A 144,179-nucleotide genomic window follows, 5' to 3' on the forward strand; every position below is an offset into this window, starting at 1 on the left:
CTTCTGTGTGGTTCTATTAACTTGCTTGGTTGGTCAGCTGGAGTGACTTCTCAATTGACATTAGAAGCTGGCAAACTCTATCAAACTGCTTTTGGAAGACAGTCACACTTCATCATTTCAGTATTGGCTATGGCCATTTTCATGCTACCACAAGCTGAGAGAGTAGCAGAGGCATATCTGATAGGCTATCCTTTAAGTAAAAATTTTGTGACCTCAGGGTCATGTTTAAGGAGAATGAGATGCTGTGCTGGCTGATTTTTTTTGTCAACTTGATACAAGCTAGTTATCTCAAAACACAGAACCTTGATTGAGAAAATGCCCTCATCAGACTGGCCTGTGAGTAAATCCTTAGGGTATTTTCTTCATTAATGGTAGATATGAGAGGGCTCATCCCACTGTGAGACGGGTGGTCCTAGGCCTGATGAAGAAGAAGAAGAAGAAGAAGAAGAAGAAGAAGGAGGAGAAGGAGGAGGAGGAGGAGGAGGAGGAGGAGGAGGAGGAGGAGGAGGAGGAGGAGGAGGAGGAGGAGGAGGAGGAGGAGAAGAAGAAGAAGAAGAAGAAGAAGAAGAAGAAGAAGAAGAAGAAGAAGAAGAAGAAGAAGAAGAAGAAGAAGAAGAAGAAGAAGAAGAAGAAGAAGAAACAACAACAACAACAGCTGAGCAAACCACAGGGAGCAAACAGTATTTGTTTCTCTGTGAGCTCTTGCTTTGGTTCCTGCTTCCATGTTCCTGCTTTGACTTTCTGCCCTGACTTCACTTCATGATGAACTGTGAAGCATAGGAAGAATAAACCCTTTCCTTTAAAGTTGCTTTTGGTCATAGTGTTTTATTACAGAAATAAAAAGTAAACCAAGACAAATGCTATAATTTCCCTACATATTTGGGCAGATGGCAAGTTGGGTTGAATTTATCATGGTTGATATATATATTCATTTCTTAGTTGTATTGAATTAAGGGATCCAGAATCCAATTCTTTAACAGATAACAAGGACAGATACATTGTTAATTGGAACTCCTAGAGAGAGATATCTCCATTAGCAAAGTGTTTGCCTTCAAGCAATGAGGATTTGAGTTAAATCTTCATATCCCATTTTTTTTAAAGACAGATATGGTGACATAAACTTGTAATCCCAGCACTGGGGAGGCTGAGATAGGTAGATCCCTGATGTTCACTGGCCACTCAACCTAGTATACTTGGAGAGTTCCAGGCAAACAAAAACAGCATCCCCCCACACACACACACACTTGCACACACAGGGCAGTGCCTGAGGTTGTCCCCTCTCTTGTACTCCCACATGCACATACATAAGATAAATGCTTTCATGCAGTAGCTGTCATTTGTAAGAGCTGTGAACAGAGCAGATGCTTCTGCTGCTGTGAAGTAGAGCTCTTCAGGAAACAGTCAAATGGCCACATCTCACTGTTAGCAGCACAGAGACGTACCAGAGATCAGAATAAAATGATCTAACATGGCATCCAGTATTGTTTGATGACCAAAATGTGGGGTTGGGGGCTGCACATTATTAATCTGATAACCAAAAACGTAACAAAAAATCTATTTAAATTTCATGGCAATAGTGTACAATCACTGACTTTCATCCAATTTCTGGACATCAACCACTTCACAGACTTAGACCCACTAATTAAAGTGAAGTCAAGGCAGGAACATAAACCATCATTTTTAAAGACTTGGTGTAAATTGTTTTTTCAGGAATCTTCGTTGGGGCCTGTAGCCTGGAGTGCCTATGCTCAGGCATCTTGACAATGGTTAAGCCAGTGGTTCTCAACTTTCCTAATGCTCATTTAATACAGTTCCTCATTTTATGGTGACCCCCCCAACCATAAAATTATTTTTGTTGCTACTTCAGAACTATAGTTTTGCTACTGCTATGAATTGCAATATAAATATCTATGCTATGCAATGGTATTAGATGACCCCTGTGAAAATGTCATCCAACCTTCAAAGGGGTCATGATCCACAGGTTGAGAACCACTGTGTTAAACACTATCTCTCAATCGATGCTAACTCTCGAGCTTGCCAATGGCTGCAGTATCTTCTCATACTCACAGTGCTTCTAGTGGGCAGATGACAAGTGAGGTCTTAGCTCAAGTCTGACCTTCACTGGGCTCAGTTTGACCAGGAACTGACAAGTGGTTATCCCTTTCTTCTCTTAAATTTAAAATTTGCTGACTAGGGACCAGAGAGATGGCCCAGCTGTTAAGAGTACTTGCTGCTCTTGTAGAGGACCAGGTTCACTTCCTGGCAACCACATGGTGACTCATGACCACCACTAACTCCAGATCCAGGGGATTGATGCTGTATTCTGACCTCCACAGGCACCAAACACATACATACATGCACATACATACATAAAGTCGAAGCACTCAGATCAGATAAATAAATTTAGTAATTAAAGGCAACATGACAGCTGGCTACATCTTGACACTGGCTCTCTAACCCAAGGCATGAGGTTGAAACTTGTAGAGACAGACAAGTAGCGCTTCTGCAACTTCCCCGACCTGTCAGGAGAGTAAAGGAGAAATACTGCTGCGTGATTGGAGAGTTTGATGTCACCACTAAAGACCTGAAGGAGAATAGGTGTTACCCACCATCTGTTCATCCAATTCAGCCATACTCTCAGCTACTGCAGGTCTATTTAACTCAGCAGGTTTTCCTCTACAGATGTCAGATGGGTCATGGAGAACAGCTTCATGTTGCACATTTACGCAGATATTGATTGCGATTTCACCATTCCTCATGTGGCATTGTTATTGCAGTAAATCAACACAGCTTCTAGGACACGATATAAAACTACTGACAAAGACAATTCCCTTATCTCTATACCAACCTGCAAACACTATTACCACTAGTTGGCCTTTGTTTAACATGGCCAAAATTATGTTGTCACAGTTTCTTGAAAAGGCTATGCTCTCCAGTCTTTGACATTCAAGAGTATACCAGTATATTGATGAATCTGTATTAATTAGATCTTATGACAAGAAAGTAGTAAGAATTTTTGGGCACTTAGTAAGACATGAAAACTAGTAGGTAGAAATAAAACCTATTAAAAGTTATGGCCACTACTTTGAACTTTATAAAGTGTTTTTTCTTTTAACTAGTATGGACCATGCAAAAATACCTATTTTAGGCAAAGAGAAGTTGAGTCACTTGTAACATTATAAGGTTGAAGGTAGGAAACTACAGACTCATCAGCACCTTCTTCTTATGGTCCAACAAATTCAACAGTATTCATTCATTCATTCATTCATTCATTCATTCATTCATTCATCTCTCCATACAGTCCTGGCTGTCTTGGAGTTCTATGTAGACTAGGCTGGCCTTGAACTTACCTCCTCTGCCTCTGCCTCCTCAGTTCTGGGAACAAAGGCCTGTGTCACTACACCTGTGCCAGTGGAAGAGGAGGAAGCTCCGTGGAGCATCTAAAAACCACCTATCACCAGATCACAGCAGTCTCGCAGAATTTGGGAGCAAGGCTTTGGTCTCTGTTGGGCATCATTTTCCTTTTGAAAAATAGCTTCCAGCCTGTTACTGGATCCTGGTAGCCTTGGGCTATCACCTCCTTCCAGGGAGCTTGCCTTCCTTCCTAGAAGGGGAGGAAGGAACTGGCACTGTGTCCTGTGGAGCATCATGTAGTTCATAGAGATGCAGGAGTCTATGTTCTAAATCCTTCAGACCGCAAACTATGCAAGCTATTCCCCGGTAAGAGCAGTGAGTTCAGGCCACCCTGTTCTCCTAGGTGGTGACCATAGGTACTTCAAAATGGAGTGAGATTTTTAGAGTTAATTAGTGCTTTGTTGGATGAATGAATAAGAAGGTAGATCAGAAAGTCAGATCTAGAATCAAACAAATGTAAGGTAAAAACAAGACATCCTTTATCTGAATATAACTTCACTAAAAAAAAAAAGTCATTTAATTAACCAGTGTCTCCGTAGACATATGTTCCCCTATCAGTATAATAAACAAACAAGGAGAGACCTTCCCATACAAATGCCATAAAAGGCACTTCTTCCCTTGAAGTACGTGTCAAACAGTCACCATCTGGATTCATGCTGGTCAAGTTGTGGCACTGATGGCAGTGGCCACTTTGGGCAGCATTATGCATTATGGAGACTGAAGACTTTCTTCCACAGCCCCGCTCTGCCTATGATGGCATCTCTATCAGTATTTTAAGCTTCTTTCTTTGGTACAGATAGGCAAAAAGAAATAAAAGATGACATACAAAGCCTGGGTGACTGCCACAAGGCTAAATTGGATATGTCACTGATGATAAAATAAAGATGAAGTATTCCTTATTATTTGTGAGTTTTCTAAATCATCAGAATATTTAATCACAGCTATAAAAGTTGTCATCAAAATGACCTATCATAGTATGAACATAAAAAGATTAAGAAGGCCCATGAAGTCTTCATTATTTAGTTCAAATTTCTTAGTTTAATGATGTGTAACTGTGATATTCAATGCACACCATATGCCTTACAGGTTACAAATGAAAACCTCGAAATAGGAGTGATAGAATAGCGTCTTGTTCATTTATTCACTCGCTCGCTCATTCACTCACCCATTCATTTACCTTTGTCCAATGCTCTCACAGTTTAACATAACACATGCTATGTATCATTGAAGCTATAAAGAGTCAAAGATAGTGAGTGAAAATCAACATCATTGCCTACAGTAATAACTTACTTTACTGCTCAATCATGGCACACCCAGGGTAAAAAAGTCACATCTTCCTATGGATATGGTGGTATTATAGATACAATCTGACACGTTTGGATGGATTATCCTGTATGACTAACAGTAACTCTGTGTTGAACTGAGCCTGGAATGTGAGAATGAGGATGGTTCGATGCCTGCCTCTGCACTATTCCTGACTTGTGGTCATATCTCACAGATTTCAAGGTAAGTTTACACGTATTATTTCACTAATAAGAAAAGTCCAGCCTAGCTATTGATGCAGGTGAATGAAACAGTACTGGCTCTTGTAGGAAAAGGGGCTAGAATCAGGAGTCCAGCGGGGGGGGGCAATAAACAAACAAACAAAAGCAGCAATGGTGTGCCATGGTAATGGTAGTGTATCCAGATGGTTTTGACCACGAGAGCTTGTTTTTTTTCTTCCAGTATCTTGGAGGTCTGCAGTCATATTTTGCATAGTGCTATGTCAGTAGCTATAAATTGGTGATAGTGACACACAGAACCTGTATGTGGGGCACTGTGGCATGTCGCCTGTAGGTTTGTCTAAGCACATTATCTGTTGTTCTCACACCAAAATCACCTAATGATGCACTCTCAGAGTGCATCCCCAATATTAACTGACATGTCTAAGTTTCAGCTGAGCGGATAGTTGTCTGCACAATCTGGGTGAATTACTCTTACATCCAGTTATCCAACGCTAGTGATTGACTGAAGCCACCATTTCCGAACCTTCCATTCACATCTCCTCACGGCCTCAGGAAACGGTGTCCTCATTTTTACTGCCTGTTATAGGAAGTCCAATGATACAAGTTCAAGGTTGCTCAGGTCTATGGCAGTTTCCCTAAATTAGCATGTTGAGAAGACTGGGAGATGAGTGAAGGGAACCCAACAAACTGAAGGCTTAAAATGAGGGACAATCGGACTTAATCACTTCTCATTAGCCCAGGGTCATTGTCACTGGAGAATGGCATGCTGCACAAGGGATGTGCTCTGTACCTTTGTACACATCTGCTGTCATAATATAAGGCTTACTTCCAGATTCAAGCCATCCACTAATCCAGCAGCCAGAAAAAGTATGGGAAGGCCAACATTTGACCATGTGCCTTTTTAACCCCAAACTGGTCATGGTGCTGAGTATTAAACAAGATACTCATATATTATCCCCCTCCAATAATCAGGCAATACATCAAAAATGAATGTAAAAGCTAGGCACTCAAGAGGAGAACCATGGAATGCTGTCTTATGGGCACGATACAGCTGTGACACTCATGAACTCACAACAGCTGCAACCATCTGCATAGGACCTGCACAAGAACAGGGCACTCCATAATCAGTCACAGACAGGGGAGGGACTCATAGGGGTCCACCTTGTCCAGGGGAACTATTGGCAGTCAAAGATGCTCCAGAAGAGGAAGTCATTGACTTCAGTGACATAGCTATTAGAGAGTTACCTAATGTGGGTTCACATCCATGCCCATGAGAGTGGCCCTGGGTAAATTCAGAGGTTCACAAGTGAGATAAGGAGGTGGTAGAAATGTGGGAGAATGATAAGAGAGGGAAGAAGGATGGGTGTAACGAAAACGTATTATATACATGTGAGAAAATACCTCGGAATACATTAATCAATAAAAATCCTTTCCATTTTCCATCAGCTCCTTCTACATTCTTGTCCAGCTTCAATTCTCACCAAGTCCCCATTATTTATCTTCTCCCTCACCCCACCCAAACAGAACTAAGTGTGTCAGCCATAGACCATCCCTTCAGGAGTCCTGCCTCACTGCCTATGTTGATACCCCTATCAGTTAAGAGTTTTCTTCAGTTCTTCACTATTGAGTATCCCCTTCTTTTCTCCACAGCCGAACTCAGCAACCAACACAGAGAAAATCCCTTGACTTTGCCCCAACCTGACCTTAACTAGGCCAGATTTCCCATCCTTCCCAACACAGGACTTTGTACTCTTCTCATCAAAACAATCAGCACATAGAATCGTATTTCACAGGTCCCCAGAACATGGGAAGTGTCTGACTTTCTAAAGCATATTGTTAGAGTTTATAGTTAGGGAGGGACCCAGTTATTTCGCCATGCATGCACAGGTGACAGAGCTTTGGAGGAACCAGAAAGGATGCTTTCCTGAGTGCTTCCTTCCTTTGCCCTGGGTCAACAATCTTCACTTGCAACCACAGGAATTCAGAGATGCTAGTTTGACATCCTCCGAGAGAGTACAGACTCCTATGGGGGGGTAGAAGCGTATGACTACCTTGAGAGTAGGCGGGAAGTTAATAGCAGGTAGTTTAAGTCAACATGCCACACATGGCTGCTTCTCAAGCCCCTTAACTCCGTCTGAGGGTAGAATGGGATATTTATTAAAAACACCAGCAAAGTCTGTCAAAGTGAGACCTTTCATATTCGTAATTCTTACCATCTGTAACATCTTATATTACACAAGATCCCCAATTACCAGTAGCAGTGTTAATCCATCATCTGTCTTAGATATTTCTGGATGTTCTTTATGTACTTGACTCAGCCCCCCTTTCTATTTTTATGACTGTATGCTCTCTGCTTGCAATGATTAATTTTATGCTGTTTATTATTGTGTTGTGGGACTATCCAAAATCTTTTGGGAATGGTTTTTTCAGAACCAGAATAGTGTGTAATTGAAATTTATACTGAAACAAAACAAAACTAAAAAAAAAAGATGAGTCTTTTAATTAAAGAAAAGAAATCAGTTTTCCTTTTCTTATCATAGGTTGCAATTATAATTCCCATATGGGTGGCGATCTCTTATCAAGGTGGAAGCTGATGTAGCAGCTGAGTGTTATTATTTGTAAGAATATCAAAGATGCTACGTTTTTAGAAAGTAATTGATGGTGCTTATTTCAGTATTTAATCTGTCCTGCCTTGTCTTAATTAATTAATCAATTAATTAATTCTTAATATCTAACTTTAACACCAAAGAGTCATTTACTCTTCAAGTTCAAGTCACACGTAAAGAAATTATTAATCAAGGGCCATTGAGATGATAAGAGAGGATTGACCTCAAGAAGTTGTTCTCTGACCTCCAAAAATGCACACGGATACATAATAAATAAATCAGTGGAGTAAAAAGAAATTATCAGTAAAATAAACATAGTTCTTTTCTACTTGTGAAATAATAAGTTATAGGCATGTGCCTGCTGCTGGTGTAAGTTTAAAATGAGATGTTCACTTTGGAAAATTGTCTGACAGCCTCTTAGAAAATCTAAACACATAATCCAGCCACACTACTCATAGATGAGGGAGGCATATTGTCATACAGAAACTTGCTGATACCTGAGTGAGCTGATGAACAGCCAGACAAAACGGAAGTCACAGCATAGAATTCTGTTTGTAAAAGCTATATGCACTAAAAAAGAACCCACAGTGACAACACACACACGGAGCTGGGGACAGTAGTGCAAATGTAGAGAGAAAAGGGCTACAAAGGAGCCAAGGAAACACAGGGCTAATGCATATAGAGCTATTACGACATACAGTGTGCTGATGGTTTCAAAGAATGTGCATGTTTGTATGTGTCAATATGAACATAGACATTATAAATATGTTTAGTCTATTGTGTATCAGTTAAACCTCAAAAAATCTGTTTGAGACATGAACTATAATGGTTAATAACATGAGCCTCCTCCCAATTTTATAGTGTGTGTGTGTGTGTGTGTGTGTGTGTGTGTTTGCACTCAGCTTCATCCCTCTATATCTCTATGTACATACACACTGGCTTGCAAAGTGCTTATTTTGTATTCTACGAGAAAAATCAACGTATACATTATTTATAACATGACCTCATTTTCACAAGATAAAAAAATTCTTATTCTATGGAGCCAATCAAAGTAATGTTTAAAAACATGACAAAATATTGAAAGTAAAAATTTAAAGGTGTCTATCACAGAAAACAGCTAATTTTATTTTTTTAAACCTATTTTTCATACATTGCTTCAATCAAACCTGAAAATATACATTCTAGGCTGGGGAGTCTTTAAAGAGAGTCTTAAAAATGCATTTCAAAACACCACGTGGAGCTGTTTAATCTGTTATACCATATTTCCAATAAACTTGAAAACAAGAAAAATAAAATAAATAAAGTCTTTAGTCATGGCTCCCCCGGTGCTGTGTCTGGTTCTCTATTGACTTGATTCTCTCAAGCAACACCTACTCATGGTTACTTAGAAAATGCTGCCCTTTATTTGGGGTGGGGGAGGTTGGGGGAGGCAGGGTCTATAGCTCAGATTAACAGAAAATTTTGTATAGCTAAGGATGCTCTTGACATTCTTTTATGTCAGTGTCCATGTGTATGTACCTGTGTGTGTGTGTGTGTGTGTGTGTGTGTGTTCCCATGTATCATCTTTGTACACACTCATTTGGAAATCAGAGGTCAACATTGGGTATTGTCCCTCAGAAACCATCACTATGCTTTTATGAGACATGGCTTCTCATTAGGACCTGGGGGTGTTTTCTAGACTAGGCTGCTCAGCCAATCAGCCCAATGAATTTACCTGTCTTTGTCTGCGAGGCGTTGGGGTAATAGAAGTGTGTGCCACTACATCTGGCTTTTAATGTGGGTGCTGGGGATCCAACTGAAGTCCTCACGTTCATACACAGAGCTGCACCCTCTGAGCTAGGTTCCCAGTCCTACCTGGCCGAGATACTTTGAAGATGTCTAAGTTGTGTGAGCCAATGATGAGAACATTTCTATAAGCATGCTTTCCACAGTGAAAGCAGTCTTCTATAACAGTTTGTTCATATTTCTCTTCTTTTTAAATAATATTTTAAAAATAATTTTTAAATATTATTTAATTTTCAATTTTATTTAATGTATGAGTGCTCTGCTGCACATACATCCGCAGGCCAGAAGAGGGCATCAGATCCCCTTATAGATGGTTGTGAGTTACCATACAATTGCTGGAATTTGAATTCATGACCTCTGGAAGAGCAGCTCTGAAATGCTGAGCCATCTCACCAGCCCCTACATTTGTCTTCTTTATTGTGGACAACCATTACCTTCTTGGGTGGTTGAAAGCTATTCCACCTGCCAAATGTGTCTCCATGTCATATGAGCATGACTAAGGGGACTGGGATGCTGTGATACATGAGGGCTGTAGAAGTTATCAGTTCTGACATCCTGACAACCTCAGCCTGGTCCAGAGAACTGTCAGTCTTTAACGGTTGCTTTCCTGTTCCTACACTTAGTACTTGGTCACGCAGAAGAATTCAGTTATACACGTCTGTGACTGGAATTCTCAGTCCTCTTTTGTCTAAACTTGTCATTGAATAATAACCCATATTTGAGGCATTAGTTTGAATGTTTTGGATAAATGTGTTCTATTAGAGTGTTCTGTTGACATCTTATGGATTCTGAGAAATTGATGTAAGAAATTAGAGATAAGAAGATCCAAATCCATGGTAGGAGTTATAATGGGCCAGTGTTCTAAGTATACTGGAACACGACTATTATGATTCACATCCACTCTTCTGAGAATACAACGTGGATCTGGTTGACATAGACCATATATGATGTTCATGACTTGGGAAGCAAAACAAACAAAAAGAGTTTTTTCATTATTTTTTACTTTTATTGAATATTTTCTTCACTTACATTTCAAATGTTATCCCTTTTCCCAGTTTCCCCTCTGGGATTCCCCTCTCCTTTCCCCCCTCCCCAGCTTCTGTGAGGGTGCTCCCCCACTCACTACCCTCTATCTCCTTCCTCCCGACCCTGGCATTCCTCAACCCTGGGCATTGAGCCTTCACAAGCCCAAGTCCTCTCTTCCCATTGATGCCCAACAAGGCCATCCTTTGCTACATATGCAGGTGGATCCGTGTGTACTCTTTTGTTGGGGTTTAGTCCCTGGGAGCTCTGATCCAGACACTATTGAAAATGCCAAGAGTGGGTTGGGGATTTGGCTCAGTGGTAGGGCGCTTGCCTAGCAAGTGCAAGGCCCTGGGTTCAGACCCCAGCTCCGAAAAAAAAAAAAAAGAAAAGAAAAAAAAAAGAAAAAAAAGAAGAAAATGCCAAGAGCAGCAAGATGACAGGAGCCTGATATAGCTGTCACCTGAGAGGCTCTGCCAGAGCCTGACAAATACAGAGGTGGATGTTCACAGGCAACCATTGGACTGAGAATGGAGTCTCCAATGGAGGAGTTAGTGAAAGGACTAAAGAAGCTAAAATGGTTTGCAACCCCATAAGAAGAACAACAATATCAACCAAACAAAAAAATTTGAAGTTATGTATGGAAAATAGATACAAAAATAAAAAAAAATTAAGTGTTTTCCATAATACAGACCTTTAAATATTTGACTTTCAATATTTTGGCATTTTTCAAACATTATTTTTGTTTCCTCCTCAATCTCTTGACAACTATTCCAAATTGTATGTAAAGGTCTTAAACTGAAATGCTTGTCAGTGAATCAGGGAAGCATGGCCGGTGAGAATGCAGTGTGCGTAAGTGCATGAAGTTACTTTGCTTTTAGTGGCAAGGTCTGTGTTTCAGCTGTAGGTGAGATGAGGAAATTCAAATATGACTCAAAACGCATTGTATGATGCAAATCTAGAGATTAGCAAAATAAAATTATGTGCAGGCATTGCTTTTGGGAAATCTACTATTTGATAAAGAGGAAAAAATGTAAAATGTAAGGTAAATACTGACATATACCTATACACACACATATATGGCTATATACTTATGGATAAATGGTAGACAGATAAAGCTTCATTGTTGTTAGAACCAAGAACACTGACATGTGTGTGTGTGTGTATCCTCAATTGAAAAGTGCCTTTGTAAGATCTGGGTATAAGGCATTCTTAATTAATGATTAATAGGGGAGGACCCAGCCCGTTGTGGATGGTGCTATCCCTAAGCTGGTAATCCTAGTTTTTGTTTTAAGAAAGCAGGCTGAGCAAGCCATGTGGAAAAAACTAGTAAGCAGCACCCCTTCATGGCCTCTGCATCAGCTCCCACCTCCAAGTTCCAGCCTTGTTTGAGTTCCTGTCCTGACTTCCTCCAATGCTGTACTTTGATCTAGAAGTGTAACCCAGATAAACCCTTTCCTCCCCAAGTAGCTTTGCTCATGGTGTTTCATCACAGCAATAGAAACCCAAACTAAGGCCATATATGTCATAGCAAAGGTGCAGTTGGGCTTTTCGTCTTCATATACAGAAGGAAAGGAGGGAAGGAGGAATAAGAAAAAGGAAGAACAGAGAGGGACGAAGGGAGGGAGAGGAAGGATGGGAAAGGGGGAGAGGAAGTGGGGAAACAGGAAAGTATACCCAACTTTGCTTAGGCAGCTCATGGAAAGACTCAAAGACATCTGAATAATACCATCAAGATGACCAGGCCTCTACATAGCAGATTAGGAGGGAGAATAAACTCCAGCCAGAAGGAAGCAGTATTAGTGTCCACACATAAAATAGGAAAAACTGATGATAAGCTAGAAAACTGAGAAGGGCTGTGTACGTAGGAGTGTGAAATGGCACCTTTGACATATTATGAATGAAATGGACCTAGGAGATTAGATGAAGGGATTAAAGAACTAGGGAACTTAGATGGTTTGCCTATTGGAAGGCCTTGGGTCTCACACTCCTTGGTTTGCCTTGGTAGTGTTTTTTTCACAATGATAATGACCATGAGAAATTAATGATGTTCTGTAAAACACAAAGGAATTTTATAGACAAATGCTTCTGAGAATTGCTACCAGTTATTTAGTCATCCCATTTGTGGAAATTCATAATACATGGGTTGGCGGTCCTGGTGGTGAAATGAAGAGGGAAATAAACTAAAGTCTTTAGTTTTATATGACCAACACTTCATTCCATGGAGAATGCTAATGAATATCTCTAACAACATATTTCAGGAAACTTGCTAAAGATACAAACATTATTATATATGTGGCACAATAAAGTCATCTCCTATGTGCAGAAGAGACCAAAAGAGGGGCTATTATAACCTAGTGATCTTGGGAAGAGGCAAGAAAGATAAATAAAACAGAATTCAGAGAAGTTAGTATGTGTTCTGAGACTCTTGTAAAAAGGATGTGTGTTGTGCTTTGTGATCATAGTTAATGAAAGGTATAGGACTTAAGAATGAATATTTGTAATGCACAGAATTGGGGTGAGCAAGACTGGAATCACAGAAAGACTTTGTCCAAAAAATTTTAAGAAAGGAAGGAAAAGGGAAGAGGAGGAAAGTAGAAAGGCCATTTTTGTAAGTTTGCCTTAGTTTCATATACCATAAATGTGAAAAGCCAGCATGATTCCTACACATGTCCCAACTGCTCTCTATTTTATTTATGGAATGCTCAGAAGTCACAAGAGGAAGAAAAATGCCTTGACAGCCAGTGGCTATAGATTTGAAAGTTACAAACCTTTAATGTTCCGACTTCTAGAAACAACCTGGAAATAGCCAACAAGACTTGGTGATTTCAGATTCCAAACATTCTTAGAAGGTGCATGATCTGCTATCCAAGGTGCTGAACCGAGTTTTGTAGCCGTTATCTCGGTTTCATTTTTGTTGCTGTGGTAAAATATCCAAATGTAGCTTAGGAGGGGACAGGTTTATTTTAGTTCACAATTACATGTTATACACCTTTTGTATTGGGATATCAAAGTGCTAGAAGCTGAAATTAGTCACATTGCACCCACAGTCAAGAACAGGGGGAAATGGATATATGCATGTTTATTTGCTCGTGTTCAGTCCCATTTTTTTCATTCTCATACAATCCCCTGCCTAGGGAATGGTGCCACCCAGTGGACTGAGTCATCCTAGGCAAATGAACATAATCAAGATAATACATCGTTCATACAGGTACAGGTCAACTCAATGTAGATACTCCAACATTGAGACCCATCCTAGATGACTCCAGATTGTGTCAAGTTGACAAATTTATTTTGTACTGAGTTGATTTGTTGTTCGTTGGTCTTCTGGTTGTGTCAAATTCAGCATGCTCACCCAAGATCATCCTTGTCTGAGACAGAGCAAGACACTATCCGCTTAGTGTATTGGCTACATTCAGTGCCAGGTCTAGCTGATCTAACTTTTAATCAAATCCAGTGTGTTTCCTCATTTGGGTTCTTGGCAGATGAGACATAAGGTACAAGCTTTCTGTCTTAAGAGAGGTTAAAATATTCTGACTGTAAGTAAATATTTCTTCCAGAAATAAAATGGATTGCCCAAGTGAGCAGATAATTTAGGTCTGTGAATGGATCCTACGTTGGGTAAACTAATTCTCAAGGTTAACTTCAACACACCTGGGTTTCAAGGCACTGGAGTTTCACATCAACGGGAAGCTTCTATTGACCAGTGGACTATATTAAACTCAGTTGACCGAGAGGCTCATTATTTGTCCTCAGAAATTCAAGACTCAGTGAATAAAGAAAATATACATTTCCAAATGCTGTGCAGTGGCATATATCTAGTAGAAAATAAGTTAAATGCAGCAACAATCCAGAAGAGAATTTTTAGCATGCTGTAGGGATGGGGGGAGGGTATTCATGGAAAACTCCATGGAGGAAATAAAAGAAAGAATTGGCCTTGATCATCAGGCAGATTTCAAACACATGCAAAGAAAGATGGTACGCCTGATGTCCTCATTGTGGAAGGGCTGTGTCTCTGCATCTCTGTTTACATATAAAACCATCAACCACATTCCCTTCCCCATGCTTGTTGGAGGACTCTTTTCAGAGAAAGTGGAGACATTTTTCAAAGTTATTTGGAGGATAATACTTTGATGGCTTCCCTCAAGTACTTTCATGTTTATTTTAAAGTGAACTTCAAGGTAGAAGGGGCTACTGAGCCCTTTGTTTCTCAAATTAGACCACCGACACCAATAGCAGCCTCAGAGTGGTCAGCGAAATGTGTCCCTCATCTTGAAACAAAACCAATTGTGGGGCAAGCAAGTAATACCTAAAACTAACTAGAAAAGGGAGGTAGGGAAGGAGAGGCTTCCAGAAACATGGTGTTTGAAGTTTGCAGAGAAACCCTTAGTGTTTCTAAGAATTGTCCATGTAAGAAACTCACTCTTAAATTCCAAGAATCATCTAGAGTTCTACCCAGCATTACTTCAAAGGTCAGTCCCTGGAGGCATTTTGTGGAACCTATTTTCAGGAATTGCTGCATTTCTAGATATTTGGGAACCAGAGGGAGGGAAAAGAAGAGTCACAGCAGGGAAAACACTGCTGCCAGACTGAATGTGACCAGAAAGCAGAGCTCTCTATTCTGAAGATCAGCTGCGGGTAGACACGCTACTCAAACCCTCTATTTACTGTGTATGAGTCACCACGTGGGTCAGATGAGCGGGTTCTTTACTGCTTTACTGCGACTTGGGCATGAAAATCAATGTACCTAATGAATACAGTTCAAATAAGTTCACCAATATTACTTAGCTGTATTGATTTTAACAGGCACACACATACTTTATTCCCTACCTCATGATTCTCAGAACTTATGTTAAGTACAGACAGACAGACAGACACATACATATATACACACTCAGATACTCCAAAACTTTCTTTCCTGTATAGTTTTTCCAGTCTATGTCCACTTATAATTTATCAATTTACAGAAAAGACCTCATCCCCTTTCCTTTCATACCCCAAATCGACCTTTTCACTAGCTGTCACGGAAGGTCCCTCTTGGAGACTCAGATTCATCGAGTTTAATGATTCTAAAAGCAGGCTCCTTGGGGAATTACATGCCAAGTTGGAAGAAACTATGACAGAAGATCAGCTGATATGACGTCATTTCCTCACAGCAGGATGAGCAGACTTCTGTGCGGGGCCACCCATTTTACCCTATGCATCATACACAAACATGATTTTAAACTGTGTATGTACCAAACTTTAATTTTCATTTCACACTCAAAAGTTCTGTACAAAAAGAGGCAATGCAGGCAAAAGAACAAAAAAAAAAATTACAATGACTTCGGCAAACAACATACAACCGCTTCAAAGCCCCTTCTGATGTGCAACCATTTTTACAGATGTACTATGACAATGAAGTTCTGAAGGCTGGGGCTGGCAAAGATAAAATTCCAATGTTAGTTATTAATATCTAGAACACTTGAGAGATGTCTACGATAGAAGATTGAATGAGAAGTCTGAACTCTACTGCACAACTGGATCCCTAGATTGAGCAGGCTTTATCTTGCGCTTGCAAAAGCATAACATTATTTTGACTTAATTGTGATGGTGTTTCACGAACTTAGGCTTGCCATTCTCATTTGGCGTCATGATAATAACTAAGAATGTATGTTCATGTCCATGAGGAATATATTAACTAAATATTTAAAGACACCCAACACTTCCTTCATGGTTGTTAGCTAATATGCTGGCTCTAGTGTGTCATCTCAAATAAAAATATCCTTTTCCACCCAACTTTTGCTATGAAAGCCTAGGTGACCTTGAGAGTAGCTACCATGCTAAAAGTAGCAACATGGCTGGGAAACACCATTTTTATCTTCTTTCTTGCCTCAAATTAAATATCCGAGTCATAGAAAACATTTTATTTGAAAGCTATATCAATCATGAAGTATTATTAACATTGACATCGTCACTAGTACTTTGCCCCAAACAACCCATGAGTGTTGGATATCTGTGCATGCAGCACAACAGAAAAAGGAAGAAAAACCAAATTGTTCAAGGATTCCTGATGTCTACTGGACAGTCTGTTAAGAGAATTGGTCTCCCACAACAGTTCTGGAGTGGATTTAAGGTCCACTCCCTGTTAGTGATCACAGACACTCAGTCTGTCCCCCTGATGACCTCAGGCAATTATTTAAACCCTGGGTTTCTCAAAATCCAAGTCCTGTTGAGTCTCATCTTAGAGACAATGGACTGGCTGGACTGAAGCAGACTGACAGCACCCATACACACATTTGGTCCCATTAGAAAGTCTAACTAGAAGTTACAAATGTCCTAAACTATTTATTTATTTATTTATTTATTTATTTATTTATTTATCTATGTATAATCTGACAGATGATCCCTAATGTTTCCTCATGTAGCCAGCTGAGAGGCAGCTATGGTGCAGATACGTGGCTTGGCTTCATGGCTCAGGTCTATGTCTTAAGAGCCCAACAGAAACTGGGCAGTTCTTTGTTCTTTGAAATCCTAATCTCCTCTGTTGAGAAAAGGGCAAATGGACAAATGCTTATATGTATTGTGCATCTCTGCTTTTATAGGCTTGAGAGTTGCCCAACTAAGCATTGCCTATGGCTGCCAAATAGAGAAAATCCCTAAAGTTGAACATTGGAGAATGTCTCACCTCCACAGGATCATGTTTTCTGGCTTCCTCAGGATTTTGGAATTCCTAGGTTTGACAAGGTCATGGAAGCCATCTAGCATGACTCTCTCTGGGTGAGTATGCTCAGGTCAGTCAATGGTTACACTTCCTCGGCTGGTAAAGCTCCAAGTGACAAGGCCTTTTCCCTCTCTGTTGACTACACTGACATAAACTGGGAAACCGGTTCTCCCACTTGTCTGCATTTTGTGTTTTGAAATAAACCAAGTGTCCTCTTTCTTGGAGGATTCAAACAAGAATGTTGGATGGCCACCCTAGTCTGGAAGCATTGCCTTGGGATGTTGCAAACCACATGAGATCACACCCTAATCAACTAGACCTGACTTCTAGGATTATCATTCATCAGTTGTTTGGAAAAAGTCTCTCCTTCTAGCAGAGATATGCAAGTAATAAAACAGGCTAGACTGAAAGTTTCTCTGCAATGGTCCATACACTCCACAGTATTTAATCTTAGGCCACATGGTGAACAGGAAAAGAGTAGAGAGTAAGGTGGGAAATACTCAGGGATCTAGTCCTATGTACAACTCACCTTGTATGCCCATATCTTTTCATTCAAGGTCAGAATATGCTTCAAGATTTCATCCTAATTCAGTTCTTACCTATAGGCAGAATGACTATCTTGGCGATGTTGATATTCATCAAGACGGGTGGGGCAATACTCATTGGAATTTATGCATGAAAGTTGGTGGAGTGGCCCCTACTAGCCTTCCATTTTCGATTTAAAAAAAAAAAGATTTATCTTGTTTTATGTGTATAAGTATTTTTCCCGTATTTCTATAAGTGTACTGTGTGCATGCCTGATGTCCACAGAGATCAGAAGGGGGTACTGGGTGCCCCAGAACTGGAGTAATGGATAGTTATGAGCCACCATGTGGGTGCTGGGAATTGAATCCGGGTTTTCTGCAACAGAAACAAGTACTCTTAACCACGGAGCCACCTCTCCATCCCCAAGACTGTCTATTTTATATATAAGGCAGGAGAGACTAAAAGTGAATTTGCCAAAGTACTCATACTGATGGGGGCTGAATCCATGAGTCCAGGTAATCAGTGAGAGTAGTTTTCTTCTCTCCAAATTCCTCCAGTTTTCCGATAATTGACAAAGTGCTTTAGTTCTCAGCTCTGACACGAACACTACATTTTGATAGAGAATGAGGATTTCCTCATTAAGATGGGTTGGTGTACCTAGAACTCTGCAGATTCCTGGGAGGTGACTGATCTTATTTATGATCTCACAACCAGAATTTCATTCATCTGTCCTGCAAGCAGAGGGTTGACACAGATATGACTGTCCTTATGTGCTCTCTCTCTCTCTCTCTCTCTCTCTCTCTCTCTCTCTCTTTCTCTCTCTCATACTCAAATATTCACTTTTCTCAATCTTCCTGCAAGAAGTCCTCTATCTATCCCACCATCTCATTAGTTGATTAAAACACAAACCAATTTTCCTCTTGCAAATACTAAAAGGGAATGAAAGGGACACAGACCGAGACAGAAGGAGAATATTCAGATTAATAAAATACGTGCATATAGAAAAGCTGCACGTGATGTTTGCAGGCGTCAGAAAGAGGGCGGGGGTATGTGCTGAACTCAGAAACTTGTGCTCCGCACTCCACATGCAGTTTTCTTAATCTTACTTTCTCCTCTCTCTGCTCTCTGTCAGGGTAACAGTTGCGTGTGTTTCTTGTGTCTGAGCTGACACAGGAAATCAAGTACTTTGTGTTTCTACAAACTATACTCCCAGACAGATAAAACACCTAGAATTAAAACAATACCACAAGCGATTAAGAATTTCTGATTGCTACAGGTATATCACTACTGGACTCCAGCAGCCAAGGTCGAAATTTCCCAATCTGGCCCTTGGAGAAAGGAGTTTCGCTTCAGACATCAAAGGTAAGGCTCTCAAGTCAAGTTATGCTCTGCTGGGTTGAATCAGTCAGGATACAAATTAAGGTCCATATATTTCAGTGACAAGAAGGAAATGGTTATGTAAATACACAAGTATTAACATCAATCTGTATTAAATTATGTAAACATATACATCTGAGGTCAGCACAGATCCTCCTCTCTGAGCAGGGCTCTACTGAAGCATCGCTCGAATCTGTTTGGAAGTCGATTCATCATTCAAGTGCTTTGTAGTGAACCTGAATGGGGAAAGAGAATTCGATGTCAGGGCTTGCCCCATTGAAACTTGTCCATAAAAAAACATGGGCTCATTTTCTTAGACAAAGACTCATATTTTGGTGTTCCTTCTGCTTATTCCCTGCAGGTTCTTGATTGATTAGTTTTGCTGTGTCCTGCAGGCTGACATTGCCCTCACTCTGTCACCCATAATGGCCTTAAACTCATGGAAGTCCTCCTGTCTCAGCCTCCCTATGGCTGAGATTATAAGCACACAGCACAACGCTAAGCTTCTAATCAGCTTTGGTATTTGATTTCTCTTGTGTGAGGATCATTAAAGTCATTTAAAAAAAATCTCATCAGACGATTACACCAAGGAGACACCATTGACCTCATTCTCGAGGTGATAAAGTTCACAGCACCTACTTCAGCATCTTGACCTTTGAGGCTGACCAGCTGAGTTACAGAATTCAAATTATGACATCCAGAAATTTAAACATTGATGTCTATCTATTCTAGGGGCTGTGCTTGTCTCCATTGCTACGTGTGCAGGCACACAAACAAAAGTGCAACTTAGGACCTCTCATTCATTACTCAATCTTGTGTGCAAAGGAATGTAAAAAGGACCCGTAACAAAGCTTTGAGCACATGTCAGGCACTCTGTGTAAGAGTCCGTTCCAGTTAGAAATATCTCTTTGAATGAGGTCAGTGACGCGATTTCACAGGTGAGAAGGATGAGGGGCAGAGAGCTGCAGCGGCTCACTCTGGGTCTCACAGAGGATGGTTTGGATTTGTGAACAGTCTGTGACTTTTGACTTGAGTCTATGTCTGCTGCCTCAAAAGCCCACCCTCTTCCCAGTTCATCACAGATCTCCAGGAAATACAAATTCCCATACCGGGCTAGGACTCATGACTTGTCACAATTCCCTGATCTCTAGGCTGTTTTGGCAGCTAGAAAAAAACTGGAAAGTTTCAGAGATTCAGAAATTAAAGTCTTCTTAATGAATATAAAAAGGCAGCCTGGCTGGCTTGCAATCTCCTTTGGAGAAAACCTAGCATTCAGGAGGCTCGTAAGCCACACACATTCTCAACGATGATGAATGGCAACTCAGAAAAAATAGCAACTTCAGTGTCTTGAGACTGCTGATTTCTTCATCTATTGAGGGAAGATAATAGGTCAGCCATGGGTCTAAGGGTTGCCATGGTTGCATGGGATGTGACTGAAGGTGGAACCCTGCATGCAGCAATGAGTGCTGCATCCGTCCTCTTAGCCTTACCCATGTTTACTGCATGCATTTATTACATTGCCTGGAACTGAGGGGAACAAAAGGCTAAGACATCAGGGTCCATAAGACTTCCTGACTGAGATCCTGCATAAGGATGATTTGTGCGGTTCAGCAAATTCCTTCGGATGCAGCACGGCTAAAAATAACAATCTCTTCCTTGAAGTGGATTAAGCAAATGTATCCTTGGGAGAAGTGAACAGTGCCTAAGGAGTGGAAATCAGCTACAGCTGGCTAAATGTTCAGGTGCCCAGCAGTGAATGACGACGGGATCTCAGGTTCTCGGTTCTGAGAGCTGCATGTGGGAGCTCCTCGGGGAGCCAGTAAAACACACACACACACACACACACACACACACACACACACACACACAATCACACACATACTCAAGCACACACACACTCACACACACACACACAAACACACTACACACACACACACACACACACACAATTACACACAATCACACACATACCACACACACACACGCACATACACACACACACAATCACACACATCACACATCACACACACAATCACACACACACAATCACACACACACAACACACAATCACATACACACACAATCACAAACACACACACACACATCACACACACACACAATCACACACAATCACACACACACACACACAATCACACACACAATCACACACAATCACACACACAAAATCACACACACACAATCACACACACACACATCACACACACACACACAATCACACACACACACACTGAGGTGCCTGAGCTTCCAGGTCAATGATTTAATTTACTTGACCTCCAACCTCCATGCCTGGAAACTCCCCTCATCTTCCTCCCAGGAAGCCAGGGTTGGGAGTCCTAGTGAAGACAGACAGAACTGGATGCTTTCCCTCTCAGGAGACTCTACTCATGGCCAAGAGTCATGCCTGAGACCCGTGGGGCCACTCAGATCCAGGTGTAGGTCCTAACTTGACCCATTACTGTTATGACGTTGAAAAGTTATGTGAGCTCACATAGCTGCCTATGGAGGCTCACGCCTTTAATCCCAACACTCAGGAGGCAGAGAAAGAGAGATCTGTTAAGTTCAAGGTCAGTCAGGACTACAGAGCTTGTTCCAGTACCGCCAGGGCTAAGCAGAGAAACCCTGTCCCGAAAACCCAAAAAGTTGCCTCAAATTCTCCCATCTGTAAAAACATGAATACTCAAAATAGTGCTGACCTCCAAGCCTTGCTAGGGAGAGGAATGTTGTTAAAATGAGTGAAGGGCTAAGATTGATGGGCTGGTGCTCAGGCCTGAACGCTCGAATCTGCAATGTTGTGCAAGGCACCTGCGCTATCTGTCAGCCTACCCCAGGGACGGGCTCACCTGAGAGCATTCAGCAGCCCTTCCACACTGTCTGGCGCCTGTTCCTTCAGCACCTTTATGCAGCCTTTCATCTGGAAGGAGAACAAACAGCTCTGTTACTACCCTAGTGATCCTGTCCACAGTGGCAGCCGTTCGTACGGAACGGAAGCAGCGGCACATGCAAATCACGAGCAAACTTCTCTGCTTCCTCAGGATGGTGCATCGCTCCTCTGCGCTTCTCAAGAGTTCTGTATGACTGCAATCGCTATTCATTTTCATCCTATGCCCTAACTGGACATCTCACTTACTTTGGGGAGAAACATCTTGCCTCGTACTCTGGAACTAGGACCAGGAATAAAAATTGTTCTCCCTGGCCCTCTCAGTCGAGATTCACTAAATGCTCTATACACACATTAATTTAATGCTTTGTCTGCTAAGGATGGTTTTTCCTCTTTGAGCTGTGGGCTGTCACACCCTCAGCATTTTGTAAAGTCTCAAGTTCATCAGCCCCAGAACATGTGTATGCCTGTGTGTGTTTGTATATGCTTTCGTATGTGTGTGTTCGTAGATAAACATGTGTGGCATGCAGGTACAGATCAGAGGACAAGCTCCGCTGTCATTCAGAGGTGTTGTCAACCTAATTTTTGAGGCAGGATCTCTTTGCTTACTTTGTTTGTAGAGTAGGCTAGGCTAGCTGACAAGCCAGTCTGAGGGATCTCCCCATCTCTGTTCTCTCAGGGCTGGGAAAGAAAAATGGCTTTTGGAGACAAACTCATCCCTAGTGATTGCAAGGTAAGTAAATACTATATATACTATATGCACTCTCCCAGTGGCTCCCAGGAAGTCTCTTTCCATTCCACTGTCCATACCAAAGACAGTCACGACCACTTATTTGTGACCCCAATATGGCTTTGTACCTGATAACTCTCAATAGACTTGTCCCCAAGTGAATAATTTGTCCCTTGTACTAGACCAGAAACTCCTAGAAGTTCAGGGCTGTGTCTTAACTGTCTCTGCGAAGGCTGTAGAAGGGCAATTGTAAAGCATTATAGAGGTCAAATGCCTAGTTTTTACCCATGCTGTTTTGTATTTGCATGAAGTTCCTTAAGTTTCTAAGTTTTCTGAGGCCTCGGAATTCAAGTTATCTCCATGTGCCATGAAAAGTAAAATTTACATAGATCCTGTTATTTTATGCATATCCTAGAGTGTTTTTCTTCTCCTTTGGGGAAAGCAAAGATCTTTCTATAAAAAGCCAATCACTTATTTTAATCTTAGACATTCATGAAGTGTGTGGGCATCTGATGAGTTTAGTTGTACCAACAGCTACTTGCAGAGTGGTAACTTCACGACATCCCCTGGGGTTATCCTTCTAATATGCAAATGTTTTATGGTAACAGTTTGATAGACCCAGCCAATTGATGAAGGTAACCAGGACTGAGAAGCATGTGGAGATCACAAAGTCCTGGTCAACTGCACCTGTCTATTAGAGATACAAGCGTGCCTTGTTATTTGCCACCTTGGGTCTGTGATGGCATCAAGCCCAGAGATGCAGAGAATTTTGTCCTTCTTCCATTACAGCTGGAGGTCTAGTGAGAGGAGAGAGACAGGTAGCTCATTATCACGGTGTGATAGGTGTTCTTGTGCCGACATCCCAAAGGGGCAGCGAGAGTATAGACGGAGAAGGAGGCAGAAGTGCGGTGGGTATACTCTGGAGGAGTTTCTAATTCTATTTCAGGATGATTAAAGCCGTGGGTGTGAACAACAAGCAACTGTCAGAAACGCATTCAGGGCCAGAGCCAGTGTGGGTTTAGCAACACAGTAGGAACTTGGAGGCTTTTCCTTGTAGAAAATACCCTTGGCAGGTGTTAAGCATTGCACAAATATAGTGAAGTATAGAAAATGACGAGAGAAGCAAAGACAGAAAGGAAGATGAGTGGAAAATCCTCAGGATATGAGGGGTGGGGTAACAGTGAGCTGCAACACAGTTGGCGAGGATGGAGGGTCAGTCCCTAGTAACTTATGGGGATGAGGAAGGGGGGGCAGCCAATTCCTAGGATCTGAGGATGACAGCTCTGTGTTTCTTCTAGCTTAGATACTCAGTGAAAAAATAAGACAATATCTGAAGTAGGGCTAGCAAGGGAACGAGAACCTGTGCTTGAGAACTAGCCAAGTTTCATACACAAATGTGGTCTAGAGTTATGGGCAACATTTTAGCTGGGGATAGAGGTTAAGGATTCTCTGGGCATCACTTGAGAACACTACTTCATCCCTGCCCTTCCTGCCACCAGACTGCCACCTAGTCTCTAAGTAGCTCATCGTCTCTGTGTCTTGGTGATTTTGCTCTAACTCTTCCTTCCCTCTATATATCTGAAAATAAATCCTTGATGGACTACCTCAAATACCATCTCCTTGGTTTCTAGAGCTCTCTGCATGTCTCTTCTGTAAACTACAGCTCAATCTTTGTGCACACGGTACCACTTCCGGGCCCTTATCCTATCATCCTCAGGACTTATCAACCCAGTGCCTATAACTGCTGGTTTAGGAGAGTGGTACCTGGAAGGACAGACCCACCTTGAATGTGTGTGTTGCCCAATGAGCCTAAAACCTTCTTGGAGGCACATGCTTCACCGTTCAACATCTACTACCCTTTCTTAATCTACATTAATCAACAGACTTGAAGAATGCCCCTTGAAAACCAACATACTCTTTGGTTGGGAACAAAACAGATTCAGTAAATAGTATAGAAAGCCACACTGTGTAGGAATTGCGGTGACAAGGGCTGGGTAGATGGCTCAGTGGGTAAGAAAACTTGCTGTACAAACATGAGGACTTGAATCAAAATCCCCCAACAACCACATACAAATGTCATTTCTGGTTGCATGTGCCCATGTCCCCAGAACATCTGGGTCAAGGTTGGAGAGTACCAGGAATGACAGGCCAGCCAGCCTAGCCAAATCTGCAAGCTTCAGGTCATGTGTAAGAGTCTGCCTCCAGGAAATAATGAGAAGAGAGATAGCCCAGAGAATCCTCACATCTTCCTCTGGCCTCTATAGGAGGGTATGTGGGCATACAAACCCACAAACATATGTGAACACACACATGTACAAAACCACAAAGAAAAAGTTAGGGGGATAAAAGCCTCATTTGTCCCAGCATAATTTTAGTTGTTGACTCTGTGGCAAGTTAACAAATGGCCAAACCAAAATGCCTTAGGCACTAGACTCAACTCACAGTCACATGAAATTTAGATCTTTTCTGTAGTTACTCATACTCAATCTGTAGTATAAAACCAGCAAGCTCCCACAATGAATACAATCAGCCTTTTTGTTGCAAGGTCGTCATAATATACTCTTATGTAAATGAAATATATTTTGAAATAGTGCACATGGCAGGATTCTAATTTGCTAGGTACATCCACTCCTCAAAATACAAGGAGCTGTATTCATTTCTCTCTGCTTCCTAAATATGAATGCATTACACCAGGTCGCCTCCAGTCCTGCTGCCGTCCCTCCATGATGAACTGCACCCTGAACTGTAAGCCAAAATAAACTCTTCTGCAAGTTGCTTTTGTCAGGGTATTTAATCACAGCAATAGAGAGAGTAATTAATACAGTGCTATAGGTAAATTCTGGCTTAAGGTAATATTTAATTCTAAATGCTGGCTTAAGGCAGTAATGTTTTAGTCTACAATCAACAGGAAAGCAACTGTGGAGATCACGTTTGCAAAAGTTTCTGCATGTGTATTCAAGCTTTCTCTCCTTCCTTCACTCACATTTATTCATTGGCTAGAAGCTCTGTGGGTGCGTCTATTCGTGTCAGGCACAATATTTCAGGACATTAGACACCCTGATCATTGTCCTTATCCTTTTAAAAAAGCTGGAGTCTAGGGGAATGTCACCAAAACCAAATCAGTAAATGAGCGGAGGGCCAGAGGAAAAGGAAGGCGTTAGTTATGTGGGGCACAGGAGATGTGCTTGAGGGCACTTATTACAATAAGAACGGATAGGATGATTCAGGGAGGGGAGGCAGCAGGTGAGGGATTATAAGAAAGGAGGTTGGTAGGTCATTGAGTCTTTGGCCATCACGCCTTGTAACCTCGAAGCTCTCAACTCTGTAACACACAGAAGGACATACTCTCTAAGGTACAGAAGGTGCACTGACAGGGAATCTGGGGTGGACGAAGGGCAGAGTGAAGATACAGGTGGATCAGCTCTGCCCATAGGAGGCCAGATGTCTCCTCTTAACCATGTGATAAAGAGGGCATTACTATAAAAATATTTGCCAAGCATCTCCAAAGTATGAATCTTGGAGAGAGCTTTCCAGTGAGGGATAGAGGCCAGAGGAAGAGAAGGAAGGTCTACTTGCTGGCATTCATGGGCTTCTGTGTGGAGAGGGCATTACATGGGTATTCTTACATCAATCTTAGATGTCTTGCAGAAAGCTCCCACGGGGTGCACATGGTCATAGAGGATGATGACCCCCACCATCACCCTCATGCAGAACATCAGTGTCTCCTCACTTGTAAACCTGCTCCTGTACTCCCTAAAAGAAAAGACATAGTCAAGACATCACTTTTTTCTTAGAACTCATGGATTCTGACATTCACAACCGGATACCACTCCAGCCCTCCATGCCCCCAACCCCCCCTCCCAGAGAACTCATTCAGGACCTGCACCAACCAGGTTAATATGCTCTTGAAAAGACCCAAGATGATAATTTCTCTCGAAACTATCCAACCAGCAATTTAGTGCAAAAATACGGTAAATTAGAGGGCAGTAAATTCCCTTCTCTGCTTCCCCTCAGCAGCTAGCTCACCACGTACATCAACCCCTGCCCATCAATCCTGAATATTTTATAGCCGGCCCCTCTGGCTGTCCAAGATTATAGAGAATAATGGCTTCATTACAGAGAGAAAGAATCAGGCTCATTTCTACACAGCAGCTCTCTTGTCTCTAGCTGCAGTCTCTTCCTTTGTTAAGAAACAGGCTGCGGGTGAACTTGGACTGGCAGATATCTCAGAGAAATTATGTGCCTGGGAGTTATTTGTGGAGTTTAAATTTTGCTCACTTACCTTGATAGGGGCCCTGATGATTGCAATAATTTAGGCCAATGCTAGAGACATTTTTAGCATCAATTTCATTATGAATTAGCGCCACAATACAGACAATTACTATTTCTGTCTTGAAGTAAATCTTTACTTTGCTATGAAGGAGATATTTAAAATTAATACCCTTTTATGGGGCAGGAGAGATGGTTCACTGGGTAAAGCACTTGCTGCACAAGGGAGAGGAAATGAGTTTGGCTCCCTAGTGCCCATATATGTACGAGGCGGACATGATGGTTGTCCTGGCTAGTTTTATGTCGACTTGACAGAAGCTAGAATCATTGGAGGAGAGAAAGCCTCAATTGAGAAAAATGCCTTAATAAAATTGGGCTGTAGGTAAGCTTGTAAAGGCATTTTCTTGATTAGTGATTGATTGGGGAGGGTCCAGCTTAATGTGGGTGGGACCATTCCTGGGCAGGCGGTCCTGGGTTCTATAAGGAAGCAGGCTGAACAAGCCATGAGGAGCAAGCCAGTAAGCAGCACCCCTCACACCCTCCTACATCCATGTTCCAACTTTGCTCGAATTCCTGGCTCAACTTCCTTTAATGATGGACTACAGTGTGAAGTCTAAGCAAAATAACCTTTTCTGTCCTGAGTTCCTTTTGGTCATGGTGTTTCATCATAGAAATGGTAACCCTGACTAAGACGGTAGCCCACCTACAATCCTAGCTCTTGGCAGGCAGAGATAGGACATGCCTATAGCAAGCTGACTAGCCAGCCTAGTCCCACCAGCCAAATCTGGGTTTGAATAAAAGACACTGCCTCACTATACTGTTAGAAAGCAACCAAGGAAGACACCCAAAGTCAGGCCTGGCTTACACACACACACACACACACACACACACACACACACACACACACACACCACTGCATGCGTATATATATAAAAACACATGTGCATATCACACATGTGAATATGAGTACACACATGAACACCACACATATACATACATGCAAATATATAAGAGGACAAAAATCATTTTATATTTGGAGACAGTCAGTATTTATATTTATAAGGTGCTTGTGGTACTTTGGGGGTCCTAAACACTCTAGAGAGCAGGTGGTATTATGGGAATTACATTGAGCATCTGGTAACAGTTTAAGAATAAGGAAACGGACTGTGAAGAGAGATTGGGGGAAATTACTTTTGCAATGTCTTATCATTGTTATTCTTGGTTCTAAATCTTTACGGTATGTTGATAACACCCTCACATCTAGCCCACCTCTCCATTCCTTTGCAAGTCCTATAGCCTCAAACAAGCTGATAAAACTTTGTGAGGTCAACAAACCATCAGGGCTTCAGCTATCTCAGCCATAAGATGGATATAACATTGACCCTGACCACCCTAAGTTCCTTATGAAACTGAAGCAAATGCTGTACACGAACACTTCAATATGACATCTGAAAAGGGACAGGCCACCATCATCACATCTGAGCAGGTCTTAGCTTGGTGAACACTTAGCCACGCTCGCACGTCTGGTTTCACTTACGGTGTCTCCAGCATGACTTTACAGACACTGGTCATCGTACTGAGGCAGTCTGTGGTATTCTCTATGGGCAGGGTTTTATTCTAAATGGAGAGACACAAACACACATTAGCCCCACTAGCAGCACGCAGGTGAGGTACAGAGAGGACCCCCTGTGCTGTCCAACTTCACTTACTTCTGAGACAAAGTGCATTGTGGCATTGCTAAGAGTCTTCAGCATGGGCGTGGCTTCTGCATAGAAGAGGGACATTCGATTGGCCATCTCATTATTAACTTCATTCTCAATGTCTAGCTGATGAAAACAAGACAAGATACAGTTGTTAAAAAAAAAAAGTCACCATATCTGCAAACAAGTTATAGACAAAGACTCGGCCTTCTCTCTGTGCTCTGCCATGTGCAGAAGGGGAAACAGTCACAGAGCGACCATGATCCCAGCCATGGAGTCCCAGGCACTCACGTGCATGTTGTTGATGCGGTTACGACTTATTGTTCTTCTGTAGTAACTGAAGTCATTCTGAATAGCTGGGTTCCTCATCTGAAAATCCAGGAGAGAGGAAAGAAGGTTAGCTCCTAGAAACAAGTAGGGAGCAACATCAGGAGCTCAGATACGAGAGAGAGTCTGTAAACATGGCAGGACATTTCTTTGTCATTCAAAAGGCAGAGCAACCGTTAAAAAAATAAGAGCTTGTAACTCCAGTGTTCTGAAATATGTTCTGAAATACGGGCTGTATTTCAAGGGAAACATGTTTGTCTATTGAGAAAAGACACTTAGTAAGGGTTTTCTCTCCACTCACTTGACAGATTCCAAATTTCCACATGTAAGGCATCCTCTTAGGTTACGCAGAGCAACAAGAGTGCAAATATTTACCACATTATAAGTCTTCTCGGGGAAGGGGTTACCTCTTACTCTCCCAACCCCACTCCACAGCCTTGGCAGCATAGCCATAAGGCGGTGGTACCCAGTTGAACTTTCACAGGATGTGTGTGGCCTGACCTTCAGCTCATCGAATCGAAGGGTAAAATGTAAGATTTCTGCAAATTCCTTTGCCAGGGCTTGCTCCCGTTCCAGGTGCTGGGTTGGTGTATAGGGTGGACACGTCAGAGATTCCAATAAACTCTGTAGTGCTTTCTCTGAAAGCCAAGGGGAGAGAGAGACGAAGATATGTTTTAGGTGGACCAGAGACGTCCTTTAGAAGCACAGTGCTGAGTTCAAGTCGACATTCTCAGACAGGATCTGTGTGGCTATTCCCTTTCTTGTGTCTCCAATGCTCAGTTCACTTAGTAGTCTCAACTCCTGAGCCTTTTAGAGAACCAGGAATAAATGTACAGCACTCGTGATTCAAAGGCCAGCTGAGTTGGGGGAGAGGGTGCCATCAGTCAAACGTCTGCTGTGCAAACATGCAGACCTAATTCATACCTATAGCACCCATAAAATTTCCCCAGGTATTAGGGTACAGACATGTAACGCTAGCTTTGGTGGTGGGAATGAGGACAGAGGCAGAAGAATCAGAGCTCTCTGGGGCCAGGCAGTTTAGCCAGTCAGTGAGCAACAGAGGTAGATACCAGTGCCGGTCTCGGCCCTGTCCCCATATATAAGAGTCCCCAACACATGGGTTAAGTTACAGTGGGATTCTGCTCTTTGTGTCGTGTGCTTCTCTGTTTCTACACCCCCAGGGTATTTCTCTACAAACCTACCACCATGTTTACTTTAGTTATTGTTCTCACAATAATCTCATCCCTGCCGTTCGCTCATTTCTGATCCTTCTCCATTCCTTTTGCTTTCATATTATTTTTAACAGCGGAGTCATTTAACTAATCCTCTATGGCAGGGGTTGATACTCTGTGACCTGTAGGACAAATTTGGCCCACTGCTTTTTTTGTTTGTTTTGTTTTCAATATAAAAATTTTATTTAAAAGGTAGATATACTCATCCCTTCCTATACGGAATAGGGCTACTGGTGTTGGTACTCTAGTGTAAAATCTAGTGAAGACAAGACAGCTCAGAAGATAAAAAATATCTACTGTCTAGCATGTTACAGGGAAATCTGACATCACCGCTTTTATGTAGTCCTCATAGGGACTATGTCCTAACAGGGACTACCTCAAGACTTTGTTAGGCATCCCTCCAATGGGAACTCTCCATCCTCAGAGGCAACGAGGTGTACCATAGCCTGCTTTGATGGATGCACCTTTCACTATCTGTTGATGGAGAACCCAGCTCCTTGGAATTTCAGCTCACTTCCTCCAGATGCACACCGAGAAAACAGAGAATTTGATTTCTCTTCTACCTGAAAGCCCGAGGCATCCTTCTTTGCCTGTGAAATCTGTTTGCCTCACCCCCTTAGCTGGTCACTACAGAGTCTTCTCAATATCACGATCATGGTTTTCACTTCGGTTTTCCTCTTACAGTGTGGCACCCGTTTCAGTGGTAAATTAAAGCAGAAGTTGATGACTACCCTTTCCATTCTAGATATTCTGTATTAACAACAACAACAACAAAAAAAAAAAAAACCCCAAATACTGGCAGCGATTATGTCACACTGCTGGTGGCACAGAGCCAGTTTGTCAGCCTCATTTGCCTCCACTCGAGCTTCTGCAGAGTCATCCTATTTGCAGCTTTACTTGTTTTTAAAGCTAAAGTAAGAAATGCTACATGTATTTTCTTACATTTTATATTCAGCTAATCAAGTTGTTTTTTGTTTTTGTTTTTGTTTTGTTTTGTTTTGGGGGGGAGGGGATGAGGAAATTGTAGCTTCAGATAAATTCTATCCTCCAATTTGGTTTTTTATTAAGAACTGAGACCAGGACTCAACAGTAAAGAGCACTTACTACTCTTACAGAGGGCCAAGGTTTTGTTCCCAGAACCCTCACGGCTGCTCGCAACCATCTGTAACTCCAGTCTCAAGGAATATGACACCCTCTTCTGGCCTCTGAAAGTTCTTCTATACAAATGGTGCCCCCTAAACGCACACAAGCATACATGGGCATGCCTAACAGAAATAAATATTTAGGAAATGAGATCAGTAAGCTTTGAAGAGCAGATGAACACAGTGACAAAGTGACAAGAGACCATGAGCCAGCAGAGGTCCTCGGTGTGCCGGTCAGTCACTCCCAGAGAAAGCACGTGGCAGATGAAAAGAAACAGGAGTGATAGAAATTGCTCATGAATTGTCTGATAAGATATATGGCAGTGCGTGACTGTGAGGCATTTTCTGACATGTAGAGCTGTTCATTCTACACTCTCAAACGGCAAAGGACGAAGCCCCCTGTGGACCATGAAAACTGTGAGCATACACTCACCAAGACGAATAGAAAATTCGTAAAACCTCTTCAGCCTCACGACCAGAGGACAGACTGCATTCCAAGCCTTTTCCTGAAGTTGAATGTCATTGGGATTTTGAATTGCCTACAGGAGAGAAGGGGGATGGTGGTGAGTTTACTCTTTACGAAAAGCAATAAGCTCACGTCAAAGTACCCTAAACGATTTTAGTTTAAAAGATGCAATCCCTGGTGTGCTTTGAGAATTAGAACCACCTCAGTTGACAGTGATTGTCTGAACATTCCCCAAAGGGCCCGTTTCTGAAGGCTGTTTCAACACTTGAGCATAAGCTAATGCTTCTCAGGTAGATCCTGTCTCATCTTACTTTGCTGTGTTCTCGGGTAAAAATCTCTTGGAAGAGGAACAGACTTAGCTCTCTCCATTAGCACCCGATTCATCTGAAGACGGCTCATCATGAGGAGTAGAGGCTGTCGCTACTGTGCTTGTTCTATGATACACGTTCTGTTCTCGCCAGTCTGTAGTCATGTCTATACTTAGGGTAACCCTGAAGCAGACAAAACACATCTCAACAGACTTTTTCGAAGTAGCATCCTGACAGAGGTATATTCTCCTGAGGACGGTGGCAGAGGCACACTCATGTGTATGCTTTCCTAAATACATGAGCACAACCTTTTCAGTCTATACACGGCCACTCCTAACCAATCGGTGTGCTCACCCTTGAAGAAGACTATTTCTCAAGCTCAGCATTCCTTCGTACTTGGCTATTGTCTTATCTTATGCTTTTATTTATTTTTTTTAACCTCAGAAGACATGAATAAGATACTCTCCTTAGAACAGGTGGTTTCTGTTTGTCATGTGTGATGCTATTGGAATCACAAGGTTTTGATTGCACATGTCACCTTAGATCTCACGACTCAGAGATGCATGGGTTTTGTGTCAATATTGCTCTTACAGGAAGCCATCTACTGGCATTACTGGTTAAACATGAGTTCCATATTATTATTCTACTTTGCACTCTAGGAAGTACTAAGGCTATTATTTAACCATCATGTGCATTCCCTCTCTCTCTCTGTCTCTCTCTCTCTGTCTCTCTCTCTTTTCTCTCTCTCTGTCTCTCTCTCTCTCTCTGTGTGTGTGTGTGTGTGTGTGTGTGTGTGTGTGTGTGTGTGTGTGTAAGTTTTTTCCTTCTCGAAGGGTTTAGTCAACTCAGTGTTATCCTTGACTTACATCTCGAATCTCCGGTCCTGCGCCTTTGTAAGCCTGGAGGTCTGTGAGGATGCTCTCGGAATCTTGGAGGACAGCACTGATCTGGTTCCATATTTCTCGCTCTCCTTCTGTAGGCTGGGCATCTAAGTGACAGAGAAACCAAGACAAACAGAAGCTGCTGTTTACAAACAGCTCTCAAAAGGCCACAAACAATTACTGCTATCAGTTCTTCCTGCAGCTTTAGAAGACATGTTGTAATATTGCAAGCTGCTAGGAATGGAAAATGAATACGACTCCTGCCCAGGACTTATTTCAGAGTACTCAACAATCCTTTTGTACACATTAAACCTCATATGGTCAGATGATCCTAAGTGATCATTTATAAACTGACTTATGCAAAATGCACTTCTGTATACCTTGGAAGTACACTGGGTAACAGGTGGAGTAAATGTTGTTTGGGGAGCCAACCTCTTTTTAACGACCTTTTCATTGTATTTGTTCTTCCTTGAAACTATCACTCTCATTGTGGTCAAAATACATGATATAAAATGTACCACCTTAGTCACTTGACCTTGTAAAGCCAAAACACTGCAGTCAACAGGAAGAAGTACAGGATATTTCCATCATTGAAAACCTGCAGACTTGGGTATAGATAAAAGTGAGCCCCTTTTATACATATTTGTTTTGTTTTATATATTTATCTATTTTTATATTTATATATATTTATATTCTGTTCTTATATGTTTATATATTTATATATTGTTTTTATATATTTACCTGCATATTTTATATACAAATCAGCCTTAAAGCTCACATAATTTGGAACTGGTATGATGACTGAGCAGGTAAAGGCACCTGAAGCCAAGACTCATGACCTGAGTTTAATTTCTGGGAGCTGTAGAGGGGAAGAGGAGAACCAACTCCTGAAAGTTGACCTCTGACCTCCACATGTATGTCATGGCACATCCTCTCCCAAATAAATGAATTTAACCACAATCATCATCATCATATTATCGTTGTCGTTGTCATCATCATCATCATCATCATAATCATCATTCTTGGGTTCTTGGGTAATGAACCCTTGAGTTCATGGCAGCAGCATATCGTTCCAGAATGGTGGCATACAGAAAACACCAAGACATCCCAATATATTTATACATCCTGTATAAGACCCAAAAAGTGCGTAGAGTCTCTTGAGTATTCATCAGTTCGAGGAAATACTCTCAGAAAAGGAAATCCATGAAAGTGGGAGAGGCTAGTCTGAAAGAAGAAAGAGGTCCACAGGAGTAGATAGGATGTGCGCACAAGAGTTTCTTGGCAAAGACATCTAGGGAGTTTGCTGCCAGAAGGCCTGTTCTGCTAATCTTTGGTTTTGACTGTGTTACCCACAGAATTGTGTGATGTGCTTAGATCCCGATAAACAAAGGCAGCACTCTGATAGCAACAATTCACTGTCTGAGCTCTACAGCCAGTTCGCAGTCTCTGGAATCGCTGGAGCTCCTGCAGGTTCTTACCCCCAGAAGCATTTCAAGGAGGCAGGGGAAGAGGCTATCAGTGTAGAAATTTGGCTTTCATGGCCCTCAGAATTGCTATGAATCAGGCCAGTTTCTGTAAAATGATGCTACTGCTCAGGGAAAGAGGTGCAGACATCAGGTCATGGAACTGTTTCCAGGTATTTAAATCCTGAGAGACGGGATGCTGTCAGCAGATTTCGCTGACAGAGTGACAAGGGCAGAGTTGCATGAAGCCTGACATTCCTCTGACCAAACCTCAATTTTATTTAATCTTTCCACAATACAAAGGGCAGGTGCGTCAAACATGTGAGGTGTACTATTCACTAGCGGGACTCTGGGGTATCAGTAATAGATTCATTCACAAGATGGCTGATGGTAAAGTGAGCCCTGCTGAGTGTGTGAGCAGACTGAGCAGCAGGGGAGAGTTGATGCCAGATAAACCCAGAAAAGCTGTAGTCAACCTCATGAGGAACGATACCCTTAGTGACTTGAGTTTCAGCCTAATTTATTCAACAGGTCTTGCCAAAGACAGAGAAATTGGTGGTTTCCAGGGAAACCAACAAAAAGAAAAGAAAACCCATAAACTAGGAGGGGGAGAGTTGGGAAGAACAGAGGGGGTTAATGGCAGTGGGAGGGGAATAAGGAAGGAAATGGGAGTGCTAGGATCATAATAGACTGTATGTATTATGTGTACATGTGTGAAACTGACATGGTAAACAGAGAGCTAACACCTGAAAATAAGACAGGAAATTATAAACCCTCATGGGATTTCTGGACACCAGGGGAAAAAAGTTTTCTAGAAACAAAACAACATCACTTAGGGAATGAGGAAATACTAGGTTCAGGCAGGTTAGAAAATGATGAATGTGGTTGGGAAGGAATTGGAGAAGGCAGGTGTCTAGAATGGTGGCAGAGGTGGGAAGGAGGTCCATCCACAGGAACCAGGCAGCCAAGGGCCTGGTGGCTTGAAGAAACACAGCTAGGTTGGGAGGGGAAGAGGTGTTGGGAGAGGTCAGAGGCTGACCCAGGACAGCACAGGGAGAACACCCGATTTCTCCCAGCTCTCCAAATCCTTTGTTTCTCACAAACCCTGGGTAAAGATCATCAGGTCTGATGTTTTCCATAATTTGAGTCACTTCATATGTGTACTGGTTGGTTTTGTGTGTCAAGTTGACACAAGCTGGTTATCACAGAAAAGGAGCCTCAGTTCTGGAAATGCCTTCATGAGATCCAGCTGTAAGGCATTTTCTCAACTAGTAGTCAAGTTTGAGGACGCAGTCTATTGTGGGTGGTGCCATCCCTGGGTTGGTGGTCTTGGGCTCTGTAAGAAAGCAAGCTGAGCAAGCCAGGGGAAGCAAGCCAGTTAAGTAACATTCCTCCATGGCCTCTGCACCAGCTCTTACTTCCTGACCTGCTTGAGTTCCAGTCCTGACTTCCTTTGGTGATGAAACAGCAATGTGGAAGTGTAAGCTGAATACACCCTTTCCTCCCAGGCTTGCTTCTTGGTCATGATGTTTGTATAGGAATAGAAACCATGACTAAGATAATATGTTATCCCTTCTTGCTTCTCCAAGGTTTCCTCAAAACAATAGGGATATCATAAACAGGGAGTCTACATATCCATGAGCTAGGAAGCCTGTCACTGCAGAGAGAATGTCAGGGACATTTCCATACTGCAATAGTGGCAAGGAAGAAGACACAGGAAAAAACAAACAAACAAACCAAACCAACCAAACAAAAAACCCACAAAAACACCTACAAGGCAAATAAAAATGAGACCCTAGGAATGGAGAGATGGCTCATGGTTAAGAGCACCAGCTGCTCCTCCAGAGGACCTGGGTTTGATTCCCAGCATGCACACAATGGCTAATTATCATTATAACTCCAGTTCAATGGCTCTCAAAGGATCTGATGCTTTCTTTGGTTTTCTTGGGTGCTAGACACATACAAGGTACAGAAACATACATGCAGTCAAAACACTCATCATATGAAATTAAAATAGTAAATAATAGAAAAACCAAAAACAAAACAAAACAAAGAAAAAAATGAAGAAACGCCCATTTATTCAAATTTAGGAGTACATTGTGTATAGGGTTAAAAAAATTTCAGATCACTTATTTAGAGAAGGGACAAGCAAAATAGAGTCTATGTCCAAAATTCTGAAGGTTTAGAAAATTCAACAGAATTACGCAACTGTTTGTGGAAGAAGGTTGCCTTAAAAGGCCAGAGAAGATGTGTCGAGTCTCCCATCACATGGACCCATCATAACAAGTCAGAAAGGAAGAGTCTCATATGAGACAGAATTAAAACTAAATGGGCTATCAGAGAACAGATAAAATCCAAAAAGCATCCTCTTGTTGATCACTGACACAAAAGGAGAAAGCTTTCACACCACTTTGTAGAAAATGGAGGAATTTCTTAAGTGCTTTCAAAATAAACATCCTATAGAGTAGCCTTCGGGTGGTACTGCAGTTGGAGACAGCCAGCTCCTGTCTCCATGGCAGGTGAAGTGACACTTTCTTATATAAACTGACATGAACATTCTTGTGACCACAAAGTGTTTGCATGAGTGGCTTTGCGGTGGGGCGGGGTGGGGTGGTATCCTTTAAGCCACAGGAGGTGGACTTGGGGTGCTGGGTGAGGGCTTTTTACCTGACAGAGCTGCTCTCTTGGCAGCTCCAGGATGTGTAAACATGGACCTTCAGTCCCCAGCCTCCTCTGGGTAACTGTTCCCTTTGGCAGAAGTTCTGGAGTCCCATTAGGAATGTTTGCATAGTCCTGATTAGGGGGTGGGGTACAGAAACTCAGCCCCTCACTCCCTCTTTCACCAGGGTTTAGAGGTGTGTTGGCCCATTCTCTGCCATAATTTGTTAGTCTCACAGGATACCTGATTTCTTCCACTGTTATGGAATTGAAGTCATCTCCTCCCCGAGCCAATAGTTAAGCCCCTCAGGCCACTATGCCTTCTGGGCTAGAATGAGGAATATTTTCAAGGGATTCAAATCACCAGTGGGGCTATGTTCTCCAGTGCAGAATGTCAGCTGAGAGAACTCTAACCTCAGGTGTGTCCAAACATCTGATATTGTGGCAATGTTGTCACCTAAAAGGGTGTACAGACTGTGGCTGTGTGCTGCATGTGTCTTTCTTAGAGTCTATCTCATTATGAAAGTGGGGAAGGAACTGTGTAAAGCCAAGTGACATTTAGCATCGTCCCAAATCCCTGTGGAATCCCATGCTTCATCCCACTTTTATCCCACAGTAAACAAATAAAAAAAAAAAAACAAACAAAACCGAATTAATGAGAACTTTATCCATTATAAAGAGAACTCTGATCATATTTCTTTCACTTGATTGCATGTTTCCATGCCTGGTTAGTGTATAATATGTGCTCATGAACATTTGCTGATCGATAACTAAAAGAATGATTTGTGTATACTTTTCACCTGTTTTGAGATGACTTTATTTGAGACAGCCCACATGTTTCTGGCTAGTCTTGAACTCACTATACATGTATGTGTATGTATATATATATATATATATTGCTATCTATCTATCTATCTATCTATCTATCTATCTATCTATCTATCTACCTATTCATCTATCTATCTATCTATCTATCTATCTATCTATCTATCTATCTATCTATCTTTCCATCCATCCACCCACCCATCCATCCATCCACCCATCTACCCACCCATCCATCCATCCATCCATCCATCCATCCATCCATCCATCCATCCATCCATCCATCCATCAATGTATCTATCTATCTATCTATCTATCTATCTATCTATCTATCTATCTATCTATCTATCTATCTATCTATCCATCTATCTATCTTTCTAATGATTGCCTTGAATTTCTGATCATCCTACTTCTGCCTCCCAAGTGCTAGGATTACACATCTGTGCCACATACCGGGTAATTCTGGGAATGGATCCCAGGGCTTCAGGAATGTTAGGTAAGCACTCTACCAACTAGTTACACCCCAGGCCAGGTTGGAGATGGTTGGCTGCTTGTCTTTGAGTTTTGAGCTCTGGATACAGGGTTTACACACTTATCTTCTTTACTCTTACGATAGCATATCTCATGGAGATACTCAAGAAACGTGTGGAACAACAATGACTCGGTGGGGAAATGTGCCAGGTGGTGGAATGTGGGAGCTAGGAAGCAATGACATAAAGGTTCCATCCCCACACCAGATTCTGCCGAACAGCTCACACACTGTTCCATATCTGCCACTACGACGTCCATATTCACCTAGGCCCAAACTGACTCTCTCCTTCAACACTTGTGCTTAAATTTCCCATTGCTCAGTGCCCCAGTGCGGCTGGCATGCTACTGGGACGTCTGTTCTGTCTGGGAGAATAAAAAGCTGTCAAAGATCCACTCTTACAGTCCTGTAACTAACCCCACCTTGCTTTCTCCGACAACTTTGTGGGAGGCTTTGGGTACTCTTCCGGCACTCTCCATATTCAGACTCAACCGATGACCAGATTTTAAAAGTTTATTGAATGTTTAGATGTCAAGAAATGCCATCTTGAAAAGGACCCTGAAGAATTAGTGGCGGGAAAGGTTACTGTGTTTAATCCTCCGGCAACCTCGAGAGCATTTGCTAAGTGAATAGCAACTCTGAACTATGTTCTTTGCTTTTCTATTTTTAACATGAAGCTTGACTTTTTATGAAAATGTACACACACAAACACACACATTTATCACATTCATGTACATGTACGTGTACATAACAGAGATACACACACATATTCACATACACATACACACACATATCCACTTATGCACAAACACACATGCATATCCACATTCACATGCACACATCCAGATTCACACCATTGGGCTCTTATTTCCAAATGTAGCCAATGAAGTTTTGGGTGATGCTTCTTCTAGGACTCACACCCTAAATGTCTAATCACCTTCAGTTATTTTAGTGAACTGAGAAGAATAGCCACATGAAGAGAATGCTCATCCTGTCTGACAATGCAGCTGTAAAAGTCCTTGTGATTTACACAGGCAATTTCAGAAACCAATACTCCTAGGAGGCCTGGAACACCTGTATCCAAGCCATTATTGAGGCGATGATTTAAGGCTCATTTCGGACTCGCTGCTGTGGAAAGTGTGGAAACACATCATAAGCATCGTGACCTTACACACCCACATTTGTTGTCAAGAACTTACTGAATTCCATGTGTCTACAATTTTTAATAGATAAAACCACCCTTTTATCAGTCAAGATGAAGGTATTATTTTTGTTCATGGGAAGGGACTATACTGACCTCGCCTCCTTGGGCTGTAATTGCTAGTCCTGATGCATGTTAACTGCTGGTGTTTTGCGTGTCACTAGAGGCTAGGTATCCCTGTGGAGGATGCTGATGCTTTGCTCAAAGCAGAATGCTTGGCATTCCTCAGCGCTAATGGGGGAGGAAATAGTTGCCTTTGTTTGTCAGAGAGATTTTCAGTAAAGCTACCACGGGGAACAACCGCAGGCCTCAAACTAGAGAGAGGCTGTCAAAGGGAAAGACGTTATCTCTATAAATCAGCCAAGGCCTCGTCCTGTCTTCAAAGGCAGCAGGGATGAGCACCCCTTTTCCCCACAGCCTACTTAGGCCTGTAAGGACAATCTGACAGAGAAGCAAATTAACCTAAAATAATCTGAGGAGAAGATACAATTTACGAGATGTCTTTGGTCTTGAAGGCAGCCCTGGCATTTCATCACGAGGATGTATGACTATCTCTGTGCCCCGATGACTGCTGGGTAAACACTGGAGGGAGGAACAGCAGAAAGGATTTGCCCAAACCATAAATTAAATCTGCAGCCCCTCTTCCCACCCACTTCCTTACTCTCGTAACTCCTCCCGCCTTTTGAATAAACTAAGAGACATAAATAATTACCTGGTGTTAACTTTGGGGGACGTCTAATGGTAATAACCTATAGCAGGTTACTGTTTATGGAAGCAGCATGAAATTGCAAAAGTCCATTGGAAAATGTAAGTGGGACCAGGCTGACACATTTGTTTGGACAGGACATTAGTCATTACACACGAGAGCCCAAAGATCTTTCCACGGAACAATCACCCCAGGGACTGAGCAGGGCTAGGTGGGTGAAGGATGGTGAAGGGTTGTCTATTTTGCCACAGGATCCCTAGGAGGAGGTGGGACTCTAAGGCTGTTTTGAGATTAAATTTAACACTTATTGAATACCGCCCTCAAGGCAAGCCAGCTAACCTCTCTAAGCTCCAGATTAGATCTTGGGCCTAGAAGGGGAAGTTAATAATAGCCCTGCTTGTTTCCTACCTGAAGGGATGTAGGGGAAATTTAGACAAGGTTAAAGGTCTTAGAAAGTTGGAATGCTAGAATGCTATGGAATTTAAAAAAAAATTTTTCTCTGTGTTGGTTTATACATAAGAATGCATGTGTGTGTGTGTGTGTGTGTGTGTGTGTGTGTGTGTGTGTGTGTGTGTGTGCGCAAGTATAGGCACATAGGCACAGAGGCCAGAGGCCAGAAACAGTGACAGTCGTTATTTGCACCTTGTTTGAGAGAAGGTCTCTTGTTTCCACTGTGAACACAGGCTGGCCAGCCTGTGAGCTTCCAGGGATGCCTGTGTCCTCCCAACTCCAGGTGAAGAACCCTGGGGTTGCAGACACGCATTACCACACCCAGCTTTACTTGAGTTTGTAGGATCCAAATTCAGGTCCTCACACTTACATGACAAATTCTTTACCCAGAAAACCACTTCTCCAGGCCCCATTAGAGCATCGTTGTCCTTGAGGACTTGTGTCCTATCCAGAATCTGCTTTGTGGGTTTATTCTGTTTTTTATTTTATTTTATTTTATTTTATTTTATTTTATTTTATTTTATTTTATTTTATTTTATTTTATCTTTTGTCAAGAAAAAGGCATTTGGGCTAGAAAAAGACATTTGGTCATCTAATGAAAAAAAATTTTTTCCCCTCTTTCGGATTCTCCAGCCTCCTCTGAGCCACTTTAGCAGATGCAAAATTGGCAGATGGCAGGTGAAAGAAGAGATCAGTTGTGGCAGGAAGTGAACCCAAGTCCTCAAAGGGATCCCAGATGACAGACTAAGCTGATACCAACCATTGTTCTCATGAAGAGGAGACTGAAGCCTTTTGTAAGTACGACGATGGGGTGATTTTTATAATTTCCTTACTAATCACTCCCTACACACCACTTTTACCCCTGGATTAATTTATGAGACATGAATTTGTCTCATAAGAACATCATTTTTAGAGATTTTCCTTTAATTTTTAATTATGTAGGTATGTGCATGGGGGAGGGGGACATGTGCACTTGCGTGCAGGTGGTCCTTGGAGGCCAGAGGCACTGGTTTCTTCTAGAGGTGAGTTACATGTGGTTATGAGCCCCCTGGTGCTGGTGCAGGCACTTGAACGTGGGTCCTCTGTGAGAACCATGTGTGCTCTTTACTGCAGAACCTCTTCTCCAGCTCCTCCATTGTGTTTTGCTACTCTCTACTAAAGAGTATTTCTTTAGCCTAATTTAGGATACGTTCTTCTGGCTAGTACAGAATTTGATCTCCGTCGAGATGTGACTAATTCCTGTACTACTGTCTCTGATCTACTTGCATCTGATTTTCCCAGTGAAATCAAAAGTCCCATCCAGAAGGGATAAGGCCTTCTAATGCTCTCATAATAATACGGCACACCCCATCTTTCCAGGTTTCTTTGCCCCCATCAAGAACTTACCACCATAACTGCAGCCTCCTTAAAAATGGGAGGATTCTTTGCATATGGCCACTCAATTACTGTCCGCCAAAACTACTGAGAATATACTTCATGCTCAACAAGATAGCAGACACAGGATGAGACAATAGTCTTAAGACTTGATTTTCTATAGATCCTCATCTCAAGAAAGTGAACACTAGTGATGGGGTTAATATACAGCAGCAGCAGAAACCTACGTTGTTCAGTTGTTGACAGTGTGTCACGCAATGCCTGAACCGACACTACATCACAGATGGCAGCGTCTGTGTCTGCCTCCCCAACCAGACTGCAATGCAAGATCTTCAGTCAGTTGCACCATGACTAAGAGCGGCTGGTACCCAGAGCACCTTTCAAGATCGACTGAAAAACTTGATCGTAATAACCATAAGACAGTCATCTGCTTCCATTTAACATGAACAGAGAATGAAAAGGTTGCATAAATGTAAGTACAATGGTGTTCAGCTTTAATAACGATATCCTGTAATACATAAAAATACGGATGAACCTTGAAGGTGTTATATTCGTTGAAGTAAGCTAGTAACAGAAAGATGCACACTCTGTGATCTCACTTAGGAGAAGTACTTAAAACTGTCAACTGATAGATGCAGAGTATAGAGTAGCATCAGGGGCACTGGAGGGGGTGGGCAACATAGCTGCTAATTAGCAGAAATGTAGCTCTTGTTATGCAAAATGAGTCTGTTCTAGTTGTAGGCTGCAAGGATTGAGCTAGTTAAAAACAGCATATTATACAATTAAAAATCTGGTGAGATGATAGAACTCATGGTGGAACAGAAAATATAAAAAAAATGGAAAGTAATTAAATCTATGTGTGAATCAGTTTCAGCCTTGATTAGTCAAAAGCCTGTTAAATTTTCAATTTGAGGAAATCAAGGAAACCTCACTGTGCTGACTATATATTCAAGGACACAAAAATTAATGTTAATTTTGTTGTGTGGAAACTCACAGTGCTGCGACAAATTTTCATACTGATATGGAAACAAATAAAAGTCACGAAGAATATTGCTTTCTTTCTAATGAAGAGAACAAGTCACCTAGTATACAAGCAAAGCCTTTGTGATTTTTATTGTAAGAACTGAGGCTGTGTGTGGACTGAAATATAATCATAAAGGTAGGACAATGGGGACAGGTGCTTCCAGGTTTAGCAGAGGGTAGGCAAGAAAAGGTAGGTTCCACAAACACAGGTAACAAGCAAATAATGGAAATATTCATATGTTTAAACCATGCACAGATATTGGCCTGGAAGCCAAGAAATCCTAGGAGTTCATGTCAGAATGAAAATTGGTGTCATCTTGCCGGCGTGGTGCCATGAAGCCAATGCTGACAAGAGTGAGCGCAGGATGTAGAATGTAAGAAGATAATCCTGGCTGTGGAGCTCTGGGGTCTACCCAGAGGCATAGGAGAAAGCTCAGGTTTTAAATACCCCCACGCTCTGCATCCTATGAGAGTCCAAAGCAGTGACCATCCGCGGGAGCATTCTGTGGAATCATGGGAGCCAAGGCATGACTCTGAAGCCCAGTCAAGGCACAGTTTCTATAGGAGTCAACATGGGAGATACAGAGCTGACTCAGCGAGACAGGGAACACCCATCTACAAGACACCATCAGATTAGGTGGTCTGTCTACATTATAGCATATTCCACTAACTGGCATCTCTTAGTGATTGCTAATATTTCACTGAACGGATACCATATTTTATTTGCCTATTCATTGGCTCATGAGCATTTGGGTTTTATTTTTGAGCTATTATGAATAATGCCACATGTAGTACTCAAATACAAGTTTGTGTATATGTTTTCATTTTGTCGGGCATAAACAGCAACAGTCTGACCATACAATAACTTGAACCTTAACCCCGAATCACTTCAAAATCTCTTTTAAAGCAGAACTGCCATTTTACTTCCTTATTTGCCTGAGGATTCCAATTTCTTCATAATCTCTCCCAGACTTTTATCATCTCCATTTTGATGATACCCACCCTGGTGGGTATTCTCTCATGGTAGTTCTGTGTTGGCTTTCTCTCCTAGTTAATGATACTGAATATTATTTCCATGGATACTTATCTTCATTGACGAGATGTCTGCTCAGATATCAGAACAATCTTTGATAGATCAAATTGTTTATTGGTAGAAAAAAAATTCCCCCCAAGTGAGTTGCTTTTGAATAGTTTAAGATAGTTATTCTCGTTGTTGTTGTTGTTATGTGTTGGTGGTGGTGGTGGTGGTTAGGGTGGTGGTTTTGGTGTGTGTGTGTGTATGTGTGTGTGTGTGTGTGTGTATGTGCGCGCACATATATGTGTATGTATTTGTGTGTTTGAGACAGAGTGTTACTTTGTAACTTAGGCAGTCCTTAAACTTACTATATAAAGTCTCAACTTGCCTCAAACTCACAATACTCCTTCTTCTAGTTCCTCAGTTCTAAGGTCACAGTTATGTAACTACTATGCCTTGCTAAGCTATTTGAACGTCTATTGTCTTGGAGAATATCACTCAAAATTTTTAAAAGCTTGCTTGCTGTAGCTCACCTGGTGTCAAACACAATGATGGCTACCTGGATGCATTAGTTAAAGAGGGTGACCAACTGGCTGAGTATAAGAAGCATCTAGAACACATCCTTACAGACTAGACCACTGAGTCAGAATTTTGGGGTGAAGCTTTTATAAAAAAGAGCTCATCATATCTAATCACTGCAGTCTGAGAATTACTGTAACCACTTATGCGGAAGGCTGATGCCTGTTGTCAACCTTGGAGGTCACTGTGGAGGCTCTGACTGAGCAACTCCATAGGGTTTCAGGCATACTTCTTGTGTAATGTCCTTCAAACCATCACTCATGAGAGAACATTCGTTCATCTCCCTCACCACAACCCAGCCTCCTGGCTTTCAAAGAGGAAATGGAGACACAGTGAGGAGGCAGAAAGGGAGAGAGAGCGAGAGCGAGAGCGAGAGCGAGAGAGAGAGAGAGAGAGAGCGAGAGAGAGAGAGAGAGAGAGAGAGAGAGAGAGCAAAAGGATGAAAGAAACAATGAAAAAAGATAGGAGGAAAATATATTGTGGGAAAATATAAGCATAAAGCATAGAACTAACTGCTAAGGTCAACAGGAATTTAAATCAGATCTTTGCCACCGAGGAACTCAAGGACAGATGTATCTAATTTTGTATTATGTTTTGACCCAGCTTAATTATGTCTCTTTGACCCAGTTCAATTATATCCATCACTGACTTCAAAAAGAATATTCAACACTGAGAGTAGATGTGCTAAATTCATTTAAGCTGTTACTACATGCCACTCCAGCCGGCCTTCCTCTCTCCACCCCTCACTCCTTAACTCTTTACCACCCAGCCTTTAGATAGAAAGCAACAAGTCTCAAATGTCCTTTCCCAAGGTGACTGGTGACACCTGACTTACTCAACCATCATCTCCCATTTAAACTGTTCTCTTCCTAAATTGTTCTCTGTGTGTCTGTATTTGGACCCATTTGCACTCCCAATGTTCTCCCCACTGCCTAAATTTGGCCTACTGTGTTCTCCTTTTACAAGACCATCATCCATGCCTGACGCTCCTGTAGTACTCAACCCCCACCCTCCCAACATAAGGCCAGTTTCTGGGTCACAAAACAGTAGGGCTCAGGCTCTGACCCCAGGAATCTGAACATAGAATATTCTTTTATCTTTCTACTGTGGCATCTTTCCAGGACTCTGTCCTTACTGAAGTCCCTTTCAGTGTAGGGCCTGAAGTTCTCATCTATTCAGCTCTCATCTGTTATCCCATCTCCGGAAAGGATTTTAGCTCTTCTGTGTGGATGCGAGCTCTAATTATGGGCCTCCTGCCTTGGGTTAACAACTGTACTTATCAACATCTAACCCAACCAGACTTCCATTCAAGTCTTCCGCCCTCCCCTTTTTACCAACAGGTTTTTGGTACTCTGTCTAAACTGGGATTCTTGCTGTTCTTCGAACACAGCCTTTCTATTCTAATCTCTGTGCCTTTCATCATACTGTTTCCATCTGTTGGAAAACTCCTCACCCCATCTGTGCCTGCAGAAAAACTTGTCATTCTTTAAAGCCCACTAAAATGCCACCTGTTGCAACATGCATTCTATTCCTTCTGTGGTCCTCCAATTCTAGAACAAGATGCAAGTTCCATTCCCTTCTGTCCTCTGGTGGCATGCTATGCCTTTCTAAACTCTCCTAGTTTGCCTTCAACTAAATGCCAATCTAGTTTTCCACATCAGTTCTCATTTAGCTCCATCCTCTGCTGGTGTGTGGCTGACATGGATGTCATATTATACTCAACATACCCTTTCTTGATGGGGCTGCAACCTACAGACTCAAGGGAAAATTCTTCCTCAAGTCATTTTCTACCTCTCTAACCAATCATTGTTCTTTCTTGGAAACCTCTTTAAGAAATAGTGTATCTAAGCCAAGGGTTGCAGTCCTTTAAAACCAATACTCAGGAGGCAAAGGCAGGTTGATCTCTGAGTTCCAGGCCAACCTGGTTTGTAGAGCCAGTTCCAGGACCATCAAGACTACACAGTAAAACCCTGTCTCAGGTGGGGAATGGGAGGCTGGGGATATTTAGGACAAAGAGAATGTGTTTGCTTGTTTCTTTGTTTTGCATTTTCATGAGATGTGTTTAGTTTGTTGAGGAATAAGAAACGTTTTTCCTAGCGAGGAACAGAATGATGGTAGGGTACTTCAAAGAAGCTGCAATGATGAGCATTTGGGAACAACAAACCTGGGGGTGGGGTGGGGTGGGGGTGATGGTGGGGCAGTGGCTAGAGGAACCCAAGTTCCCATATCACCTTCCTAATCATTCCCTATGTGGCTTTAGCTCAGTTAACTCTCTTCCTAGAGTTTAGGGAAATAAAACTAACCTTGCAGAGAATATAAAAGGGATTTGTTTTTTCCATGGAAAAGGAAGCAGAAATTTGTACATTTTGTTAAATTTATAAGTTATTTCCAGATTATATTTATAGTCCTCAAAGAAAGCCACCAGGCACAGAGATCCAGTGCTTCTTTCCTTGTCTTGAAAAAAAATTATAATATCCGTAAAGAGAGTGTTTGTATCATGGACATCAAATTTTAATCTCTCCAAATGTATGATTTAACTCCCAGGATCTTTCCTGACATAGTACAACAGTGTCCAAAGCACGTGTCTGAGTGTAGTGACCATAGGGAAAAGGAACTGAGCCCTCTCCAGGCGACCTTTCCTGCTAGGCAGGGGAGAGGAGCTTTCCAAGACAAACCTTTGAGCCCAAGGGAGGAGCAGTTGGAAACAACTGTTTTAGATCCTTGCAAGTGTTATTTGTACTCTTTCAAGGTTCTGAAGATTAACCCTCACAAGTAACTCAACATTCATGACAGGGTAGAAAGCCAAAAATTCAAGACAATTAGACAATCAGTGGTGGCCACTGAATTCTAGCAGGTAGGTGGGAGTCAGGGCAGATGCGTGTGGCACTTAGGGCTTCCCAGCAAGAAAGGACATGGAATTACTGTGGGCTTTAGATGTTCTAAAACTGTGAATGAATGGAGTCTTTAACATTATCTTTAACTACTGTATGTATTGAATTCGATAATTCAAAATGCATGTTATAAAAATGGAAAAGAGTGGTTAAAGTAGCAAAGTAAGGTGGTTAAGATTATAGACAGCTTGATAAAGGCTATTACTGATGAATCTCACTTTAACAATGATATATGCACATATGCGTGCACACATACATACAGACAGGCAAAGATTTCAGAAGGATCACAGGTAAATTCACCTCTTGAGCTCAAATCCTTATCAAACCAAGTGGAAATGAAAACATGTTAAACCTAACCAAGTCAAAAGACAACAATCAGGGCGAATTGAATTAGATCAGAAGCGAACTGTATTTCGGGAAACACGACTAAGATAGTTTTCAGAATTCATGAGTTCTGGAGACATTTTCAAGGACATCACACAACACCTGTAGAGAGCTTTCACTGTGCAACTTGGAAAGGTCTTCTAAGATTTAATTAACAAAATCACTAGAAAGGTTAACCTATATGTGAAGATGTTCTGACCATTTTCTTTAACAGAGATAAATACTTGACAAATTGAAGTTTCGAACAAGTTAAAGCCGGCAGCAGATGTGAGTACAAAAGAGATATCTGGCTGTTGATACTGTGGGTTGCAGTTTAAAACACAAAGACTGCCCTACGACCTGGAGTCTACATTAAAAGAAAAAAAATAGATAGGGAAATTCTAGGCTGTGGCAAGTTGATGATAAAAACTCAGGTAATAACTTTTTGAAAAAAAATGCATATGTACATATAAAAAACTCCTGAAATAATTTTACGTAATTAAATAATACATAAAATAGACTGCACTGATGAGAAATAATAAGTCTGGTTTCTGATGGTGGTCACCTCTTTCTTACATGTATAGTGATATTTAATGCTAAGCCATGTCAGCTAATGTGCTTGCTGCTTTTCTTTGTAAGGTGGAATAGTATTATATACCAAATCATAGAGAAAATTTTGATGAGATTTATGCATATTCTACCACAGCTAATCCTTTTGAAATCAAAGAAAATTATGGGTCAATTAAAATAACCTTCCTTTGGGTTTTTAAAAATCATAAAGAAATGGTGGGGGAAAATTGTTTAGAAACAATGTCAGGACAAAATGCATAATACCATTTGGATTTGGTTTGAGTCCCATACAGAATCTCTATAATTTCCCTATGAACAAGCTGCAAAGTTTCCGTTATTGTGCTGTAGTGCTTGGAACTTACTTTCAAAATCCAGGAAGAAGTGTGGATAATTCTCAATTTCCCGGGTCAGGACTTTGAGCAAGTTTCCCATGCCAGCAAACCTAGGAAAGACAGCACAAAGGCAGACACCATCAGGGATGTGAAAAGCTGACTCAGAACTGTCACCTCACAGCTCATCCCTGAGCTGCTGGGTGATAAGTGTCTCTGAGGTGGGTCTCTCCAAAGCACGTGAGGGAGGTGTGTGTCATGGGCCTCTGGAGAACACACTTGTACCCTGCATCCCGTTCACTAAAAATCCAAAGTGAGTAGTATCCTCTTAGAAATTAAGCATCTTTGAAGCAGAATTCGGTTATTTCTCTAAAACATTCCCTTTTCCTCTTACAAGCCATGTCACCATATACCTGATACCTCTGCTCTGTTTTGTTTCCTGCTATCATAGAACACATCACTGGACAGGTATGACAGAGTGTCACTAAAATAGCTGCCAGGAATGGCCATGGTTTCTCTTTTTTCTTCTCTCTTGTGTTCTTGTTTTTCTTCCCTGCCTTTCTTCCCTACTCTTTCCCCATCTCTCTCAGACTCGCTAGGTAGCCCAGATTTCCAGGGTCTAGCTTTCTGGTCCATGTTGTCCTTGAACTCACGATCTTCCCACCTTAGTCTCCCAAATGCTGAGGCTCCAGGTGTAAGTCATTGTGACCAGCATACATTTCCTGAAGTTTGAGGCAAAGAGTTCAGGAAACAGATTTAGGGTTCCAGGCACTCTCGTGATGTGTATAAGAAGCAAGAATCTTCAAAGTGTAACTCCTAAACCTGTTCCAGGTTTCTATTATTTGGTGTTTTAATGATAAGACACTACTACATCAAATAAAAACGTGTAAAGCTTTGGGCTGGTAAGACGGCTCAGGAAAGTAAGGCACTTGCCGCTATGTCTGACAACCCGAGTTCAATTCTCAGCTCCTACACAGTAGAAGGAAAGAACCAACTCCATTTGCTAAGGTGTCACCTGACTTTTGAATATGAGAGCATGCATACATGCACACACACACACACACACACACACACAGAGAGAGAGAGAGAGAGAGAGAGAGAGAGAGAGAGAGAGAGAGAGAGAGAGAAACAACAGTAAATACAATTTAAAAAGAAAATGAAAGTCACATGGTCAAGAAAGCTATTCTCAATGAGACAGCAGCCCAGGGGGTTGGGGAACTGGCACAGGGATTCAGAGTCCTCATTGCTCTTGCAGAGGACATGTTTTGAGTTCCCGCATCCGCATGATAACTCCAGTTCCAGGGAATCTGAGGCCCTCTTTGAACTTTCATGGCTACCAGATATGCATATGGTATATTCATATATACACACAGGCAAAACACTCATAGACACAAAGTAATAGTATAAATAAAACTAAAAGAAAGTTTTTAAAAGAAAGGAATAGTAGCAGGGACATGTGCAAGCGCAGGTAAAACCACCAGAGAAATACAACTTTGCTGTACATCTACAGTCCTCAAGCTAACATGGCTTTTTGAAGTAAACAGCAAACTCTACAGCTCTCATTAACTGTCCTTCAGAGAGGCCACTCACCCACACATCCCATTCATTCAACATATGTGTGGGGCTGAAAGCAGGTCAGGGCCTGAGCTCTTCAGAAGGTCTTCGTCTACCTCTGCCATAGAGATGATGGTGGTACTTAGTGTCATTACCACCACCATCATGATTAGCCTAACAGCCTTCAGACGCACTCAGGATTTTCTTCTGCAAGACAGACTTGGCAGGGTGCATGCAGCTCTCCAGAGAGGACCAATGGAGGACTGCACTATAATTCTCTCTTCTGAAGGAACATCTTCCTGTTCTTTCTGCCATTCTGATTTCCATCTCCTGCCTCTACACACTTTTTTTTTTTTTTTGTGAAAACATATCTGAGCAAGTCCCATGAACCGCAAACTCAGCCAGACATAAAGCTCAAGATTGGTATGGTCCATCCAGCATGAGGTATTCTCAAGCCTCTTGGAGCTCGTTTTTAATGAGCAGTTCCAGTTCTTCCAGGCAGACGATTCACTTAATAGTAGGCTGGCTTTCATACCTAATAATGTAATGGAAGTTAAATATTATTAATTTCCCTACTTTGCTGTGATGAATATATCTCAGGTACACCTTCCTCCTGAACTCCTGCTTGGTATACGACTGTCCTACCATAATCCCGACACGGGAAGTATGCTAAACGTTGAAAATTTATAGAAGCCCCAAACAAACAAATCTGGAGACATCTCCAAATGTTAACTGGAGAAGTCTAACTCTCCACAAGGTTATTCGAGATGGTTGGTTAATTATGGTAAATATTTTGGGACACAATTCTAACATCATCCACGGCCAGTTACCTGGAGCATTTGGGATTCTAGATGTGTGGGCTCTCAATTCAGAAACACTTGGAACAATGACTTAGAGGCATGGTGCACTCTTAGGCGTTAACTCCGTTCCTATGGAAACTTGGAAGCACAACTTTCAAACCCAATGCAAGATTCCTAAGTTTCTACAGAAATATTTCATCTCATCTTCTTCATGGGGAAAAGATGTGATGCCTGCTATGTTTTTTCTTGGTCAATAATACCTGAGATTTTACTCTTGTTTATGCAAGTCCATCAAGTTAACTGGTGCATCAGATGATCACCAAGTCAAGTCATCTACTTATTTGATTGTTTGTTTATTATTTATTTATTATTATTTATTTATTAGTCACATGTCCAGAATCAAACCCAGGGCCTTGAATACAATATCCTTGAGCCTTTGATATATATCTCCAGCCAACCACAGTACTTTTTAAACTGAACCACGAACTCCACTTAGAAAGGCCCCTCACCTACATGCTTCATAGCAGGGCCTCTCCTATCTGTTCAAACATCTCCTTCATGGTCACGTTGCTATGTACCACAATACCACAGAGATAGTTTACTTAAGATAGATTAATACTTGAGATTAGACATGCTTTATGCCAGTCAATAAAAGAATAACATTTCATCCTCTCCTGGAGGTTTCAGATACTGACATATTTAAGCGTGAGCAAAGAGAACGCGAAGGGCTCATCGGGAGCGTGAAGGGTAGAGAAGCAAGCAGGATGTGAAGTTGAGTCTATTGGGCAAGTAAGTAGCCAGAGAAGGAGGCATTTTGCATGTGAGCTTTTGCAGAATCGAAGAGCAGGGAGTAAAAATAATAGTCCCTTTCAGGATTCAGTATTCAAAAACTAAGACGATGAAGATCACAGTGGGCAAATATAGACATTATGGCTAAGAGCAAGTGAAGACAAGGAAAATTCCCCTCTGGCTCAGAGAAGCTGCTTCAAAGAGGATATCTGAGGACACACTGAGTCACCGTTCCTGTGGCAGAGCAGGACATATGGGTGACAGAGCTGACTGCTCTGGCAGTCCAGGGGTATACTCTGCAGAGCTGGGAAGTCTGGTTTGCACGTTCTATTCAGTGACTTAATGGTTGCCCTCCTTCTGTGACTCGCTGCTCCTGTTTCAAGGATTGTCATCTGCTTGTCATTCCTCCCCAGCTGGTGGAGCTTACGTCACAGAGAACACAGCAACGCAGAAGGTGCCCAGTGCCCTCGAGAAAACTTCTTCCTAAAAATGGTCATATGAGAACAATGTGACTACAATTTGTTCTTGCTCTTTGGTCTTACAGAAAACAGGCCACCATTCATAACTGCCCTTCAAGAATTGATCAAGGCTATGTTAGGCATCCTCATGCACAGAACACGTAGTGAGGGAAGCCATGATCTCAAAGGCACGTGACACCCAGACTACTTAGAGCTTAGCATTCACCTGGGAGTTTAATCTAGCTGAAAGTCCATAAACATATCCTGACACATAGAAAATGCTCAAGGATGTTCATTGACTATCCATCCATATGTGGAAATAACAGTATGTATCTGGTTCATATAAAGAGAGAATAATATCTACCTAGTACCTATGAATAATAGTATGCACCTGGTCCTTAAGAAGAAACTCAGCATTTTATGGAGAACCAATTATGTGTTTATAAGATTTCCCATACTAAATTTGTTCAAATTTTACAACAGCTTGCAAGAACCTATGCTTATGTTCACATTGGTTGACAGAAGGAGGAAGGGTTTAAAAATGGATAACCGGCAAATGACTTTGAAAGTCTTACACACTTGATCTTGAAAATCTTAGAATGCAAAGTTCAAGCTCTTCTCTCCATCAGAGACAAAGTTAGCACACTAGACTCTTTCCAGGGCTCCTGTCTGGAGATATAAGAAAATTTATAGCCATATATATATGTGTGTGTAAATATATATAAATCATATATATGTAAATACATATATAAATCATAAACATATATGATTTTATTATAGACACACATCACTTTTCTATGGAGAGACTCTCTAGCTTCTATTGAAGACCAAATGTGCTTGTTCTACTTGTTCACCTCTGCTCAGTGGGATGTAGAAGATTTTATTCTTCAGAAATTCAGAGAAGACATCAACCAAATGGGGCAACATATCCTACACATGCCTTTTTCACTCAATAAGGAAGCCCCCCTCCAGAGATCTGGAGAGCATAGGTGGAGAGGAGTTCTTCCATCCATCTAGGGGATATTAGGCGTTAGGAAATAAAAGGTATATAAAGTGCGTGGCTGGCCTAAATCCCCCCAAAGAGTCAAAACACATGGTATTTCTCTGATCATGTTGGTATCTGTAAAGACAATTTGCATGTTCTTGACATGGGAAGCATCGTCTTTAAGGGCTGGAAATTTTGGATATACTTTTCTTTTAATATTATCACTTTCTTGGCTCTCGGTTCAACTGACATTTACAGAACTGGCTCTATTATCACTCAGTGGAAAATCTACAACTTTCCAAGAGAAATTATTCACTGCTAACATTTTCAGTTTCAAAAAAGGAGAAAATTAATACATACACACACACACACACACACACACACACACACACACACACACACACACACACACACACTTTGCAATTCTACTTTGGTTTGGAAGAAAAAGTTTAAATGTCAGCATTAGCTGTCTTCCCAGAATATAAAGCCATGTGCAAGTAACCACGGCTTGTTTTTAAAAAGCTATGTCCATAGTTTAAGGGATGTAGTCAGTGGTTAGAATGAGTACTGTCATCCATAAGCTCATGCATTTGTATGCTCGGTCCCCTATTGGTGGCACTGTTTAGGGAGTAGCACAGGCATCCTGGAGGAACTAAGTCACTGGGGGTGGGCTTTAGAGTTCATAGCCTCACCTTAGTTCCAGCTGGCTCTCCCTGCCTTCATGTTTGCAGCTGAAGGCAACACCCCTAACTTCCTACTCCTCTGCCGTGGCCCCTGTCACAATTGACTTTTATTCCTCTGGAATCTGTAGCTTGTTTTTGGTCATAGTGTTTTTACCACAGCAACAGAAACGTAGTGAATACAAGGAAACTCTGTTTTCCACATCAGCACAATACGGGCTATGGGGAAATGTGACCTGTGAACCATGTATAACAACATCTCCATGCTCAATTTTTTTTTCTTTTTTCTTTTTGTCGGAGCTGGGGACCGAACCCAGGGCCTTGCGCTTGCTAGGCAAGCGCTCTACCACTGAGCTAAATCCCCAACCCCTGTGCTCAATTTTTGAGAGATGAATATTTTATAAAATCATCTAGACGACTTTCTTTTAAAGTTATGACAATGTGGAAAATGAATCCTAGCAATCTTCATGGACTCAGAGTAATCATTAAAGTCTTGTTTTGCAACCATTTTTTTTTTTAAATTCTGTTTTGTTGTTTGTTACTTTGAAACATCTAAGGCAGGAACTAGTCAATACCTCCATCAGAAAGGATAGTATTTGATAGCACTTTGAACGAACTACTACCTCCCTGAATCTAGGGTATTTAGTCTCTTGGTGCAAAGACTTTAAGAATCAAAAACTCACATCATCTGTAGCTCCATGTTTTGGGAATTCGAAGTTATGAGTGATATAACGTTAGTTTTTTTTTTCTGTAACCTAGTTCATAAACCATAAATAAACCATGGATACATATATTCATATGAATGGCATCTATTCATATGACATCACACTGTTGTTCATAATGCATCTCGTCGCATTTGTCTTCAGTGTATGCTTGTAAAACTCTGAATACCTACATGACGAGACTCATTTTACACAGCAGAACACCATGACTTGGGAGATAGTAAGTGTTCTATTCCCAGGCACTACATATGGAGCCTGGACTTCCTGGTCTGTAGTCTCAGTGTATCTCAAATTCTCCCAGAAGGCACTGGTCATGAGCACTGGGGCCTCTTTTTCAATATCTGAATTTAGAGGACAAAAGAAATGGGCTCTGTCTGTGGACTAAAGCCAGGAGACCAGATGTCAAGGACCACACTCTCACACTTTGTTCCTTGCCACAAGAGTAACGGGATGCCCCCATTTAAAGACATAACATCGTAAGCTATGGCATGCCTCTCTCTCTCAAGGGTTTGTACTCCCTGTTAGAAGTGTCTCTCCCAGCCCGCTTGAGCAGGCCCAGTTCTCCCCCTGACAGGAACACCCTGAGTGGGAATTCAGAAGCTTTGCGCACCGTTCTCCTTCCCTGGGGAGTATGTGCTCACTGCAGCCCCTCAGGGGCTTACCTGTGTCCTGCAAAGAGCATCTGGCTCAACCGTCCCAAGCTAAGTCTGTCTTTACCCCTTCCCATTCATTTCCACACAACCTCCCTAAATGTAAGCCTTCATAAGTTTCCATGGACACCCACTGTCTGCAGGGCAACAGGACCCCAAATGCATGCCCTGGACACAGAAATCCTGGCCTTTGCTCGCTTCCTCTGTCCCTTTTCTTTCTTCTATGTGCTTCCTCCACTCTGACCACAGCACTACTTTCCCTATTGCTTCCTCACTGCCCCAGGGCCTTTGCATGTGCGGCCCTTCTTGCTTCACACGCTCACTCGCCAGCAGGTGGTGACAACACTTCACGACTCATCATGTTTAACTTTCACAACCAATACCTTAAGTAGAAACCATCGCCATCCCAATTCCCAGTACCCTCTACCCCAGCTTAGAGGCTACTGATAGCTGACGGCTTCCAGGAGAGGTGGAGGCAGCTTCCTTTGGAGTGTGGCTCCCGGTAGGTAGCCCATGGTCCTGGGGATGGTCCTACACCCATGTGTATATGAGCAGCACTAATTGCACTCAGTGGGTTATGGAAGGAAAGAGAAAGAACAGCTGTGAGGGGAGGCTCTGCCTTCTTGGAAAGAAACCCCAAATCATCCTGATTTCTCGCCTCATTGCAACCCAGACAAACCCTGAGGCCCTCGAGCAAGTTGCTTCTCTTTGCTCCCTTACCAAGCTATGTGCGGCCTGAGACACAGCTCAGGACCCAAACCGCATGCTTTCTCATGGCCCGTTCTGAATGTGAGGTGTTCTGGGGAGAGCTGCTGTTATAACACCTCATTGCATTCCTCGCACTTAGAGCGGGGGGCCTGGCAGACAGTCAATACTTTGTCTAGGGGTTCCCAAACATTGGTTCCCCCAAAGTAAATGAGAAAAGCAAAGGCCGCAACAGGAGCTGTTTAGAGAACCAATGCTAACCACACACATCTATATTTCTGTTTTGATTTATTTTACAGACTGAAGGTGACTGTCATATCTTTCCTTCCCCAATGTTTATCTTAAAGTTTTACTGGCTTATAAAATGTGGACATCTGGGAACTGCACACACACACACACACACACACACACACACACACACACACACACACACACACTGACTTGCCCAGGACTGAGGCAAAGCTACATGTGGAATCTGACCTCCCAACTCGCAGCATAGTGCCTTTGTGCGTCCTGCTACCTCATTATCTTGCTTTGCCTGGTAACATCTTGCTTTGCCTTAAGTCTGGTAATGCTGGTGGTGATTCCAGTGTCTGAATTTGCTGAGGTCTACAAGCAAGCATCTGAACGCAGATGCTCTGCCTGCTGTGCACTCTGAACCTACTTCCCACCAGCTCCTCTTGCACCTCCTGTAGCACAGAAGGGGAACACCTTCCACAGCCAGGCGTGTTGTGCGAGCTATTGTCTATGTTTCGGACTATTTGTCTTCCTTGAAAATCACTATTTTCCCTCAGAGTGGGCAGCTCTCGTTTCCCTCTCCCCTACAGAGAAGGTAGTTAAGCTCCAAGTGCCTGGCCCTCCTTAGTGCGCCATACTTGCCCTGACTGGTACACTTTCCCATTCATGAAATTCGTGTGTCTCGTGTGTCCTGAGAATATGCTCGTTGTCAGCTTGCTTCAGTCCGCTGTGTGGTGGGACCTTTAGCAGTTAGAGAAAAGAGAGTTCCCTTCCATGCTGAAACATCCTCAGGAGACTGGAGAAACGTGGACAAGTTTGGCTGGAGGGTTACACCAAAGGACAAGATGCCACTTTAGGAAAGCAGTAGGGACGGTGTAGTTGCCAAGGCAATCAACAAGATTCAGAGTGGCAGTGGGACCATCGGGAGAGTAGGGGCTGTCACTGTTATAGAAGCTTCCCAACACTATCCTATAAGGCCTGGACACCTTGGCTCCTCTGCTAGCATCCAGGAGCTGTTCCTGAGTGAAAGGGTCTCACCCTGATAAGTCTGATACTTAGTAGAGATTTTTTTTTTCTTAATGGTAACAGCAGAGCCTCCCCTGCTGTTTAGAATTGCAAGCGAATTAAGCTCCAGGCTTCCCTTTGCTTTAACCTAAACCATATGGGATACAAAATGATAGGTGGCTATAAAAACATCAACGAAACAAACAAACAAAACATGCTTCTTAGGTGTGTGTTTGCCTGGTGTGATGGTTTGAATAATAATGGTCCCCATAGGCTTGTTTATTTGAATGCTTAATCACCAGTGAGTGTGTCTGTGTGTCTGTGTGTCTGTGTGTCTGTGTGTCTGTGTGTCTGTGTGTCTGTGTGTCTGTGTAAACGTGGAGCTCAGTATGACACTGCTTAGGCTTAATCTACCTTGTTATATGAGACAGAGTCTCCAACCTGGAGCTTGCCAGGTAGGTTGGCTTGGCTGGCCAGCCTGCCCCAGAATCCATCAGTCTCTGTCTCACAACCTTTTTTGATGCTGAGTCCTCAAATGAGATTTCGGTACCTTGGAGCTCTAATGCCTCTGGGACTGTAGTATATGGAATTGCTTTTGATAATGTTTTGATGCTTATCTAATGCGTGGAATCTCAGAGGCTCTTTTCTCTGGTACTACCTTTCCCCTGCACCTTTACGGCTTAGCTCGTGTTCCGCCTCCTGACAGAAAGCTAGAAACTTCAAGAAAAGGTTGGGGGTGTGTGTGGATGGATAGCTCTTGGTAAAGCATGAAGACCTAGGTCTGATCCTCACATCCCAGTTGAAGAAGACAGATGGGGTAGTGCATGATTTTGACCTCAGTGTAAGGCAGAGAAGGATTCTGAGGTGTGGCCTTGTTGGAGTACGTGTGGCTTTGTTGGAGGAAGTGTGTCACTGATGGTGGACTTTGAGGTTTCTAAAGCCTAAGTCAGACCGGGGGGCTCTCTCTTTCTGCTGCCTGTGGATCCAAGACGTAGAACTCACAACTACTTCTCCACACGATGTCTACTTGGGTGCCACCATGCTCCCTGCCATGATGATAAGATTCTGCAACTGTAAGCCAGCCCCAATTAAATGCTTTCTTTGAGAAGAGTTGCTGTGGTTTATGGTGTCTCTTCAGAGTAGTAGAATGGCTAAGACACCTAGCATGCAGGAAGACTCAAGAATGATCACCCAGAACTATGCAGAAAAATCTGGGCATGGTGGTATGCATTTGTAATGCCGGTGTTGGCAAAGCAGCCTATCCTACTTGGTGAGCTTTATTCAGGCCAATGAGAGACTGTGTCCTAAAAATAGCACCTGCTGTTGTCCTCTGGTCTTTACATATAACACACACACACACACACACACACACACACACACACACACACACACGTGTGAGCACGAGCGCCTTACAAATCACTTCTCAATGAAAAGCAAGTTATATTCCTTTAAGGGTATAACTAGATGCACTTCTGGTATGTGTGTGTGTGGGGGGGGATTACATCAATGCAATGAAAGAGTTTCAGCTTGTCAACTCTAGGAAACCGAATTTGCCAGGCAAATTAGTAGTGTAAAATAGCCGGGCTGGGTGGTGAGTCTTCACCAATCTGCCATCTTGGGGGTGAAGTCATAAGGCTTTCAGTTCCGTTGCGGAATGAGTTGCCAAGAATCCAGCAGACAATTTCATTCCAGAACGAAGGAGGAACAGCGTAGAACTAAGTCTATTAGGCACTTTCATTTGACCATAAAAATGAGTTAATGTCTTAAATGTGTTTTCAAAATGTTTTAACACTACAAGTAATGTTGCTCAAATGGGAAAATGTCTTGAATATTCTCACAATCATTAAAACTGAGGTGTTCCTCAGAAGGGTTTGGTATCCTCTGAGGAATCCAAGCTGCTGGAGTCCAGTTGTAAGCCAACCCACAGGAATTCGAAGCACACACACACACACACACACACACACACACACACACACACACACACACACACGAGATTATAATGGAACCGAGCAATTAAGTGCAGGCTAAAATAGCCTTCTCAATATCTGAGTTCAGCTTTTTAAAATAGACTTTTACCTCATCACAGTTAATTCTCCCATAAACACCAATATTACAGCAGCAAAAAATGTCCAAGAAATGAGGGCAAAATTAGACTCATTTTACTCAACGTGCCCCTCCCTGCATTTCAAATCCTAATGAGTATGGAAGCAATCAATCTGGGACCCTGCTCTGGACCAACTGTGGTGGAGAAAGTATTAGTGAATTTGTTCTGTCTCCCCATGGAATCCAAAAGAAAGTTCTGAGAAAACAGTTTGAAGTGTTTGCCCCTTACCTAAGAAAGCTGAGTGTCAGCCCACCCAGGCCAGACATGCTGAAGCTCATGTGGAAAGAGACACCATGGGTGGGGTAAGGAGCCTCAGAGGCTGGAGCACTGGATTTGGAAAAACCTTGGACTTAACTCTGTTGTGTTGGGAAGGTTGTTCCCACTGTCTTCTGATGGCTTCAACTTCAGTCTAGAAAATGAAAGGACCACCTAGATGTTGCCCAAAATCCAGGCTGCTCCAACTAATGAGATGACACAGACCACCAGTCCTCTGGGGTAATCCCGAGATTCTTTCCCAGCAGAGCACAGACCGGACTCTCCTCCTGGGAGAGAGTGGAGGGACAGAGGCAGGTGTGTCATGTGTACCGCTGGCCACACTCTCCTCCTCAGAAGATACTGCAACACCCTTCTCTTCTATCCTTATTCATCCCTAGGAAGGGTCCAGACACATACATTCCCACCATCTTTCTTCACACCTCCTCACCCTCCAGGCTGAGATCTCCCTGATTCCTGCTTCCCTCCACACGACACTGTCATCTCAATTCTGGCCTTCAGCCACGGGCCCAAACATCTGGGTGAACTTCCACAGGCACAGTAACTTGGCTGAGCGATAATCCACTCACAACCGATGTTCCCTACACTCTCGTGTCTAGTGGATTTAAGACACCTGCATCCACCTCATGACATCAGGCAGAAACTATCCTCTGCCACATTCTCTCAGTATAGTCTCTGGGCTTACCCTCCATACCACTTACTGCTTTGGATCTTTCTCTGTTCAATGATTTCTTATCAGCCATGGTAACAACACTATTCCCCTAGCCTCTCCCACAAGCTACTGCAGGTTTCTCAGATCAGACACTAGTTTTGCGGCACATTATGGGACATAGGTTATGTGCAAAATGAAGGCTGGAGCATTAAACCCAGTAAACATTTCTAGTTTCAGTCCAAGGGCAGATGTATTACGTGTATTTGCCCTCACCGCCCCACCCCCACCCCTGTGTCTGTCTGACTATAAATGTGGAGCTCTGTATGACATCCCTCAGGCTCTATCTACCTTGTTATATGAGACAGAGTCTCTGACCTGGAGCTTCCCAAGTAGGTTGGGTTGGCTGACCAGCCTGCTCCAGAATCTACCCATCTCTGCCTCACACTGGGGTCACAAGCATGCACTACCCCATCTGTCTTCTTCAACTGGGATGTGAGAATCAGACCTAGGTCTTCACGCTTTACTGAGAGCTATCCACGCCCTGCGCCAATCTTTTCTTGAACTTTCTAGCTTTCTGTCAGGAGGTAAAACATGAGCTAAGCAGTAAAGGCATAGGGAAAGGTAGTACCACAGGAAAGGGTCCCTGAAATCCCAAACGTTACACAAGCATCAAAACATTATCAAAAGTCGTTTCATACACTACAGCCCCAGAAATATTAGCGCTCCAATGAGTTTGAAGAATGTAGACTGCCTAATGTACCGAAATTTTACTTGAGAATTCAGAATCAAAATAGATCGTGTCTTTGTCCCTGAAAGAAATAATCATATTGATTTGAAACCCTCTTTCCCACAAACAAAACTAATGTCTTAAGGTAAAAACACTGGCTGGAGCCCTAAGCAGCTGGGCAGACCAACAACTCAAGCCTGGGAGAGGAAAGGGGGTTAGAAGCTGAGCTGGCACTTGGGGCTGCTTCCTGAGTGAGACCCCAAGGGGCATCAGGGTCAGGAATAAGCAGGGCCCAACAATGGCTATTTCAATACAAATGCCCCCAAGATATTCTGGTGTCCTAAAAGCCCATAAACTTGGCCCAAAGCTTCCTTCCAAATTTCAGTCCTGGAGAAGCTCATGGGAACATGGACCCGGCACAGAATTCTGCTTCCTTCTTGCTTCTTTTTTCTCTGTTCTTTCGTTGCCAGCGGCACCCTATCCCCCCTGCCTGTGAAGGTCTAACTTGGCAGCCAAAACACCCTCAAAGATCCCTACCCCCACCCCCAACCCCAGGCAGAATTAGCAATCTTTCTTGCTATGCATTTTAAAGAGGCTGTTTCCTATTCGTTTGCAGTGTGTTCTTCATTCCAGCAACACCCTGTCTGCACTCGTGCATCATGCATTGGTCCAGACAGACAAGCGTGCTTTACTGGTATGCTCTGAAATGGATCACACGTACTGGCTACGTTGCCACTGAAAATAAAGGCAATGGCATTCATTACAAACAGACCCAATAGTCAGTAGTAATAGTTGTTAAGAAAGGGTGGAAAAGGCCAGGACTTTAATCCCAGTACCCGGGACAGAGAGGCAGGAGGACAGCCAGGTTACACACACACACACACACACACACACACACACACACACACACGCACGCACACACACGCACCCACATATGCATGCATACCATCACCACTACCAACAGCATCCAAAACCCAACCCTGTGGAGTTAGGGGAAGAAGGGGAGGTCTGACCAAACAAACAAACACCCCAAAACAAAGGATAGTCACTTCCTGGAAATGGTATGAGATTCAGAGACCATGGGGGTGTCATTCTACTCTAGATTCTTGGGTTTTCCTTGTCCATAAAAACCATATTGTTCCCTTCCAGTTTTGACACACGTAAGGGAATGTTTGTAAAAGAGCTAAGGTTGTTTTTGGACCCCTGCTCCTCCCAAAAGCAAACGCTAGTTGTATGTGCCCCCTGCTTTGCATCTGTAGAACTGCAGGCACAGTGAGAGCAAGTCCCTTTTCCTTTCAGTAACAGCTGTAGCAGCTGCTTTAGCGAAGGGAAGAAAGTCGATGCAGACCACCGCCAGGGAAAGGCGGGCGCTGAACGGCTGCACTGGGCTCATTCACAGGGCTATTAATCATACAAGAGCCCATTTATGACAAACACAGGTCACTCCCTTTGCATGACAAGGCGGAGGGGTCCACAGAGGCTCATTATCCTCCCCCAAAACAGAGCATTGTGGGCGACGTGGGAGAAGCCATGTGCTCACACACAAACGGACATTGTAAGGCTGTTTGCACAACCCCGTCCTGCTCCTCGCGGATTTCCTGCCAAGGAGACATTTAGATCTCACAGAGTCCGCACAGCAGACATTGGCTCATTCAATATGGCTTCAGGCAGTGAGCTCCAGAAACCCGGTGCAAGGTTCCCTCTGCTGGACATACCTGGAACTGCAGGCCAAGGATGCTGAGACCTGGAGGATCGATGTTCAGGACCTCAGGCTCTTTTTGCCATTTGCTGTAAAACGTGGGTGGGCACGAACTTTTGGAAATAGGAACCCTGCAACTACGACCCGTACAAGCTTCAGCACTTTCGACTCGTCATATAGCCCTTCAAATACTGTTTTATAACCTGAATTCGCGCCACTCATGCCACTGCCTGCCTGACACCTGACAGGGTGATACAGTGGGTCTTCTCTGCTTGCTTTCAATAAGACGGGAATGGTCACATCATTCCTATGGGGTCGGAAGAGGAAAATACAATGTCTCCTGATAACGTCATCATCTTTTGATCAGAACAGGGACCTTAACTCCTGCAGTGTGGGTTCCCTTAGCACTGTTGTCACCTCTATTTTAGACATGGCACCACTGTGTGTCATGTGTTGGTGTGGACAGCTCTGTACATGCCCCTGGATACAATGCTTCACCAGGTGTTGGTGTTGCCCCACCTTAGAATAGTATTTGGATTCAGGAGAGCTGTGCAGGAAATAGCACAGCAGCCTTTTACCAGATCGGCAGTTTTAACCCGTACATTTCATTAACATTCACTTAACCTTTCCTGGTCTGCACTTCACCAGGAGCAACTGATGACTTCAACTGCTGCCAAGCACAAGAGTGGCTGTTACCACAACTGACATCTCCCATAACACTGGCTACTCTGAGTTCTGTCCTGACTATGGGAGTGGCTTCTCGTCACAGTTGGTATCTATGAAGACTGTAAATGAGATCTCCAAGTAAGGGTGCTGATGACACCCCTGTTTGTAACTCACTGTGTCCTCATTCCCTAACGTCCACACAATGAGGTGATGCTTAGATTTTTGCAGGGAACCTAAACTTAACTTGTCCATAAGTAAAGACTTGATTTCTCACCTGGGAACCAGCCTTTGCAGTCTTTCCCTAGCTTGGCAGATGGCGACTAGGAGAACCTCCAGGTGCTTGGAACAAGGTGCTGATGCGGACTTGACTTTGATGGGTCCCATATGCCACACCCAAGCCAACAGACCCCATAGCTCTACTTTTGAGACAGGTCTTGAGAGTTTAATCTTTTTTCCCCATCACGAGTGTCTCACACAGTCCTAATCAGGGTTTCTATTGCTCTGACCAAAAAGCAAGCTGGGCCGGAAAGAGTTTACTCAGCTTACACTTTTGACTCACAATTCATCATCAATGGAATGACATCAGGACAGGAACTCACGCAGAGCAGGAACCTGGAGGGAGGGGCCATGGAGGCGTGCTGCTTACTGGCTTGCTCCACATGGCTTTTTTATAGAACCACAAACTACAAGCTCAGGTATGGCACTGCCCACCCTGGCCTGGACCCTCCTCCATGCATCACTAATGGAGAAAAATGGCCCACATCTGGATCTTATGGAGCATTCCCTCAAGTGAGGCTTCTTCCTCTCTGATGACTCTAGCTTATGTCAAGTTGATACACAAAATGAGCCAAAACACAGACCTAGCTGGAACCCATCATCCCTTGCCAGAGCATCCTGAGTGCACAGGTCTCCAAGCCCTACTCTTATCCACTCCCAACCACTCAGCTACCTGTCCCATCTAGCTACTATAGCCTTGTGGTAAAAATTATCTCTCGGCTAAAATCTCTTCCTGGACCTCCACTTCTCTAAAAGTACTGTGACCGTCACAGTCAGCAAGATCCTATGCAGTTTGCTCACTAGCTAAGGCTTCTCAACTATGGTTTGGCTACTCTGGCCTTGTCACTGTGTTTGTTCAGGGTTGTCCCCCACCTCTAGCTCTTTCTCATCCTTGTTAGTCCTTAGGTTTCAACTGCTTTCCTCCAGCTCTCTGCTCCATCTGCTCTCCTGTGGTCGTCAGCCTAACAATCATGTCCACAATAGTATTTTGCCACATGCCACCCTCAGGACTCTCTCTCTTTTTATATCTACTTCTCCTAATGTATATGCCTTTAAATATCCCAAATAGAGCCCATGACACAGTCTGTCTGTCTTATGCATACATCTACCTGTCTCTCTGTATGTATGTGTATATATATATACCCCATATACATTCTCTCTCTCTCTCTCTCTCTCTCTCTCTCTCTCTCTCTCTCTCTCTCTCTCTCTCTCTCTCTCTCTCTGAGTTCTATGCCTGCAGGCCCTCAAGTGTGGTCTGAGCATCAGGCCTTTATCTTCACTCCATCTCTGTCCTACATTTCCACTGATAAGACCAGGATGGTCCCGGAAGTTTTAGCAATCAGAACACATGGTTCATGTGTATTGCATTAAAGCCAAGAAAACGTGAAACTGAGTATGTATTCTTACCTAGGGATCTGGTTAACAATTCCAGTCCCATACACCGTGTGCATTCTCTGATCGACACTGTGCTGAATAATTCACGGATAGCGTCAAATTGCATCTACAGGACCACCCGTGTCTTACACGTAAGAAGGCAGATGTAAGTTGAGTAGCTCGTAGAGTTATAGCCAGCGACTGGCAAAACAAGGGTTTGAGCTGGGGTAGCTCAGAAAACTCACACTTTCAGCCACTATGCTAGCCACCTTGTCTGATGCTCCAGTCTGACTGCTCAATGCTTGGAGAAGCAGAAAATAGCTCAACACATGGCTTGTGGCTTCTGGCAAGAGAAGGAGAGTGACATTGCAGAAGCCACACCCAAGAAGCCATATAAACAGCTTGTGCATTCAACTGTATGACACTGAGTATGATTCCTTTTTAAAAATCATGTAAGTGGTGCTGACCAAGCTTCCTGGATGCCGGGCTAGGATGTGGGCTTCAGAAAAGTAACAGGAGGCTCATTTGGAGAGAGAAGTCATCCCAGGGGGAGAAAAGGAAGGGCATGTTGTGTTCATGAGCACAGTACATCACTGTAAGGTCTGTTCTTCTGTATCAAAGCACAGAGGTCAAGAGAGCTGGCTGGGGATTGGTTGAACCGTAAACCTGGATCCCAACTAACAGGGCGGGAATGTGGCTCAGGCCTTTGAAGCAAGGTATCGGTGATTACACTGATGCTAAGTCAGAGAATTAAACTGTCAAAATCTCACTTCAGTTATGTGTTAGCCAAGTTGATGTTTAAGAAGGTCATATTCTCAGGGGTGTGGGAAGAGGGAGTGGTTGGGGATGGGGAACATGCTCATAGAAGAAAGGGAGGGGGATGGGATGGGGGGCTTAAGGCCGGGAAACTGGGAAAGGGAATAACATTTGAAATGTAAATTAAAAATATCCAATAAAACAAACGTCATTTTCTTGCACTGAGTCTCGGTGTTTACCATCTATAACCCAAAGACTGGATAGCCACAGAAACACTCCCCTGTCCCAACAGTCTAGATTTTACCCAGTGAGCATGTGCAAATTCCCAACATAATCGAAACAGCCTAAAGCCAATCCACCAGCTATGCTAATCGGAGAGGGGACCCCACTCCGGTATAAGAAGTGAGCTCAGTTTGCAACCCCATAAGAACAACAATACCAACCAACCAGAGCTCCCAGGGACTAAACCACCACCCAAAGAGTACACATGGACAGACCCATGACTCCAGCTGCATATGTCGCAGATGGCCTTGTTGGGCACCAATGGGAGGAGAAGCCCTTGGTCCTGCCAAGGCTGGACCCCTCAGTGGAGGGGAATATCAGGACAGGGAGGCAGGAAAGGGTGGGTGTGGGAGAAAGGGGATAATATTTGAAATGAATAAAAATATCCAATTAGAAAAAAGAAATAAGAAAAAAAGATTAAAGGAGCTGAGTTTTAGTCACTTCTTTCCCCTGGTTCAGGTGGTCTGGGGTCATTTGGAGGAAAAAAAAGAAAAAGAAATGGAGTGAGGAGCAGTGGCAGCCGTGCAGAGCATCAGCTCGTCTACCTCCTGCAGCCTCGAGCAGTTTTAAATCCCCTCCCCCCAAAAGCACAGTGGTGCTAGGGTCCCTTACTTCCTGTACTGGGATGCACCTACACAAGGTACAAAGGATGTACGGGGTGCAAAGAGCTTATTTCTAGGAGGGAGGAAGACACACACAGAGAAGTCACTCTCCACCCCTTCTGTATATCGAAGTCATCACACACAAGGAAAGGTGCCAATATGCTAACGACAACTCATCTTTATGTATTTCCATAAAGCGGGCGCCACTACCAGGACTGTCCCGCTTCATCTAAGGGCTAAGACAGTGCCTCTCTAACGCAAACGTTTCCTCTCTGGGATTCTCAAAGTAACTGAGGACATGCCACATTTCCAGCCCCAGGAACGCAAGTGATGTCTCCCTGTCCTATAATAACAGTAAATTGTAGCAGAAAGGCACTAAGTCAAGAGTGTTTTATAAGTATCAAAGCGGTGATATCCAAAGAACTCTTAATAGTGACCCCGAAGCCTTCAGAACTACTTACATTGCCCAGGGGATGGCAGCACATACTTGGAGGAAGTTGTAATCTTGGCCAAAATGTCCAGAAATTATAAGTGTATTGAAATTTTGATCTACTTATGTTTTAGCTCATATTTAACTCCACCCACTTCTCACTTCTACTCACACACAATGCCCGTCCTTACTCTTGCCTTTTGTCTCCATGATAGGACTATCCTCCTCCTCCTCCTCTTCCTTCACACACACATAGACACACAGACACACAGACACACAGACACAGACACAGACACACACACACACACACACACACACACACTCCTAGAGAGTAGGTGCAAAGTCAAAAGTCTAAGTCCACGCACACCGACGCCGACGCTGTCCCACAGTGTCAGCAGGCGGCAGACTTGTGGCTGTGCCTTGAGAAGGCATCAGGCTGACACACCCAATGCTGATCGCTTCCTCCATCTTCAGGTAAGTGGGCGCTGCTCACAGTTTTGTTCCAGGTGAGGGCACATATTCTTCAGAGATGACAGGGCGTGTCCTGCCATTGAAATCCCAGAGACCCACGGGCCCTTCTCCTTGCTACTTGCACAAAAGTCAAGTGTGCCTGATCAGATGACCAGCCGGTGACTGTCAGCACTGTGCCCAATGTGAGGTGGATCACACAAAGCATCTCACTTAATTCTTCCCAGAACCCTCAGCTCAAGTGGATATGTTTGAACATTTTCTTCACTTATTCACTTTACACCCTGCTCACTGCCCCTTCCCAGTCACCCCTCCCACAATCCTTCCTCCCCATACCCCTTTCCTTCTCCTCTGAGGCAGTGAAGACCTCACTGGGTATCCCTCCCCCTTACGGATATGTCAAGTCTGCGAGATTAGGCGCTTCATCTCCCACTGAGGCCAGACAAGGCACCCCAGCTAGAAAAACATATCCCACGTACAGGCAAACGCTTTTGGGATGATTCCTACTCTGGTTGTTCAGGACCCACATGAAGACCAAGCTGCACATTGGCTACATATGTCAGGGGAGGCCTAGGTCCAGCTGGAGCGTGCTCTTTGGTCGGTGGTTCAGACTCTGAGAGCCCCAAGAGTCCAGGTTAGGTGACTCAGTTGCTCTTTTGTGGACCTAGCTATACTCCTGGGCGTATACCCCAAAGATGCTCCAACATCCCACAAAGACATTTGCTCAGCTATGTTTATATCAGCGTTATTCATAATAGTCAGAAACCGGAAACAACCTAGATGCCCCTCAACTGAAGAATGGATAAAGGAAATGTAGTGCACAAAGGGGTTCCACTCAAGTATTAAAACTATTAAAAACAAAGACATCATTTTGCTTCATCAGCAAAGAATTTTGCTGGCAAATGGACAGATCTCAAGAATGTCATCCTGAGTGAGGTAACCCAGTCCCCAAAGGACTTGTATGGTATGTACTCACTTATAAATGGATATTTACCATAAAATACAGGATGCCCATGCTACACTTTGCAGACCCAAAGAAGCTAAACAAGAAGGAAGGCACAAAAGGATGCTTGAATCTCACTTAGAAGGGGGAATAAAACAGTAATGAGAGGCAGAGGCAAAGAGGGAACTGGGTGGAAAAAGGGAGGGAGAAGGGAATGGGGGTTCAGGGTCAGGTACGGGGAGAGACAGGAGAGATGCCCAGACGGCCATGAGAATGAATGGAAATCTGCAACTGACAGGGATTGGGAGGTAGAGCACATCTCCAGGACGAAACAGAGACCTGGGATAAGGGAGGCACCTAAGACTCAATGGGGGTGACCTTAGCTGTGACTCATAACATTTGGGACACAGAATCTGAAGAGGCCACCTCCTGTAGCCAAGCGAGAACCCCAGTGTAGCGACAGTGACACCTACCCATGAGACTTTTGACCCCAAAGTTATCTTGTCTACAAGAAATACAGGGATGAGGGATAGAGCAGAGACTCAAGGAATGGCCATCCAATAACTGGCCCAACGTGAGACCCATTCCATGGGCAAGCACCAATCCCTGACACTATGAATGATGCTCTGTTATGCTTGCAGGTAGGGGGTAGCACGGCTGTACTCTGAGCTGTACCCTGCCACTGACTCAGACAGACGTAGACCCCCACAGCAAACAGTGGCTGGAGCTTGGGGACGCTTATGGAAGAATAGGAGGAAGGATTGCAGGCTCCGAATCTAGTATAATCTTGAGGGTTTTTTGTTGTTTGTTTGTTTTTAGGAAGATTGCCTTTCAATAAAGTCTTTTGTTTATTTTTATTTTTTTATTATTGGATATTTTTTATTTACATTTCAAATGTTATTTCCTTTCTCGGTTTCCTGGCCATAAGTCCCCTATCCCATTCCCACCTTCGTCTATAAGGGTGTTCCCCCTTTTCAACCACCTCCCTTCCCGCCTCCCCCCACCTGACATTCTCCTATACTGTGGGGTCCAGCTTTGGCAGGACCAAGGGCTTCTCCTATTGGCATCCAACAAGGCCACCCTCTACTACATATGCAGCTGGAGCCATATGTCTGTCCATGTGTACTCTTTAGATAGGTAGATTAGTCCTTGGGAGCTCTGGTTGGTTGGTATTGTTGTTCTTATGCGGTTGCAAGCCCCTTCAGCTCCTTCAATCCTTTCTTTAATTCCTCTAACGGGACCCCATTCTCAGTTCAATGGTTCACCTCTACATTTGAAATGCTCTGACTGTGCCTCTCAAGAAACAGCTATATCTGGCTCCTGTCAGCATGCACTTCTTGGCTTCATCAATATTATCTAGTTTTGGTCTCTCTCTCTCTCTCTCTCTCTCTCTCTTCTCTCTCTCTCTCTCTCTCTCTCTCTCTCTCTCTGTGTGTGTGTATCATATTATATATGATATCTGTATTTCTAGGTGGGGCAGGCTCTGAATGACCATTCATTCAGTCTCTGCCCCAAACTTTGCCTCCATATCCCCTCCTATGAATATTTTTGTTCCCCCTTTTAAGAAGGAGTGAAGCATCTGCACTTTGGTCATCCTTCTTCTTGAGCTTTATGTGGTCTGAGTTCTTATACTAGATATTTCTGTTAAAATGAGGGCCTTAAATAGACAAGTTTGCAATTAAGCACTTAATCCACTAGAGGGCATTATTGTCTCGCGTGAAAAAGGACAGTTCAGTTTTGTGTACAAAATCAGTTTGCAAAGAGAACAAAGCAGGATCCGCTTCAACACCTGCAATATCATCCTAAGTAAAATATAATTCTGGAGTAAAGTTTTTCAACTCAAAGCTTGGCGTGGACACTCAATTCCTGCTCATATGTAGTTTCAGAACCATGAGTCTTAAAAGGCTAGTTTGCCAGAAATGGAGTCACGATTTTAGAGAGGAGAAAAATGAATAGATTTAGCCCTTTGGCCCAGTGACTGCCCTAGCCTGCCTTTTTGATTAATTTGTAAAATCATATTTCCAATGAGGAAAACATCTGTCTTATGGCTGACCTGACTTCAGTTGGGAAGGGTACAAGTTCGAAAGGGCATTTCAATTCTATTGCAGGATTAGCACAGCTTGTCTCCCCAGCTCAGGAATATCGGGATCTGGCGCTGGGGAGATGGCTTAGCGGGTAAGAGCCTTTGCTATGCAAGCCTGAGGACCTGAGTTTGAATCCCTAGAACCAAAGAAACACCAGTGTGGTCATAAGTGTGTGGTCCCATAAGCAGACCATGGGGGTGCTAGTTGCAGAACCTACCTGCAAAATAGTTTCAGGTTCAGTGAGAGACTCTGTCTCGAGAGTAAGGGAGAGAGTAACGGGGCACGCATGGGCTATCCTCCTCTGGCCTCAGCATGGGCACCTGAACACCCCCCACCACACACACACACACACACACACACACACACACACACACACACACACACACACATTCATACACGTAACACACGCAGGCACACAATACTGATACTGGAAACATCTGCTTGAAATGCCATCAGAAGAGATTTGTCCATTTAGAGTCTATCCCAGACCTGTACTTATGGGTAGACAGAGCCCAGTAGTTTCCACAAAAGCCGCCTCTGCAGGAAGCTTTGGGATACACAAGAGAAACAACGCAGTCCCCAAGGAACTCCTCCCCCCTGTTCAGATGAATGAACCAAGACCATGACGGAACCCAACAAACAAACCCTTGAAGTTTATCTCCGGATTTCTCTTCAGGCCCAGCCCAGCAGCCATTGAGGACTTGCTGGCCATACTCCATCTTCTCCCCAGCGGCTAGGCTTCCCAGGGTGGTGTCTGCAGGCCGCACTGAGCACTCAAGCAGTCTGAATGTTTTGCTTCCCACTCTCTGCGGGCTCTGCAGGCTGTGCAGACAGCTGGAATGCTGTTGGGGTATTCTTTAATTCCACTGGAAGACAGCAATTCGAGCTCCTGGTATGGAGCTGGCCCTCGGTGCGTTCTTTCTGAGAGTCGGGCTCAGTGGAGCATCCTTGTAACCAGAGTTCTGGGACAAAAGCTCTGGCTTTGGCAGAGCTACAAGCTACACTCAGCCAGTGACTCTGATTCCTCTACAGAGGACAGATAGGAGCTTCAGGTCTAAATAGAGGAAGAACTGGACTAGTGTTTGGGAATATGCATAGGCAAGCCGTCCTGGAGGAGGTGACATCACACCCACGGCTACTTCAGCTTGTCCTGTAAGGTGGGGACCTATAATCACTGTCTTCACACAACAGGGCCAATCAGGTTCTCATAAGAGGGTCTTCTATACAGTGTAGCCACTCCTTCATCTGGGGGTGGGGGTGGTGCGTGGGGTACCTTGTGGGCAGCTTTTCACTTTTTGTCATTTTCAGATAGGGTCTCACAGCACAATCTGGCCTCAGAATCTCTGCACTTCTTTGCCAAGATTGACTGTAGGGATGATTCTGACAGACAAAGTGGTTTTCAGGGGTTTGCGTCTTAGTTACTTTTCTTTTTTTTCTTTTTTAAAGACTTATTTATTTATTTCATGTATGTGACTTCAGACACACCAGAAGAAGGCATCGGATCCCATTACAGATGGTTGTGAGCCACCACGTGGTTGCTGGGAATTGAACTCAGGACCTCTGGAAGAGCAGTCAGAACTCTTAACCACTGAGCCATCTCTCCAGCCCCTTAGTTACTTTTCTATTGCTGTGCTAAAACATCATGACTTAGGAAGTTTATAAAAGAAAGGATTTAATTGGGAATGCCATGGACATTTGTAACCTCAAAGCCTAGCCCAGTGACATACCTCCTGTAACAAGGCCACACCTCCTAATGCTTCTCAAACAGTTCCAACTGGGTCCAAGCAGTCACCTCTAAGAGCCTATGGGGGGCTACCCTCATCCAACCTACCACAGTCTATTTCAACCTCAGGCTACTTTGTTCTCAGTGGAGTGTAGAAGCCAACTGAAGGGACAATGGAGGACACATGCCTGCTATCCCATGATTTATGAGACCCACCAGGGCTACCGCATTTGACCCTGTGCACTCAGAAAAAAAACGAAAGAAAAAAGTCAATTTGTTCAACATCTGCCACTTAACTACCACATCGCCACATCTCTTTTCCTGGCCACCTTTACCTGGAAGCTGGTGGGTTGCAGATCTCTTTTCTGGCTTTTGCTAATTCCTCTGAAAAGTAGATTTTAAAAGTTATTATGTGTGTGTATGTATGTGTTTATGTGCACGTGTGTGTGTGTGTGTGTGTGTGTGTGTATAGGCTAGAGGATACCATTAGGTGTCATCTGCAGGAGTGCCATTCTAGTCTACCAATATGCTGAAGTGGTTGGCTGGTGAGCCCCAAGGACCTTCTTATCTCTGTCTCCCCTGGATTACAAGCTTACACTACCAGAATTTCCATGTGGGTTGGTTCTGGGTTTCGTACTCAGGCCCTTAGGCTTACAACCAGTTTTTCTTGCCCATAAAGAATTCTAGAAAAGGACTTCACTGTATTTTATTTCTAGTCATGAAATACAAAACATTTTTTTCCTCAGAGTTTTCTGGATCCTAGCTGCTCTAAGCCTTGTGTAGCAGCCTTGACATCCACTCACAGATTCATCACATCTGCAGAACTGCAAGCCCTGCTTCTGTATTAACGTTCGTTCCCTAGGTGCTTCAAGGCCAGGGATCACAACCCCCCCCACCCAGGACAAGAAATTCCACCATCAAATTCCCTTTTTATCCTTGTCTCCCCAGATCGCTCTCATGCTGCCTTCATTTGCATTTAGTCTTATAAGTGGGCTCATTGATGGATCTTACTTTGCACAGATGAAAATGTACACAGGGATAAGCTCTGTGAGTGGGTCTACAGGCTGTGCTTTGAGCTGTCGCTCCACATACCATTTTATCCCCTGAGCCTGAGAATGCATGGCTATAGTCAGAACTCTTTCCATTATCAACACTGCTGACTCTCCTATCTACATGCACACACACACACACACACACACACACACACACACACACACACACACGCACGCACACGCGTATCAGATAGAAGTGGTCCCTGGCGATCTCCATACACTCTACACAGTATACTTTTATGAGACTCCAAGGCAAAACTCTCGACATTCATCTTTGCTATAGAAGGAAATCCAGGCTGGCTTGGTAACACACACCTGTCATTCTACCACTTAGGAGACAGCCACAAAAATAAAGATCAAGTTTGAGGCTAGCGAAGGCTGCCAAGTTTGACCCTGTGGCCTCAGAGAAAAAAGAAAAATGTCAATTTGCTCAACGCAATACTTTTAAAAAGTTAAGAAAGCAGAAAAGAAACAGTCCATCGTATGAAGCAATCATTTCATCCAGTCTTAGCATTTTATACTCACTGACTAGGCAGCTGGGGACAACCCCAACAGAGACCAGTGGCCCAGCCCCTGGAACCTGGCCCGGGTATGAGCTGGGAAAGCACCCCCAGTAGGCACCATCTTCCTCCCCCTCCAGGCCCAGCACGTTGGCATGGTGATGTCTGCGACAGTCTTCACTTGATTCATCTCTTCCCGTTCCTTCTATTATCACTGTGTGAGATCTCGCCCCAGTAGGACAGAGAAATCCTGAGGGTAAGATCTGATGTCATGAAGGGAACAGACAAGTCTTTGTTGAGCCCTTCAAGGGTCCAGGCTAGCCGGGCTCAGGCTGCACAGGGAAGGGAATCTGCTGGACCAGTTCAGGAGCCTAGTGCTTGCAGTTAAATGCCTCCTGCTGGGATCCTGCTCCCCATCCCCCACCCCCCCCACCCCTGGGTTACAAGCTATGTCCTCCTCCTCCTCCAGAGAAGAGGGATTACAGCCAGAGCTCCAAATAGAAATGATTGTCCCAAAAAAAACTGAAAAAAAAAAACTGAAAAAAAAATCTCTCCACAGAATAGTTTCCCTTCCTGGATGATCTTTCCCACTCGCAATGGCACCCTAGGCCTGCTTCACCCTCAGCCCATCCCCTCCACCCACCACTCCCTCTCAGCCTACTGATTTTGTCCTGGCCCTCAAGCTCCACCCCTCCTCTGAGAACTTCCTTGCTCAAGAATGCTCCTGCCTCTGGTGGCCTAACACCCTCCCTGGATGATGTCCCAGGCTGCTGATACCTGACAGGGCTGCCCATCATCGCCGTCGCTGTTCATTTCTGTGCGTTCATTCCCTAGGACTTCAATATTCTATACACAGGAGCTGCCGGATGGGCAGGCATTCAAAAGCTGAATGGCTCTGCAGCCCAGAAGCCTACTACAGGCTTTAGATCAAAACCCAAAGACCAAGCACGAGCTGAGCCCTTCCTGTAATCCGGACTCTGCTGTGAGCATTTGCATGAATTAACCCATTCAGGGATGGGAGCCTTCATGTATATGCGTGTGTGGCTGTTTTCTGATTTTATCTCTGTCTATGCTCAGCCTTCAAGAGCTTGGAAAACATACCTGTAAGTGCCCCTCGAAATGCCACCTTATATCTGAATTATGTAATGGCTGCTATTTGAACCAATCCCATCCGTCCCCTAAGGTGTACACCATTTGTAATATGGGAATCCTGGGAAGTAGGTGTAAATGACTCTGCTAACATCATCAAGTTTCCAGGCTGTCTGCAAATACAGACAGATGGCAGACTGTGAAGCCTTTGCTTCCTTGAGCTGGAATGCTCAACAGGGGCTCCGGTGGGAGGCAGTGATGGTCAAGCCAGAGTCCTTTGCTGAAATACAGGTTGGGGCCACTCTGTGTGGCATCTGCCGGCTTGCACCCACTCCCAACCCCAGAACGTTTTCCGACATTACAAGTTAGCTAATATCTCCATCTGGGGCCAGGGGGTTGGCATCTTAAATGGCTCAAAAGACAGACTGTCAGCCTCAGGGCTTACCAAACACCCTTGATAAGCTTCTACTAGCTCCTAACTCAGAGGAGGAGAGACAAACATAGAGCCTCAGTGTGTCCAGGTGCTCAGCTGAATGGGGACTGAAGGTGAACTGCAGGCTCCCCTTGGCAGTATCCCCTTCACCCCTTCAGTTTCTCTACTTCCTGTGTCCTGTAATACTGAGAAGTGCCACAAGGGGGCAGAACTGTTGGAGGGAACCTTTGTAGCTGGGTCATCCAGAAAGGGTTACTTGAGGTGCGCTATCTGGGGTGGATTTGGGGGGTTAAAGGAGTATATAGCAGGTTTATCAGGAGAATCCTGTGAGAACTTGCCTAAGTAATGTGAGGGTTATGGTTAGTGGGGGTTGGGGGGCTCTCCCTAGGACTTCATAGAAACACCCGAGGAGAATGCTGGCCCCTCCTTTCTCCCTATCAGTCTTTCTTCCTAGCATCCTCACAAATCCTTTTGTCAAAGGAAGACCTCACTCCTCATGAAGAAGTGGGAAAGAGAAAGGTTGGCCTGAATTCTCTCGAGAGGAGAGAATTCACAAAGCCATCGGCAACCTCAGCCCATCCGGGTAACTTGGATGCCAAGAAGCAAGAGTCAGGTATGCCCTTGCTGTAGGGAGAGAAGCAAGTCTTAAAGAAACGCCATCAGAACACAACACAAGGCAGCCTTCGGAGCCTCACAGCTGAGCTGCTGGGGGCCATGAGAACCGAAGCCTGGCTGGGCTCAGCATGGCTCCGCAAGAAAAGCAGGCTGCATGGACGGCATCCGGGGCTCCATCCAGCCTCGTACGGTAGTGAGTTTCCTGTCCCTGGGGGCCGTGGGCAGACCCCTGCACGGCAAGATGGTACATCCAGAGTTTTCCAGATCCGAGTCTCTGCCATCGCTCTCTGCAGTTCTCCATCTGAGAGCATCAGGTATGACATGACCAAGGACACGAAAAGACCTCATCTGACCAGAAGCTATTTACAGAAAGGGTGACATTCTGTGGAAGAGGGGGCATGACTCCAGGGTTTGGATGTTGACTTCCTAAGAGCTGTAGACCTCGGGTGAGCTATGTCACCAGTCAGACCTTCAGTTTCTTTGGGACCTATCCTACTGCTCTCTCTTAATGTAAAAATAGCACTCAGTGTACTGACCTTGGCGCATCTAAAGAAGCATGGAGGTGTCAAGGTTAATTCTCACCCACCTACTCGTCTTCCTGCCAGCAACGGCAATGGAAAGTTGATTTAACCGGGCTCTGTGCTAGGTTCTCGGATACATTTAATACAATGCATGTAAACACACATATACACCCATATACAGCATGTATATAGAATGTACATGCACACACCTATCTCTTATATACATGTATATAGACATACTTGTCTCTTTGTCTGTCTCCTTTATCTCTGTCTCTCTATCTCTCTGTCTCTCTCTGTCTCCTAGAGAAAGAGAGAAGGGTTGGTTTGCACACTCACAAGGCAGCCGCAGATCCCTCTCTGGGATGCTGCATTTTACCACTAGGGAACTATAGTGCAACCTGGAAAACAGAGATGGCCACTATTGCTGCTGCTGCTGGTTCTGATATTTCCTCCTCTCCCGTCCCACTCTCCCTCCTTCTCCTCTTCTTCTCCTCTCCCCCTCTCCTCCTCCTCCTTGTCCTCTCCTCCTCCTCCTCTCCTCCTCCTCCTCCTCTCCTCCTCCTTGTCCTCTCTTCCTCCTCCTCCTCTCCTCCTCCTCGTCCTCTCCTCCTCCTCTTTCTCCTCCTCCTCCTCCTCCTCCTCTTCTTCCTCCTCCTTCCCCTCCCAATCCACTTTCCCCTTCTTTTCTTGGTGCCTCTTATCTCATTATGCTCATAGATTCCTCCATGGGGTCAGAGAGGAGATCAAGGCAAATTAGTCAATTTGCTGCTTGTTAGTCACTGTTGGAACAGGTGGGAGGATGAGGAGGCAGCTCCTAATGGATTTTTAAAAAGCGAGTTGAGGCATGATCTTCGCATGACAAGTTCTCTCCACTCTTATCACGGAGACTTGAACGTTGGTCCCTATTTATAGACTGTTTCTGTACCAGGCGTACTTCTCGCCCAACTCCCAACTCCTACTCATTCTTCAATGCCCAGCTCCTATGGACCCTACAGAGACCTTCTCCGATGTCTGTGGAAAGAGACAGCATGCTCCTCAGCCCGCCCATACCACTCTGGCCATGTCAGGGTTCCTATCTACGAGCTGCTCCTGACTATTGGCTCCCTTGTCTCTGTCAAATAATTGCAAACTTCTTTAATATGTCCAGTTGTTGGTATTCACAGGCCAAACTCAGTGCATGCCTGAAATAAAAGCACATAATGTACTTAGTCTTTCTTTCTTTCTTTCTTTCTTTCTTTCTTTCTTTCTTTCTTTCTTTCTTTCTCTTTCTTTCTTTCTTTCTTTCCTTTCCTTTTCTTTCCTTTTTTTTTTAAACGAATAGCTTATAAAGAGAAACTTCTATTTTGGTGTCAGTGGATAGAGGGTTAAGAGACAGATAATCATGCATTTATTTTCCAACTGAAGAAAAATATAAAGGACTCGAATTCTATCATCTCTGCCTCTATAAGAATAGTAGGAATGTTAGCCAGGCAGTCTGCCTATTAGAAAGAAGGCTTCAGCTCCATCTGTCTCTCACAGCAACCGGTGCACTAACACAGTACTCCAATCCTATCAGACCATGTAATATACGTATGTGACTGTGTGTGTTTATGTGTATTTGGTTACACATATATTTCTGTGTGTGCACTGTGTGTATGTAGATTCATGTGTTTGGGTACACATATATTTGTGTGTGTATGTGTGCAGATACATGTGTATGTGTGTGTAGTGTGTGTGTGTTCATGTGTATTTGGATGCACATATTTGTGTGTGTGTATACATGGGGGAGATGTTTTGGTAGAGCATTTTGTGTGTGTGTGAGTGTGTGTGTCTGTGTGTCTGTGTGTCTGTCTGTGTGTGTGTGTGTGTGTGTGTGTGTGTGTGTGTAGGATACACGGTTCTACTAGTCAAGAACTGATCACCTAGTTTTCTGTTTTTACTTTTCAGAGACAGGATTTACACATCTTCGAACACACCAAGGAGGCTAGGCTTCCTGGCCAGCAAGCCCTGTGGACCATCTGTCTGTGATCCATCAGTGTTGGGATTCTAAGAGTGGGTCACCACATCTGGATCTGTTTCACATGGATTCTGGATCTCAAACTCAGGTCCTCGTATATGCATGACCAGCACCTTGGCAACCGGGTCATATCTCCCCAGCCATGGCAATCAGGTTTTGTTTAATCTGTCAAGAGCACTACACCATCCACAGGTAAGTTCAAACTACCTGGCCTGGCCTAAAAGACCCTATTCTGACAGCTGTGCTCTGTAGAGGGTTCTTAAATTCCAGCTGCAGCCACTAGGAAAGCAGAGTCCACACCAGAGCCAGGGCTATTGCTCCCGTTGCTCCAGGTCCTAGAGATTCACCACATCTTACCAAGAAGATGCTTTTTACCTGTAGATTTCTGGACTAGGTCTGAGAAGATCCCCCCCACACACACACACATACTGGGAGCTTCTCCACTTTGGCCTTTGGTTGCACTGAGTCTAAGTCGGTGCCTTTCCTTGGCTTCCCCAACACCTTTTTGGCCTTACTGCTGGTAACTATGCGTTGCATACTACAGGGCCCGATAAGCCCATAAACAAGTCTGGCATGGGCGCAGACTGTAATCAGCAGTCTGAATGTAGGTGCTGACTGAGAAGAACATCGGAGCATTTATGGAATGAACGGATCTCCCCTTGGCCTGAAGGCAAGTCCTGGCAAAAGCCTGCTATGTAAATGGGCCCCAGAAGCACTGGTAGAAATGATCTTTGGGTGGTTCTGGGAGGAAAAAAAACCCCAATATTAGCAAATTGGTTTTACTGTGATCCAATTAGGGTATTTATTCACTACCATCTAACCTAGTGAAGAACTTCTCCACAGAGCTGTGGAGGAGCACCAGGAAGACTCCTAAGGCCAGGGCCAAGACTCATTCATCTCCAGTCTTAGGAGTCAGAGCCCAGAAAAAGGCTTGATGAATGGATGACTAATACTCCATGAGGTGAGAGCACTTATCTTTGTGTCTATTTAGGGATGAGGCTTTGACGTGTACTGGGGACGAGAGAGGAATGGCAAAGGCAGTGCTAGCTAGGACATAAACACTGCAGTCCTGACAGTGTCCTGCAAGGATCCTCATTAGCTGCCCACACTTTCCTGCCTTCCCCTCCTTCCACTCTGCCTGCATTCCTCCACTAGCTACTTTTAGCTACAGAAAGGCCAAGCACAATTCCCCTGAAGCCTTTGTCTCAGCAATTCCTTCTCACCTCACTGTCCCTCATTTTCTGACGCAGCTGGGATAACTCTTTATCAGGAAGGAGTCTCTGGCCCAACCTGTTGGAGGACAGCCTGACCCCTCTGCCTCAGCTTTATTAAGCTATTTTTGTCTGCTCTACCCACCCCAGCCCTTGTGTTGAATGCATTCTCTGTAGTACTTGTACACATGCTAATCATTCCTGATCCCTGGCCTTACTCAGATACCAGTTCCCTGCAAACAGGAACTTTGTTTCCTTCTGCACTTTTGGCCTTAGCGCCAAGAGACACCTACCACGTGCCGCATAACACATGCGCTACAAATATTTGCTGAATGAATGGATGGCTGGGGGGAGGGTGTGTGGCAAATGCCCCTAAACAGTTAACAGCCACGGAAGAACTTCTGGAGGACACTGGAGTTGGAACTGAACTTTCTGGCCGAGTCCCAAATGAGAACACCTGCCCCAAATCACATGTCACATGATCCTACCTCTGGACCATAGGCGTATCCTGATTGGAAGGGAAGAGATTTCTGGAGGGGAGAAGGTTTATAATTGGTAGGTCAGGGAACCAAGGGTATGGTCAAGGGGTTGGGAGGGGGGTGGGTCTTGAAATTGCATATGGCGGTGCACACAGAGAGCTTTACAAATGGTTAGGCTGGTGAGGATGCCCTGGCCCAAGCCAAAGAGAAGCCTTGGAACACAAAGCCTGATGACAGGCTCTCCTTCTTTAACTGCTGGGGACTGACTGATCTTGGGGACAGCGTCGTCTGCCCACAGATTATAGGCACACAGTTCACAGAACCCATTATGGGGCTAGAGCTGTGATTAAGTAGCTGTGCAGGAGTTGGGTGGAGAAAGGGTCTAACCTTTGCTGTGGTTCACTGGAAACTATGTCAATGGATTACGTCCTTCAGTCCTCACTGGCAGCTCCGGACACAACCACTGACTCCTTACTACAGGTAGAGACACAGGCTGGGCCACTGAGTCAGTACACAGAGCTGAGTACGCCAGGCTCATTCTAATTCACAGCTTACAGCACTGTTCTCGCTCTTTGGGATGGTACCACAACTCAGGGGGCACTATGGAGGTAAAAGACAAGAGGAGGAAAGGAAGGCAGGGAGGCCGAGGATAGGCTATTCATCACAGAAACAAGAAACAAGTATGGAGTTGAAGATTCTGGTACCTGACCATGGGGTCACCTTGGTGGTCACCTGACTCAGCTCTGGCCTGTCTTATGCTCATGAACTTTTTCTAATTTAGCTTTCAAGGAATCCGAGGACTGTTTCTGTGAAAAAGAGCTTCAGCACAGAGGGTGCAGACAGGTAATGCCTTTCAGTGTAATAATGTTGCCTTCAGCCTCCCTAGTCTTATCATGTCTTCCTGAGAAAGGTGTGCTAATAAGTTAAGAGTCCAGAAAGCTTAAACCCATATAGATCTTTAGTCAAATGGGAAGGCTTGTCAGCCCATATTGTATGCAAATTCAGTGGAGAAATTCAAATAGACTATGTACTACTCACAGGAAGACAAAAACTGTCCAAAATGGGTGGGGCTAAGTAAGGGACAGGGACATAGGCGAAACACATATGTAATCAGGAAAAGGGCAATGAGAATTGGCACACACGCTACAGACTGTGTATTACAAGTGCCCTTGGGTGACATCTCCATGAAGTGCATTTCTCCCTAAGACTGTTGCAAATAGGATGCAAACCAGGTCTCTCATAGGACATCAAAAAATCTCACCTCTGGAAGCTGCCTATCAAAGAACTTTTGCTGGCCTAAATCTGCTTAGCCAAGAAAGACAGAAAGGGCTTCAACTGTGCTTCATCTTAAATGGGTGATACAAGGGGAAGTAACTAAAACTTCAACTAATATACTCCCTCCCTGTGTGTCATGTTAATCTCCTGCTTCATGCCCAAATACTCCAGACACCATTGAGCATACAACTAAAAACGCCCAGAGGCTTCAGACCACTTCCTAATCACAGCTTCCTTGGAGTACATGTCAATTCTTGCTTACGTCCCTTTTCATTTGGTTTTTCTTGAGACACAGCGGTAGGAGCCACAGCTTCTAATCAAAAATGACAAACAGAACTTTGTACTTCCGAGTGTCGCACAAACGTGCCCATTACACACTTCCCACTGAAATGCTAGTTACCATGCCCAGCCATCCTCAAGCACAGCAGTTCATTACCTGGAAATATCTCCAGTGGTTGTGTGTCACCAATCCAGACTGAAGAGGCAAACCAGCAGAGCAGCTATGAGGCCACAGGAAGGAGCTCTCCAAATCAAGTCTGTGGTCCCGGCGGGTCTGGTGTCTGTGCTTATGGGAGTGGTACTGTAGAAAGGGAATCGAAGTTGTGTTACGATGACAGGCAGTTTCCAGGCATTTTCCCATCACAATGCAGTTTTTAAGCCAAGCACAGAAAATCTCAGAATCAGGAATGAGTGATGTTAAAAGACACCCACGAGATAAACTTGCCCAATTCATTCATTCTGTAGTTGGGGGCAACTAAGGTTCAAAGATGAAAACGGCATCTTTCATAAACTTGGGAGTCGGATCCAGATTGGAGATTCTGACTCTCTGGTAACTGGAACTTTAAAATATGCAGCCTAGTGGTCAGGCTGACTGAAGAGTGGCGGCTGGCTCTGAATGGGAAGGCTTTTACTGTGTATGTGTGTATGCATGTTCACACACATATGGGGACACCTGTGTGCACATGTGTTGTGTACACATGTGTGTGGAGGCCAGAGGTTGGCACTGGGTGTCTTGTTCAGTCAGTCTGCCCCTTAGACACTGAGGCAGGGTTTGTCACTGACCCCATAGCTCACCTAGTTGGCTGGTCTATCTAGTTAGCTTGTTCTGGGGATGCTCTGTGTCTGCCTCTTGAGTGCTGGGGTTAAGGAGGTCATCATGTGGGCACAGTAGAATATGAATACTGAACATGTGACATAGGTCCTCATGCTTGCATAGCAAGCACTGTACACATCGAGACATGTCTCAGCTCCCCTTTAAAAACAGATTTCACAAAGGGAGGTGACGCTTTCCACAGACTGCTGTTTTTGTAGCTTTTATGGTTTTACCATGAAGAAACTAAATTGGTAAAACAGTCCATCTCGGGTATGTGGCTGGGATGGTGTCCATGTTTCTCATTATAAAAATATTGTTATGAAAGACTGTAGACAGGGACACAGCAGTAGGTGGCCTCTGCATTTTTAATGGCAACAATTCTCCCCCCACTCCTCTCTCTCCCTCCTCCCTTCCTCCCTATCTAGTACAAAAATAGGAAAAGATATGGACGTTTGGCTTGAGTACCAATTCTTAAAAGGATTTTCTAACCTACCTACCTGTGTATTTATTTGATCAGCCATTTTTCTACACAGAAAATGAACCAAAAGAAACAAAGCGCGTATCTAGCATCTAACATTTACTAACCAAATCCTATCTGCCAGGCATACCATGTGAATTCTATACCGATGTTTCCCCAATTTGGCTTAAAACTGTCCTTACTAGGTACATTCACTCTATTTTCACAAACAACCAAAATCGTGAACTTTTTACAGCTACGCTTATTGAGGCATGAAGAAAGTGCACTATAGAACAAGAGATGAGTAGAATTTGCAGAAGGCTTCCTTGCACACTCATGTGCCCACCCACATGCATATACACATACACATGCACACATATACACACATACACATACATGCATACATACACACACACACGTACACACACGTAAGCAAGGAAAGAGGAGGAAGACTAATTGGGAAGAAGAGAAAAAAGAGTGTAACCAGTAGAGGGAGGGGTTAAGAGGGGTAGCAAGATGAGTATGGTCAAAAGTTAAAATATAAAAAAGAAAGAGAAACAGGACCACATTTAACTCTCAGATCTTTCTGTTCATATCAATTGGATTATAGTTATTGGGGTGAAAAATCAAAAGTTGTCTATGCGTTCATTGTCTTCCTCAAATGTAAGACAAAGTGTTTTGCAAGCTGTCTTGTTCTAAAGACAGGGAGAATTATTCGTACTAGGTTCTGTTTTGGGTAGGGTGGAGGGGTTTTTGAAAGCCAAGGGTTACTGCCCAGCTCCCTGCCTGCCCCGGAGGCTGGACTCCTAGCCTCGGCTCTGAGCAGCTGCAGCCAGAGGGCACCACAGGAAATCATGATTATCAACGCTCTGGGCTCTGTTCCTGTTCTCAGACATCGGGGACATGCCAGGAGAGATGGGGTGGGGGCGGAGAAAGAGGAAGAAAAAAAACAGGAAGTGAAGTGGGGGGAGGAAATGATAGAGAAAACAGTCACTTTGAAACGCCCTCTGTGAGAGAGTGTTTTCTGAGCAGACTTGTGGAGCTGGAACCTGTGTTTTTGGAAAATAGGGTGTGGTGTAAAAGAGGAAGAGGGTCCTGTGGGTGAGTGCCCATAAATTTTATTTCCAGAACCATAATCTGGCCTTTCCAACACAAAGCTGCGTGTAAATGATAAAGAAAGTGAGTTTCCAAAGGGTTAGAGGACAACACCATCTCCTCTTGGCAAAGCCTGAAAAGACCAGGTGAACCAGAAAGGTTCTAGAAACAAAAGGGAAGCTGTTGAGTGACCAGACTCTAGGAGAGCGTTCCCACGTCACCACCATCTGCTTTCTCTCTCAGCCACTTTCAAATCATTAGTGGTATCAGAAGGCGTAAGTGAATCTCATTCACCCAAAGGGGATGGGGTACCTCCATCCAGACAACCCAGAAGGTCAGAGCACTGAGTCTCCACGGCACGGCTAAGATCCTGCCAGGATGTCTCCTACCCATTTTGTTGACTCTGATACTCAGAGATGCCTCCAGAGCTTCCCCATCTCCAAATACACATCATTAAACGTGACATCACCTGGTGATGGCTCAACAACCTCCCAAAAATTGCTCTACTATATAGAAGAGGGTCAAGAGGCCCCACTGCTCCCTGAGGGAACATTGGTAGCTAATGGTAACGGCTGAGCAAGTATCATTTTCTTCCACAGTCCAGTCACTGGTGAAGTTGTTCATGAATCAGTAAATGACACCCCCTACTCATGCTCTTTAGAAGCAACCCTAATTCACATCAGGTCTGTCCCTGAGTCCTTCTACCTCTGACTCTCTCTATCCCTCTGTCTTTCTGTCTTTCTGTCTCTGTCTCTCTGTCTCTCTCTGTCTCTCTCTGTCTCTCTGTCTCTCTCTCTCTATCCCTCTGTCTTTCTGTCTCTGTCTCTCTTGTGTCTCTCTCTGTCTCTCTGTCTCTGTCTCTGTCTCTCTCTCTCTCTCTCTCACACACACACACACACACACAGAGACAGAGACAGAGACAGAGAGAGATAGACAGACAGACAGACAGAAAGAATAGACATAAGTTTTAGCACTACTCTTTAAGCACTACTCGTGGGCACCATGACTGAGAAAGGCAAAATGTCCCACCACTCCAGCAGTTTCTACTAATTGGCTTGCATCAGCAAAGCTGATAAAAAAAAAAAAGTACAGTCCAGACCTCAAGAAGGCACTGGGAAGCTTGTGTCTATGTGGCTTTTGTAGCCATCAACCTGGCCTTAATCCATCGGCTAGCATTTGGATAACAAGGGGATTGATTGCTCTCATTATGGCCCCATCTCCTCTTTTTCTCCCCTAGATATGATCACAAAGACCCAGAGAAAATTGTCTCAAGGACTAACATCAAATGGCCTTCTGGGGATCTGTCCTGGATTCTCTAAATAAATCATTTTTTAAATATTCAAGCAATCATGGAATAACACAGAGTAAGCATATCTGTGTAAGGAATCCAAGCTCTTTGAAGTGGTAGCTAATGGTGGACCATAACAACCAAATATCCACAGGGAGAACAGCAACGAAGTGAGGAAAGCAACATCAAACTCATTGTTTCCAAAGCAGCCTACCATACTCATTTTCTTCTGCCCCTGGGATTGTGGACACCATGGCAGCCAATGGCATCATTGACTTCTGCCCCTAGCACATGGTGACCAGAAATGTGTTTTCCAATATCATAGCCTTTGCTCAGTTGAAAGAGTTTGCCCAGAAATGAGAAGAGCCCCAGAAAAGAACCAAGGCTTGACAGCCATCTACTGATGAGATTCAATGCAGTGACCCTCTCACATCATCCTCTCCTTCCTATCCAGAGAAGGAGCTGGGGGATAGCTGCTGACAGCTGTATGTCTTCTACACATGGGAGTCTGTGGTGGCAGGACAGGGCAGGGGCAAAGTGAGGTAAGAGGGAAAAAATGATGAGTCCAAACACCTGAGAAAATACAGATAGGGATATTACAGCCCAGTATGGGAGTAGGCTTCTTCAAAATGCCCCATTCTCTGAAGCAGAAAGAGGACTCCGGTCCGAAGTGCTACACTCGACCTCTTTCCCACAACAGCAGGAGTTGGGACATAACAGTGTGAAGAAGGAAAGGACAGAGTTAGACAGTGTTATTTCACGAACTTCCTGTGTCTCGAGCTTTGATTATCTTGTCACTTCTAAAATCCCACAGAAAACCTATTGGCCTGGCATTGCTTTTGTCCCTCTTATAATTAAGGGAACTGAGATACTTCGTGGCTTGGCCTTTTGTTTGAAAGATTCAGTGTTTGAGACATAGGGTCGATTGATGAACTTGGGCAAGCTGGCTGGAATTCTTGCTTCTAATCACTTCCTAAAATGCCTTCCCAAAGCAGCTATATTAAAGGGCAAAACACTGGAAAGAACTAAGTAACAGCAGATCACTTAGGAACAGAGGACATTTCATTCAGAAGGGGAAAGCTCTCCAGGCAGGGAATACCATGGAGTACTCAGAGCCAGCTGGAGAATTTAGTCCCTGGTCCCTCTTGGCTGGCAGCCCACTGGGGTCAGCCAGCACCAATAAATGACATCCTGGTCTGGGTGTTTACATAGTCCCACTCATGGGAGAAGGAAGTGGTTGGACCCTGGAGGCTTGAGATATATGGATCATGAGGGTGGGTGGACGGGATGAGGATGCTTTAGGAAGTCAGTTCTTAAGTCCCAGAGGATGGAGTAGCTGGGGCTGGCAGGGGGACACAACTCTGCTCACTCTCCCCAGGCTAATGGCAGATATTCTCCCAAGGATTCCTGGATGCCTGGTTTCAACCTCACAAAGAAGGGACAAGGTAGGACAGGAGTCACATCTCAGCATTTCACAGGTACTGAGAGTACAGCCCAAACACCACCAACCTTGGAACAACTCATAGTAACAATGACAACAGCAGCAGCTGTCATTGTCCTACATCAGGAAGTAAGCTAGATGCTGTCAGCCTAGATCACTATTCAAACTCTTCGAGGTCCATATGCATACTGCCCGTTCATAGTTGAGATAACTAAAGTTTTTATAAAGGTCAAAAGTAGCAAGCTATAAGGGCTCTCTGAGCCACAGCTCATGTGACATTTCAGCACAACATCTCACTTGCAAGCCACATTACTAACAAATGTTCAAGGGACTTGCCCATGTGAGAACCCATAACCAACTTCTGAGCCGTGAGGGCACCCTGCACAGGACTTCACTGAAATGTGTGGCCCACCCTGCACAACTATGCTCAGTGCTATTAACCCCGGCTGCATATATAGGTCACATGGAATTACAGCGTCCTTATGCTCTGTCAGCGAAACTTTGATGTTTCTGAAAACACAAAGCAGCCTTGCTGTTAATATGGTTGAGACAAATGAGAGAACTCAGAACTGACCCAGACATATTGGGACACATGGTCCCCAAATATAACTCGTAGTCCCATGGTACTGGGCATTCTCTTGTCCAGTTACACACGAACTCTTCTGGATAGTTCTCTCACTTCCCAATCCACCCAAACCCTCCTCTGTAACAATTACTCCTCACTTTGCTCCCCAGACTGTTTAAGCTTCTTAAGTTCATGAGTTCAAGACAGTTGTGTGACTGGAGATGTAACGATTTAGCAAGCGACCAGAGGGGCCTGGTTGGATCTTTGTGCTATCTACAAATTGAACCACTAGTTTTGATGATCAATTAGTCTCCCAGAAGTCAGGGTTTGGTGGTAGATCTATAACCTTAGACAGATAGGATGCTGGGAGGACTGCTGACATATATAGTAGACATGACTATATTGCCTTCATCTACTAGATAGAGTGGAGCCTACTATAGGGATGAACGCAGGTTCCTTTGAGGTCAGTATCTAACTCTACAAGTCATAGCCTTCTCCTCTACAAGGAGCATCCACTCCAGCCTGGAGAGTGAGCAGCGGTAGTTTCTCTGCCTGTCCTGGGCCAGAGGAGGAAAGAGCCATTACTTAAGGAGTAGTTTTGTTTTCTCATCTTTCCTAAGAACCCCACTTCTTAAGAATCTTAGGCCAGGAGGAGAAAAATATCTTCCTTTCTTTTGAAGCCAGGAAATCAGCCATGAATTCAATTCACATATCAACAGAGGTAAAATGAAATATTAATAAGAGAGTAACCGCCATTCGACCATGCTTTGATGGGACTGGGTTTCCCGCATGTGCCCAGGGGATATTAGAGACTGAGGAGTGGCTGAGACCCGACGAAAGCCTGCCATCTCTGAGCAATCCCAGTCACTATACATGGCTCCCAGTGTCACCTGAGACAGCACACAGTGTAGCTCTTCACTATTTCCAGAGGGACATTCTATGTGCATGTTCCCTAATTCAGAGATGTCTGTCCTATTTACCAAAAGTCATACCTGTCCATACCACTCTGTTGTGTGGAACCTCGTGACTATTTCTCCAGCTCTCTCCTTGAGATTCAGACCCATCTTTCTGGTAAAAGCAGTGTATCCACACCACACGGACAGGACAGGAACAACTAAGAGAAACTGAGACTGCTATTCTTAATGTTGGGATAGGTAAGTGTGTATCCGGATCCCCCTGTCCCTGGGCTCTGTAAAGAGATCCAGGCAGCCTTAGGGGTCCAAGTCTCAGGGTGGGGAAGGAAATACTAGTGGCCTAAGGTAGCAGAACAAGAATAAGAACTACAGAGCTGATTTTAGGTCCATAGTGGCCTGTGATCTTTGTCACCTGTATGATGCCATTATAGTGAATGTCCCTAGGAAAGAGATAGAACCTTGAGAAAACTCCACTCATCCTTTCGATGAGGCCACAGCTCATTCTCTCTACAAAAAGGGTGAGTCCTGGAAACAGCTTCTAAAATGTTCTTTACTAGACGTATTCCAGGGGAATGAAGGCACGGGACAAGTATTTGGCTTCCTTCTCTGACAGCTCTGAGTAAATTAAAGGCCTGGTGTCAGACATCTTCTCCTCCCTCTGCTCTCTCTAGGGAAACAACTCCAGGTGTGTAACCTTTGGGAAGCAGTAAGGAGTACAACTCAAGGAAGTCAAAGATGTCAACAGCTGACATCCTATCCTGTCTCCGTAGGGAAGGTACACAGTAAGACAGAAAGAAACAGTCTAGTATAAAATCTCTGTGTAACCATCGCTATCTAGTACATACAAGCCAGGGTGATGATTTAATTTGAACATTGGAAACTTGGGTCTGTCCATGAACTTGGCCATGGTTGGGCAGTCCCTAGTCAGCCAAGTATTAAAATGAAACTCTGGCTGAATCCAGTTCGTAGAGCAATGATGGCATACTAGCAAGCCTCTTTGGGCAACTTTGACAATCAAATGAGTTTTCTTTTCCAAAAATCACAGCCATCTGTGTTCATTCTTTACGTGCACCATGGGATGAACAATCCTTAATAGTAGAGCCTGTATTTTACCCCCCTTTACTGTGACTACTCAAGAAGAATGTACAAAAGAGCAGTGTGGCTATCCCAGTTCATCCAATGCTCCTTCACCGAGGGCAGGGAGCATTCAGTGACTCCTGAGAAGGAGGGTTTAAGGGCAGCAGAGTCAGAAGCTATAATACACAGAGCAAGGAGGACATAGTTGTGCCAAAATGTGAGTTGCAGGTTGAATAGTTGTAGGCATTAATCCCAATCCCAGCTTCATGGAAATGTATATTCTTTTCCCACAACAGTACTACTAACCCCCTTCCAGAGTTATTAAAGCGATTTGGAATTTAAAGTGATCATTTGAAAATCAGCAAACAGGATTAGCCTAATTTATTGAGGCAAAGCTACCTTGGGCCATCTGCTGTATATATAGGTTTTAGGAGTTTGAATGCCTTGCCACTGTAAAGTATACAAGTCAAAAATGTCGATTGGTGGTGCGAGCACAAGCTGACAGCTTTGTGGCGATAGGCATTTGCTATTAATGGTCAAGCTACACCAGTGGACTGCAAACTCCACCATACCTGTAGTCTTTTAGTGTTCGGGAACCCAAGGCCACAAGGGCTCATATAGCAAACAGCAATTGAATCCCATAAACCATTCTGGAACTCCTAAGGCCCTGGCCTCAGTCCACACTCTTGGAAGCCGTGTCAGGAGCTTTATGTAGATCTCTCCTATAGCACAAGTCTAGGTTAGAGTTCAAGCAGGTGAGGCAGTATGGTCTTGCCCCAAAGAAGGAACTAGGGAAATAGGACATTGCATATTTAGGACTGGTAAGGGACAGACAGAGAGAGAATTCACCCACCTATGACAGCTGGAAGCCAGCTTATCTGTGGGGCTGACAAGGCTACCCCTGTCTCCCAGACAAACACTGGAACGTGCTCTAGACAAAGGCTCTGGGATCTGGGATTTCTGCTGTGAGGAAAAGCCAAAGGGAGTCATGTGGTCAGCATTCAGCACTTCACTCACCCTCAGAAACCAAAGGGCGATCCTGTCCCTGAAGAACAGGGAACAAGATCTTTTCATATCAGGACCCTTGGTACCTTGTCCCTTGTTGAAGAGAGAAAGAAAGAGGAAGCAGAGAGATAAGGTCTTCAGAGCCAGTGACAACAGCTAGACACACTTTCCATTGTGTGGAATTGCACATGCATTGTTAGCATTTTTCCAGATTCTTCATCCTCTAGCTGGATCCATTTTCTTAAGCCAATTGTTCTCATCCGTCCATAAAGGAGCCTGTACTCACTGAGACTCACGCGAAGTCAGCCTAACCCAAAGGTGCTCAGCAAGGCTTTGTGCTTTCTTGGCTGAGATGTTCCCTCTGTCTTTCAGGTCATCCTTGGAAGCCAGCAGCAGACACTTCTTCCAGGAAGTCTCCTCAGGTTCCTGCTACCATTGCAGCTCAGACTCATCCCACCCTTTGACCCCTTGGCATTGAGTGCCCATGAGTGCTTCACCAGTTTTCAACTGGATGGTGTCCCCAAGCTCATAACCAGTTTCATCCCTCTCAGACTGTTGACTGAGAAGGGAACCTGTCAAGCACACATCATATGCCTTTCCTGCTTAGATGTTTTTCAAGGAGCTCCCATCATCTTCAGGATAAAATACCAACACTCAGCACCTACCTGTCTTTTCCCCAAAGCTATCCATTTTCCAGTCACAGTTTCCTCCCCAAGTTGCACAATGCTGTGACACCAAAGAGAGGAGGAGAACGCCCACTTCTGGTTGGTCAACTATGTCTAGGAGCACTTGGAACGGAGTCACGGGCCCGAGTGAAAGATCTAAAACCAGCTATACTCTCAGGATCACTCAGGTTGCATTTCTATGACAATCAGCCACTCCACCAAGGAACTAAGGGATGAGAAGCACCTGAGGTTCAGACATAAGAGTTCACTTTATAACCACAGCAAAAAGGATTATTAACTCTCTTGTTCTAGGTCCCACGTGATCCTTCCCAAGGACCTTACCATCAACATAGCACTCAAGTCCCTACCCAGAAGTGAGTCTGTCTAGGAGATGCTATGCTGTGGTGAACATTCTGAGGCTTCTAATCTAAGATTGGAGCTATCATACTGCTCTTGCTAAACAGCATAAGTATGAGGACTGGAAAGAAACAGGCATTTCACAGACCAGGGAGTTAAGCCCAGCTTAACTCTTCCATACTTAATAGAAGAAATGGCCAAAAATTCATTATGGGCTAAAGCTTCTTCCCACAGAGTATCCTAGCAGTGAGTAGCTTGTCTTTGGAATAGAAGAGTAAGAAACAGAAGAGAACAAAAGAGCGTAGCGCTGGTCACTATACGAAGAGCAACACGATCCCATGGCACCCTGAAGCCCTAATACCAGCTCAAAGTCAACTGCTTCTCTCCCCAACTTCATGTTCAATGATGTTATGCAAACACTTGAGGGCAGCCATGATAGGAGTGTTCCACTGTAGAAATGGACAGATGCCCTAATCGATTTTATATTTGTTATTCCACAGAATTAGTTCATTAGTTAATTAAACATTGACTGACTACCACAGTGCAGAACGGGGTTGTGAGAAGATAGGCTATTATCTCCCCCATTTTTGCTTTTAATTTCATTTATTTTTATTTTGTATGTATGGCTGTTTTGCCTACATGTATGTCTATGGCCCATATACAGGCAAGTGTGCCCTGCATATGGATGAAAGAAAATAGACATGAATCTCCTGGACCCAGAGTTAGCCACCACACGGGTGCAGGGAATGGAACCCACATCTGCTGGAAGAGCGACAAGTGCACTTAACCACTGATCCGTCTTTCCAGCCCCAACATAAGCTATTTCAATTGTAGATACATCGCTGTCCCCAATTAACTATTTGAAATGCTTACACTTCTCCTGGCCATGAGGTTTCTTATAGAAAAAGAATCGAAGAGAACTTTGGTAAAGGTAAATATGGATCAGACATTTGTCAGTGTTCACAGATATGTTTGGTCATCAAAATTGAAGTGTGTGTAGTGCATCTGCCTGGGGAACTGCTAAATATCCTACAGCAAAGGCATGTTTTGCACCAAATGTTAGCAATGCTAAGGCTGAGTATATTAGTAACATATTTTCTTGCTATGATAGCACATCATGACCAAAAGTGACTTATAGAAGGATTTATTGCGCCTTATAGTTCCAGAGGGATAGAGACTCTATAAAGGTGGGAAAAGCACAGCCACAGGCAGCCAGAAGAGGGAACTGAGAGATCACATCTCCAGCCACACTCAGAACCATCTGTAAGTGGGGTGAGGCTATAAGCATTCAGAGCCTGTGACCTGCTTCCTCCAACAAGGTAATAAGTTCTGTAAGCTTTCCAAATATCCACCAAGGACCAGGTTTTCAAATACGTAAGCCTACGGGAGATACTATTTCTCATTCAAATGGTCACACTGAGAGATCTTGCTGAGAAGATATTCCAGCTCAGGAGAGAGAGCAAGTTTGTGCATGCATGCATTAGCCTCTAGAAGGAAAACAAAAGAATCCAAGGTTCGTGGCAGGAGTCCTGGAAGGTTAGCCCAAGGGTTCAAACATTGATGTATGCTCTGACAGAGAGTGCTGGTGAGAAACAGAGCTCTCCCCGTAACACAGTGCTGGGCACACCACAGCTTATGCGATGCTTACTTGGAAGGTAGATGGGTATAATCAAGTCGTGATATATACTCTCACACGGAACGGCCCGCCATTGTGTGTATAACCTCCTCAGTGACGCCCTGTGAAAGATGGACCTTCTCTTCCTCTAGAAGGTGTTGGGAAGGGTGATATAAAGTTGCAACCTAAGGGACTCAGCTTAGATAAATAATCACTGCCCTGCCGACTCTGTCAGCATTGGTCAGAAAGGCGATTTTATTTAAGTCCCTTTCAAACGGGAAAGATCAGGTTTCCCAGCATTCCTTTGGGGAGGCAATTGTCAGAGACACGCAGCAGGCAGCCTTGCTTTCAACACATCCAAACCCATTTTTAAAAAGACAATCCCTTTATGCTTCGTACCACTGAGGACTGAAAATGCTTTTAGCACAAACCACCCAAAGTGGAGCACAGTGTTGGGTTAAGAAACACTAACAAACTGTGGTGAGCCCAGGGAACCCACAAGAGAACTCCCTGGGGCCGGCTCAACTTCGGCCCTCACAAGGAAAAGACCAATAGCAGGCTACATACCTACTGTCTCAGAGCCTCCGGGGCCTGGTGTCTAACAGAGCTGGGAGAAGAAGCTTAGCCACAGGCCCTTCCTGGAAGTCTCTGTGAATCTTCTGATCCACATCCTCACAGCAGAGAGGCAGTAGATTTCTAAAAGGGAAAATGACAGAACAGCGGCGACCTCCCTCTGTGTCTCCCTGAAGATGTGGGGCTAACCATAAACTATCTGACTCACTCGGCCCTTTAATTAAAAGCCCAAGGGCTCAGAGCTAATTCTAGATGTGACAGGATCCAGTAGCTTCCCAGGCACCAGAACTGCAAGCAGAGTAATGAAGATAATTTTGCCCTTCCTGATCTATGAATGGCAGCTAGCTCAGCTATAAATTACACTTCCCGAATGCTAGAGCTGGAAGGCACCTGAGCAAGTACCTTCCCCTCCCTTTTCCCTGGGGATGGGGCCCGTGGCTTGATCAAGGTAGAGGTTGAGGAGGCAGCAGATGCCGCAGGCCTGGCAGTCTTGGCCGCCTTCCTCATAGACTCTTAGACAAATGCAGGCTTTAGTGCAGCCAGTACTGAGTGCCACACCTTGCTATAGAGAGAGAGAGAGAGAGAGAGAGAGAGAGAGAGAGAGAGAGAGAGAGAGAGAGAGAGAGAGAGAGGTTTTTAAGTTCTCTACACTCCCCCCTGAAGGTTTCCCTGGGACTCAGAACAAGCCATCTATAACCCAGGTAAGACTTGGGCCACGGAGGAAGTGGGATAGCTTCAGAGAAAGTAGTTTCCAACCACTGTGTCTAGAAGGCTGAATGTGGCCCCTCCCATTCTTTGCTCTCTCATTCCTCCTTCAAATCCACATTCCAGTGAAGAAGTGGGTCTTATAGCCAGGTAAAGGGAAATACGTCCCTGTGTTGGCCAAATGGATGTCTTTGATTCCACTACTCAGGCCTAGATATATTTTTAAAAAATTATTTAAAGTTGTCATAATTAAAGTAACAAAAGAACAAGAACTAGGAACTAAAGGTTCGTTATCTCCTCAGATCCATGCGTCGAACACTACATTCTCCAATGCCACAGACTATCGAGGTGAGACGTTAGGAGTAACCAGGTCGCAAGGCTGGAACTCTATGACTGCGTGAGTGGGATTCACAACCCTTAAAAAGAAAGGCTCTGATGGGCTGAGATCCCCATTCCCCATTTGAGCGCACAGTTAGAAAGTGGCCATGTGAACATTAGGAAGCTGACTGTCACCAGACACCAGACATTGCAGCACCTTGACCTTGGACTCTTTGGCTGCTGGAACCATGAAGAATACATTTCTATTGTTATAGAATAGTCATGGGTCTATTCTGTTTCAGCATATGACAATGGGTCCCCGTGAGAATCACTTTACTGATTAATGATCTCTCCACTTACTCAATTGCAACTGGGGATTTCTTCTTTCTAATGTTGGCCAGTATCTATGCATATCTTTTATGAACTGAGCACTTTATAAAGTAATATCTCCTTATCAAGGTAGCTTTTCATAGCATGCTTTGGTTTGCTTTACTGATGCAAAAACCCAGAGCTAACAGGCAAGTACCAGAGAGCGAATAGCCAGTTAATGAGAAGGTGTCTCAATCAGACAGAGGGTGTTCGTTCCCACAATGGCACCTCCTTCCTCACCAGGGATTGTGTTAACTTGGCAGTAGGCTAGAAGTCACCTCCTTCAGGATGTCCACTGAGGATAGTAGTGAAAAACAGGGTCCTGGAGGATGGACAAGGTGCTAAAAATGGGCTGATCTTAGGTTCTAGGTCCAGTCACACAAGGCCATCCTGGAGTCCCACGAGTGCATGGGACTATTTCTCTCTTACATGTGTAGAGAGAACAGGGCTTAGGAGGATGAATCTCACTGAGACCCATCTTCAGATTCTTACTAACTTCCTATGCTTTCCATTCCTGGTAGGAAAGTTCTGAGAACAGAGTCTGACAACCTCATCTTCTTTTGCTGATAGCTGATAGGCTACCAGAAAAGACTACATGGCTTGACATGACAGTTAAATACAGCGTGGCAGACATCATGGTGGGAAACAGAGCAGGTAGGAGGCACAGTGATAGGCACAGGACTCCACCTGCACAGTGGTGAGCGAGTCTCTGGCTGACAAAAGACTCTTGGAGGGATCAGTGGCTAAACTGAGCCAAATAAATAGCCTTTAGCCAAGCTGATGAGGGATGTAAGAATCTTGTCCAGGCAAAAGTCAACCACACAGATGAACAGAAGTGGCTCAGTGGTTGAGGCCCACGCCATTGTAATTCTGGTTCCAGTGGGTTCCTGCAAGGGCAGCTACACTCACATGCACATACCTCCCACTACACATAATTTTAGAAATGGATCAAAGCGATCGAACTCACGGGAGTAAGAGAAGATGATGGGGTATATCTGAGAAGAGTCTTGGACGCAACATGGCACAGGCCCTGAGACCACAGGAGCCCAGAAAATCCTAAGGAATCTACACACTGAGATAGGGTTTTAGCTTTCTTTAGACTAGATGAGACAAGGCTTCCTGGTGTGTATATACATATGTTACATTGTCAACATCTACATCCCTGCTCTAGCAAGAGCTGCATCTCGCGCCCTCCACATCCCCAACGTTAGAATAATACAAAGTGAGAAGCCAAGGGCTGGAGAGATGGAGAGTGGGTAAGAGTGAGAGCAAAAGGAAACCTCCCAGCATCCTGATTTGTTTGGTTTGTTTGTTTGTTTGTTTGTTTGTTTAAAGCCAGGCATGGCTTTTTGTCTCTCTAAGCCCAGCATTAGAGAGGGCTGAGACAGATGGATCCTGGGAACTTGTAAGCCAGACAGTCTAGCCGAATAGTGAGTTTTAGGATCAGTAGAGACTCTGGTTCAAACAAACAAACAAACAAACAAACAAACAAACAAGGAGCGTGAGAGACTCCTCATGTTGTTCTCTGGCTTCCATGTATGCGTTCATGTATACGAATACCTGCACATATCCCTATGTATTAACACAGGGACACACACATACTCACACACACTCAGGGGGAGGGAGGGAGAGAGAGAGAGAACACATAAGGAATTCTTAAATCTTATCAAGGCTGTTACAGGAGCCAACTCTAAATTTTCATTTTCCACCTAGGCGAGTGGGCTAGAAAGTGACTCTGGTTCTTAGAGCAGGGAAGGCCACTCATGTAGCTATGGCTCTCACTGCCTAGACTAGAGTCTCTCAAGTTTTTCTACTCACGGGCCCCTCTCACCACGTGACCCCGGGCATATAGGTATATCCACTAATGGAACAAACCAAGCATTTACCAATAGTAAATCACAAAATAATGTTACAACAAGTCACATATAAAAATTATCTTATCATGTATTAAAAACAAAAGCAAATATACACACCCTAGTAAGAGGGATGTATGTATGTATGTATGTATGTATGTATGTATGTATGTATGTATGTATTTTTTTCTAAAATAATTCAACTCAATGATACACTAATTTGACAGACGCTAAGAAACAGCGGCCGGGCAATATTAAAGGTCTTTGTTTTTCATAAGTAAACCCTTGTTTCTATAAGAGGAGCACACTTTGCATACACAGCACAAGCCCCGCAATTCCATCTTGGGAAGACATGTTTCAGCCAGCTTTCCTTGGCATTTCGTGGCTGCACATGTTGTGTGCTCAAAACCAAGAATGGAACAAAGTCTCATAGTGTGACATGGGCCAGTGCCAATGGAAACACCTTCTATTCATGGTGCGTCCGATTCTGATCTAACTTTTGGTTGTTGCATATTCATACATTCTTTCCTGTCTCCACAGGGTTCGGGACCTCCAACTATGCAACCCCATAGGTGACCCACAGCTTAAGGAGCTTTGGTCCAGAAGTACTGCGCCCTGCCCCCACTGCTTGCACCTGCACTGGGGCTAATTCTCCCACAAATACATAGCAATAAGGAAGCAGAATGGCAACATCCCCAAATCCTCCTTTCTTATTTACCCAAATGAGCGTTGCCAGTTTCGGGTGTAAAGAGGATTCCCACAAAGCCTTTCTGAACCTTAGTGAGTAAGGTAGGTGAAGCACATTTGGTATTCAAATGAAATGGCAGAGGCCCTGCCACCAAGGGTGGGCCCAGAATACCCGCTGGTTCCAGCTTCTCTCTCATTCAGCACTCATTCTAGATGTCTTTAACTTCGAAGAAATAAAGGCAGGGCAAGTGGAGAACACTGGTCTAAGTACCTGATGTGCAGGCAGTGTGTTGGGGGATAAAAGCCCTCTTTCAGAAAGAAACGGTTCCCAGCCATAGAACGTTCACCTTTATTAGCATAAGGTCTCATTGTGCAGTTTGCAAAAAAACACTTTCTGAGTCCATCCCAGGCAAAGATTGCTGCTACTAGGTAGGGGAAAGAAATCTGTAAAATTTAAACCATGGGGCATTTGTTCAAGGCTCCTGGGTAATGATGTCCCTTGATATATAATTCATGATCGCCTTCAAGCTTGGCCTACTTCTGACAAGAGATCATATATTTTGGAGAAGTCGAGAAGGGGGAGGGGGGAAAAAGGCCGCTTTGAAATGGTTCTGCTGAGTTTTCACCGTTCAAGCAACGCCAGATGAGATTTTGGATCACTCCTTTGTAGCATAAGGGCTTCCCTTGAAAAGCTTTTCTATTCTATTTTATTTTTTTTTTCCTCCTCCTTTGAATCCAAGAGGCAGCCAGACACTCGGTTTCAGTTTTATCTTCTGTAACACCGGATAAAAGACGAGGCTGGATCCATCTGTTAGCACATACAGAAAGCAAACTGTGCGATAGCAGGCACACCCGCACACGCGCGAGCACACATCCTTGCAAAAAACGGGGAAAGAGCCACACTTTTTAAAAAATGTATTATCAGTCATCATACCCAATGCCGACCAGATAACAGCACTTTTATCCTTTTATGGGCAGATTCAGGAGGAAGCCCGTCAGCCTGCCTGCCTGCCTGCCTACTGCCACAAAGGCTCTTTCCCTGAGCTGCCACAGGAATGGGGATGCTGAGGCTTGGCAGCAGGCCAGACCCTGCCTGCCTCCATGTCCCCTCCCGCAATGATGGGGTTCTAACCTCTAGAAATCCTTGTGGAGGCCCCTATGGGTGACTACCTACCACATCCCAGTGTTCCCTGCTGATGAATGACAGAGAGAATGCAGGGCACGGGGTAGGTTTCCATTCTCTGACACAATGGCCATTCTCCAGGGCCTGGTCTTCTAGGGAGATGGACAGGCAGGCGGCCTGGGCTGCGTTTCACAGAGGCAGAGTGTAGAGTCCCATCTGGTTGGTTGGCTGTCGTGATGGTACTGTTTGCTGGTCCGGGTGGTGCTGTGTGTTGCCCTCTCTGGGTCTCCAGAGGTGCTTTGCTCAACAATTCCTGACCAACCAGTGCATGCACTTGATCAGGGCAGCTGTGAGAGAAGCCAAGAGCGTTCAGACCTGATGGTCAGTCTCCCAGGCTCCAGGATTGCCTTGTTAAAGTGGGCGGGGTGCAGGTAGGAGTCTGAGAGGCATGGGGTTCTTTTGTTTCTTTAATAGTGAAATGGTGTTAATCACAGAGTTCCCCCAAATAAATAAGCTTCCATGTCATTAACGAGACTGAGCTTGAAGCGTAGGATGGGCGGAAGGTGGGGAAGCAGTAGAGAGGCAAGTGAATGTGGTGACCGAGTCCCAGTTACTGCATTCATAAGGTTTGTGTGGTTTCTTGAAGGGGTTGGGGAGTCTTAGAGCTCTGGCCCCACCACATTGCTCAGAATGTGTCCCCATCTGTCTCCGGCCGTGATTCAGGACATCATTCCATCCTGGTTGCCTAGCGATCCACTTCTCCTAAGGCAGCTAGAGTAGCAATACTAATATTTAGATACCACTGCGACCCTCCTCTGGTCTAAACTTAGGAGTGATAGTCTTCTCCCCTAAGAGCCCTCTGATGTGACCTCTGCTCCCCTTTTGCTCTCTGGATTCCTCAAGTCAATCAGTCATTTGGACCCCCCTTTCCTGGAACATCTCGTCTAAAATACCATCTGTTGCATGAGAAATTAAAAATTTTCCCATTGTTCTTCTGATGGCTTAAGAAGGAAACAAATACTACTCTATTATCTTCCGCACAACCGTTCATGACCAAAGCCCGACGGACAAGAAATAGAACACAGCCTCCTATTTCTATTTCTTCACTAAGTCTCTGGTCAAAACTGTACCCTCATCCTCCACTCCTGGTTCTTCTCCTCAGAATCTGCTCTCAGATAAGCAAACCCTCTGGCAACTCTTATCTGCATGCTTTTGGTCACATCCTGCCTCTGTGCCAAATATTTGTGGTTCTACTCTACCTCTAAAGTTCTCTATTCCACTCATCCTTCAAGAACAAATTCAGATCACACTGGCCATGGACTGGATCTTGGCCTCTAGAGACAGGTTGTTTTCCCTTTGAACCATGTAATTTTACTGTGTCTCAATCCCTTTCATCCCAATCTGCCGCCACAGATCCTATTCACCTTACTGTTCTCTCAAGACCTGTGGTTTTCAACCTGCGGGTTTCGAGCCCTATGGGGTTTCATATCAGATACCCTGCATATCATATATCCTACATATCTGATACTTACAATGTGATTAATAACAGCAGCAAAATTACATTATGAAGTAGCAATGAAATAATTTTATAGTGTGTGTGTTGGGGGAGGGGGTCACCACAACGTGAGGTACTGTATTGAAGGGTTGCAGCCTTAGGAAGGTTGAGAACCAGTGTCCTAAAGTGTAAGATACACAGGGTGGAGGGATGACTCCTTTCTCTTTGTGTGCTCACTGGAGCAAGGGCTCTTCCTGGAACCCAGGAAGTACTTAGCCTGTGCATCAGCTGTGGGTAAGTGAATGAGTGAGAGAGTAAGTAATTGAGGGACTGAGGGAGGTACAGCTAGCTACATGAACTAAAGTCACATGAACGGGCAGAGGAGACATGGTGGACACCAGTGCAGAACATGGTGAGCACCAGAACACACTAAAGGTAAAGCTCTACTCTTGGTCTTCATCGTTACCAAGCCCACCATACCAGCAACACAAGCACACATGTAAGTCACCATTCTCTCTACAAGGTTTACATCTTCTTGGTCTTTACAGAACCAAATCTCTTACTGTCCTGTAGCTAATGGCTGCTCCTCCTTAGTCCACGGGGGTCAGCTGACCCCTCTTTGTCCAAATTCTGAATGCTAGCATTCCCTGGAACTTTCAGCCTTTATGGGCCCCACCAGGACACCCTCTTTTGGTGGTGTTCCTTTAGTTTTAAATACCATCCCCATTTCGATTAATTCCAAAGGCATACTCCCAGCTTTGATCTGCCCTTTGTTTGTCTTCACCGACAGTCTCTGATGTGGAATGTACACTCAGATGTGTAACTCTAGCTCGAATGGCTGGAACACCTCACCCTTCCTCCTGGGTTTCTTCATCCAGGGACGTGCTCATTTCAGCTAATAGCAATCCCAGGCATTCTGGATCCTAGGACAAACACTGAGTCATCTAGCTTGCTTACTTCATGACCCACATCCAACCATTATGGGAATTCCATACCCTGACTCTCAGTCTAGCTAGACCATCCATCCACTCGCCACCTCTGCACTGCCATCTTTATCCCCTGATGGTGTGGTTTTCACCCAACATCCAGAGCTGTATTGATACCAAGATGTCATCATGACTCTCCTATGGTCCAGGCTCTCTAGTAGATCCCACTTTGTTCATACTAAAGAGGTCATACCTTCCTTCAAATCTCTGACATCATCCCCTGCTTTCTTTTTGCTTGAGGGGCTCTACTAGCCTTTCCTTGCTATTCCTCAAGTACGTTTGTTACACTAACCTTCTTCCCTCCAAGAACATTTTGTGCACCCGAGGATATACTTGCGCCCCTCATTCTCAAATATCAGTTTCTTACCTTTATGCTAAAGTTATTATCACCACCCCCACCCTTCGTTCCCTCTCTATTCTCCCACAATTGGAGCTCCAGCAAGCATGCTCTCCGGGCTCAGCTATGTAGGTCTTGATCACTGTCAGACCTTCAGTGATCAAGTAAACGCAACGCTGGACAACGGAGTCCATGATGAAGAGATGCATGATGCTTGATACCTACTTCCTGCCAGGACTAGTTCCATGATGGACCCGTGTGTTCTAGGTTCTCAACTAAATTGACCTTCAAAGCACACAAGCCATGATTCTCATCCCCTACCTTGGTCCCCAGTGCCTGGGGACCTGCATTTGATGAATGAAAATCAAGTTCATCTCCCTCCTGGCCTGCATGCAGTTAAGGGAATATCTTGATTCTCTGGGGCCAGCCTCTGGCTACTCTCCTGCCTCTACAACTTTTTGGGCCTTAATGCTGATATGCATTGGAGTCAACCTTCAGTCAGTTACAGTAAACACTTCTAACGTGTGGAAGTTAGAAGCAAGTCATAATGTCCCTCATCTCAGGTCTGCCCCTGCAGTGGATGAGCTGGGTCATGTAAGACTCTGTCTTCACTGACAGAGGATTTTAAGACCTTCTGAAACAGAGCCCATGTCCTGGCCTCAGATGACCATTTCTGCTGTGAAATGTCCCGGGAGCTGAAGCACACCATGTTCCAGAGGCAGCTGCCCAAGGGCTGCTGCGCTTAACTACTGCTGTCTGTCAAAAGCCTCCCCGACTATGCTCTCGTCCCAGATGTTTGTAAAAAGGCTTGCCATTACAAGTTCAGAAAGCATGATTAGGGGCTGTCGGGCTCTGATTAAAGTCAGGAATTAACTGAGCTCCAGAAGTAACTTCCTTGGAGGCCACACATAGATAATCACATGGAAGATGATTCTGGCATCACTGTGTGTGCCTTCGTCTACCTTTGGGGGGTCTTTAATATGGAAGGGGGTCAATTATTGCTATGGGAAATAAGAAGAAAGTAGAGCGGAAAAACAAAGCAGAAAGGATGTGCACATCACACACACACATAAATATTCCCATTACTAGGAATAACTCATAAACATTTATCCAGCAACACAATTAACATCAAAATGAGAAAGAATAAATTCTTATTTTTCACTGTAGTAGCATATCAAGGGGAAGAGAGTACTTGGCGTGTGGTCACATTTTTTTTTCATCCGAAAGTTGTATTTCAATCGAACTTGCAGACGTTCCAGGGGAGCTGGCAGGCGAGCAGAACTGATCCATGAGAACCACAATTCTTTCACTTTTTTGTTGCCAGCGATTTCATAACCACAAACAAAAATTACAAATGACTTAAGATTGGCATTTGGGCGCCTCTCAGTGGACAAACCCACCTCTTCTGGGGTTGAATCTCTATCCCACAAACCCTCGTTAAGGTAAGCAAATAAATGTATCAATGGCATACAAAGGTGTGGTATTTGGAAATACAAGTCTATGCTCCAACTTGAGAGTTGCCCAGAAAATGGTGCATGCTCACATAGGCCAAATGAAGAATCTTAGGAATCTAGAGAAGCCAGCCAGTATTAGGAGCTGATGGGGCTGTGGGACAACCGAGCTCAGGCCTCCCCACGTGACCAAAGCAGCCCCAGAAAAATGATGAAGCTTTCTCGTGGTAAATTTCTGCTTTCTTTAGTCCTATTTTATATTTTAAAACGCTTTTCGTTATGGTTAACTGTACATATCAACTTGCCTGGGCCACAAGGATGCCCATATATTTATTAAACATACACTGATAAACAGGTGGTGTGTGTGTGTGTGTGTACCTGTGTGTGTGTGTGTGTGTGTGTGTGTGTGTGTGTGTGTGTGTGTGTGTGTGTGTATGATCTTTGAATCCACAGATGAAGTAAACCAGTATGGCCTCCCACAAGTGAGTGGGCCTCCTCTAATCTATTGAAGGCCCGAGTAAAAGAGAATGTAGAGAATACTCTCTCTTTGCCTTTAAACTAGCATATGGGGCTAATGCATTTAGACTTGGACTAGAACTGGAAATCACACTGTGAGCTCTCCTGGTGCTCAGTCTTGCAGATCCAGGCTGGATCCAGACCATCAGTTCCTTTGGCACTCTAGTGTGCCAACTGCAGATCTTGGGAGTTCCAAGCTTCTACAGCTGCATGAGTTAGTTCCCTACCTGCCCCCTCTCTCCCTCCTATCCGTCATCATCATCCATCGCTTACTTATCTATCATTTTTAGTCTATCTCTCCATATTTAGAGCTACACCTAGACCTTCATAAAACAATATATCAGGTAACAGAATTGCTAGTATTTTTTTTAAAGCAGTGTAACTTCATTGGCTATAGTCTTCCTTCCAAAACTATGTTTTGTAAGTGTGGTGTAGGTTTAGCCCTGATGCCTGAGGCTGTCTGCACCCTGTCATTGTCATTGGTGAATTATCTAATAACAAATAAGCATTTGTCATGCTTGTTCAGATATACTGCCTATAGCAGATTCTCTTGCAAAATTATTAAAAAGGATTTGACCCAGGACAGAGCTGAACATACATAGTATTCTCTGTGTTGGTTTTCTTCCTCATTTAATATATATCCTGTGATGTCCTTCAAATGGGGTCTAGCTTCTACCTCATCCATGACCTTTATTTTATCCCAGACACCTTACCCTCTTCTGGAGATCTTTGAATTCACACACCATGTTCTCCTTGGTGGAGGAGGCTCTCTCTAATTTCCTTTTCCTTCTACTTTGTATGTTCTACACTTTCCCTTGAGATATTCACATGGTTCAACCTGACCAGCTTCTTTTATCTATCCAGTCACAAAATTGTCTTCCCTGAATCACTTGGAAATGCTTTTTACTCCTACTTCCTATGTTCTTATATCTTTCAATGATAGTTATCACTGCCTAACACAATGTGGACATTGGCACAGACAGACACACGGATAGGAAGACAGAGAGGCAGACAAATGACAGATCAGGGGTTTTACTTGAGATGCTAGTAACATAGCATGCACTTAATAAATCTTTGTTCATTGAATAAGAAAATAAATGAATGATTGTACTAGGCCCAGTATCACAATCTTGATACAACTGCACATGCTCAGAAGCATCTGGGGTAAACAATCGACGATGCTAACAAGGTTTCCATAGGAAGAAGACCATCACTGGGACAACCAGGCTTAGTCAGCACTTGTTCTCTACATAAACACGTGCTGGCAAATGGGTGGGGACTCTCTAGTGGGCCTCTCCTGGTCACCGAGAACTTCCTGACAATTTCCTCAAGCTATATAACAGAGGGTTTTGTCAACATTATTCCTCAGCCACATTGGTCCCAGTATATGGGGAGATGAATTTCCTCAGTACTAAGTAGAGGGCATCAGGCCACTGATCATTGTTTTTACAAAGCAAAAACGTGAACTATGGACTGGACACACTCAGTACTAAGGGTTTCAATACTTTCCCCTCCAGCTATCAGCTGTCAAATCTGGAACATATTCGGACATGTACATATATGAGTTCACTTTCTGTCCTCCATAAATTGGGGCAAGTGGTAATGAAATTCAATTGCCAAGATTATTATGAAGATTAAGGGCTACAGGGTAGGGTTCTCAGTTCCACATGTAACTTCAGAGCTGGGTATTAAATGTTTCCTTACTAATGTCAGCAGAAGTTAAAAACACTTGATGTGCCAATAACGCTTACAGTTTCTTTCTTAATGCTAAAATATACCCACACCAAATTTTCTTTTCTTTTTCTTCCTCTGATTGGGAGCCATTTTACATGTTTGGGGTTTTTGTTTGTTTGTTTGTCTTGCTGATATTTAATAATCCTGGTAAGCAAAAGATGAGATGATGTGGTGGGTTGGGAATTCTCTAGATACTCAAGGCAAAATCATTTCATTGAAAGGTGCTAGAATGTCCATGCCAGCATAGCCAGAAAAATGACATTTTATTATCCTCAAGGTCATCTCACGAATCACACTGGCTTCTCCGGCTGTGAGTTAGTCAAGATCATAGAGAGAAATAGATTGACAGAGTGGCACCACCTCAGAGGATACATGAAGATGCTTCCAGGGTGTGGATAGCCTTAGATGGCCAAGTGTTTGTCTACACAGGCAAACTCTCCCTGTAAGCATGTTTCTTCTCCTGGGATGGCTCTTAACATACCATGGTTCCTGGCTCCTGGTGCTACAGTTTCTGTAGACTAGCATTGCCTGACCCAGGCCAGTAAGAGACATAATACAGAGGTCTGTGACAAAGAGAGATAGGGGCTCTGTGAATGTCTTTTGTGCTTCAAATGAGCATCACTACAGAAAATGTCAACAAATCATTCCAAGATTTTGAGACCCCAATCCTGTCCAACTAGGATACTTACACAATACATGTCCCCACCCCAAATGTGAAGACTTCAAACTAATCTGTCATCTCACCCGGTCCTCCTAAAACACAAAAGAGCAATAGGCAATGCTGTCCCCAAACTGCTACAGTAAAGAGGCAGCAAGAATCGTAAGCATTCAGGACAGTCCCAAAGGGAGATGCTACCACGATAAAAAGCACTATATGATTGCTGTCCCCGTCAAAGACATTGATCATCAAGATGCTGGAACTCTGAGTTAAGTTTATAGCATTGAAATTCTTTGAATGATGATGAATTCTAGCATAGGGCTAAATACTTGGTGAATTGGATTATGCTTTAATTTAAGAAATAAGTTGATAAACATGTGTACCTTCCTACCACACAGCTGACACGAGTGTACTGTCAAATTTTCTAATCAAGTAGATTGCAGAGAGCCTAATTACATAGTCATCCTTCAGCATCTACTGGGAATGTGCTTCCCAAGTTCACAGATGTTCAGTCCTCCTACAAAATGGCTTACTATGTATGCATAACTTACATGTATGCTTCCTCTTACTTTGAATCACCTCTTATAAAACACAAAACAATCCAAATGCTATCTAAATCAGTGCAGAATGCATTGCTTCGGAAATGATCACAAAGACCAGCACAAGTACACATTCACCACTGTAACTCTCTGGGACTAACAGTCACACCGACGGGGGATACATCAGCTGGAATGCAAGCTATTTTCAAATGCTTTCCACTTATGTATGGCAAGTGGGATCTACAGACTGTGAATGTTTAGACAGAGAAGGACGACTGTGTTTGATTTTCTTGGGTTTCTAGAATATTGGAGCAGCTGTGATCTCATGGATTTATTCAGAACAACACGTATGTACTGATCACCTGCTATTTACCAGGCAGAATACAAGGCTGGCGCCTAAGACTTAATAGTACATAGCACAGTTTTCCTGTGTCACAGAGCTTTGCTAGTCTAGATATTTCCCTCAAAAATACTGACATCGGATATATACATCATTCATTGGATGCCACCAAATACTGTCTTACTAAGAAGATACTGTTCACATTTTATATAATAGGTTTACTAGTTTATACTATTTTTCTCATTCTAAAGGATCACACAGCCTTATTGGCTGCTATGTCCTTGCATGTGCCACCTCCTCTTCCCTGGGTGGTTATCGGCAGATAGAACACTTGGTCACTTGTCTTGCTTAGCAAGGGGAATGTGAATAGCATGAAGCCATTGTATCCCAGCAGAAGCCTCTACAGGCTTCTCAAGTTTATGCTGCCTCCCTCACCCTTGTCTTCCTAACATTAGCCTGATACATTCCAAAAGAATTTGGTCCCAGATATAATAAGAAATCTGGGAAGAACCACAGAAGCCCACTTACAGCCTCTGAAATTGGCATAAGGGGGATACTTGTCACTTTCCACTTCTAGGACCTTACTTCTTTCCTGCCCAAAACTGACTGATACACAAAATATTTTCCCAACTAATTTTATGCTTAGAACCATTATAATGGGTCAGATAAGAGAACTAAGTCCACTCTATGAGTAATGTCCCTATGAACCGAGAGTCTGTAAGAAGATAAATCAGACAGGAAGGACCTAAAAGCAGGATAAACAAACACGTACCCATTTGAATCACCAAGTGTAATGAAAGGCTTTCCTACCTGCAGGAGAGTAAAGCCCGTACAAACTGCAGATAATTAAAACTCTGGCAAACCATAAAGGTTTCATTTGTTTCGGGGACATTTCCCAGTATCAGAGGTGATGTAGGAAGTGAGCAAGAAGGTACGCAACTAAGGACGCCAGAATCAGAGGGCAGTGCTCCTCCTCCCACCAAACATGGTGGGCGGGCCGACTCCTCAGCTCGCACCCGCAGTGTGCCATGTGGTCACACTGAGAAGAGGGAAGTGTGTCAGGGAGGGGTACTGCTCCTCAGTGGCCTGGGAAATCTCCCTCAGCTCAGGATGGGGAGTGGTCTTAAGACTCCTTGACAGAAATTCCCAGAATGCTCACCACATGCCTGGCATGAGAATGGAGAGTGCTAACAGAGGGTGTGTGATTTCAGCAGGACAGAAAGAGTAGTGACCTCCATGCCTCCTCAGGAGGTTATTTACTCAGGACAGAAGTTCACAAGCTCAGTCTGACTCCAGTGACTAATGCAATATTCTTGTTCCTATTGTTGCTTCAAAACCTTCCCCCCGCCCCCCCGCTTTATTCTTCTCCTCTGTCTTTTACTTTCGATTAAAAAAAAAAGTCTATTCAACGGGGGTGGATGAGTCAGCTTGATCATCTATTTAGACACACTTCACCCTGGCCCCATGCTTCCCAATCCTGCAGGCAGCCAGGGAAGACTTTCTGCAACACTTAGCCCTCTGCTAGCAAGCTTGGTTCTCAACAGCTATTTCTGGGGGCACTGGCACCTTGCATGTGGTTTCCCACCACAGTTCATATCACCGGTTTCCAATGTTAACCCAGGCTAGGCTGAATTTTGACACCACCCTCCCCTTTTGCCCACAGATGATGTTTCCATGCACTACCAGGCCTTCCTCCTATGAGCATCACCCCCCCTCCCCACCTCACCCCTGCTACCTCGTTACCGCAATAGCAAAAAAAAAGAATAATCACCTCCTGGTAGTCAGCTAAGTGTGCCCATGTGTCTGTTATTAAAGCATTACATTCAACTACAGAGACCAAATACTAATATAAATCAGGAAATGTAGTTCTGGAGATTGGAAGACAGCCCAAACAGTCAGCTGGAGACATACCAAGAGGAGCAAAGTTGACACAAATTGAGTTCTGAACAAATGTTAAGACTTCATCACATGGTGAACAGAGGCCCCTGATAGGCATGTGATTTGCGCAGAACTTTAATCTGTGTCAAAGCTTGTTTGTGGCTGCAAAATACCGTCTAGAGGGAGGAAAGCAGGACAGAGATCAACGCCACCGGAGCATGAGGAGAGGAAAGCCCACGAGACATCGTTGGCAGACTCAGAATTAAGTTCGCATCCTTTACAGTCAGGTAACCGAGATGTTTTCTTGGTGGTGGTGTTGATTTTTGTTTTGCTTTGTCTTCCTGGCCATCTTCACTTTGAAAGGTCTGCTTGAATCACAAAGTCCAAACCACTTATCTCAACTGTTAGGGCACAGAATTCTGTCTCCCTGAGGATCTGGAGCAGCGGACAGAGTTCACAATGGGTTTGCTGGGAACCAAACTTCGGGTCCTCTACAAGAACAATGTATGGTTTTAACCACTGGGGAGCCTCTCCAGCCTCCCACCCAGGCACCTTAAGGTTCATATGCAGTCAGTTCTACCGTCAAAAACAGCTATTAACTAAAAATAAAATAAAAAATAAGACAAATCTTTGTTTCCCCTGTATTGTATTTAAGCAAACCTTCTACCTGTCATCTACCAGTTAAAAAAGAATTCCTGTCTCCCTAACACACATGAGTGAAGCCTCTGCTAGTTTCCACTCATGGCATGCATACTTGTAAGTTGAATCTGAAGGGTACCCCACAAATGCTAAGGTTTTAAAGGGTTGGTTTCCAGCAGATGGTACCTCTGGCAGAAGTCGGGGAGTTATGGACTATTGGGAGAAGACAGGTCACTGGGGCTGAGTCTTTGGGGGTGGGAATAGCCTCATTTCACATGCTCTCACTACCGCCATGAACTGAGCTGCTACACGCACGGTGCCTTTCCTTATGACACACGGAAACCATCTTAAACATGAGCCGAAAGAAACCTTTCCTCACTTGTCTATGTCCCAGCAAGGTAATAACGGATATACAAACATATCACATGTGTACAGACACACACACACACACACACACACACACACACACACACACACACAGAGCACACGGTTTGGTTAAAATCGCAAGTTCATCACTCCCTTGTATAAAACACCCTAATGGCCTCCCCAGAGCTTCCTGATGCTCTCTCTCTCCCTCTTCAGTCTCTCCTCAACACTATCTTCTAACTGACTTACATTGGCAAAAGTTGCCAGGGGCATCTTTCTGTCCTAAGGATATAAGAGTCAGATTGGGAGGGACAGGAAGTTGAAACAGGCAGCACAGAGGTCCCCTACCCTCAGGGTGCTCTTCAGAGAGCTCTTCTCTCCCCTTCAGCAGGCCTGCATTCCTCTGTGTTGCTTCCCACTGAGAATGAACTCAAGCCTCTCAGGTACTATCGTTCTGGTCTGAGAGAAGAAGAGTCCCATCCGAAGAGAAAATTCTTTTCTTCCTTGAAAGGTTTTCCCTGCTACCTCTGAGTCAACCCACTGGTGAGTGGGAATCCTGGATGAAATCATCACACACTTAAGAGTTTCTGCAGAGCTTTGTAGATCCAGCCCTGCAGTCACACTTTATAAACTCCAGTCCCCAGCAGGGACCTCCTGTACTGTTTATCCCTGGGGCTCTTCTTCATCCTCTGGACTCCAGTTAACACTCTCCCCTCCACGACTTTCACTTCCAGATTTTCCTGGCACCCCATTCATTTTACAGCCATCCCGCCTGATGGCTTTTTAGCAAAAATCTAGACAAGTGGGAGGTGAAGCCAGCACACCATAAAACCTCCCATGTTTCCAATGATCTTCATCTAGAACTTTATGGTTTAGGGGAAAACAAAAGGGAAAGAAACAGATCACAGAACTCTCCTCCTGCCTCAGGCCTCCAGGAGTGAGCTAGAGAGGTGATTACAGACCAGCCCAGACTCGCCCTCTGGGTGCAAAGTCTACTGTCAGACAAACCAGTTAACAGTAAGTATGAAGTCTACAGTCTCAGTCAGAGGAGGCAGGAGGTACTAAAACCACAAGCTGGCTGGAAACTCACCATGTTTCCTCAGCTATGCCTACCATCTGGCCAGGAACACCTCGTCCCTGCTCGGGTATTTGCTGAAGTTCAACATGGACAATGGTTTCCCATGACTATCCACACAGGCTCACTTTCTCACTTCCTTCAGGTCTTCACACGGTCTCCACCTTCGGGTGAGGCCTTCCCTGACCATCTTGCTCAAAATAGTGACTACACTTCCTCTCAGAGAAGACTCACCCTCTATACCAGTGGTTCTCAACCTGTGGGTCATGACCCCTCCAAGGTCAAAGGACCCTTTTTCACAGGGGCTGCATATCAGCTATCCTGCACATCAGATATTTACATTATGACTCACAACAGTAGCAAAATTGTGATCATGAAGTGAGCAACAAAAGTAATTTTAATGATTGGGGGATCACCAAAGCATACGCCACCACAGTATTAAAGGGTAGAAGCATCAGGAAGGATGAGACCCGTTGCTCTATAATCATCTCAGATTTGCTTGACTTCATGCAATTTTCTACCCTTATTTTATTTGCTCATGTGTCATGGCCCATCTTCCTCCATTAGAATATAATCAAATCTGTAAAGACAGGGAGTTGGATCTGTCTGGGTCACTGATTAACCAAGCCCACCCCCCAACCCCCCACCCACACACACAGAGAAAAGTAGCTGATTACGGATACTCAATGACTACCCATTAATCAAGTGGATGGATGAATATATGGATGAATTTGGTGGGGACTAGAGGAAGGGTCTGTTAGGAGTGAGCCCCTAAGGATGTGTTGTAGTACAGATAGCACCTTGGAAAGAGGATGCTATCACTCGTGAGTGATTTGGGGCAAATCATATTCTGTCTTTTTCTCCTGTAATATGAAGCTAATACAAAATATATGCAAGTCTATGATGAGCCTAAATCTCAAAAAAAGGATTTTTCCGACAGTAAAAATCATGCCAACCACAGTGTGGGCTGATGTAACATGAGAGAGGCCAAAAGGAAGCATGTCTTTCTCCACAGCCAGGGGCCAGAGTCTTAACTGCAGAAAGAAACTGGGGAAGCCCGGTACAGTGAGGGTGGGAGCTAAAGAGTCATCGGGACCTGATCCCAGCCTGTAATAAGAATGTCTGAACTCCAGGCCAGGGCAAAATACCAAATATTCCCTGCACTGCGCTCTATGAGTGACACCTGCAGAAGCAGGGCAAGCACTTCCTATGCAATCTGCCTCCGGGTAAATAAGGGCAAGACTGAATCTAAGCTCTGCTCTCTACATAACCAGCACCCAGCATCCTCTCCCATTACTTGACACTTGCGAAAGTTTCCAGAGCAGCGTCTGGCACTTTGGAAGCACATGGCAAACAGAAGCTACTATTTGCATGAAATTTACATACATTAAGGTATGGGCACCATGAAACTCCTTTTGGAAAAAAGGCAAAGAAATCAATCTGGGGTTGTATTTCTCTGAAGCTTAAGGGGCTAGTTATGGACAGAACACGGGAGTGTCTTCTCCTGACAACAATACGAAACAAAACCAACCAAACAAAACCCTGTGACCTAGAACCACCATGAGTTGTGTGGCAGGGGAACGCAGACAATGTTCAGAAACAGACAGACTGTACCCCTTTGTGCTGCCCACTTTGAGTCTTGTATCTTCATGCAGTTTCGGGGGGAAAATGCATTCTTAGTCATCATGCCTTGATTCTTACAGGAGGAATAAAGATGTGCCTTGCCAGTATCTGTTGTCTGAGAAGTGTATACAAGACTGCTAGCAAGATAATTAATATTCATTAGTGGCTAAACACTCGCCGAAGAACATAACTCGTTTTAATTAAAACAATGGAAGATTTAGGGGTCAACTTGGGTTCTAGGTAACCTAAAAATTATTGGTTAGAAAAAAGAAAACCCTCACATGCATACACAACATAATAGGCAGCCTACTGTAGGTGTCTTAGTTTATACGAGCTATTCAAACTAGTTGCTGAATTTGAGGCTTAACAGACAAATTTGCAAAACTCGATACCTTATTAGTGAGTTCCAGTAAGTACACTGTGGGACAGAAAGGGAAAGTGAAGAGAGAAGAGGGAAGTGGAGGGGAGAGGAGGGAAGCGAGTCAAGGGACACCCCCCAGCACACAGAGGGTTAAAGTGGGGAGCAAGCAAGAGCTATATATATAACATAGTACCTTTACTGGTATATTCATGTTCATCCCCCACATAAATATTTAGAGGGAACCCCAATTTCCATCTTGCACAATGAGGCTCTCCACAAGAATAACCTCAGGCTAAAGACAGATCTGCCTCCCACCCACCCGTCTCAAATGCCTCTGGGACTGGTGTGCGGGGTCCAGTCTGTCTCCCTGTCCAGCTTCAAGGCACACTTTATTAAGCTCTCTCATTAGAGGTAGAAGAGCTGAGACTTGGAAAGGAAAGTGGACCTTGTAAGCCGGGGCCAGACCAGATGCAGAACCAGACTCAGTATCCAGGGTCAAGATCCACACAAGCCTTCCTGTGTCCACAGCCTCTCCCTAATTGCCCCATGTTGGTAAGCAGAACTGTGTAGTTATGGTTTATCCTTGCTTCTGTCCCTCTCTTTCCCAGCTAGTGCTACCTCCTTCTCCCCAGCTGATTTGACCTGTGAGAAGACATAGGGGGGCAAAGACAAATCAAGTCAGAGCTCTAGAGAGCAGAGGCAACTCAAGAGTTGATCCTGTTTCCCCATCTTTCCCACTTCTAGCAACGGACTATGTTAAGCAAAATGGAACATATGTTTAGTCCTCTATTCTTTTAAAACCTGTATTCTAATTTCTTTCTTTCTTTTAAAGCCATATTCAAATGCTTAGAATTAAGTAAATATATGTGTTTGGAATGAATTTTTACAAGGCTCTGTCTCCAAAGCAGGAGGATTAGACACTATCCCCAGGAGGCATGATACAGTGGCGTTCTGCCACTTTAGTTTCAGCTTTGCTTTTTCCTGTGGCCACTGGTGCCTAAAACGTCCCAGAAGGTCCCTCCACTTCAGCTAAAGGAGCTCTTGCGAAGCCAGTTTCTTTCATGAGCCACACAAAGGCAAGGGTTGGCTTGAGCCAAAGCCATGTCTATAAAACCTGGGAGGGCCCCGCATGAAGCAGCATTGCCCTAGATCTGGAAGAGCACACAAACGCCCCCCAAAGTGTGCACTCCACACACAACCCAATAGGCACTCCGGTTCACACCCAGCACACGCAAAGCACGTCCATGTAGTATTATCAATCTCTCCCCTCTCACACGTTCACACACCTATACCGTGGCATGCACACTCATAGTTTGCACATACTCAAAGGTTGCCGCAAACCAACACACTGTCTCACAAGAACCACACAGATTACACACAAACACTCACAAACTATATGCCCACACACACATACTACAGTACACACATACTTATCCTACACATTTGGCCTACTCTCAAGCATACACTTGTTACATACTTACACACCTCCAACACACCTCACTATATGAACACAACAGGCGTGGTGAGAATGCTCAGTGGGTTAAGGCTCTGGCGGCTCAGCCTAATGGCCTAAGGTTGATCCCTGGAACCTAGGTGGTGAAGGGAGAGAATAAAGTCCCACAGGTTTTCCTAAACTCCAACACCCAAGTATCAGGGCAGGTGAGCCTGCATGTGTATACAAACACGCATGTGTGTATACAGACACACACACACACACACACACTAAATAAATAAATAAATAAATAGAATTGTATATGAGTAACACACTTTCATTCATGTACTAAATAACTAAATAATAAACTTTTATATGAGAAACACACTAAGTAAATAATAAATAAACTTGTATATGAGAACACACATATACACAGAGAGGCTTCTGGAACAGATAAAGTCTAATATTTTAGAGTGGTACTCTGAGGTGGGCCTTATTTATAGTTCTATGAACTTGAATGGTCTGTACCAGTCAAAGGTCCCAGACCACACTGTCATTTCTTCACTGTAGAAACTACTTGTTAGGCTAAAGGCACTGATCCTGTCACAGTAGTTCCTGCTGAGGGAGAATCTCCTCCAGATGATCCCAAAAGAATGTAGAACTGTAACTCTGTCATACCGAATGGATCCTGGAATAAGGCTCAGCTTCCAACACGGTAGAGTCAGAAGGATGACGCACGCTAAGCAGACACTCAAAAGAGAAGATGGACAGACACAGGGTGAAGGTTTATTTGGGCATTGGTTATAAAATTCCTTTGCCTAACTGTCCTTATTTCGGTACCTGATCAACACAGATGCAGACTTTAACACTGGATACTGCATCCTTTCATTTTCCTGAGCAAACCTAATCCTGGTCCTCCACTCCCCAAGGGGGAACTGTTCCAGCCCTCTTTGTCACCACAATGTCTAGTGTGTTCTCAACATGTTATTATAGAGGGCCATGCAACCACTGACAATGGCCGTATTGGGATGTGGTCACGGTCTTCTTGGTGGGTCCATAAACCAGCAAGTACTGTCCCTTGGAATGACAGTCAAGGTCCTGGGGACAAACTGCATCAGAAAAACTGCAACTAAAGGAAAGATCATTACACTAAGAGACAAGTAAAGGAAAGTTCTGAGAGGCCTTCTTGTGTTCTCCTGAGTCCACATGAACTGAACGGAAGCCATAGGAAGAGGCCACTAGCAGGCAGTTAGTGTGTCTCCCTTCTCACTCTTACTCTTGTCCCTTGGGGCCTTGGCATCCAGACCCAGGCTCAAAAAAAGATAAAGGACATTTAATAAACTTTGTTGCTAGGAAGGGAGAAAGGAAGTAGCAAGTCCAAGGTCACTCAGTAAGCCAAGAGCGAGCCCAAACTGAGAGCCAGGACCTTCTCACGCTCTGCTTGGGGCTTCTCACTTCCCCATGCTCCCTCTTTAAGCCCAGTTCCTCCTCACAAGGCTAAAATGATGATGAGTCAGACTGAAAAAGTCCCTTCTGTCTTCCCCTTGGTTAAAAACAACAACGAAATTCCCAGTCCTTTCTACTTCTAAGAAAGTTCTGCTTGGAAAACTGCCTTGTCCTTTTGAAACTTTTGGAAGCCATGTTCGAACAAATTGTTGGTACTGCTTTACTCTAAACAATACGTCCACATAATGCATTCTAAAGAGAGAAAAGTACGAAAGTGGCCATTGACATTTCTGATTAGAATGGAATGGACTATGTGGCTGTTGCATCTATTCTAGTTTGCTCTCTCTTGCTTCGAGAAACACCATGACCTAAAGCAACTATGGACACTACCTGCTATGAGGAGGAAAGGGTTTACTCTGCATACATGTTCCAATCATAGCCAACCATTCAGAGGAATCAGGGGCAGGGACTCAAGGCAAGAACATGGAGTCAGGAACTGAAGCAGAAACTACAGAGGAACACTGCTTACTAGGTTGTTTATTCTGCTCTCTTACACCACCCAGGACAACTTGCTCTAGGGTGGCACCACCTACAGGGAGGAGGCCTTCCCACATCAACCATTAATCAGGAAATGTCCTACAGAGTTGCCTACCTGCAAATCTAAATGAGGCGTTTTCTCAATTGAGGTACCCTGTTCCTAGATGATCCTCTTCCCATAGGACACTAACTTATGCCATGGTACCAATGGCCTAACCAGTACACCACCCTCTCCCCAGAGGGGAACATGTTGCTTTTTTTTCCTAACCCTAGAGATCCTGTGAGCTCCTGTAGACATTTGCAACAAAAGCCCATCAGTCCTCACTGGGACGATTTTCTCACACCTGATGTGCCTCTAAATCCAGTGTTCTCTATACCTCAGAAAGGGACAAAGTACAGTACATACCTCCCTCAGGAGAGTCTGAAGCACTCATATTCCTGTTGAAAAGACTCATGTATCCCAAATGAGACCAATACAAGATATAAATAGTCTCACATAAAATTGGGCTAACTTCCACAAGAGTGACAGAAACATAATTCTACCTTCAAAGCGTTTTCGATTTTCAGACTCGACAATATGAAGATGTGGATATGTCAGAAGATTGCTTTTGACCCTATTTATTTCTTGGGAAGGTATTTAAGAGCCCTGGGCTGAAATCTTAACACACTAGGGAAAAATGTTTGAAAAATAAGCAAATGAGCAAGGAGATTGATACCAAGCATACACAGACTGATTCCTGGTTTCCCTCGTTAGGATCCAGCGATGCTACACGCAGGTTAGTGTGTGGGGAGCTGCAGCACACAGACTGGGGATGGGAACCTGAAGGATGGGACTTTTCAGGGGGAGATTCAGAGATGCGTCGTCAAAAAAGAGGGAAACTTTTGTGGCAACTCACATCAGAACACCAAAGAGGAACCTACGAGAGTGGCCAAAACTTTTCAAACAGATTCTATTCAAAGTTCAAGCGAAAAGAGCGCCTGCTAAATAGTTAATCCACACATCCCTCGTGCTATCCATGAAGCACAAACATTATCACCTACCACGTACAAACTGGAGAACCTCAAAAACGTAAAAAATTTGACCAAGGGAAATGCCAAGTTTCCAACTCAGCTGTTTGCTTCAAAGACTCTCAGGCTCCCAGGTACATGTCATTACTTTGGATTCCAAAATTGTGAAGTGAGTCTGCCTGTCTGCCTGTCTGCCTGTCTGTTTGCCTGCCTGCCTGCCTGTCTGTCTATATATTTATATACATGTATGTATGTATGTATGTATGTATGTATGTATGTATACATACATATATCACACTCTCCACTCCTCTTTCCCTTCCCTTCTCACATTCACCCATCTCTTCTCTTTTTCACTTTCACTCCTTTCTCCTCTGCATCTTTCCTATTCTATTATCTCTCATCCATCCATCCACCCATCCAAACCCCCTCAAACCAGGATAAAGACACCAAACGTATTCACGTACACTGCCTCTGTCGTTCTGTAAGCTGAGAACACAGTTCTGTTGTACTCCCTGGGTTGCCAGCTGTCCCAGGGAAGAGTATGAAAAATACATTGCTCAGCACCCGCCTCAGTCGGGAGGGACCCACCACTCAGCAAGACAGAGTTCAGGCTCAGCTCATTCCTATCAGATGGTATCCTCTGACAACGTAGGCTGAGCAAAGGACACCACGGAAGACATCAGTCAGTTGCAGGGAGAAACTTAAAACAAGCTTCATTTGACTTGGTTTATTTCGGTTTTAAAGAGTGGAGGTGCCTCTGGCTACCACAGAATTGCTACCTGTCTTGAGATGAGTATTTTATGAAGAGACTTGCTGGATGAGTACCACATTCCTCACATATGTGCGGCCTCTTATTTACAGTGTGGGTGATGGAGAAAGAGTGGCTCTCAAAGGCGTTTTACATAGGAGCAAACACCACCTTGGCCATCTTCCTAGTCAGGCAACACTATGGAAGCTCCTAAAAATACCTCTGGATATCAGCCTCTCCGGCCACAAGGCGGAGTTAATATCTCCTCCACATGTCTTTCAGAACTTTGCCCCAGATGGTTATCAAATGCTTGCTGACAAGATTGTCCCATAAATGCTGCTGCCCACATAGCACCAAAGACTCAGAAATTAAGTTAAATCAAAGCCCAGGTTGCACATGAGTGAGTAGACAGTGTGGACGTAAGATCCATGGTGTTTTCTGACTCTGCATCCATGCCCCTGTCTGCAGGATGCTGCCTCTCCACTTTGGCTGACTTGGATTTAGCTGCATCACTGCTCCTGCATGGACCAAGCCCTCACTGCCTTGAAGGCCCTGGAACAAGTACATTGTTCATTGCTCCTCCTGTGCATTTTAATTTAGCTTTAAACAGTAGCACAAGCTCCCCCACACATTCTCCCCAAAAGGTTTTAAGGACATCAACTCAAAGCGGAGGATGATGTAGGTGGTGAGCGGGTGAGACCAGCCCCTTCTCCACTCACCTTAAGGAAAGTCATGGAATACGGTATCAGCTCCGTTCCACTCCTGCGACCTTCCTTGAGCCTCTGTCTCATCAGCTTTGACTTTCAATCATTTGGGGGTAGTGGGGGTTGCTCAATCAGAAAATGGCTCCCTTCCTGGGGGAAAGCAGGTCTCTAAGAGCATTCCCTGCAAGTACTCTTTTTTCTTTTTTTCTTTATTAACTTGAGTATTTCTTATTTACATTTCGATTGTTATTCCCTTTCCCAGTTTCCAGGCCAACATCCCCCTAACCCCTCCCCCTACCCTTCTATATGGATGTTCCCCTCCCCATCCTCCCCCCATTACCGCCCTCCCCTCAACAATCATGGTCACTGGGGGTTCAGTCTTGGCAGGACCAAGGGCTTCCCCTTCCACTGGTGCCCTTACTAGGATATTCATTGCTACCTATGAGGTTGGAGCCCAGGGTCAGTCCATGTATAGTCTTTGGGTAGTGGCTTAGTCCCTGGAAGCTCTGGTTGCTTGGCATTGCTGTTCATATGGGGTCTCGAGCCCCTTCAAGCTCTTCCAGTCCTTTCTCTGACTCCTTCAACGGGGGTCCTGTTCTCAGTTCACTGGTTTGCCTGCAAGTACTCTTAACTCTTCTCAGCTCTCTCAACAAACTGGCTCACTAAAGCTACCTGGACACCCTTCTTCAGTGACCACTGGGTAAAATAAACCAAAGGGTGTTGGAGACCACCAGACTACATGCGGGAAAAGTCCTTTCTATCTACCAAATCCTTCTTGTTTTATAGACAGGGAAGCAGGAGTCCAGGGGCTTTCTCCTCCCTTATCCTGGGAAGTTTGGCTGGGTGTCGAGAGTTAAACACAGTTGTTGTTCCTGGGCACATGCTTTTCTGTTTCAGCATTCAAGAGGGAACTGAGATGCCCTGAGATGATACCTTGATGAAAATGCAGAATGGACTCTGCTGTGTCACGTTACCTCCTCCTCTAGCTGTTTTATGACTCTGACCATGCCTAGGTAGGTGCTTCCTCCTTTGCTTCAAATTAGGAGTGGGGGCTACCTGAGACCAGGAGAGGAGTGATATCACACTGATCTGTAGGCTCTCAACCCAGCACAGGCCAAGGGCAAGAGCACACATGGTAAGCACTGGTTCTATAAATGAATGATCCCATTTTTATGCTTGATCCATCATAAAACTGCAATTAAACTCTTTGGGGCACTCTCTTTCCCAGTTTCATTTTAAAAATCTAATTATCTATGCCATACAGAATTTTTATTAGAAAGTGAAGTCATTAAATAAGCAGACACCAGACTCAGGCCCTGAGATAATTGCAAATAGCACATCTGTCTGCAGTGCTCAGCTGGACCTGATAGGCACACTGCTGGGAAGTGTGGTCCCCGTCCTCAGCACTTGGAGCAGCAGGGCTCTTAAGAACCTTACCTGGGGAGGGCTAGGGAATAACGCTCAAACCGCTTCAGGCCCTCATCTTCCTGGACATGAGCTGTACCGGCAGACTAAATCTACACGACCACTCCACTGCCTTTGAAAAGCTCCCTACCCCCATGCCTGTCATCAACCATTCCAACCATTCGGTTGTATCTCTTGTCACTATGTCTACATCCCAGGGAAACACTTGTGATATTTTCCATTCACATGTTCAATGATAAAATCCTGGCCTGCCCAGTGATTTGGGTTCTATTAATGACAAACCAACAATCCATTCTTTGTGCTAACAAAACCACTTAGGATTTCATCAACTGTTCTTTCTTGACTAAGACATGTCAGAGTCGCCCCCCTCTATTCATCACTTGTAAAAAGAAATCCCGCAGCCAGCTGCAGAAAGCCTTGTTAATGCTACACTCAGAGCGAAACCCTAATAAGCTCTCTAAATATTTACTATGAGTCTGAGTTACTACAGCACTGACCAGTTCCACCCTCACTAAAATCCGCTTGTCTTCTCCAAACACACTTATTTTGGTTCTCTGACATACCAGCCAAGAAAATGACAAGATTGTGTGCCATGGCACAAAGAGTAAGCAGGACCTCATTTTAAATTCTGGCCCTGCCACTTACTGGCTGATGAGATTTTTACCTCACTGTCCCATTTCTTTAAACCCAGAATAGAGACAAGCAAATGTATAAACATATATTTAAAAACAAATGGGAGAGGGCAGCTAAACAGGTCCAGGATTTTTTTTTTAAATAAAACATTTATTTTAAAGGACTCTCATAGGAAATAATAACGCATTCCTGCAACTCTGGAAGTGCCTTTCCATTTCAAAAAGTGCTAGAGACTGGCACTTGTTCTGGTGGTGGTGAACATGGCTTATCTGGTGAGAGATAACTAGAAGATTAACTAGCAAAGCTAGGCGTCTGACTGTGAGCAGTTTTTAACCTTCCTAGATAAGGAATGGATCTCCAAGGGCCAGATCCAGAGAGCCCTCCCCGGGGATTCTGAGAGGACCCAGAAGCCCCTTAAGAGGAGAACGCTTCTCTAATCAATACAAGTAAACAAGAGAAAGTCTATTGTGGGAATGGCACCATGCCAAGCCCTATAAATACATAAGACCATTCAATCTGGAAGAAGACAAGTGTAAGTGTAGGAGTTTTACTGCCACCAGACTAGAGGCTCAGCAAAGTCAGGTAGACTTTCAGGACCCCACAGGCAGAGCATACCACAACAGAGCTTAAATCCATGACTAATTCCATCATCCTCTTTCTTTCCAGTCACCATAAGACCTAGTCTTGGAATTCTTGTGGTACCATAGAGAGGTCTTTTAACCAAGGTGAAGTAGGAGGCAGAGGCTTCTATGAAGGAGTCAAAACCCCCAGAGGCAGGCAGGACTTCCTTGCTGTGTGCTCACCAGAACTGGAGGAGGGGCTCTCTTTGATAATCACTTGAATCTGTGAAGGCTAAGTGAGGGCCTTCCAAGATGACAGTAGTCGGTCAGCTGAATCCCAGACACAAAGGCCAGGCTACCTGATCAACCCCAAGGGATGATCTGACTAAGAGCCATCTCTGGACTCCACGCCACCTTTCCCTTTGTCAGAACACCGCTCGGATTGCATGACAAAAATCTATTTCCATCTCTTCCTTTCCCACCAGACCACATTTTTTTAGAAGGGGACGTCATGCCTCTGTGATCCCTGCCCTGAATTTGGCATGTACATATGAAGTATATAAATGAAGCTGTGCATCCCACGAACACTCCACAAAATAACTCGAGAAAATGCCACTAGCCTTGCAAGATTTTGACTTAAAATAGCGGCTCAGGCATCTCCTTAACTGAAGCTCTTCCAACAAAACCCAGGGCACTAACAGTCTTTCAGCCTTCCAACCATTCAAAACAGAGCAAGTAGGCTAATCCATTCCATCTTAAAAGAAGAAGCAACACCCAACAGGAAAGAGAAAGAGGTTTCAAGTCTATTTGAAAGATAGAATGAGGTCCATGTGAGTGAACTGACTTCTCTGGGTCAGCAGCTGCCTGAGAGGCTGTTGATGTCCTTGTCTGTACATGTTGCTCTAATTCAACAAGCCGGAACATTGCCATACAAAGGGGGAGAGAGAGAGAGAGAGAGAATGAAAGGAAGAGAAAAATAACCAGGAAGGGGGTGGGGAAGCTTCAGTGAAGAGTGTCACGGACAGGGGACAGTGGGTGACAGATAACTATGGATTAGGTTAGCTCTCTGGGAACTCCTTACTCAGGGCTGGCTCACTCTGTGTCCTTGAGTCATCCGGTTGTATCTAGGCCCTGGGAGCATAAGCAAAAGCAAACTGAATTCCTCTCAGTGCTGAGTAAAAACAGGAAGTCACAAGTGGCTTCACTCTGCTTTCAACTTAGGTCCCCAGCACTTGGGGTTCAGGATGTCCAAAGGGCATGGAAGGCTGTATGGGTCGCAGGGTTAGGGGACTGGAACCCTTTCTAGTTAACTTCCTGGTGCAGGGAAGTCCTTTAGAAGACAGATCTGGGAGGAGAGTGGGATGAGAGGCAGGGGGACCCATGTATCCGCTCTATGACTTCCCTTCATTGATCAAATCTGAGAGCTGACTGCGTGCTCACATCAACAGGAGGAGTCCATGGGAAACAACTCACTCGCTCTGAGCTTAGTTGATGCAAAGTGAGAAATGGGGGCTGCCCTTCCCCCTAGAACACTAGCACCCCTGTGAGCTATCACAAGTGTTCAGCACACCCAGAAGTATGCTACCAACCATGCACCCCACCTGGGATGCTACTGTCCCCTCCCCAAACCTGAGAGCAAGGATGGTAGGTTCATCCTACTCCTTCTTATTCAGTATTCTGTCCTCACAGGAGTTAGGGGCCTGCGGGAGGTGAATTCTGCCAGCCCCCCAGCCTGGGCCCAGTGCCCATGTTTATGACTGTTTATTTCAGAGCAAGTAAAAAGAAGAAATTAGAACTATAAAAGACAGGACAACAGACCAATAAAAACCAGCTCCCAGAAGAGTCAGGGGGAGGAAGAGGCAAAACTGTCACCATAGCAACACAAGACCGTCAGAAACAGGCAGGAAAAACAGCTCCTGGTCTGCCTCCTCTCTTCGCATGAAGCACTCAGAACCAGTGTGTGAAATTTAGTCTGATTGGGAACAACTCTAACAGGCTGGTCTTCCCAAAGCTGAGGCTTGGCTGGGAGCCACCCTCCTCTTGCTGCCCTGCACAGGTCCTCGAAGTGCATGGTCCTAGCCCAGCTTTCTCTGAGTCCTGGGGAGTCAACACTGTCCAGATAGCCTGGGCCCATTTAGAGGAGGTGGTGATTGGTCAGAGTAGTGAAAGTTTCTAATAAGGAAACCACAAAGGTTCAGGAGAACCCTATGAGCCTGGGTTCTCTATGAAGCAGGCAGAATAAACATCCACATAGGAGAAGAAATTATGTCCAGAACGCAGAATGGTGGCTCTATCAGTATCGGACCCTTCCTCTTCCAATGATGGCTGACAGAATTCTGGGGATCTTCACAGAGATGGGGGTTGGGGGTGAGCGTGAGAGCTTTAGTAGATTTAAATGGCAAAGGCCCTAGACCTCGTCTCTGGGGACATAGGCCAAGAAGTTTAACAGCTTGGAAAAGGAATAGGGGACAGGCTGGCACATTTTGTCAAGAGGTGTTCTTGTCAGTCTCTCAGCTGGCAAACGAGACAGGTGTGTCTACCAAAAAGCATGGCTGGCCTGAGACCAATGCCTCGGGAAGTGGGTCAAATTGTTCCCGAAGCTCCAGCTTGGAAAACTCTCCTCCTGCTGGACTCTAGTTAGAAGTTCTGGCATGAGGGGGAGTGAATACCCCGGAAGCGAGGAGATCCTAGGCACAGCACTTTCTCTGCTGGCTAAGCACCTCTGTGGCAGGTGGTAGCAGAAGGGTCCAGGTGTGCAGGGGCCAGGACGGGCTTCATCCACGCCTTGGGACTACAGAAATATGGGGAGCAGAGGAATGGCCCTCGCAGGGGATCCTGGAGGAGGAAGATCGCCGGTCTCCTGAAGAATAGCTTTGGAGATAAATGTTCGGGGAGCCTTCCTGAAGAATAGCTTTGGAGATAAAGGTTCGGGGGCGGGGGGGGATAGAGGTGGGAGTGGTTGAAGGGTGAAGGGACTCTTCTGGAAAAGAAATAAATCAGGAGAGAGACCCGGAGAGAGGGAGCAATGGACGTACAGATCTCTGGCTCGGGAACCAAGAACAGTTCGTGAGCGAGTCGTGAGCTAGCTGCTTCCCTCCCTCGCCCGGGGCTGCAGGGCGTCGCGATCCCGGCGAGGAGAGCCACTGTCGCCTCGCTCCACCAAGTCCGGCGCCCGGGAGGCCCCCGCGCCTCCGCAGCACCTTTCCCTGCGAGTCCCAGCCCGGGTTCCCTGCCGCGCCCTAGCCGCGGCCGCACCACGCTCACCGGAGTCGCAGCCGCTGTCGCCGCCGCTGTCGCCGCCTCGCTCCAGCTCAGCCGTCCGCTCCGCCGCTGTGGATGCCTCTCCCGCGGCAGCCGCAGCCCGAGAGTCGGCTTCCAGCCCCGCCCCACCCCGCCCCCGCCCCGCCCCACGGCCCGCCCTCCCCGGCCTGGCCCGGGAATCCCACCCCGCTGTCACCAAGAGGGCCGGGTTCCCTTCTAGCCCGGCTAGGCACTAGGAGCTGCACCCAGGAGTTAGCACTACCTCCCAGCTAATGGTAACCCTCTCTCTGCCTGGGTAACTTGCCTTTCCTGGGTCACTAGGAGGCCTGAATTCCTCCATCCCTATCTTTCCCCTTGAAACAAACAAACAAACAAACAAACAAACAAAATACAAAGAAAAACCCTCAAAAGACATAATCCCCATAGGTCACTGGCATATACTCATACTGACACTAGTGCTCATGCCAGATCACCCCAAAACACTTAGCTCCCCCTCCCTGGGCCCAAGTTACTTTGGATGGTGAACCCTGCTTGTTCTTAACACTTCCCTTGCCTATCCTAGTAACAGACACTCAGCCTTAAAGACCATAGTTATTGGATGGGGTCCCCCAAAAGTCTCCCCAAATACCTAGCCCATGAAATGCAACGGTCTTCTAAACACTGATTCTAAAATTCTGCAGTGTAAGGAGAAAGTAGCTTAAATTCTCATTGTCAGGGATCATTGTTTTAAAACATCTGCCGAGAAGGTTAAAAAGCAGGAGATTCCGGAAGCCCAGAGGACTGAGCTATGCCAAACAGGTTGTGAGTCAGAGCCCCTGCATGTGCATTTGCCTTGCAGACACCTAGTTTGGCTGCTCTTTTCCCCAGTCAGCCAACCAAAGAAGATCATTATAAAATTTATACACAGTGTGTCAGGTCTTGTGCTGTCAACCATGGCTTCTTTGGATAATGAATTTGAGGGTTGGGAACAGGAGGAGAGTTTGGGGGCTCCCACAAAGAAAGTAGCTTCAGGGAAAGCATTGCTCTGTCCTCTTGCTTCAGGCCAGTATGAGTCCCCATGACGGATTTGCTCTGCCTAAGTCTCCAGAGGCTCTGACAGTCTGTGTTTCTGACAGGCTCGGAGGAACTGCTTAGTGGTGGGGTGTTTGGTTCAGTTTTGGCAAGAATTCAGACAGGGTCTAGACGGGTACAGTCTAGTTAGAATAATAGAGTCTACCACATGGCAATGGTCCTTGGGCTGCAAAAGTTTCTCAAAGCCTCCCTGATCTGCATTAGCCCATATTTTTTGGTCTTTCTGAAGACAGTTTATTTTATGTTATTATGATTCTATTAGAATTTTTTCTTGCCATGGCCTTAACTTTGATTTGTTTGTCTGAAACACACAGAGAGAGAGAGAGAGAGAGAGAGAGAGAGAGAGAGAGAGAGACAGACACACAGATACACAGAGAGATACACACACACAGAGACACACAGACACACAGACACACACACACACACACACACACGGGGGGAAGAGAGAGAAAGAAAGAGAGAGAGACAGACACAGATACACAGACACAGATACACAGATACAGACACACAGACACATACATACAGGCAAATATGCTTGCATGCATGTACACACACACGCACGCACACACACACACACACACACACACACACACACACACACACACACACCTCTGTCCCTCCTTTTCTTCTTTAATTATCCTGTCTACCTTCAACTTTGGCCAGGCACTGGGAAGGCCATGAATGAATCAGCCCTAGATACCAAATTCATACTTGGAGCACTATCATTTCAGAAGCTAAGCAGACCTTGTATTTTCTCCTGTCCAGCTCTAGTAACACAGCTCATGTTGGTGAGTAGAGAGTCCTGGGTGTGTGAGATTTCACTTTAGCACACTTGGAGGCGGCTTCTGTGTCAGTAATTGAGGGATACCTGGATAGTATTGCTAAGCCCATTATGAAATAATAGGGTTTTCTAATTATCAGTGTGGAATTTAATAATTATGTGTTTCTTAAGACACAATAATCAGATGAAATAGTCTTTCAACTTTATCAGTAATGCTAATGACAAGTTCAGAAGCTGTCATAATAAAGATTATAGTGAAATTAAACTGTCAATTAGGGGCAGGTGAGTTCAGACTTTGTTTCGGATGGCATTCATTCATTGCATATGCTGTACTATATGAGCTAAGCACACTATCTCTATTCAATTAAATTCAAGAACCTCCTTTTTGGGTGGTGGGTTTTTAATTTGTTTTGTTTTGCTGTTGTTTGGATAGACCACATGAACCAAATGCCAGGAACTTTACTAAATGATGGACTAGGACGTGTCCCAAGCCTTTGATATGAACAGAAACGAGGTTGGAATGGAGATGTTACCCCTGTAGACCTGGAATAGAAGGACTTTTCCATGGGAGCAGAAGCTTCAGGGCATCTCGTTAAATGCTGAGAGATGGACCAGCTTTCAACAGGCAGCAAATAGGACAAGAACAGCTCTCATAGGGATGAGGGAGAGGCTACGGTAGAGCCAAGTGTGCACACTGAAGCAGGGAGTGGACACCCGTGGCGGGGAGAGCTGTGCAGCGTAACCCCCTCCAAGCCTCCAGTAAAGAAACTGACGTGAGGATCCCTGGGACAAGCTGCATGAACTTTAAAAAGATTACTCTGTCATTCGGGGCTGTTGTCTACAGAATGGAACTTAGGAAGCCAGCATTAGGAGGTTGATATGAGCACATGTATCGATGGCTTTGGAACTGTGAAAGAAAGGCTGTTTTAGAATGTTACCTTCTTTTTTGTTTTTTTGTTTTTGTTTTTGTTTTTGTTTTTTTTTTGTTTTTGTTTTTTTTTGTAAACATGAGTCTTTTTTATTGTGGGGATTAAACACAGGATTCTTGTACACATGAAGCACACTCATGTAGCTGTACTCTAATCTGTGGAACAATTTTCTTAAGTACTTGCTAAATACCATTACAGCATTAACTCTTAATAGGAACAGAATTCTAGTAAATGAACTTTTTTTTTTATCTTTATTAACTTGAGTATTTCTTATTTACATTTCGATTGTTATTCCCTTTCCCGGTTTCCGGGTCAACATCCCCCTAGCCTCTCCCCCTCCCCTTCTATATTCGTGTTCCCCTTCCCATCCTCCCCCCATTACCGCCCTCCCCCCAACAATCACGTTCACTGGGGGTTCAGTCTTAGCAGGACCCAGGGCTTCCCCTTCCACTGGTGCTCTTACTAGGATATTCATTGCTGCCTATGAGGTCAGAGTGTGCCCTGTATTGTATGTAAAGAGAGTGCTAGATTCAGATGTACTGGCAGTCAGTATCTTTCATACATAGGGGGATGGTGGGGTGATGGGAGGATTCTGTATTCTGATCCACTGTAGCACTCTCTGTCCTATATGCTACAGTTAACAATACTTTCCTGTCTTAGCTCACTAGTCTCACCAGGAATTATGTTGTACTCTCCCCCGCCCCCTGCACTCCTGTAGTGGCCTCCAGGGGTGCTGAGTTTTCTCACCAATGGCCAACCAGGGTCTCTGTCTAACTAGGGGTTTCTACAGAAACATGGGTCAGGCTTCAGCAGGAGCATAATAGATTTGATTATGAATATTGAGCCAATTTTCACAGCTGACATGCTGCATATTTCCTTGATACAAAAACTATAGCTTACACTGTGCAGAGAAGCTTTCCAGTGCTTGAAAGCTCCTGCCTGTGGCTTAGTTCATGACTAAAGCTCTCTGACCGCGTTGCTCTTTTAGATGTTCGTTCGTCAGGTCTTTCCCAGTCAAATTTCTTCACACACAGTCCTCCAACCCTTGAGTGACCTGCTACCATCCAGATCATTCATCGGACATCTTTTATATTTTGTTAGATACTGGATTCATAAGTAACCCCCCCCTCCTCGTAATTACTTCTTCCAAGGCATTCGGCTCATACCCTCAGAGTCCCCCACTTAACTGTGCTTAGGGATTCAGTCGGTTAAATGGTCAGTTCTCCTTCTTCATGATAGCTGTGTTCTATCAAGTCATTACACTTGACGCCATTGTACACAAACACTGGACCACAGCTTCTAGGGGAGACTCAGGATTTGGTGGCCGTAAGCAGCTTCATGAACAGCTCAGCAAACAGCCATGTTTTATATTTAGGGACATCACACTCAATTTATATTGTTGGTTCGTTGGCACTGAATCCACGGCCAATAGCACTGTCCCTGGTCAGATCTCATGTGCATATATTCCTCTTATCAAGTGTCATAGCCCTCTTGTATTGGAGAACCTTTGTGTCACACTTGGCTCTGTGCTTCATGGCCACTTTCGAGAGTGAAAGTGTCAGCAAAAAGTATAGAAATGAGGATGGCACAGTACAGGGTAGCCCACGAGAGCTGAGAGAACAACACCCATCATCTCATTTAGTCTCACTGGGAACACGCTCATTAAGGTGACTTAAGTTTGGTTGAGGCAAAACAGCACAAACAAACAAACAAACAAACAAAAAATATAAACCTCAAAAACATTATAAGTATTAATTTAGGAGATATATATCAGATTTTAATATATATTTATTCATTTTATCTATGTGTGTGTGTGGGGGGCGGGGATACCATATGTGTACAGTGCCCACAGAGTCCAGATGAGGGCAACGAGTATCACAGTGGTGTTATAGAGAATCATAAGCTGCCTGATATGGGTGTTGGAATCAAACCCAGGTCCTCTGGTAGAGTGTCAAGTGCTCAGAACTGCTGACACACTTCTTCAACCTCTACAAAATAAGTTTGCTTGTTTGTTTGTTTTCTAAGTCAGTGTTTCTCTGTGTAGCCCTGTCTGTCCTGGAGCTCACTTTGTAGACCAGGCTGGCCTCAAACTCAGAGATCTACCCACTTTTGCCTCCCAAGTGCTGGGATTCGAGGCCTGCTTCACCACTGCCTAGCTTTAAAAACAAGGTTGATTTTTTAAAAAAAAATAATTATTTTGTTTATTTACATCCCAAATACTGGATCCTCTTTTTGGTCCCCCCTCACAGAGTTCTTCCTCCTATCTTTCCTCCCCTTCATGTCTGCCTCTGAGAGGATGCCTTACTCCTGGGTATCTCTTCTCCCTGGGACATCAAGTCTCTATAAGATTAGACACATCCTTTCCTACTGAAGGCAAACAAGGCAGACCAACAGCATCAACTAACTTGACCCCTAGGAGCTCCTAGAGACTAAGCCACTAACCAAAGAGCATTCATGGACCACCTGAGGTCCTCTTCCACATATGTAAAAATAAGTGTTAACAAAGAAACAAATTCCAAACCATGGAGTTCTTAAGTAGTAAGCAACCTGCACATGCATCTCAACTAGACCATGACCTTTGAGAGGCCAAGGTTTGTGCTTTATCAGTAATTATAGCTTCCAAACACCTCCAAAGAATATTCAATACATAAAAATTAACATTCATTGAATACCAGTTAAATAAGTGGACAATTTATTGCAGTCTCATTTTTCTTTAGATATTTGCCAAAAATGTATATACCTATTAATAAAGCTGTAAAAAGATATGTCTGATGTTTCAGAGGGCTGTCAAGAACTCAGTTTTGTTCTTACTCCTCCTATAGCACTTAGCCAGGCATATAGATGTAGGCAACATCCGTCCATTAATCATCCATCCATCCATTCATCCATCTATAAAAGAAAAATGGTCAATAACTAGGTTTTGTATAAACAGAATAAAATGATGGTCAGCAACAGAAAAAATTATATAGCCCAAGAATTGAAAGTGGGAAGGATGGACGAGTATTAAGAGAAAAGGAAAGTGAACACTTGTAAACCCGGAAGTCAGGAAAACTGTAGAAGCTTGACAGAATGGGTTTGCGGGCGGGTAGATCGAGACTGTCTTCCTCCTCCTGTAGAAAAGGGGCATGAGCATGCTTCTCTCTTTTCACAGCCTTGCACCAAACCTAAGAAAGTGTTTATCATAGCCCTGGCCAGAAAGAGTTGTGTATGCAACTGGCATTTAATGAGCGCCTATTTTGTGATGAACAGAAATTGGATCAAAGGAAGAAATATCCATGAAATGAATGAGACCAGCACAGTGTCTGATGCCACTCAAGCTACTGAATTCGAAATGTCACCGTATTTCCAATCCTAAATCCTTTTCTATCCTTTTTATATCTACTACCAAGGCTTTAGTGTATGGCTTCTTTCCTCTAAGTACGAATTCTCTAGTACTTTTAATAGGTTAGTTGACCTCAATACTTGGCTGACTAAGCAAATCCAAAATTGCTGATTGTATCAATTTTGGTGCCTTTGACAAATGAGTCAGTCTCTTTAGAAGATCCAACCTTACCACCCTTGAAGTTTACATAATCTCCAAAATCACTACCAACAGAGTAATGACACATTGAGTAAACCATGAGCAAAGGGTTAGAGCATTTTAAAGGCATACCCCCATCATCTGTGTGGCATCACAAACAGATAAGTAGGGGTCACTTATGACTGTACCCATTTTATAGTTCAGAAAATTAAGGCTTGGTAAAACTTATTCATGTCATCAAGCTGAATCATACTCATGAAAGCCCAACAAGGGTTTCATGACTCACGTTTGTGGACTAAGCCTTGGATCTATTGGACATCCACCTTTTCCTCCTCATTATCTTCCTTCTCCTTGTCTTCTTTCTCCCCTTCCTTCTCTTCCTCTTCCTCCTTCCTTCTATATTTCTTCTCCTTCCCCTCCTCTTCCTCCCCTTATTGCAAAGAGTTATTTTATTTCTCAAGAAACATATTAATGAACAAGTGGACAAACTTTAGTTCTGACATAGGTCAAGATGTTATGACAATCAATAAAGCTGACTCCATGGAGCTTCTTGGCAGGCCATATTGCTAACATGCAAATGTGTACGTCTACATGTATATGTACATATATATGACTGTATGTGACAAGCACTACGTAAGTAGTCGTTTGAACATTTTTTAACTTTTGTGTCTGCCTCTCTTAACTGTGTAACCATGTGAGGAATGCCTTAGATTATTGAATCTTACAGGGAACTCAATATAGTAACAATTTACATTTATCTTCTATGGTGTGTGTGTGTGTGTGTGTGTGTGTGTGTGTGTGTGTGTGTGTGTGTGCGCGCGCGCACGTACATGTAGACCAAAGGTTGATGTGTGTTGTCTTCTGTCCATCTCCATCTGATTTTGAGGCAGGGCCTCTCACATGAAACCAGACCTCCAAAAACTGGGCTAGCCACCTTATTCTGGGGATTCCAACTCTCAGTCCTCACCTTTGTGCAGTGAGCCTTATGCAAGTGAGTCATCGCCACAGCCGCTATCTTCAGTTTTATCTTCCCATTACCCACAACAAACCATGTATCAAAGACTTTTAGTGGCTTCTGAATGGTCTCTCAATAATATTCTTTCTTCATTAAATTCACTGTCCACCTGCATCTCCAGAGATCCTCTTTAAGGAAGCATGGTCGTAGAAGCTCCCTCACCGAAACCTGTCAATGGCTACCCATCATATTAGGACAGAACTCATTTGCTGTCTGTACTTGATTGTTTTCCCCTCTAGTGTCTTCATAATCTTAAAAGCAAAATATTACATCACACCTCTCTGCCTTGGTAACTTGTAGTCTTTGTAAAACATCTGCCCTTTCATATGTAATGTAACAAAGTCCTGAACTCCAGTCCATAGCACACATCACAGAATTTTAATTTAGAAATCACACACACACACACACACACACACACACACACACACACACACACACACACCCCACATCTGCATTCTCAAGTTAGAAAGATAATGTGTACTTAATAAGCAGCCATACAGTTAATCTGTATTCCTCTGTGTTCAAGACCCATAGATTAGGAGGATTTCCCTTTCAAATTATTGATGGGGATATGAAACCTATGCAGCTCTAGAAGAGCCAAAGAGAACATTTTTATTTTTACCAGAGGAGAAATGTTAGGATGCATTTTTGTGTATGCATCAAACAATACACCCACACATGTTGTGTGATCCTAAAATAAACTCCCCATTAGTGATAATTCATCAAGGCTAACAAAGACTACTCTACTGATATTGAATGATCCCCTTTTCTCATATGCCAACACCTCTACATTTTCTTTGTTTTAATTATATCAAGCATCCTTTTGTTCTTCTGGGACATTTGCCTGCCAGGCTGGGGCAGACTATAAATAATAATCATCATCATTAGAGGAAATGTTACCCACACGGTCTATTTTTGGAGCTGATGACAAACCCACAAACAGGCCCACTATGACCCTGGCAGAGTAGCAGCAGTTTCTTGAGGCACATCTTGGGCTCTTGCAAGTTTCACCTGTCTCATTAGTGTCACTCATGCGGTGTGGCTGCGAAGATGGCAGCTGCTTCCTCTGATCGGCTCCATCAAACTGTGTCCCATCTGTTAATATGAGAGGAGATGGGAAGATTTTAGAAAATCTGGTGGTTTTCATATTTTTATACATATATGCAGATTTTCAATTTGCATTTCTTTCATACTCAGGTTCCGGTGCATTTAGTTAATGTGTATGCAGCGGGAGGGGAGGGCGGCCCTGGATGGTAAGGGGACACTGCCTTTCATTATACATATTTAAATATTTCACTATCTTTGAGAGTAGACGCAGAATTAAGGGAGGCCTCATTTAATCTCTTCGTTTGACACTTTGGAGAAACTGAGACCTGGAGATGGAAGGTGCGTTCAAGGCCTTGGTATGAGGGAACCACATAACTGGAACACAGACTGTTTGAACTCTCCTGACGTGGAAGGAATATCTTCCCCGATTCTGGTGTGGAGGTTTACAGCTTGTGGAATATATAGCATGCCAGTTTTCTTTTGGCGAACTATCAAATTTCCTCCATAATTCCCTAAGAACTCCCAAACTATGACACAGGCCTGAATTAAGTCATGTCTCCAGAATGGGATAAATACGCATGATGAATGGCCCATCAGTTCCAAACAGGCAGGGTGCCATAGCAGGAAGAGACCAGGTCTTAAAATCAAGACCCAGAGCAGCTCAGCTTTGACCTTGTATGATTTGGGGTATGTCAGAGACCCTCCCCCACTTCAAAATTCTCATTTGTTCACTGTGGGAAATAAACACAGCGCTGCTTTTCTTACAGGAGCACTCAGGGAATCAAACAAAGCGACAGACAAGAACACTGTGAAAGACTACATGAAAAACAATTTCTGGTGACTTCAGAAACAGAATATTTTCTCTTTGTTTACTCTTACAGTAGTACGCATAATCATTTGTTGCTAATTTTTCACAGGTAGTTAGATTTTTTTTTGACCCTTATTTCTTGCCAACAAAACAAAACAAAACAAACAACAACCACAACAAGAAAAAAAAAACCATCACTGATGTTTGGAACAAGCTTTATGGTTTTTTCTTTTGTTTTGTTTTGTTTTTTGTTTGTTTCTAACATGTCTAGGTTAAGCAAGATTGATAGAATGAACAAAAGCAGAGAAGTTAGGAAAAGCATCAAATATGTCAGGATGTCGGTTTAGAAAGGAATTTAGGAATATTTTTTATCTGAAGCTATGGAAACAAGAAAACTAGATTTAGATAGTGGCCACCACAGAGAACACATATTCTCTTGGCATATATTAATAGGCTTACCATAATATTTTTTTTAAAAAGATATGATGTTTTTGAGTTACTGTGGTTTGATTTAGCATACGTCCCACTTTCTCTCTTTGCCTTGATCTGACAGATTGATAGTCTAACTCATGCTTAAGAGTAATGAATGAGAGGTGCTTTCCCCTTTCCAAGGAGTATTTAGACAAAGATGAATCTAACAGACACCCATGCTCCTATCACCCAGAATATTAGCCTTGTGTGGCTTGTGCTTCAGTTTCTCATCAAATGAACGCATATTAATGATCAACTGGCAACTGTGATGCTCCCAAATGTATGATTTTGCTTAATCTTCAGTTCTTTACATGTGACCATGGGAGGACTTTACTTCTCTGCCTCTTTTGTGGGGTCATGGAACAAGTTCTGGTCAATGACCTGTAGGCAGTGTTAACTCACCTGTAGGTTAGAACACTTAATCTCCGACAATGTATCCCCCCGTTCCTTTTGCTCTTTTGAGCTGTCATCACAGCCAACCTTAGTAAGCACTTGAGTCCCCATCCCCACCCCAGCCCTTTTTTATTTCTCACTACGAAGTCAGTTGGTAACACGAAGCTGCTGGTAATCTTTCCATTTGCATGTTCTAAGTATTCCCAAATAAACATGGATGCTTACCATATAGTATCCTAGTGCATAGATGAAACATTTACCTGAATGTTTTATATTCTTATTCTTAATGCTTCCTTGCTTACTAGTAGGAATTTTCTTATAATTTATTTTAAATTTTTTAAAATTAGCATGCAAAGTATTTACTTCCATTAAAATAGAATTTGAACGCTGTTGCTATTCTCCAACTAATTCCTCTCCTCTGTCCTTCTGTCTATACCAACATTTCTGTACCCTCTTTTATATATATATATATATATATATATATATATATATATATATATGGATCAGATTCCCTGGGATGAGTAACATGTCGTTGTGACTTACCATGCAGATGCTGGAAATTGAACTCAGATCATCGAGAAGAGCAGCCAAGGCTCTTAACAGCCCCATATAGTAGCATGCACTTTTAGAACTATCATTTTGCTAACTATGTAATTATCTGGGTATATGCATGCTATATTCTATCAAATACTCACACATTTTTATCCTGCAAATGGCCCTAACATGCCAGTAAGCTAAAACATCCATAAAAATTTCTGTTGTCAATATGTTGAGTACTTGTGTGATTGTTTTCTCACAGTCATTTCCCTGAACGTGAGTGATACTGTCTTGGTCTGCTTTTGGTGGCTTTAGCAAAATGTTAGAAACTGAGTAAAGCGTAAAGAAGAGAACTTTGTGGGGCCGATAATTCTGTAGACTGAAGAGTCTGAGGGCATGAACCTGGTACCTTGCATGGGACTCCTTGCTGCGGCACATTATGGTGGAAAGCAAAAGGTTAAGAGAGGGAGGGTCAGCATTAAAATAATCCTCTTATGGGGCACCCGTGGCATCAATCCACGTACAAATGAAAAGCCCACATCGCCGTCTAGCCTCTCATTCATACCCCTCTTTCCAACTGGTGCTTGTCGGTTAGGTTCCCAACATATGAGCTATGGGAGTAGGCATAGCTAAGGCTCAGCAGGTGTTGACTATTTTTTTTAATTGTATTAATCTTTCAGGCTTTCTATTTTCATTAATTTATTTGTCCACTTTACATCCAATTAGAGCCCCCCTCCCAGTTTCACCCTCTCATCCTCCTCCCATCCCCCTTTCCCTTCAGGCTTTCTTTTCTTGAAATCATCTATCCTTTACAATTACATTATTATAGGACTTGCAATCTATAATTTAAAATTAAAGAGTTTGTCCATCATTTGTAAGAGGTGGGAAGTTAAATTCAGAATAATAATCCATCTCCTATGCACATTGCCGCATACACCAGTGATTTGCCTTTTAACTTGTTTGTGGCAACTGTTATCTTATATAAGGGCTTTTTTGACTTTACTGATGTTAAGCTATTTCACTTCTATATAATTTTTCTTTCTAAATGTCATCATCATTAGGAAAGTATTTCCTAGTATTATTTTAGCAAAAATATTGTCCAGTCGTTTCACTTATTAGTGTTATAGTTTATGCTCTACTTTGATGTGTATGAGAGAAGTTTTAAAGGAAAATTTGAAGGAAAGAGGATCCTAATTCTATTTCTACAGAAAAAGTTCTTTGTTCCAATGTCATTCATTGGTTTGCCTGTAGTTCTAATATGGACTGACTTCACATTACTATAGCCCATTATTTCTGTTTTTAGATGCACCTGAATTTCTAGGATTGATGGCATACGAGTCCTATTCTCTAATGGATCTATGGATGTTGTTGACTTCCAATTTGTTCACCTTTTTTATTTTGTGGTTGTTGACAGCATGGGTGCTACTGAAGAATTACCAGATTTTACACTAGAAACTGAAATTCCCTGGGCATACTATTTAGAACATTAAAAGTTGTTTTTAATTAAAGAGCAAATTCTAAGTTATATGTGAATATTAGTCCTTTTTAAAATTGAATTGCTCTTATGTAAGTAAAAGAACTGTATACTCTCCATATTTGAAGAGTTAGTAGTTTTCTTTTGGCATTTCTAGAATTCATTTTTTCCGAGTTCATAGTAGAACCTTCTTACACTAGGATTCCATCTTCAATGATTTGAATAAAAATGATACCCATAGTCCCATAGGAAGTGGCACTATTAAGAGGTATGGCCTCTTTGAGGAGGAAGTGTGTCACTGAGGGTAGGCTTTGAGGTTTCAGATGCTCAAGCCAGGCCTAGTTTCACTCTCTCTTCCTGATACCTGTAGATCCTAGTATAGGAACTAAGCTCCTCTCCAGCACCTGCCTGTCACCAGGCATCCCACCATGATGATAAAGGACTAAACTTCTAAACTGTAAGCCAGCTCCAATTCAGTGTTGTCCTTTATAAGAGTTGTCATGGTCATGGTGCCCTTTCACAGCAAAAGAAACCCTAACTAAGACACCATCTCTTTCTCTATTTTTGGAAACATTCTAAATATTTACTTTGCAGGCTGTGCAGTGATATTAGGGGTGTTTGCTATTTCTATTGATTGTATCCCAGGTCATTGATTTTTTTTGCATAGTTTATCATTTTGGTTTTGCATACATCGTCAGCCAGGATATTGAGAAGCCCATGTGACTTACTTTACATGCCAGTTTTTTGTACATTTAGTGGGATTTTTTTTTAAAAAAATTAACCACACTGTGAAAATATTTACATTAATCTAATTCTTTAGCATATAGAACTGTTCTAACGGCATCAACTTGGACCTTTTCCCCATGTTCTGATTTCTTACTAGCATGTGCATCTCCCTCACCTACCCACCTGGAAGGATGGAAATTTTACTGCAGTTTTCTTGGGTGTGATCGCTTCTGATTGCACAAGCAGTTTAGGCAGCTCAATTCTAGTTGCCCACCCTTTTGGAGTTGCTGGGGAAACTTTCCCAGCTGTGTGGCAATAATCCCCAGTCCCAGCTGCTAAGCCTTGGCCCATCTTCCAATTTTCTCTCAATATTTTTCAGCTATAATTGTCACTTCCTGTTTCTGAGATTCCCTCTTTACATTCTTCTCTCTGTCTCAAATTAGACTATGAATGTCCAGTTGCTAGCTGATTTGCTTTTCCTTTTTAAACCCATCATTTCTCTGGGGCTTTGAGTGTGTGTGTGTGTGTGTGTGTGTGTGTGTGTGTGTGTGTGTGTGTGTGTGTGTTAGTTGTTGTCTTCTATATCAGTTTAATTTTTCTTACATGCCAGAGTACCTAAGGGTACATGAAATGAGGTAAGCAAGCCATACGAAGGTTTTCTTGTGGGCTTCTCAGACACTTGGTATGTTCATTTGAAAAAAAAAAGATTAGGTTGAATTTAGCTTATTTTCATTCTTAAAATATATTACATATTTAGCAATGGTCAATCTTGCCTGGTGACACAGTTCTTGTGTGACAACTCCTTGGATTGCTGGTTACCAAAGATTGCACCTGTCTTTCTGGGACCAGTCTAGTTCTTGATAACTTTGGGTGGTTCCCAGTTGGATTTGTAAATTGAACTGTGTGTATAGTCACAGTGTAAAATTATCTCTTTAAAAGACTATGATGACCCAATGCCCCTGTGGATTATAGCTACTATCCTAAATGCTCATGCTTTTAGAAATGATGGTCTCTTTCTTTTTCTCGATCTGGGTCAGTCTACGGGCTTCATGGCTTTAACTAGGCTATGTGATTGAAGTTAACAGTGACTGAAACTATGAAAGACTAGACCGATTTTCTGTTTTAAAATTTGTACGATTACAAAGCAAGGTTGTCACTAGGGCTTGATAACATGGGGCTTTTAGAAATGTATGTCCCTGAGCACACATTTTAACGATTTGTTTAAAGAGAATTATCCACTCCTGAGTGTTACTAAGTAATGAAAGTAATGCTATGTGAGTTCATTAGTCTCTAATATGATTTTTCTCTTCATTTTATTTTCCAATAAGGAAAGCTTTTCCAAATGATGCATTTCCGAAGTTGAAGAGAAGGAACTGTGACTGGTTTCTTCATGGCTATTACCAGTCATGGGAGAAAAATCCAGCTAGTTTGCAATTTTCAAAGAAGTGGAGAGATTAGTTTGTTAATGCCTGTTCAGTTCTTTCTTCCTTTCTCTCCCCTATTTGGAGAATTGAAATTTTGAGCATGGCTTCAGAGAAAGGAGGGGAGAGAGTCTTAGCTGCAAGGTAGCAACAGTGCCTCTCATCTGCAGGATTTCTTTGAAGTTGCAGTGGTGAGTGTGGGAATGTGAGAACTGTAACCTTGTTCCCAGGAACAGAAAATGACCCTGCCTGAGAGCTGCTGTTAAAACTCACCACTACCTCCCAAAAAGGAATCAAGTGATCACTGTGAATAGCCCCAGCAAATGGCAAAACCCCACAAAGGCTTAATTAGAGATAATGTATGCATTCGTTGATGTTATTAAAGGTAGATGAGGGTGGTCATGTTACTCACGGGATATACAGACACATGAACAAGTGAATAATTTACATAAATGACTGGAGTATGGAGAATTTTCTTTTTAAAATAGGCTAACAGGAAGTGTTACGGAGAAACACATATGGAATGGGAGTCAGAGGACTGGAGTTTCATTCCTGCTGTGATGTTCTCAGTTAAGGATCTTGGGAACCAACTAATTTCCCTGCAGGCTTTGGTTTCTTCATGAGAACCTGGATATGGTTAGGAAGGTAGGCCACTGTTATTGAGGAAAAATTCAAATAAGGTTTCTTTCCATAGAGGCTACACAATTGAGTCTGTCCTTTAACAAATTGTAAAACACGAACATAAAGCAAAACAAAACTATGAAACAGCCTCAAGTAAGAAGACAAAGGCAACTGCAATAGTAGAAAAACAAATCAAACCAGCTGTCCTTTTTTAACTGCTGCAGAAAAAAGCAGAGTGGTCAAAGTGGATTATCAGTTGTGGCTTTGAGGTGGTGGTATTGGAAGATAGATTCGGAATGAGGAGCTGGATATTAAAAAGAAAAGAAAGAAAGGAAGGAAGAAAGGAAGAAAGGAAGAAAGAAAAAGAAAGAAAAGGAAAGAAGGAAAGAAAGAGAGAAAGAAAAGGAAAGAAGGAAAGAAAGAGAAAGAAAAGGAAAGAAAGAGAAAGAAAGAAAAGGAAAGAAGGAAAGAAAGAAAAGGAAAGAAGGAAAGAAAGAAAGAGAAAGAAAGAAAAGGAGAGAGGAAAGAAAGAGAAAGAAAGAAGAGGAAAGAAGGAAAGAAAGAAAAAGAAAGATAGATAGAACGCAGACATTGAAAGCCAGAGGGATATGGGCATATTCATGATGTGTCCAACAGTAGACCACTACAACGTACTGAAACTGAGAAAGAGAAGGTTCTAGAGACTTAGGGACAATAGTTACACAGAATTCTCTGTAACCACAGAGGACTACAGTAAGACCGACATAAACATTACAAAGAAATCAGCTCTACCAAAGAGGTGCTTTGTGTCAGGAAATGTTCAGAGACTGAGGCAAGGAACATTTAGCAGGTCTAATGCTAAACTTCCTCTTACTCACTGTGTGACTTTATATAGTTCATTATAGTTTTCTGGCCCTTTGTCAGGCAGGTGTCATAACCACTTGCATTCCAGAAACTCTAGAAAGCACTTTAAAAATTGTCTTTGATGAAGACTTTTCTTTTAGAGCAACACAACTGCAGAGTCAGTTGATGTGATAGGGAGCCTGCTGCTACTCTATACATCTAATCAGGGCTATGTGGCCACTTCCCAAGGCTGCTGCTGGCTTAGCTTCTATACTGCGTCAGACCCTTCCACCTTGGATGTCTTCTGAATTAGAGAGGGAGTGCAAAGGCAGGTTTAAGAGAACTGGAAGAAGAGAAAGGAGTTGCACCACATGAATGAAAGTCTGCGAATGCACCATTGGCAGCTACCTGAAGATTCAAGAGGTCAAAGCTATGTGTAAGGACGCTGTGGCTATCTGGCTGGTTAAGGATGAGGGATAGAGGAAGGAAGGTGATAATGAGATTGTGACAGAAAGGCAACTGTCTGAGAACTCGTATACAGAAGGGAAGGGAAAGGATTATAGGCTGTTCTGGGGCTAGGAGGGCTCAGAATGGGAAAATATGACACAGGCAAGATGAACATGGTGTTGTCTTTGCCAGATCCACTGGGTGGTGAGATAGACTTTCTTGTCTAGAATCTCATCACATACTTCCTTGCAGAAGTCGTAAAAAATTGTTCAAGGCATTTATTTATATAGGTGATAATCAGCCAGCAATGATTTAGATGGCACTGTGGTACTGCAAACTATCTAGTTCCGTGATGAACGTCCATGGAAATAAATGTGAGGCAAAGAGACAGACCACTCTACCCTGGCACACAGAGGTAACTGCAGGGATAGAGCATATGTTCAACCCTGGAACATCAGCCCCCCCCCCAAAAAAAAAACCAGGATGACACTGCAAATCAAAGCTAGGTATCTTGATGTAGCCAGTTTTAGTGTGCCCAACAGACCCCCAGACTTTTGAGGCTAAACAAACTTTCCCTGAAGACTCAAAGAAGGAGACTTGGGAGTGAAGTATGTGTAGAAGTGTTTCTTCTGAAATTACTTTGGAAGAAAAAACAACTTAAATTTTTATGGTTTTTAAAGTAGCAGGTAAAGTAACCATAGTCATATTCCTAAAAATCTCAAGGATTGTCTCATAATCTCCATAAAAAAGTAAAACAGAGATTGTAAAAAATATATATACAGAATTCTAAACCGTCAGTGAGCCAAGAAAGGGTTGGGAGTAGAATTTGAGCGTTGCCAGGTAACATTAGCTTAGGTACATTATCTTAATGAAGAGTCGCTAGAAGGTTGATGGAAACTCATTACAAACTAAGAGGTTTGTGGTACCTACCATGGCATCTATACTATTGCCAGCTGATTATCTCCAGTGCTAATAAATGTTCCCCCTATTTCATTGTACACATGACACTGACACAGAGGCCTCTGATGAAACCTGACTCTTAGGCAGTATCTGGTACACAGCAGCCAACAACCGGCGGAAGTCGCCTGAGTTAATGATGAAACGTGCTTGATGGCCATATGTCTGCACTCTCTCATAGACACCTGTTGCTGAGACCTTAGCTTGTATCACCTGCAGCCTAATGCCTGGGTAGAAAGAAAGTTGAGTAAAAAGCAAAGCTTGAGGGCACCTGATAGCATGATCTAAAATTCCAAGCTACTTCCTGGACTCAGAGTAGTGGCTATTCCCCACAAAAGCCATTTTTGTGTTCCTTAAAGAGAGTCCTTTCTGTTGTTTCTGTTCTCATCCTTATCTGATCCCATGTTCCTGCCAGGCAGGATCTCCTGTTTCTTTTCTTCCTATCAATTCTCATTCTTTGTGTCCACCAAGGCTCAGCCTTAGGTGCCCAGAGAGCATAAACAAAGAAAAGGGAGGTGGCTTCAGAAAGGCTTTAGGATAGACCAAGGTAGGGGACCTAATGCTTCAAGAGGAGGGGCAGCTTTGTAATTACAAAGACTCATCGCACTTGCACAGAGGAGGAAGTTAGAGAAAATTAACCTTGGAAGGACTGAGCAGATTAATGGAATACATAAGAAATAATGTTTGTGATTATTTTTAGAAATTGGATGTAATTTGGTGACTTTGCTTCCAAATGTATCTGTGCTAGTCAGTCAGAATATGGTAACATCACACCAATACCACTATCACCACAACCTCAATTACCACCACGACTACCACTATCACAACCACCATCACCACCATTACTGCCACCCCCTCATAGTGTTCAAACACATATAAACACACAATTCATGCTTGGACACATAAATATACATATTTAGACATACCATATCAAATAACACCTGAACCTACTTGTTGACCTGGTATAAAACTTATTCTAATCTTTGTAATAAACTTTTGAGCCATTATTTAGTTTCCCAATGGGTAAAGCGACTTCACTGTGGACCGTCTCAGCACTGCTACACTTTCCACTTGCGTACATAGAAGTAGAAGTCACTATAGCCTTTAGGCCCTGGGATGGCAGAGGCCACTAGTATTATTCTTGTTCTTATAAATTATACCAGGTTGTACTCTTCGTTATCAGAACCCTGACTACTGCCTCCATGGCTCCCAGGAGTTCTGGTGGCCTTCACCATGTAGCAGCTACTGATGGGATGTCTAGGTTAAGACTTCAGGAGGGCTGTCATTCCTCTTTGCAGGATTAACTCTCACAGGCAGCTGACCCATGGCCTTCTACCTCCCTCTGTAGAGCCACTGTCCTTTGACCTTCTGTCAGATCTTTCTGGGGATTAATTTTTCAATCATAAAAAGTTGCTGGATCTGAAACCATCAGCTGCCCAAAATAGGGATCACCCCCAGAGCACGATCCTGGGCGGGGCTCCTGTTCTCCTCTCTCTGTGTCATAGCCTTCGTCTCTCTCCTTTTAGAAGACTGTAAGGGTAGCAAGTGTTTCTTCTGCAGGTTGGAGAAAATCCATGAATGCAGGTGTGTAATTTTTCCATATGCAAATGGAAAGAAGAACATGTGCTTAAAATATCTCTGAAGATAATGATATTGGGAACTATTATCTTGCTTCATAACTGTGCTTTGGTCAGGAATCTGAATTTCCTAACCAAATGTACTCTCTCTCTCTCTCTCTCTCTCTCTCTCTCTCTCTGTGTGTGTGTGTGGTGTGTGTGTGCATGTGTGTGTGTCATTCACTGGTTTGCTAATTTTCTCTGGCCCTCACACTACACCCACATACCATAATCCCTTGATGATATTAAAATCATAATAACTTGTAAAGAACAAGCAGATTAGTTCAAAACACCATTTTCTCCCAGCACTGTGATGATAGTCTCATTGGACTCTTAAACCATGCAAGGGAGCTACAGATTGTGCCTCGCTGGGCTGTAAGGGTGCAAAGTAAGCAGGCAGTGAAGGGAAGAATGTATGGGGACAAGGGGAAAGGCCAGTGTGGCAGGAAAAAGCTAATGTCATACCTGAAGTTCCTCTAAGGGTTCAGGACTCAGCCTGGGACTGGCACTGGGATGGTGATATTGGTGAGTTTAGGTGGGAAGAGTACCTTATAGGGTTAGGTTAACAAGGCCTTAATAATTAGTGCCCTTAAAGGACTTGGAGGAAAGGGGAAGACAGGAAAGGTGGGGGTGAAGAGGAAGTCATGGTTGCGAGTTACCCAAAGCATTTTGGAATGGGCTGAGGGAAAAGGGATGGGTAAGACTGGGCGAAACCAGTTCCTCTTAGAAGCCATAGGAAAGAAACCAGCAGACCTTTGTGAAAGATGTATGAGAAAGTGGACTTTGACAGTACAGCACTAAAGGGCTGCATCCGGTGGTGATGATACACTATGACGCCAAGCGGTGCGTAATTAATAGCGTGGAAAGTGTTACTACGGAATCAGCAGTAGT

The 144,179-nt window shown here is 43.8% G+C and overlaps 1 protein-coding gene across 1 annotated transcript; it reads right to left on the bottom strand.

The window, feature by feature from the left end:
- Window positions 1–15,099: 15,099 nt before the first annotated feature.
- Window positions 15,100–82,281, bottom strand: Cyria (CYFIP related Rac1 interactor A). Its single transcript, XM_032907483.1, has 11 exons — window positions 82,117–82,281; window positions 48,899–48,978; window positions 32,878–32,999; window positions 31,671–31,776; window positions 29,365–29,501; window positions 28,828–28,905; window positions 28,546–28,662; window positions 28,374–28,453; window positions 26,194–26,320; window positions 21,800–21,870; window positions 15,100–19,174 (listed from the first exon to the last, which is right to left on the bottom strand). Exons 2-11 carry the CDS (start codon window positions 48,966–48,968, stop codon window positions 19,111–19,113), a joined length of 972 nt encoding a protein of 323 aa, XP_032763374.1. The 5' UTR covers window positions 48,969–48,978; window positions 82,117–82,281; the 3' UTR covers window positions 15,100–19,110.
- Window positions 82,282–144,179: the final 61,898 nt, after the last annotated feature.

Source organism: Rattus rattus, chromosome 7 (genome assembly GCF_011064425.1).
Source record: "Rattus rattus isolate New Zealand chromosome 7, Rrattus_CSIRO_v1, whole genome shotgun sequence".
In the NCBI taxonomy this organism is placed as follows: Eukaryota; Metazoa; Chordata; class Mammalia; order Rodentia; family Muridae; genus Rattus; species Rattus rattus.

What these genes read in the sequence shown, in the direction of transcription:
- Cyria (XM_032907483.1), bottom strand. Translation starts at nt 48,968, where the DNA reads ATGGGAAACTTGCTCAAAGTCCTGACCCGGGAAATTGAGAATTATCCA. An exon ending in CTTCTTCCTGGATTTTGAAA is followed by an intron (nt 33,000 to 48,898) that starts GTAAGTTCCAAG and finishes TCTGTCACTTAG; the next exon opens with ATGCCCAGCCTACAGAAGGA. An exon ending in CGAATTTTCTATTCGTCTTG is followed by an intron (nt 29,502 to 31,670) that starts GTGAGTGTATGC and finishes CTTGGCTTTCAG; the next exon opens with AGAAAGCACTACAGAGTTTA.